General features: G+C 34.4%; 4 protein-coding genes and 1 long non-coding RNA gene across 8 annotated transcripts; 3 read left to right on the top strand and 2 right to left on the bottom strand.

The window, feature by feature from the left end:
* The first annotated feature begins 38724 nt into the window (after positions 1 to 38724).
* On the top strand, positions 38725 to 51376 carry LOC123883184. 2 transcript variants are annotated; one of them, XM_045931921.1, is made up of 19 exons: positions 38725 to 39321; positions 40075 to 40399; positions 40616 to 40816; positions 41071 to 41154; positions 41801 to 41860; positions 42174 to 42218; positions 42785 to 42984; positions 44552 to 44974; positions 45598 to 45724; positions 45828 to 46025; positions 46132 to 46221; positions 48025 to 48087; positions 48351 to 48425; positions 48525 to 48575; positions 48939 to 49016; positions 49479 to 49613; positions 49909 to 50016; positions 50709 to 50774; positions 50981 to 51376. In XM_045931921.1, the coding sequence occupies exons 2-19, from the start codon at positions 40085 to 40087 to the stop codon at positions 51047 to 51049; spliced, it is 2388 nt and encodes a 795-aa protein (XP_045787877.1). In that variant the 5' UTR covers positions 38725 to 39321; positions 40075 to 40084; the 3' UTR covers positions 51050 to 51376. The 2 variants fall into 2 exon arrangements, with proteins under 2 accessions (XP_045787877.1, XP_045787878.1); XM_045931922.1 differs by having other exon boundaries at positions 38830 to 39619.
* Positions 51377 to 52353: 977 nt separating this feature from the next.
* Positions 52354 to 54352, bottom strand: LOC123886091. The gene is made up of 4 exons (XM_045935430.1): positions 53942 to 54352; positions 53671 to 53854; positions 52756 to 53521; positions 52354 to 52513 (listed from the first exon to the last, which is right to left on the bottom strand). Exons 1-4 carry the CDS (start codon positions 54350 to 54352, stop codon positions 52354 to 52356), a joined length of 1521 nt encoding a protein of 506 aa, XP_045791386.1.
* Positions 54353 to 89281: 34929 nt separating this feature from the next.
* On the top strand, positions 89282 to 92645 carry LOC123884704 (growth-regulating factor 1-like). Its single transcript, XM_045933867.1, has 4 exons — positions 89282 to 89696; positions 90304 to 90757; positions 91338 to 91732; positions 92350 to 92645. The coding sequence occupies exons 1-4, from the start codon at positions 89504 to 89506 to the stop codon at positions 92355 to 92357; spliced, it is 1050 nt and encodes a 349-aa protein (XP_045789823.1). The 5' UTR covers positions 89282 to 89503; the 3' UTR covers positions 92358 to 92645.
* A 10114-nt stretch (positions 92646 to 102759) lies between these two features.
* On the bottom strand, positions 102760 to 118584 carry LOC123884459 (protein CTR9 homolog). The gene is made up of 24 exons (XM_045933552.1): positions 118153 to 118584; positions 117448 to 117514; positions 117132 to 117326; positions 116041 to 116141; positions 114840 to 114893; positions 114174 to 114290; positions 114020 to 114083; positions 113690 to 113904; positions 112926 to 113010; positions 112124 to 112224; positions 110820 to 110912; positions 110207 to 110275; positions 109979 to 110071; positions 109619 to 109882; positions 108932 to 109012; positions 108333 to 108491; positions 108073 to 108168; positions 106924 to 107025; positions 106726 to 106833; positions 106401 to 106625; positions 105173 to 105439; positions 105007 to 105078; positions 103567 to 103884; positions 102760 to 103217 (listed from the first exon to the last, which is right to left on the bottom strand). The coding sequence occupies exons 1-24, from the start codon at positions 118291 to 118293 to the stop codon at positions 103032 to 103034; spliced, it is 3273 nt and encodes a 1090-aa protein (XP_045789508.1). The 5' UTR covers positions 118294 to 118584; the 3' UTR covers positions 102760 to 103031.
* Positions 118585 to 129165: 10581 nt separating this feature from the next.
* Positions 129166 to 132407, top strand: LOC123887139. Of its 3 annotated transcripts, none has more exons than XR_006801365.1 (5): positions 129166 to 129543; positions 130885 to 130959; positions 131116 to 131555; positions 131671 to 131801; positions 132077 to 132407. It is a non-coding gene; the product is annotated as an uncharacterized LOC123887139 (long non-coding RNA). The 3 variants fall into 3 exon arrangements; XR_006801367.1 differs by having other exon boundaries at positions 130882 to 130959; positions 131210 to 131555; XR_006801366.1 differs by having other exon boundaries at positions 130882 to 130959.
* The last annotated feature ends 11772 nt before the right edge of the window (positions 132408 to 144179 follow it).

Here is a 144179-nt window from a genome sequence, read left to right as displayed (position 1 = left end):
CATCTCATCAGATTCTGAAGCTGAAGAGAATGAAGATGATGCTGACTATGTTGAGTTCTTGGCTAGCTATGTTCCAGAGGAGGAACAAGAAGAAGAAGAACAAGAACAAAACCCAGATCCCATAGAAATTTCATCAGAGGATGCTGAGGAGAAATCAGAGATTTCTTCTGAGTTTTATCCATCTGATTAGGATTAGGTTGTCTTTTTCTTTTTCTTTTTACCAATGTACTCAACATGGTTAGAGCATTAATAAAAAAATTTCGTTTAAAAGCATCTTGTGTTCTTATGTTCTTATTTATCAAAAAATTAGCACAAGCAAAACAAACAAAACATAAACCAAACCACATAACAAATAGCTTAAAAAGAAAATTGTTCAGAGGATAAACAGAGAATAAAAAGAAAGCATAAAACATGTGCATAGAATCCTAGGGTTTCTTAAGAAAGGCTAAGAGTTGGTCGAATTTATCATTCAAGGATCCCACATTGGAAACTAAACCATCCACCTTGGTTTCCAATGTTTCTTGAGCAGCTCTTTGACGTTCTAAACCTTCTTGCTGTTCCCTCAGGGCTTCTTGAAATATTTGCAACTGATCCGCCATAACAGGAGCTTGATCTTCAATCACAGGCGCTTGCTCTTCAACCAAAGGTGCCTTTCCTTTATCAGAGGGTTCACCTTCCTCTGGATAGTCTATCATCAGCACATCCTCTTGATCTTGAGAAGCAAGCACATCATCTGTAGCATCCTCTTGGTTTAACTCAGAAGTTTCTTCAGCAAGCCTGGCAGCAGCTTCAGCAAGTCGTTCATACTCAATCCGTTGATCCTCAAGACTTTGCAAAAGAGTAGAATCAACCCAGCAATCCTTGAATGCAGACAGACGCCTCACAGCACCAGCTATAGCAGCAAGCTTAGCACGCTCATGCTCTTCATGATTGAACGGCGTTAACCTTTTCAACTCAGCCCTAGCCAAACTGTTCCTCATGAAGCTTATACCATCCAGATCCCTTCTACTAACAACAGCCTTAATCTTTGCAGCAGCAACATCCAAAGCATTGCAAATCCTTGCCTTAATGCTTGAAACTTCTAGGTCCACATCAGACGGACAAACTAAGAACCTGTCCTTTATTGTAGATAATCTAAGCAAATCTTCATGAAATTGAGTGGATAGATTACTAAAAGGGTTGGATGATGAGGGTGAAGGATTGGGAATGGTAGAGAGAGTAGGTGTTTCAGTAGCAGGGTTGTTAATAACCACAACTTCTGCCTCTGAAGGCTTGGGAGCACAAGTGTGAATACGCTCAGGAGAAGCATGTTCAGCACTCGGGTTAGGATGGTGTTCAGGGGTTGGTTCAGATGATGAAATGTCAGAAGTTGATTCAGGGTAAATATGTTCCGGAGATGGTTCAGGAGTTTTATGTTCAGCTGTTGGTTCAGGAGATTTAGGTTCAGGGAATGGTTCAGGAGCAATTTGTTCAGACGTTGGGTTAGGAGATTTTTGTGGAGAAGGTTGTTTTGTGGGAGAGATTGGTTCAGTAACAGGAATATCTGGTTGAGGTTCAGATGGTGAAATTTCAAATTGAGGTTGAGGTTGAGGTGATTTAGGTTTAGGAGGTGATGAAGACTTCTGGGTGAAAGTTTGATTGTTAAGAGGGTCTGGACTAAGATGTTTTTCTAGTTCAGATAGGGGGTTGTCAGAGGTTGGAATATCAGAGGTTGGTAAAACAGTTCTGAGAGGTTTGGTGTAACCTAATCCAATCTCATTTTCATTAAAGATGAACTGAGTAGACTTACCTTTATCTTTTGAAATAGGAGCAGGTCTTTTCCTCAAACGAGCAGCAAGAGTCTCCTCATTAGGTTCAGTCTCATCTTCTGACGTAGATCCTTCAGATGAACTGTCTGAACTATCTTCCTCAATAACAATAGGCTCTTTTGAAGCTCCTTCAGCAGCCTTGGTAGCAGATTCTTCATGCTTCCTCTTAGTCCTTTGCTCAACCAAAGCTTTTTCTACCTTAATCTTCTTCTGAACCAGAAGATCTGGCTTAGGAAGATCAGCTTGAGCTTCAGCCTTTCTCTTTGGTTTCCTCTTAGGGTTATACAGATTGACAGGAGCAGGAGGAACCATACTCCTATCAACAACAAAACCTTCTTGTCTGAGCACTTCCAAGTAATCCTGAATTACATGCTCAGCATCAGCTTCAGATATAACTGGGTAGCCTGCGACATACAGACGATCCTCAAGCCTAACAGTGAACTCTTGTGGGGGAGCAACAGGCTTAGATGCAATCAAACGCATCTTGGACAGAAAGTTAGCGTTCAGAATTTCTGGATAGAACCTCTTCTCAACCAATTCAGGGTGGAATTTCCTCAAGTTCTGAACAACATGACCTTGATGCAGAAGGTCTGACAACAGCCTAGGATAAACTATAGTAGTTTTCCTCTGAGATTTACTTGCAAAAATGGCTTCACAAATACGTTCAAAAAAGTAATCTCCAAGATTAACCTTCTTTCCAGTCAGAAGGAAATACAGCAGATGACGATGAGTCCAGGAGATTGTATCAGTCCCACCAACCCTTGGACTGATAGCTGCTAGGATGATCTTGAAAAGAACTCTACATTCATCAGTCAAACCCTTTACTTTCCCTTTTAAGGAGAAATCTGTGCAAATGAGATGCAGAAGATCATCCCTGTATCTTGTATCCTTTTCAAACACATCTAACTCTATCCCAGAGTTAGGTAGACCAAGAAGAGCATTGAAATGGATAGGCGAGAGTGCCATGTTCATCCCACAGATATTTGACCTAATTTGTACACCTGTATAATCCAGCAAACCCATTTCCTTCCTAGTTTTACCCTTCAGACTAGGATTCCTTTCTATTGCTGCAAGCTCTTCCTTCTTAGCTTCATGCTTATCAAATACCTTTGCTTTCATCCAAAATTTCTTCAACAAATCTGGATAAATGGGACCATTAAGCATGTCGAAGTACTTATCCCATCCCTGAGTGATAAAGTACTTTTTAACATCAAACCCATTAGCTTGTAGACCATCGAAATCAACCATCTTCTCTGAAAGAAAAGTAAGTTCAGATTCTGGAAACTCCATCTCGTTCCCAACGATCTGAAGATTTTTGAAAATAAACGGTGGAATCCTTTTTGACGAAGAAGACGAAGCACCAGCCATTGTTGGAGATTAGGGTAAGGTTTGGAAAACTAACGAGAGAGAAAGAAAGTTTGTTGGAGGTTTAGAGAGAATATGAAAGTGTAGGTTGTGAAAGTGAATAGTGTGCAAGTGTATTGTGTAAGTTTTATTTAAATGCACACAGTTAACACGAAAATAGCAAATTTGGGAAGTCACGCTAATTGACAGAAAGTTGAATACCAAAAATCATCATTAACCACCCACTACCTGACACACGTAGACCACGTGCAGAAATTTACTCGGTAACTGCTATTTTAATGGACAACTGTTCAGCAGTGAATACTAAACGTTTCCCACTTAAATAGTTCAGAGCCTCTGAGTTATTTAAAATTCTCTATCAGAGTTAAGTACTTCAGAGCTTGTGTTTCAGATGTTCTGAATCATAAGTTCTGATATACATAACCTCTTACACTTTAATTGCCAGAAAAAATTTTCATTCAGAGATTGAAAACATGTTCAGATGTTTCTTTATAAAATCAAATCTTTCAACAGATAAGGCTTTAGTAAATATATCAGCCCATTGATTTTCAGTATCAACAAACTTAATATCTATAATGCCTCTCTGAACATAATCTCTGATAAAATGGTGTTTAATTTCAATATGTTTGGCTCTAGAGTGTAGAATAGGATTTTTAGATAAATGAATGGCTGCAGTATTATCACAATATAAAGGAATATTGTTACTGCTTACCTGGTAATCTTCTAACTGATATTTTAACCAGAGTAGTTGTGTGCAACACTTAGCTGCTGAAATGTATTCTGCTTCTGCTGTAGACAAAGCTATAGTAGTTTGTCTCTTACTAGCCCAGGAGATAAGGTTTTCACCAACAAATTGACAATTGCCACTTGTGGATTTTCTTTCAATTTTATCTCCAGCATAGTCAGCATCACAGAATCCATTTAGCACATAATCATTGGATTTCTTATAGAGAAGTCCAAGATTAGTTGTTCCTTTCAGATACCTAAAGATTCTCTTTACAGCTGTAAGATGAGATTCTCTAGGATCTGACTGGAATCTTGCACATAAGCAAACACTGAATAAAATATCTGGTCTAGAGGCTGTCAGATAGAGTAAGGAACCAATCATACCTCTGTAGACCTTTTGATCTACCTTTCCTTCATCATCTGACTTGCCCATGTTGGTAGTTGGATGCATAGGAGTATTCATTATCTTGCAGTCATCTAGATTGAATTTCTTCAGAAGTTCTTTAGTGTATTTTGATTGATGAACATAAGTTCCTTCCTTCTTCTGATTGATTTGAATTCCAAGAAAGAACTTCAACTCTCCCATCATGCTCATTTCAAATTCATCCTGCATTATCTTAGAAAAATTCTTGCACAAAGCAGCATTAGTTGAACCAAAAATAATATCATCAACATAAATTTGAATGATTAAAATGTCTTCTTTGGTTGTTTTTCTAAAGAGTGTGCAGTCAACCTTTCCTTTTTCAAAACCTTTTTCAAGAAGGAAATTACTGAGTCTATCATACCAAGCTCTTGGAGCTTGTTTCAGACCATACAGTGATTTCTTCAATTTAAAAACATGTTCTGGGTTTGAGACATCTTCAAAACCAGGAGGTTGCTTAACATACACTTCTTCAGAAATAAAACCATTTAAGAAGGCACTTTTAACATCCATCTGATACAAGGTTATTCCATGATTAACAGCATAAGATAGAAGTAACCTGATTGCTTCAAGTCTAGCAACTGGTGCAAAGGTTTCCGTATAGTCAATCCCCTCTTGTTGACTATAACCTTGTGCAACCAATCTAGCCTTGTTTCTTACCACTTCACCTTGTTCATTCAGCTTGTTTCTGAATACCCATTTTGTTCCAATAATGTTCTTGTGTGATGGTTTAGGCACTAGAGTCCATACATCATTCCTTTGGAATTGATTCAGCTCTTCTTGCATTGCTACAATCCAAGCATCATCCTTCAGAGCTTCATCAATCTTTGAAGGTTCCATCATTGAGATAAGACCAACTAATGATTCCTCATTTCTCAGTTGAGATCTTGTCTTCCTTGGACTATCCTTGTTGCCTAATATCAGTTCCTCTGGATGTGATGATTTGTATTTGAAAGTATTTCTTGGGGGCTCATCATCTTCAGACTCATCAACATCAGGTTCAGCAGATGCTTCAGTTCTTGGTTGTTCAGAGTCTGTAGGAACTATTGTGCTCAGAGGTACTTCAGAGAATGGATGTTCTGAGTAGTTTGGAATATCTGAATATTGATCCTCTGATACCTGAAATCTAGACAAACCTTCCACAAGCTCTGACACTTGGTCAGGCTCTTTGTCATCAAATTTGACATGCATACTTTCTTCCACAGTGTGTGTTTCAGAAATATACAGTCTGTATGCTTTTGAGCGTTCAGAATATCCTATAAAGATACCCTTATAACCTCTAGCATCAAATTTCTTTAGATGGACTTTGTTATTTAAGATGTAACATGTACATCCAAACTGATGGAAATAAGAAATATCAGGTTTTCTTCCTTTGAACAATTCATAAGCAGTTTTGTTCAACTTAGATCTGATATAGATTCTATTTTGAACATAACATGCTGTGTTTACAGCTTCTGCCCATAAAAACTTTGCTACATTTGTTTCATGCATCATGGTTCTGGCCATTTCTTGCAGAGTTCTATTCTTCCTTTCTACAACCCCATTTTGTTGAGGAGTTCTAGGAGAAGAGAATTCATGCAGAATGCCATATTTTTCACAAAAGTTTTCAAAAGGTTCATTTTCAAATTCTCCACCATGATCACTTCTAACTTTTAAAATAGTGTAGCCTTTTTCATTTTGAATTTGTTTGCAGAAGATGCTAAACTCATCATAAGCTTCATCTTTTGTTCTTAGGAATTTTACCCAAGTCCATCTACTGTAGTCATCAACAATCACTAATCCATACTTCTTTCCATTGATTGAAGCAGTGTTAACTGGTCCAAAAAGATCAATGTGAAGAAGTTCCAATGGTCTTGAGGTAGAGACAATGTTCTTAGGTTTAAAAGATGACTTTGTAATCTTTCCTTTTTGACATGAACCACAAAGTGTGTTTGAGTGATATTTAATTTTAGGTAAACCTCTGACAAGGTCAAGCTTACTAAGCTTAGAGATTAACCTCCAGTTAGCATGGCCTAACCTCTTATGCCAGATCCATTTTTCTTCACTCAAGGTCAAAAGACACATCACTTTTTGTTCATTCAAATCAGAAAGATTAATTTTATAAACATTGTTCTTTCTCAGACCTTTGAATATCATGGTGTTATCAGATTGTTTAGACACAGTACATGATTCCTTATTAAAGACAACTACATAACCATTGTCGCAAAATTGACTTATGCTCAATAGATTATGCTTAAGTCCATCAACTAACCAAACATCATTAATAGATAGGGAGGAATTACCTACTGTACCTGTACCTATTATCTTTCCTTTCTGATTTCCTCCAAAACCAACAGAACCTCCTTCTTTCATAGTCAGCTTAGAAAATAGTTGTTTATCACCAGTCATGTGCCTTGAACACCCACTATCCAGATACCATGAATGATTCATGATACTTCTTTGAGTGACAGGCTGTATGAGAAACAACTTTAATCACTACGGTGGAACTCTTTATCACAGTTAATGATAAGGTCATCCCAATATTCTTCCTCTTCATTTATCAAGTTCTGATTGTTATCTTGAGAACTTGTCAGCCATTGGTCAAGGACATAAGCCCTTCTTCCTTTGCATAGGACTTGTTTCCATACTTTAGGTAGGACATATCCTTTCCTAGTTGGTAAATCTGAATGATACATGATTTCAGCTTTTGGTACCCATCTTCTGGGTCCACGCTTGTTAGTCCAAACATGCTTATTATGTTGTCTAGTGTTAGAGAAAGACCTTGGTTTGGAATAATAACCTTTTTGAAATCTTTTCTTTGTTTGAAATCTGTTATTGTTCCAAGATTTGGATTGTTTATGATTCCAGGGTTTGTATCTATTATCAATCCCATTTTCTGATTGATTATATCTACTGACTCTAGAATCATAAATAGTCTGAGTCTTGTACTTCATCTGAGATTTAGAATTTTTCTTTTTAAAAACTTCTGATGTTTTAGGTTGACTTGCTTCAGGTACTGAAGTTCCTTTGAATCCAGAATTTGAAGTCTCAGATGTTGAAGCTTTCAGAACCTCTGAACTAATGTTCTCAGGTTCTGAACAACTTCTATCTTCTGAACTTTTCTTTCCAGATCCTGAGGGACTAGGTTCCTCTGAGCTGTCAGCTTCTAAATCACTCAGATCATCATTGTCATTTTCACAAATGCCAGGATTCTTTCCCTCTTCACTTGGTGGAACAACATAATAAACCCAAGATTTTCCAACCTTTTTGGCAAAGGTCTTCAGCTTTGAATATGTTCTACCATATTCATAGCCAAGTCCTTCTCCTCTATGTCTCAAGACATTATAAATTCTATTAGCAGCTTTGCTCTTCCCAAGGTTGAGATGCACAAACTGTTGAAGAGCTATTTCCTGCTCATCAATAGGTTTGTGACAAACAGCACAACCCTTTTCAAAGTCATCTACTCTATTCAGAGTTTCTTGATATAGACCTTGAAAATGTTCTGCTTGCTCAGTCAGAGTGTTAAGCTTTTCTTGTAAAACTTTTTGTTTACTTATAAGTTGAGATTTTAGAGCAGTCAGAAAATACCTCATCAGTTACTTCTGAATCTGATTCTGATTCATCGTCTGAGTCTACATCTGAGTCAGCTGAAGCCATCAGGGCTAGATTTGCCTCTTCTTCTTCCTCAACTTCTTCCTCAGATGATAGCTCTTCAAAAGTAGCCATCAGACTCTTTCTCAATTTACTCTTGAATTGTTGCTTCTTTGAGCTGTATCTTTTGCTTTTGTCTTTAGCAGACATTTCTGGACAATCAGCAATAAAGTGTCCTGGCTTCTTACAGTTGAAGCAGTTCTTCTGATCATCCTTTTTGCTGACAAAATTTCTGGAGCTGTTACCTCTGAAATTTCTTTTGTTAAATCTGTTCCATTGCTGAAACTTGGTGAATAAAGCAAACTCATCCTCATTCATTTCATCCTCTTGACCATCAGCAGAAGATTCTTCTTCAATATCAAGAAGCTGAGTCTTAAGAGCCTTAGAAGTAGTCTTAGTTGACTGTAAAGCCACTGACTTAGACTTCTTCTTAGTTTCTGAATCAGCATCCAGAACCATCTCATGGCTTCTGAGATTGCTTATCAGAGCTTCAAGACTCAGAGTCTTGAGATTTTGAGCTTCCTCTATTGCAGTGACCTTGGGTCTCCAAGCAATAGGAAGACTTCTCAGAATCTTCTGAACATGGTCATAGGTGGAATAACTTCTCTTAAGAGCTTTAAGACCAGATACAAGGATTTGAAACCTTGTAAACATAGTCTCAATGTTTTCATCTTGTTGCATAGTGAAAAGTTCATATTGTCTTATCAAAAGACTAGCTTTAGCCTCTTGAACCTTTTCATTACCATCATAGGTAGCACACATAGAATCAAAGATAGATTTAGCAGTAGACTTGTTCTCTATTCTGACATAATCCTCATGTCTAATAGCGCCAACAACAATGTCCTTTACTCTATGATGCTTAGTGTAGGTTTTTAGGTTAGCTGGTGTGAGTAACTTTCTATGCTCAATGGACAACCTTCCATGTTCATTTAGGTTTTCAAAAGTTACTCCCAACTCAACCAAATCCCACAACTCATGATCAATAGCAGTAATATTGCTATACAGTCTCTCTTTCCACCATTCAAATAATGAAGCATCACCATTGAATATAGGGGCTTTTTTGTTGCCACTATGTTCATGTGATTCATTACTTAAGTAGTCAAAACCAAAAGCATTTCTAGGACCACCACCAGCACCACTGGCCTCACCTTCACCAGTAGTTCTAGTACTACTATCATCTCCTCCAGACATAGTGTTCTCACAGGATCTTTACTGTCTCACTGTTAAGTGAAAGTAACAGACCAGGCGCTCTGATGCCAATTGAAGGTGTGAAAACACAAGAAGGGGGGGGTTGAATTGTGTTTTAGCTAAGTTAAAACTTTTTCAAGTTCTTAACTCAGCTACGTTCGCAGCGGATAAATAACACAAATAATAACAAGAGAGAGAGAGAGAACAACACACAAGCAGTTTATACTGGTTCCTCTCACAAAACGAGAGTAGTCCAGTCCCCTTGCACTTCCAAGGGAGTTCACTATAATCACACAAGATTACACCTGCTCAAGCACACAAGCAAGAGACTTCTCAACAATGCTCAAGCACACAAGCAAGAGACTTCTCAACAATGCTCAAGCACACAAGCAAGAGACTTCTTAACAATGCTCAAGCACACAAGCAAGAGACTTCACACTTAAGCACACAAGCTTAAGTTACACACTTAAGCACACAAGCTTAAGTTTCCTCAAGTAAATAGTAAAGTATATAAAAATATACAAGTGCTCTTAGATGAACCTAAAGAGAGCAAATACAAATATTACAGAGTATTTGGCTAAAGTGCAAAAACACTTGAGAAAGGTTCAGAGCTTGTATATCACAGAGTTCAGAGTTTGTTCAGCGCACGTTCAATTCTTGATAATTTTCTATAAGTTGCAGCTGATCCTTCTAGTATATATACCACTAGAAAAGAGTCGTTGCAAAAGGAGCCGTTGGAGTTGATAACCTTTTGTCTTCAAGCAGTCTGTCTTGATGCAGTTTGGTTGTATCCAAAACTAAGAAAGAGTTTCAGTTACTTTGACTACTGCAGAGAAGACTTTCCTTATTCAGCTAACAAAACTGAAGACCCACGTTCTCAGGTTAGGACAGACAAAACAGAGGTAGCTGAACTGATCAGGCTTGAAAGGTCCTTTTCTCCATTGGTAGAAGAGTTGACTAGCAAAGGGAATCTTTACAGCTTTCAAAGAGATCTTCAGAGGTTGATGAAGCTTGTAGACAGACAAGAAGTTCTGAAGTCTTCATCCTCTGAATGTTGTAACTTCTGAAGTCTAACATCTTCTGAGCGCTTGTGAACTTCTGAATTCACATCCTCTGAACTTCACTCAGAGCTTATATGATGCTTATATCTGCACACTTAAAATAAATTTTTAGTCCTTCCAATTGTTAATTAATACTTTGTTATCATCAAAACCTTTATAGATTTAGGGGCAAACATTTTTAAATCAATTTTGTTCCAACAGTGATTAAGAGGAGTTGAGCGGAGGTTCTCATACCTAGGTGTGTCTTAGGTAGAATATAGCACGGGTGGTGATTAGGTGAGAAGTCATAAACGGGGTATTTATTGAGGGTTTTGAACTAATACTATCATAGTGGATTCACTCATGGATTGGTATCCCCCAGATTAGGTGACGTTGCACCGAACTGGGTTAACAAATAACTTGTGTTATTTACGTTCTGCACTTTATTATTAATTTGTCTGTACTGGTACGAGATGCTTAAGCATCGCGTTCAACATCAGTATACTATCGTTCCTGACAAATGTTGGAGCATCGCGTAGAACATCTACTGTTTACGTTTTTCAGTATCTGTTATTAATGTTATATGCCTGGCCATATTATTCATGACAGACCAGATGCTTCGCCATCCTGTACAACATCTGGTTCTGCTATACCAGAATTTCAATTGGTATCAGAGCAGACATCCTGTTCTGTTTTCTAGATGAGATCCTAGGGAAGATGCTTTCTGGTTATGGGCAAGAAAGGAATACTGAAAAATTGTTTGAACTTGGAGAAGTTCATATTGATTGAATGGTCCCTAGAAGTGGAGGATGGACTATTCATGACTGGGTGTGTATTAGACCTGTCTATTGTTGTTCAGGCGTGTGGATTTGGTGATGAGATGCAGTATGGTTTGATTTATTTTCAAACCTGTGTTAAACTATTGTACCTGGTGTGTGGAGTTTTGTGGAAAGGTTATTGTGACTTTGAGCCTGATGTTGAGGATGATGTGCTAAACATCATGTCACTTGACAAGAAGAAAGTTGGGGTGTTAGTGTCTCTTCTGTCCTCTTAGATAATGTCTCTGGAAATCTGTGTTTTACCGTATATAGGAGCTATGAGAAGTGTTACTAGAACAATTTTTCTTATGCCCTTGTCATGTTGTGCAAACAAGGGGGAGATGTCTCTTTTATGAGTGTTAACTATGATGTTTGATGTGGTGGATATGATATGACTCCTCCACTGTTGATTTACATCTGATGAGGTATGTATCTCATAGTGTTATCTTCTGTTGTAGTAGCTCTGTGCACTATGTGATTGATGTGATGAATATAGTATAGGTTTGTGCTTTATACTTATGATCTTCATGCTATATTGCTGGAGTTTGGTTATGGTATTGTGGATGAAAGCTCACATATTCTTTTTCCACTCTTTTGTTCTCATGACATTTGGGAAGTGAAATTAATTTCTCTGATTCTGATATTGAGGGGGAGTAACATAATGAAGTAAGCAGATACTATTTTGTTGCGTAATGGTCTGTTTGATTGCTCTGGCTGATTCTGTACTTGAGTGTAGCGCAATGTCCCGACAGATGTTGAAACATCCTGGTTGTCTGAGAATTTATTTTTCTCAGTTATGTTGGAATTTACTTTCCCAACTGCTACTCTGTGGTTTGATTAATGCGTTGTTATTTGTCAGAATTTATGGCTTAAAAGGGGGAGTGGTGATCTGTGATGTGTTCTGTGTACATGATGTGCTGATGGATGCTCTAACAGCTGGTGTGGCACGATAGTAGTATGTGATGTATATAGTATCTGATGTATGTGCTCTGCATATGTTCTGAATGTGCTCTGCATGTGTGGTATGTGACTTGTTATGCTCTGATACTCTGCATTATGGATTTCTGTGATGGTCATAACTATTGCTCTTAATGCATGTAGTTTCTGTTTGGCATATTTTGTGGCTAAAAAGGGGGAGAGAGCACTAAGTTAGTATTTGTGTCTGATCTGATTGTGTCTGATGTTCTGATGATTGTCTGTTGAATCTGTGAAGAGTAGACTTATGTGTGGTGGTTTGATTTATCTGGCGTAATGCTAAATGTTCTAATTGATGTTGAAGCATCATGTTACCTGATGCTATGTTGAAAACTTCATATGTTGTATGCTCATGCTCTACCATGCATGTATTCAGGGGGAGTAAGAACGTTGTTTTCTGGTGTCCTGATATGGTTATCCTAATATTTTATATGATATGCATGATTTGATGTACTCAATGGGAGTATCTGTTCTGAGATTAAGGAAGAGTAGTACAGTGATGTAGTGCTCTGCTTGTATGCGCTTAATATATGCGCTTAATGTATGTCTGGGTGTTGTGATGTCCTACCAAATGTTGAAACATTCGGATGATGTGTTCTTAAAGAGAAATTATATTTCTCTATTTGAAGGAGTTTATTTCTCCTTGTGTGGTTCTACTGTGAGAGTTTATATCTCTCTGCTGAAGTATTATGTGAAGCCAGGTGTGTTCGTATTCCGCTGTTGCATACCTCTGGTGTTTATGGAATGTATGTGTTTGTATCTCTCTAGAATGGTTAAACGGTCTAAGATTGTTTTAGCAAAAAATTTGCAAAAGAGGGAGATTGTTGGTGTTTTATGTTGGCCTCATTTTGTTAAAACAAATATTCAAGTTAGATGTTGAACTGAATGTTTCAACATCAGATACAAGCAAGATGTTGGATAGAATGCTTCAACATTGGATACAACATTCATGCTTCAACATTGGATACCACATCCAGTGTGCTCTGTTTTCGCGAATGATATATTTTTGCGTGAGATCTTTGAAAGATTTGATTGAAGAATTAATCCACGCCTTTTAACTTGTGTGCCAAGACGCAGGTGTTTCCAGAATCTTCAGAAAGCGGTTTATGTGTTATTTGTTCATCATGATTGTCATAAAATATTAAGAAATAAAAGATTTGATTCTAAAATTTATTTTGTGAAGATTGTTGCAGAAAATATAAAAGATTTATTTCAAATAAATCTTTGTGGTTCAAGCAGATTATTATTGAAAATATATTTATGGACAATAAATATATTTATGGAAGGAATAAATATTTGGTGAAAATATATTTGTGGAAAATATATTTTTCTTCTACAAGGTTGCTTTGAGCTGAAGTATTGTGCAGCCTGTTTACTCATCAAAGTCCATGCTGCTTATGCTATATATAGAAAGGAGTTAAACCTAATTTGCTCACCAAAACTTGAAGCAAAAACAGAATATCAAAGATGTAGTCTTTTAGGGTTTCGTGTCTTTGAGCCACTCTCTAGGAGAGTTGGTGTAAAGTGAACCACTCGGGTTGTGAGATGGTCACTCTGTCCTCACTCAGAAACCTTTAGGTAATGAGTAGAGTGTTGTAATATCTCTAGAGCTTCTAAGCAAGGAGATAGTGTGTGTGAACCATTCCTAAGTTTTGAAGTACGGAATTGGTGAATGTTTAAGAAGTGTGTCTTCATCTACAAGTTGTTATGTGTACGATCACAGTGGTTGTGATTAAGAGGAGTTGAGCGGAGGTTCTCATACCTAGGTGTGTCTTAGGTAGAATATAGCACGGGTGGTGATTAGGTGAGAAGTCATAAACGGGGCGTTTATTGAGGGATTTGAACTAATACTATCATAGTGGATTCAGTCCTGGATTGGTATCCCCTAGATTAGGTGACGTTGCACCGAACTGGGTTAACAAATAACTTGTGTTATTTACGTTCTGCACTTTATTATTAACTTGTCTGTACTTGTACGAGATGCTTAAGCATCGCGTTCAACATCAGTATACTATCGTTCCTGACAAATGTTGGAGCATTTGTAGAACATCTACTGTTTACGTTTTTCAGTATCTATTATTAATGTTATATGCCTTGTCATATTATTCATGACAGACCAGATGATTCGTCATCCTGTACAACATTTGGTTCTGCTATACCAGAATTTCACGACTTTACAAGGTAAGAAGGTTTCCATTATATTAATATTAATTCCATTATAAATAACATAAAAGGGTATGTTTCGATATTCATATCCGAAATATAATTTTGTTGCTAGCCATAGATTAAATCAATTGGGATCTCTTTGCCAAAAGAAAATGATATTGTTATTTTAAGCGAACAATCAATTTTAGTTGTTAAAATTGTAATTTATTGTAACATTAATTTTTGACATTGTAAATAAATTCATAGTCTCTAATTTTTTATGGGTGATGCTAAAAAATGTCCCCGGAGGCCCGGACACTTGTTAAGCATACTAAAATAGGAAACAAATGAAAAAGTTAATGATGAGAGAGAATAATATTTACATCTTTATGGCATTGAATGCACAATTTTCGAGATAAAATTTTCATATTGATATTCTTAACCAGTGTCACGGGAGCACTGTTTACCGTTTTCCATTTTTTATTTTTGTTATATCGAATCCTTATATATATATATACCTTAGATTTTTTGCAATGCATTTGATGACTAAATTGAAATAAAATAGTTTTTCACTTTTAACTCTTTTAATATAAAAACCCCAAAATGCAACTCCAGTTCATATGGAGACCGATAGGGCGGAATTGAGATACTCGAACCCACGGAGATACCCGAATCCCGTTAGGTATGGGTTTCGGGTTTTATATTTCATCCCCATTGAGAATTGAGGATATACCTGACTTTATGGGTTTGAATTTGGGAATGACAAAATACATTCCTACCCGCCCAATTACCATACTTTATCTCATGTATTCAAGTTGGGTTTGAGTTAATTTCATCCATTTATTTTCTATTTAGAGAAAGATAAACACAAGTAAAGATTAGTGGGGTCCACAAATTAATGGGACTCACTTTTAATAAATCTCACTAATCTTCACGGATTTGGATTCTCTAAAGTCATAGTTTCCTAAATTTCCTACATTTAGGCAAAACTCTAGGGTATTTTGGTCTTTACAACATACATAAATGCACCTAGATATACAATATTTTTTTTTTCTCTCTCTCTCTCTTAGTTCATTTTTACTTGAATGTAGGTGAATTTAGGAAAAACAAATTTAGAGAATCCAAATCCAATCTTCACCAATGTCTATCACTTCAAATGGAGAACAAATGAAGAAATAATAAATGGAAAATAATGAGAGATGAACTAAATTAAATACATCCGGTCATACAAAAATAAATGGCTTAATTGCACTTTTGATCCCTTATCTTTATTTTAGGTTTCAAGTTGATCCCTTATCTTTTAAAAGTTTCAAGTTGGTCCCTTATCTTTTCTGCAGGTTTCATGTTGGTCTCTCCCGTCAATTTTTTCACTATTACCGTTAAATTTGGACACGTGGCAAACGGAAACCACACTTGGAAAAGATGACATGTGTCCAAATTTAACGGTAATAATGAAAAATTTGACACCTGCAGAAAAGATAAGGACTAACTTAAAACTTTTAAAAGATAAGGGACCAACTTAAAACTTAAAATAAAAATAAGGGTCTGAATGTGTAATTAAGCCAAAATAAATTAAATATGTGTATATAGAAAAATGAAGCATGTGACTTTTCTGTGTGACTAGCAATGTTTTGACCATAATTAAGACCACATCTAGTGTGTTTTATACATCATGTAGACATGCACACAAGTTGACCCACCTTTTGATATTCATTTTAGTTTCGATTATTAGAAACATCGTTAATTTTAAGATTTACAAATTTATCAATTAGGATTATGATCACAAGATAACTTTACTTCATTTAGCATCTAACCATTGCGTGCGTCTGAGTTAAACTGAATTTAAATTTTTTAAGTAAGTATTTGAGTTTGAATTTTGTGATAAAAAAAATATGATAAGAAGAGGATAATTCACTAAATCTAATAAGTTAGAGTTATTCAATTGTTGTTTTTTTATTTTAAAAATGGGTTTTGAAAAATATGTCATTAAATAAATTATCGGGTCAAATTGCGGACTAAATATTTCTTTAAAACTTTTCACCGTACTGTCCAAAATTGTGCAAGACGGATGACCAATCACGATATTCCACGTAAAACAGTTCAATTCAAACTGTTACGGTTTACTATCGTAGGAAATCTGTCAAGAATTACATCCTCTATTATACGATGACTATTCAAATATGGCATTACGGCCACTCGAACATGGCACTGCGGCCACTCTAAATAAAACTGAGAAAAAAATTAGATGAAGACAGTTAAGAGATGATGAGAGAGAGAGAGATATATATTTCATTTTGACGAAAATTTGGTCATTTGAAGACTTAGCGGAGTCTTCTATAGGGACTCCAAAACTTAAAAGGAGAGAAACGTGGGAGCCTTGGAACGTAACAATTCACACTATACATGATTAGAAAAAGTGGTGTAGTCAACACAGTGCATTAGTGTGTCAAAAAAAAAAACACAGTGCATTAGTGACACATCAACCCACACACATAATTAATTTCTTTAAAAATATTTTTGGGTATTAGACATCACTCAAGTCTGGCCTTCCGAACCGAGCCGACCGGTCAAACGACAACAATGTGTGGTCTTCTCCGTTTACAAAACTGGGTATCTTTTGGGGCACACCTCAAGAGAGCACCTTCTGTTGGAACAAAATTGGTAAATAAAAATTTCCTAACCTATGATAAAGGTTTTAATGATAACAAGAGTACTAAATGCACAATTGAAAGTACTAAAATTTATTTTCAAGTGTGCAGGAAGCATAAAAGAATATTAGTATATGAAGATAAGTTCTGAAGACTCTAAGAAAGCTTTTCAGAAAAACAAGTCCCGAAGATCTTCAGAAGCTAGGTAATTTTAAATATGTACACAATTTTCTCACAAAGGTAATTTTATAATTTATATAATCTAAAAAAAATTAAAATTCTACTAAAATTAAAATAATTATTAAAAATTTCAAAATCGGGTTATTAATTTTAATTTTATAACAAATTAAATATTTTTGTTTGCAATGGCAGTTTTATATTTAAATATAAGATATATCATATATTTATATAGGCTTATCTAACATATATGGGTCGGGATCAAATGACATCAACTAGTTTGACACTAAATATTATATCTCTCAATAACATTTTAACCGATATAAATTTTATAAAATCTACCGTTGGATTGAAAGTTTATATCATATAGATCATTTATGTAAAACTTCAGACAAATCCAAAATAATCTGATATGTTATTGAAATACATCAAAATTAACGTTTTGCTTTTTTTTTATATGCCGTTAATCTTTATGTGTCTTAATAGCATATCAAATAATTTTGGATTTGTATGAAGTTTTACATAAATGATCTATAAGATATAAACTTTCAATCCAACGGTGGATTTTATAAAATTTAAATCGATTAAAATATTATTGAGAGGTGTAACATTTGGTGTCATTTGATTCTGACCCATATATATATATATATATATATATATATATATATATATATATATATATATATATATATATATGAGCACCTTTTTTACTTTGACACAAATATCCGCATTTCTTCTTTTTAAAACAACTAAAAGTGATGGCTATCATGTACTTTTATATTTTTCATTTTATATTTAAATTAATTAATGTATACTAACTAATTTAATGCTTTGACTTGCTTCTTCTTCATTCTTCTTTACTAGTATCCGGACCCGTGCCAAGCACGGGTAAAATGAGACTAAAAAATTAACATTTTAATATTAAAATTTTCATCATTCTGAAATAAAAAGGACGAAAAATGAAAAACTATAACATAAAAAAAGTAGGATCCCGTATTTGTCAAAAATAAAATAAATTAAGATCCCGTATTAATATATAAATATAGTCAATTAAAATAGTTTTAAAATCATTTACAATTCAATTAAAATTGTACCTCTGATTTTTTATTTTACCGAAAATTAAACGTACAATTTTAATATATTTCCCGCGTGAATCACAAAAAAAAAAGAAAAAGAGTAGGCCCCGTATAAATTACAAAAAAATAAATCATGTCTCTTAATATATACGTAAAAATATAGACTCGTGTGTAAACTTTTTTTAAAAAAACCCCCCAAACAAACAAAACAAAGTTAAAATAATCTCATAATACCCATAGTAAAATAAATATGAAACAAAAATACCCTAAAAAAATTATTTGAATATATCTTATATTAGTTAATTTAATTTCCACATCAATATCCTCCAAATAAAATAAATATAGAACATCGTATAAATTATTGGAAAAAAATATGTCTTTGTGTTAATACATGAATAAAAATAACGTATTTATTTTAATATATTTTTTTTGGTATTAAGTAGTATTTACACTCTTGTTCTCATGGAAGAATTCGCTGATAATTCACAGTTCGACTATCAGGTAAGTATAGCCCCAAAGTAATACATGTGCAAAAATATATGCGCATGTAAATTATAAATACAAAAGTCTCACGTAAATTATAAAATAAAAATAGATTTCCGTCTTAATATATGAATATAAATATATAATCTTCATATAAATCAACAAAAAAAAAGTTATATATAAATAACAAAAAAAATGAACACAAACCCGATAAAAAATACAAAAAATAGATCAATGTATGAATATATGAGTAAAAATATAAAATCTCGTATAAATATCTTAAAATAAAGCCCCCAAGCAAACAGAAAAAGTTAAAGTAATTTCATAATATCTAAAGTAAAATAACTATGAAAAAATAGGAAAAAAATAACTAATGTAGACAGTGATTTTGAAAAATGTAAATGTGTTGCAAGGTAAAAAATAACTTGAAAATTTTGATATAATAGCCGATTGATTTTGAAACAGGCTAACCAATCTTTTTGGTACTTGATTTTAAGTGATTTCACAAATTATGATTTTTTGGCAATGAAAATGGTGTATGAGGGATATAAATGACTAAATGACTATATATATATATATATATATATATATATATATATATATATATATATAGTCAGGATCCGTTGACACCAACTAGTTTGACACCAAATGTTACACCTCTCAATAACATTTTAACCGATATAAATTTTATAAAATCCACCGTTGGATTGAAAGTTTACATGATATAGATCATTTGTGTAAAATTTCAGACAAATCCAAAATCATTTGATATGCTATTGAGACACATAAAGATTAACGACATTTAAAAAAATAAAAAAACCGTTAATTTTGATGTATCTCAATAGCATATCAAATGATTTTGGATTTGTCTGAAATTTTACACAAATGATCTATATCATGTAAACTTTCAATCCAACGGTGGATTTTATAAAATTTATATCGGTTAAAATGTTATTGAGAGGTGTAACATTTGGTGTCAAACTAGTTGGTGTCAACGGATCCTGACTCATATATATATATATAGTTTAGTCAATAAAAAATAAAAGAAACTAATCAGTGCATTTCTGATGCACTTTTTTCTATCTTATGCTACTGCATTTATATGATTTTTCCCCTTATTTCTAGTGTTTTCAACTAAGTTTAGGATAATTTTGCTTTTAATTTGTTTTCAGTACTTATTTCATAAATAAACAACAGTTTGACATCTTCTTACTCTGCATGCCATAACCGGAGCTACGAGTATCGGATTGAGGCGTGCGAGCATGCGTTGGAAAGCTAAGATAAAGAGCTATAACTTTAATGTTGGAGCGAAAATCAAATACTGCTGTCTTCATCGTGCCACGATTGATTACATTGTACCACGATGATACTTGTTCCCCAAGTCTAAAAATCCTATTAATAGAGCCTTAATTCTCATATTTTATTCATTCCAGTTTCTAAGAAACTATTGTAGTCTCTAGTATTCTATGACTTGCTAAACCACTAGGGTTGATCTGCTGTAAGGGGATTTCTCCAAGACCTTGAGGTTATTTATATTATTCAGTTTTATTTAGTTCTTTTCAATTATGTTCTTGTTCTTGTTTGCTTAATTCAAGTTTCATATATATGATTGTTAATTTTTGATTGATTTATATTTCTTAAGGTAATCGTGTTTAACTTAGCTTATTCGTTAAATCACGTGTTCTTAACTGTTTGCTTAATTCGGTATCTAACAAAAGGAATATAATTCATATAGAATCGAATACGCTTGTTAATCGTTTCTATAATCAAAAGAGAATTAAATCCGCTTAAGGATTGATAATATAATGATAGATGATAAGTCTGAAATTTCTCGAGCAGTAGATTAATTTGTTTCTCATAACTGTTTCTAAATCAAACTACTTTCTTTATTTCTAATTTTTGAAACCAAACTAACCCCCCCCCCCCCCCCCCCCCCCCCCCCCCCTTTTTTTTTAGTTTTTCCTTGATTATAGAGAGCAAGGTTAACTTGTACTACTATTTTAAAATACTTATTTTCTTTAACAGCGTACAACAGCAATCAAAGACACTCCACTCTAGGGTATTGCTAACACACACCCACTCAAAAAATATTATAGAGAGCATAAAAATATTATAGAGAGTTTAGTCCGCGAGCTAAACAGGTCATGCACCGTGGGAGTGCAAAAAAATCGGATCTTCATGGAGTATACTCTTGGCACATGTATTTGAAAATTTAATTAATAATTTTGACAGTTCCACTATTACAGGGTCAAATTGGTATTTCTCATCGATTAAAATATTTTTATTATTAGTTTACACTAGTGTAGAAATGAGATTTTACACCTATTTTTTTGGAGATATTACACCGATTTTCGTCCGGTGTGAACTCAGCTAGTGAGATATATGCAAGAAATTTACACCTGTTATAAAATAGGTGTTAAAATGGTTATATTATACCGTTTTTAATTAAAAGCGGTGTAAAATGCGTATTATTTACACTTAATTACTAGAATTTTACACCTATTTTTAATTATAATAGGTGTAAATTTGTGTTGTTTATACGATTTTTTTAATGATTTTACACCATATTTTTGTATAATGAACATAAAATGTGTATCATTTACATTGAATTTCAATACTTTACATTATTTTTTCAAGATAACTGATGTGAATATTCATTAAACAAATCATTCTTGAAACAAAACAAAAAAATAAATAAAAACAAATTCTTAAGTAATATGTACCAAAAAAAAATCATACATTAAACATAAGCTATATTTATATTTTGTTTTCAATTCCATTCAATTTGTCGTGTTTTTTTCGGTTTCTTGATGATCTTGTTGCTAACCATTTTTTTTTTTGAACAAGGCAAAATGATATATATATATATATATATATATATATTAATAAAAAATCTTCCCAGCACAAGACGTGCCAAGAGAGACTGAGTAAGGATACAGTAGAGTCAAAATACAAAACCAAAAGAAACTATACAAGACTCAAACAAAGCATATGACTAGACCACCAACTATGGCAGTTCAAAGCTAAAGTACTACTCGTCGCTTTCAACCACCTGTAAGAAAAAGTTTTGATCTTGTCCAACATATAATGTAATGAGTTTGCCGAGCCTTTGAATAACCTGTAGTTTCTTTCGATCCACACAACCCACACACAAGCAAGCCATATGAGTTGCTAACCACTTGTATTTGACATTCTTGTTGTTTTTACTCTTCAACCATTTGCAAACAAATTGAGCTATGAGTTGTTGAGTTTTGTCAATTAAATATCTACACATTCAAACACATAATAAATTAAGAAACTAAATAGTAAAGAATTAATTGACTTTTTACCAACAAAATTGACCCTCATCAATGGCAACAAAACAAATAATCCGACAATCTAAAAAATTAGTTGGAAAAATTGAACTTTCCTACCTACAATTCATCGCATGCATTTTTAAATCACTAAAAGAAATAATTTAAATGGCAACAATATAATGATATTCATAATTTTTATTTAGAGAAAATGATGGAGTTAAACTAACCAATATTATTGTTTGTGGGAATCTTCAACATATCTACGAATCCTGATAAATTGAGTTATCTAGTTTGTAAATAATGTCAAAGTCAAGTGAAAAATAAACTTTTCTATGAAATTTACAAAATATAGATACAAATTTCATTCACTACTTTATCACATAGTTTATAATAACTATAGATACAAGTTTCATTGACTATGTTTTTTCGATCACCTATAAAAATTAGTCGAGGATGCAAAAATCTATCACATAACACAACACAAAATCCGTCAACGAAAAAAGAAGAAAAAGAAAACAACACAATTGTTTCATCAATTCCCTTATTGACAAATATCTTCATAGATTCTCTTATTAATTAACCAAATCATCGACAAGAAAGAATGCACATAAGTTAAACCCTAGGATAAGGACCCTTCTTATTTGTATGAAGAGATAATGATAGAGATTAATAAAGAGGTTTACCTTTATATTAGAGTAGCAAACAAAGAGATAAGAGGGGATGTGGACCGATGAGGGCAGACAGAGAGAGTCTGCGGCGCCAATGCAGGTGTGGTGGAGGGAGATGGTGGTGGAAGAGATGAGTTTATAATTTGAGTGAGATAAAAGTTGGTAGAAAGAGTTTACTTTTTTTTAATGAAGATAAGAAGTTTGTTTGATATATTTCAAAGATAAAAACGTTTATTTCTATTTTTAAGAATAAAAAAGTTTGTTTCTATTTTTAAGGAATAATGTGTAACTTACTATTAAATTTCTTTTAAAGCAAGTTATTATTATTAAATATAAGTCTAGTTTATCTCACCTTTTTTATATAACTAGTGTATTATAAATTTTAGGTGAATTGTCTTTTACTATTACACATGTTTCTTTAAATATGGTGTCTAATATTACAACATAACTCTTTTACATCTAGTTTTTCTCACCTATTTTATATAACAAGTGTATTATAAATTTCAGGTGACTAATATTTCACTATTACACCTGATTTCTTTAAACGTGGTGTTTAATATTACAACATAACTCTTTTACACCCATTTTCAATAAAACAAGTGTAATATCTCTAATTATATTCTTATTTTTGCACTAGTGTTAGTTTAAAATATATGTTGGCTAACCAGATTAATAAGTGGTCGACCATGGAACAATGCTTAAAATTATCAGAAATTCTAATGAATGTCGATAATATTTTTTAAAAGTAAAAATTACAACTCTTCACAATTTTACGGCTAAAAAAAGTTACATTATTAACATCAATTCAATATGAATTTCATATATATTATATTTTGATTTAAATAAATCGGTGTCAATTAAGTCGTTATTTTAATCATAAAAATAAAAATAATCATGAAATTACAGTTTCAAATATTAACATATATTATCGATAAAGGACCTATATGAGAAAAATTAAGATAAATGATTAAAGTGTTACATATATATATATACGATAAATGACCTATATGATATAAATAAAAGATAAAAGATCAAAATATTACAAATAAATAAAAGGATTAAATACGTTTTTAGTCCCCACATCTTTTATTAAAGTCAATAATAGTCCCTACATTTTTTTATGGTGAAAAAAATCATAAATTTTTTATGTTATTACTTTTAATCTTCGTTGTTAAAATTTTAACATATTGCTGACTTGACACCTATTTTTATAAAAAATGTAGGACTATTTTTTACTATAGAGTAAAATGTTGGGACTAAAAATATGTTTAGCCATTTATTTTTTTTAATAAAATAGGTATCAAGTCAGCATTCTGTTAAAATTCTAACAGCGATCACTAAAAGCAGTAACGAAAAAAATTGTATGATTTTTTTTTTCACCATAATAAAATATAAAAATTATTTTTGATTATAGTGTAAAATATGAGGACTAAAAATATATTTACCCTAAATAAAATAAATGACATCAGGTATATTTTTTCCTTAAAACTAAATAACAATATAAGTATTTCAATTATGAGAAAATCCATTGATACCCCGTAATAGTGGAACTCTCAAATTTATTAATCAAATTTTAAAACATATGTAACGACCCAAAATTTAGTATTCGTTATTTAATTATTTTATTACGCGAGGGCGTGATTTATAATTAAATTATTAAGCGGCGAATAATCATTTAACGAGAACGTAAGTTAATGAGCGAGAAGTTATGTTGTTTGGGCCTTTGGGCGTGGAATAGGCATTGGGCCTAAGCCAAGTGGGCTTGGATCCATGAGAATGGAGAGAGCTATAAGTAGCATAAGTTTGGGTGAATAGTCTCATAAGTTACAATTCCATGAGAAGTTCAAGAGCTTAGCTAGGGCAAGGAGCTCATGAGGGAGAGGAAGAGCTCGTGGGAGAGAAAGAGAAGAGTAAGCTTGTGGATTCGTCGAGCTAAGGTACGAGAGTTAGATTACATATTCGTGAGTGATTCGAAAGAGGGGAGGATGTCGATTCCTCCATTCCCAAACTCTTTCCACTCTATTTTCTTGTGGGTTTTGTGGGTGATTTTCTTAATAGAAAATGGATTCTTTTGATCCTAACATGTGTAGTGAACTCATGGTAGATGAGGTAAACAACTTTGGGGAGTTGAAAGTGGGTATATGTAGATGTTTGATCAATGATTTGCATGTTTTGTTAAACTTGCTTAATATGCAAGAAATTGACATGATTATGATTGTTTGAGGTATTTGGATGTTTGGAAGGGATGATTAATGTTCCTTGATACCATATATGTTTGAAATGACTGTTTATATGAATTTATAACATGTTTGGATGAATTTTTGAGTTGATTTGATGTTAAACCGCCTTAGATAACTCAAGAACAGATATTCTGTTCTGGTGTGGTTCGCTAAGCGACCAGGAGTTCGCTGTAGCGAACAGGTTCGCTGAAGCTCGCCGAAGCTCGCTATGAGCAGGTGATCCCCTGGTGAGGTTCGCCATGTCTCGCTAAGCCCTCGCTTAGCGAAGGCCTCTGTGACAGCAATTGTTGTTGATGTTTATAAGTGTAATTAGGCACTTGTAACATGGTTTAAGGGTATCCTTACATGATTGTTGATACATGTTGATACTGTTAATACTTATTGTTAATCGTTATATGATCAATAAACGTGTGTGCAATAAGTTGTAGCTTAATGTGAGCAATGTATATGTTTTAGCATTAATTTGCAATGATAAGAGAATGATGTATGTTTTATGACATAAGTGTAAATGAAACCTTGTGTGTATAAAAATGAGTATGCAGATAATTATCATGTGAATAATTATGAATTGAGTGATAGGATATTGTGTTATCCTAATGTGTTAGATGTTGGAATTGTGTTTCCGCATCAGTGAATGAATAGCTTCGAGCTAGATAGCGTCATGTCTTTGATGTGTTTAAAAGTAATCATGCATTCATGAATAATTGTGTTATGGGAATCATGTGAATTCCAATAATTGATGAAAATGGTTTATGTTTATGAAAAGTGGTCGAAGATGGGATCATGTTATCCGAGATCTGGAACCCATATCCAAACATGATATAAAACTGTGTGACTCCTCTTTACGAGTGAGATGGTTGATGATAACCGAGATCCGACATGATTTTAAACTGTATTGATGATGATCCTGCATGATCTAAAACTGACACCATCCAGCAACGATGTAAAACTGAATGAGATGGTCTAAGTTGGCCAGCATCCTGCATGATGTAAAACTGATGTAGAGTCCGTGCATGACTATAATCTGAACAGTCCGTACATGACTATAATCTGAACAGTCCGTCATGACTGAAATCTGAACAATGTAAATTGGTACCACATGCATTAGTCGTGTCTAGGGATGACATGACATTGGATAATTGGCATTAGATGCATTAGGGTAAATGCACATGTATTTGATAATTGTTATGTGACAATATCTGATTGGATTGTAATGTGTTTTCCGTATGTGTTAAGCTTTGGTATTTACTAATTGTTTAATACTGTGATTGTTGCCATGACTTGGTATGTGAGTAGAGTCCGTCATGACTATAAAATGAACAAGTGTAGAGTCCGTCATGACTATAAAATGAACACTTTGGTAGTGTCCGAGAAGACGTGAAACTATATGATTGGTGTGTTTGTAAATGAATGATTAATTGGTAGTCGTATTTGACGATGTATGTGCGTGAGTTAGAAATGTATGATAGCGTGTGAAGTGTGTAGTATACTACTCACACTTATATTTATGTTTATGTTTTCTAACTCTCTGCTTTGTGTTAATTGCTGGACCTTTGGGGGTCCAGGTTGACAGGTTATGTGTTAGCCTCGTCCGAGTGCAATGGTGAAGCTCTGCTCTGATTGAGACACGGGAAAAAGGGGTTTTTATATGTATATGCATGTAGTCCTCTTAGTATACTCTGTTGGTCTTAAGCTTTCATTTGAAAAGTATCCGTTTTGTATAACTAATAACGCATCGTTCGATGCGAGGTTTTGGTTTTAGTTCATTCGAATATTTTACTAGATAAATGTATTTAGTATTATCTTTGAATGAAGTTTGTGATATTCAAACCAGCGCTTTATAATCATATTTTCAATTTTCCGCTGCGTATTTTCGAAAAAGATTTTATAAAGGCAGAGTTAATTAAATAACGGGTTTGGGTGTTACAACATACGTGTCAAAGGTATATTCTATACAGATATAGTTTTTTTCAATTGTGCACGTAATGGTAGCTCTGCAAGTGCACAGAATCGCAACCAAGTAATAAAGTGATAAGTTATCGTTCTTCACAGGGATTGTGCCAAAATTACTAGTTTCGCTTAGGAATAGTTTTGCATTCGGTTTGTTGTTTAGAGATAGTTTTGTGGATAAAAGTAAATTGCAAGAAAGTAAATGACTGTAAAAGTAAAGTTGTGTGTGTGTGTCCACGCGGGGTGGTTAAGTGTTTTCGAATCTCTCCCTTACTCCTGCTTGGTGGTTAATTTTCCTTGTTCCCTCTATCAGGATTAGTCTTATAAAATAGGTTCAGAAGCACTCGTTCCCTATTTATATTACAAACTGGTCAGAGCCTAGTTTAGGTTGTCTTACTCTGCTTAAATATACTCGCCCTAGTTGGTTCCACTTTTTCGTTTAGACTTAGGTATCCTTACCCTTAAGGCTCAATGTGTTGCAAGCTGTCACGTGTGCCTAAACTAGTCCTAACTCTAACTTCAGGTAGAATTTATCATTCTTGACTAAGCTTTCTAATCCTATACTAAGACCTCAGATACTGAATTTAATGGTCTCATATTGAATCTTTAGGTTTCCATTCTTGTTGAGTGGAAGTAGTTGTGGGAACTGGTTTAGATTGAGGATGCCAGTTAGGGTACCCATACAATTTGTAGCAAAAAGGTCTTATATGCCCTTTTCATCCACAGTAGTGACATATCCAAGAGTGATGTTTTCTTATATTCTTAGACAAGGGATGCTGCTTAAGATGTTGTGGCATCCGTTGAGTCATCTTTCGCTTCTGAGTTTCTTTTGGATGCATGTACATGAGATCAGGGTTATAGCCTCTGTGTTTGTTGACATTCTCATAACTAAGCTCAATATGTTTAGGCTTTAGAACATTTTTCTCTAAAATTTCTTCTAGTTGACCATCAGCTTTATGAAGTTTATCAAGATGATCATCATCTTTATACAGCATGTCAGAGAATTTTCTCAAACACCAAATGTCAGCATTTAATTTTTCAATGACTTCCTTAGCTTCATCAAGATCAGAGGTTAGATAATTTACCTTCTTCTGGAGCTCATCCATCTTTGACATATTTTCAAATTTTTCTGTCTTCATTTGATGGTTACCTTTTGTTTCTCGATAACTCTGCATATTTCTTCACTCTTGAGGTAGAGTTCTCTGTAGGAATCTGCAAGTTCTTCGTAGGTTACCTCTCCATGACAAGATTCTGTATCAGATGTAACAATACCTGTTAAGACTGAGATATGTTTGGCAGTCACAGATGCTGTATTTTCTTCTGACTCATCATCATCATCAGACCAAGTAATAGTTAATCCTTTATTTGCTCTCTTCAGATATGTTGGACATTCAGGTCTGACGTGGCCATATCCCTCGCATTCATGACATTGAATACTCTTGTTTAAACTTGGCTTTTCATCACTCTTAGGTTTTCCTTGACTCACAATGTTGCGCATAATGCCTAGAGCATTATTCTTAGCATTTGGTCTAGGTCTTTCGTCCATTCGCTTTAGAACTTTGTTGAATTGTCTTCCCAACGACACAATAGCTTCATAGATACTTTCATTAGAATCTTCATCTTCCTCCAGATCTTCTTCATCAATTTTTGATGGAAAAGCAATGCTTTTGTGTTTCTTTTCCGTTCTTTCATTTGCAGCACTTTCATATGTTTGAAGCGACCCAACAAGCTCATCAAGTTTCATCTCTGATATATCTTTGGCTTCTTCTATAGCTGTAACTTTCATATCAAATTTCTTAGGAAGAGACCTGAGCATCTTTCTTACTAATTTTTCTTTGGAAATTTTCTCCCCCAAGGAATCAAATTGATTATCATAATCAAGAAGAGTCATGTGAAATTCTTGAATTGTCTCCTCATTCTTAGATTTTCAAACTAGGTAGTGAGAATCTACAATCTAGGCATTTTTACCTTAGAAGTACCTTCATGAACAGTTTCGAGAATCTTCCAAGCTTCGTTTGCAGAGACGCATTTTTTTATGAGTTTAAAGATGTGTTTGTCCACCCCATTGTATAATGCATACAAGGCTTTTGAGTTTGCTAGAGCAAGCACATCTTCTTCTTTAGACCAGTCCTCCTCAAGTTTTAATTCAATTGTTGACTTTCCTTCTTTGTCTACAATCACAGGGGGATCCCATCCTTTTAGAACAGCTTTCCAAGTTTTGCTATCCATGGATTTCAAGAAAGTCATCATGCGCGATTTCCAATAGTCATAGTTGGAGGCACCAACGAGAAGCGGTGGTCTGCTAACAAGCCCTCCTTCTTTGTCCATGTTGCCAGACATACTCCTTGGAGCTCACCCTATAACCAGAAAGGGTGACTGCTCTGATGCCAATTGAAATCTGGCACGCAGTGAACACAATGCTACACAAGATGCTACAGCAAGACAGGCGCTGAATATAATAAAGCAATACATAGCAGAATAATAAATAACACAGATCGTTTGTTAACCCAGTTCAGTGCAACGTCACCTACTCTGGGGGATACCAATCCAGGAATGAATCCACTATAATAGCTCTAGTTCAAAGCCCTCGACCAACACTCGGTACTTGACTTCTCGCCTAGACACTACCCGTGCAATCCTATCTAGGAACCTCCTAGATAATGAGACCCCGTCCCAAATTCCCTCTAACAACACGTACTGTGCTATTGTCAATTATAACGATCAAGATGGGGACACCCTCCTAGAAACTAGACCTCACTCTTGCTTAAAAGCTCTTGAGTGAATCACACACACTAACTCCGTGCTTCAAAGCTTAGGAGTAGTTTACAATTAACAATCAAAACACAGTCCTAAACTTGCATCAAAGTGACACAAGAAAGGCTCACAATTAACACAAACTCTAAACCCTAAAAACTCACACTTTTGTAGAACACGGTTTAGAATACATACGAGTTGTAAAGGCTTGAGGCTTCACATATTTATAGTCTTCAATTGTCTTGATGTGCAAGCTAGGTCTTCAGGCAAACACAAATGGAAGAATTACGGCCAACCCTATATTATTTTCAGAAATATAATTTGTTTGTCACACAAAAATATAATATATTATTTTCAAAAATATAACAAGTTATATTTTTGTTTTAATAATAATACTTAAGCCCACTTCCTGAAGCTTGGAGAACAAGGCTCGTTTTGTTTAGACGCACGTGCTTGCATATATAATTGAAGCAAATCTTGTCTGAGATTTGAAATAAAAATTCTGCGCAAAAACATAGCATGACAATGTTGTACGATAATGCTACAACATCTTGTCCAGCATCTGGCTAGTTGGCTTTTGCAAAATGTAGCCAATCTCAAAAACCCAACAATACCTAATTCCAAAGAGGGTAAAAACTTTGTTTTTTCAGGTCTTACGCTTATAATCTGGTTTGTCACCGAAAGAAAACGGATTTTTAATTTTCACGGCTCAAAGAGGTTAGCAAAGGATAATAGTAATATATATGGGTGGCTTGAAAAAAGGCTCTGGGTTAAATGAATAAAATGCCTCAATGCATATAAGTTAAACCAATCAGTCAGTAGAGAATAATCGCAAGTTCTAGAAAAAAAAAACAAGTACACGGATACTCTCATAAGTGTATAGAAAGAAATTGGTAATACCGTAGAAATATTTGGCTCAAATTCTCACTTAGCTTCGGTATCTGGAAAGTCGGACATTTATCTCATTCTCATGGACACTATTATCTCTGGAAAGTGTGAACTATTATCATAAGTGTTGGAGATTTGTGTTGGCCTCATTTTGCTAAAATAAATATTCAAGCTAGATGTTGGACTGCATGTTTCAACATTGGGTACAAGCAAGATGTTGGATGAAATGCTTCAACATTAGATACAACATCCAGTGGGCCGGGCCTTGCGTTTTCTTAATCTCGTGCCTTATTCTTTTTATGGAATCCACGTTATTTTTGTTGTGCGCCAAGTAGAGCTTTTTCTAATGCTCTAGAAAGCGGCCATGACCTAGTTTTGTTTCAGAATGGATCAACTATTTAAGGAAACAAAACATTTGATTGAAGAATATTCCTTGAAGGAACTTTCGGACCTGCTGCAATGTTGAAGCCCAATTCAAGACCTAGCCCGTGCTAGCTCAGGTTATATAAAGGAAGACTAAACCCTTGTGCTACTAACTGAAGCCGCAATTGTGTTTTACAAAGAGTGTGTTTAGGGTTTTAGTATTTTGTGAGCCTTTTCTTGTATTGCCTTGATGCAAGACTAAAGACTATGTGTTATTGAGTTGTAATATTTCCAAAGCTTTTAAGTAGTGTGTAAACCATTCCTAAGCTTTGAAGTATGGAATTGGTGTATGTTTGAGAAGTGTGCCTTCATAACAATCTGTAACGTTTACGATCAAAGGAGCTGTGATTAAGAGGAGGTGAGGTGGGACCTCATACCTAGGTGTGACTTAGGTAGAGTATAACACGGGTAGTGATTAGGTGATAAGTCATAAATGAGTTGTTTATTGAGGGCTTTGAACTAATAGTATCATAGTGGATTCACTCCTAGATTGGTATCCCCTAGAGTAGGCTTTATGGTGAATTGGGTTAACAAATAACTGTGTTATTTTGTCTCTTGTTATTTACATTTCCTTATTGTTCATCTAGTACTGTGTTGATAGAGTGTTGGATCATCGGATCAAACATCACAATATCTTTACAGTGTTAGAGCATCGTGTTCAACATCGTGATACTAGTGTGCCAGAATTTCAATAAGAGTTGTTTCTGTCGTCGCATTGGAACTTTGCCTATAGCTTTTAACATGCACTCAATAATAAACAAACAAACAATTATTTCATTTTTTTATTCGGGAGGTTGTCAGCAAATGACATTATTACATAATTGTTTTGCTTAAAAGAAAAATAAAAAGTACATAAATGAAAAATACAGAAAATAAAGATAGAAGATAGAAGGGAAAGCAGGAATATCCTAATCCACTGCCCCGACTGGGATGAAGATCCACCAGCAGAAAAGAATTGGGTCTGGCTATTCGGTACCAGACTATCATATGCCTCGTCCACTAGTTTGTCTATCTCTGCATCGGAGGCATACTATGGCTCTGGAGGGTATGTCCGGTAATGCTCGTTCCATGTGTCCTGCACATGGTTTTGATGCTCTAATAGCCTAGTAGTCTGTCTTTGAAAATGTCCAATCAAGTCTGCCTGCTTCGGGTACTGATGATTATAAGGTGGAACATGTGTATGACCCAGGTACTCCTGCACTGCAGCCATCAGCTATGAGGAAAAATGTGGGAGTCCCAGTCCATCCTCACATGCTGCACATAAGGGGTAGCAGCCATGCTCAGCTCGTACTGTGTACATTGGTGCTGAGGCATGTGAGGTGAAGGTTGATGCTGCTCCAGCTACTGTGGCTCTGGTGGTGATGGCGCTGCTGCTGCTGCTTGGGCTACCTCCAAGTCTCTCATAGGCCTCTAAAAATATACCTTGCCGAGGGGTCGCTCAAGCCCTGTGATCATATCAGTGTCCTCCTCGAGAGGAACCCCTCGTGCCTAGCATAGAGTAGTAATGACGAAGGGATGCCCAATGACTAAATATAGTCCATCGATCATGCGCTTGATGCTACGCGCAATCAACTCGCCTACCCTGATAGGCTCTAATGTCATGATAGCATAAATGACATGACAGCGAAACATAATGATCTCTGTCTCATGTGAAGCACTCTCAAAGTTCCTAACCAACCACTTAGCCCATCCTCTAGCGGCTGGCATCATATATGTGATGTTCAGACGGACACGTGCACATGTAGTGGTGTACTGCCAATCCCTCCCAGGGAGTGCCAAAGTATGCATCATATGATCATACTTCTCATTGGTGTGTTTACTGTGCCTTCAATGGTGAGCCCAACAATCCTCAGCTCGTCTGAATCCGAGAGCAACGTCAATCACTGTCGGTGCATAACTGACCCTCACTCTGCACACCGTAGAGGTAAAGTCTCCGTCAAGATATGCCACAACATTGGCGTAAAATTTTCTCACCCACGCCAAGTTGCAGTCTCCAATCAAAGCATTAAAATTCATCCATCTATAGTGTCTGGCGGTTGCCTCCATCTCCGGTAGAAAGGTGATATCGGGGAAGTCAATGCTCCTCTCCTGAATAACTCCCTTCTTCTCGATCAACATGTAGTGTTCGGCGCAAGCAGAGCTGAGGAAGATGTTTTGCCTGGATGATGAACCGGCAACGCGAACTCTTTTTGATGCCATGAGGATTTTGTGGTTTAATGGCTTTTTCTAGTTTATAAGTGTTTGGATGTGGTAGGGGTAGGTGAAAATTTGGATTTTTATGAGAAGGATGGATGGTAGAGAAAATGAAGAAGATGAAGGTTTAGAAGGTTATATGTGAAGGTTGATTGATTTCGAGGTTATGGAGAAAATTTGCCAGAGTAACAACGTGAAAATGGATGTGAAAAGTGAGGAATCTGTACACTTATTTTTAGAAAAATTATGTGTCGCATTGCGCCACGATACGATCTATCATGGTGCGATGCCAACGGTCTTGTGATTCAAACAGGAGCGTCGCATCGTGGTACGATACAGGTCCATCATGCCATGATGAGTGCGTTTCCAACGGTCAGTTTTTTGAATTTTGAAACCCTATCGTGGCTACGATACAGGTCCATCGTGGCCACGATGAGGTTGTATTTTTGAATTTTCTGACTCTTTTGGGGCATTTTTGTAAAAATAGATTTTCCTTCCCTTCTAAAATATTTTTGGTATTTTTGAAAAAAAATTCAAAAGCAGTAAATGAAAGCGATAAATTTACCTTGGGTTGCCTCCCAAGCAGCGCTTTATTTAGCGTCGTTAGTTTGACACATTTCTTCTAATTTAGAGAATAGGTTTGGGCAGGTTCACCTTCAGTGGTGATCCTATATTTTCTTCAGCAGTCCGGAAGATCACACCATAATTCAGCTCTTTTAGTTGAAATCGTTTGATCATGCTTAGTGTGTATCCACTTTAATATTGCTTTTTTCTGGAGCTTCTTCTTCCTTTTCTTCTTTTTGGTTGATGACTTCTTAACCCCACACTTTGATTTCGTCATCTCTTGGTGACGTTTCCATCTTTTATTCCATCGTTTTTGTTGTCGGGATTTTGGTGCTGCGAGTTTCCTTTGAGCATTCATTGTTTCGTTTATTTTTTCCACCAACCAATCTGCTCCTTTTTTCTTTCTTATTAATTCTCTGGTTCTGTTAAACCTGTTTACTGTACTACCCAGCATATGTAGGCTTGTATGTCACATTCTCGCTGTTTCGTCTGGTCCTCTTGAATCTATCTCCTTGTTCAACAGTTTGATCCCTTCTTTTATTGTTGCTCTACAGATCTTCAGAGTTGTTGTATCACGGTCTTTGAGGTTGTACAGTAAGCGTCTTAGTTCCTCAACTTCACGTTCAAGTTAATCATCCTCATTGTTGTTCTATGTGTCGCTTATTTCTGTCTCGTCATCTAATTCTTCTGATGATGTATCCCTTGATTCTTCTTATGGATCCTCTTCATGGTCTCCTTCTACCCATTCCGGCCTGTTGTCTCTTATATTCTCGTCACGTACCTCTGTCATGTAGCATTGGTAACTGAGTTTCTTATAGACCTTTAGTATTCTTTCTTCATCATTCATCTCGATCTTTATTTCTCCCAGCTTCATGTTGATGTAGGCATGGTTAGTTGATAGGAATATGGTCTTTATAGAATAATATCTTTTTCGTCAGCCAAATCTATGTCCATTACTACAAAGTCTACTGGGAATGCCAAGTCATTGACTTGCACTAGAACATCTTCAATCATGCCAGTTGCAATAACTATAGATTTATTGGCCATCAGTAGTTCCACCTTGTTGGAGATTGTGATTCGTCCCATATTGTACTTTTTCACAAGAGTTAGTGGCATTAGATTAATGCTAGAACCAAGGTCTAGTAATGATTCTTCTATTTTGACTTTATTTATGGAACATGGAATGGTAAATCTCCCTGAATCAGGTAATTTTAGAGGAAGCTTGCTTCGTAACTCTTTTTCATGAATTTCCTCCATTTCGTTTAAGAATGCCCTGCATGCGTCTTCCAAGGTTACTTCCATTTTCTTGAACCACTTCTTAAAGATCTCAAACTCTATGGCTTCCTTCTCTTTAGTCATTCTTTTTATCTTCTCTATTCTTTTTCCCACAGCCTTACATTCTTCCTTTGTAGGATTATCAATTGTATTTCCAGCAAAGTCTTTCGAGAAGTTTGTGATTAGCTTTGTCAACTGTCCTATCTGAGTCTCCAGATTTTTTATTGAGGCTACTTGATTGATGGCAGTAGATTGCATATTCTCGAAATTTGTCTGGCTTATCTTGACAAATTGGTTGAATGCCTCCTCTATAGGTGATAGTTTTCATGGCTGTTGGGCCTGTTGTGTTCCTTGAGTAGAGCTTTGATTCCACATAGGATTATGATCTCTCCAGCCTGAGTATGCACTTGGTCGTCCCATGAATTTGGCGTGCTCTTCGTCAGAGATTCCTTCTGGGATGCAGTAACCATTAAGGTGATTCTCGTGACAGAAGTCACAGATTTCGTGGACTTTCTTCACCTCGGCCCCTAGGGTAGCCTTTTCCAGCTTTCTTTTCAGTAGATCTATCTCTTTTTGATAGGCAGTTTCCTTATCCAGTAACAGCATTCCAGCAGGTTTAGAAGTTTGTTCGTTGCTCATGTTGTATTCATTCTGGCACATATGTTCAATGAGCTCCTTTACTTCTTCTGATGTTTTTGCGTTGATCGATCCTCCAGCTGAAGCGTCAAGGTTTATCCTGTGTTGTATGTGCATTCCTCCGGTGAAGATTTGCGTCAACTCCATTAGATCAAGACTATGGTTAAGAAACTTTCTTTTGAGTAGGTTGAAGCGCTCAAAGGCTTCTCCTGGTGTTTCGTTGTCATGCTGCTTGAAGTTCATAATGTCTGCCTTTCTTTTCCGGAACTGGTTGTGAGTAAAAAAGCGTTTCAGAAACTTGTCTTCCAGTTCCTTCCACGTCTGGATGGTTCCACTAGGTAAGCACTATAGCCATTCTTTTGCTGTACCTGTCAAGGAAAAAGCAAAAAGTCATAGCTTTTTCTGATCTTCAGTGATCGTTTCAGGCACCTTTTGTATCTGGCAAGCCTCGGAGAATTGGGCGAGATGGTCCCATGGGTCTCAGTTAGCTCTTCCATCAATCTGGTTCTCCCGTAATCCTGCTAGGACGTTGCCCTTGATGTCAAGGTTGACCGGGTTGGCTGGTCGGAAACCAAGAGATATTTGCTCGGTGTCGGATCTCTCGCAGTAGTCTCCCATCGTTCGTCTCGGTTGGGCGGCCATAACTTCTCTCTTCCTCTTAGATTCTTCCTTAGGGTCCTTTCTGGTTTCTGGGTCGTACTTGATGACTCCTGAATCTGTTTCCTGCATGCACTAAGGTAGATACCTTTAGCAGCACAATTTAAAGTATATTTTTGGGTGTTCTTATGTGCAATAACTTAACCACAGGGATTCCCAGGTAAGAGAGGTGGATCACTAAGATCGCTTAAGTACCAAATCTTGCCTAGCCAGAATCGTCCGATGGTTAAATTTTTGCAAGAATGAATTTTTAAAATTTTTTGATTTTTTTGATTTTTGAAAAATTTATAATTCCTAAACTACGCTAAAGATTTTGTAAACACAATCCCCGACAACGGCGCCAAAGGCTTGATGGTGGCTGCGAAAGTGCACAGAATCGCAACCAAGTAATAAAGTGATAAGTTATCGTTCTCCACAGTAATTGTGCCAAAATTACTAGTTTCACTTAGGAATAGTTTTGCATTCGCTTTGTTGTTTAGAGATGTGCGAGTAAAAGTAAATTGCAGGAAAGTAAATGACTGTAAAAGTAAAGTTGTGCGTGTGTGTCCACGTGGGGTGGTTATGTGTTTTCGAATCCCTCCCTTACTCCTGGTTGGTGGTTAATTTCCCTTGTTCCCCTCTATCAAGATTAGTCTTATAAAATAGGTTCAGAGGCACTCGTTCCCTATTTCTATTACAAACTGGTCAGAGCCTAGTTTAGGTTGCCTTACTCTACTTAAATATCCTCGCCCTAGTTGGTTCCACTTTTTCGTTTAGACTTAGGTATCCGTACCCTTAAGGCTCAATGTGTCTCAAGCTATCACATGTGCCTAAACTAGTCCTAACTCTAACTTCAAGTAGAATTTATCGTTCTTGACTAAGCTTTCTAATCCTACAATAAGACCTCAGATACTGAATTTATCGTTCTTGACTAAGCTCTCAATATTTTGGAATGAATAATAGTGAAGGAGGAAGACTCTATTTATAGTTTTTCAGCTGGGTTTGAGCTTTTTCTGCACGTTCATCGCACCCATCATGACCATGATGGCGTGTAATTTTGCCTCATCATGGCCACGATGGATCATATCGTGGTACGATGGAAGATTTTCTCTAGATTTTCAGTTTTCTTCAACCGCCTTTCATCGTGGCACGATGACAAGTCATCGTGGTACGATGGGAAAGATTTGTTGCAGATTTTCTTCAATTTAAACTGCCTTCTCATCGCGCCACGCTAGATCTCATCGTAGGTACGATGGATTGCGTTGTTTATTACGTTTTTGCCCTTTTTTGCTGCTTTTTCCACTTTTCTTGCTTCTGGACAAAGTAACTTCACTTTTCCAAGTATTTGCTTGCTTTTGGGCTTCAGTTGCTATTAAAACTACCCTAAACTACTACTAAAAACATCATATAATTGACTATCATCAGCACGGTACGAGATCAATTCGTCTTGTGGACAGTAGACAGAGCCAATTTAGTCAATAAAAATAAATCATAGAAAGAATATAGGAAAACTAAGTTGAATACATAAAGATAAGAATATATAAATAGAAACATAAACAATAACTATATTAAAAAAAAATCAACAATATTTTTCATCAAAAATAAAATAAATAATATTGCTACTAAGTTTACTACTAACTAGTTTAAAGACCTGTGCATTCGCACGGGTCTATCGAATTTTATTCGATATTTAAGTTTGTCACTATATTAATGTAGAAAATTTATTTAAAATTAAATATTTAAAAATTTGTTATATAATATTATTAAAATATAGTGGAATTATTGTGTTAATCATTTCTTGTAAACTTATTTATTCAAGTTTTTATGTTTCAGTAACAAATAATGGTCCGGTGTACATTTTTAATAAAAAATTAGAAATTTTATTAGGAATATTCAAGGTAATTTAGTAAGTTCTATACAAATTAACTTTATTATATTATTATTAATGATTAGTAGTAAACTTTGTAGCAATATTGTTTATGTTTCGTTTATAAAAAAAAATTGTAATTTTATTTTTTATATTTCTATATTTCTGTTTCTTTTTCTACAGAGTATTGTTTTTTTTTTATTTATGTATTTCTATTTGTTTTTTATTTATTTATATATTTCTTTTTTTATTCATTTTCTTCTTTTTTTTATATATTTTTTTTGAACAAAACTTTCTATAATTTTTTATTGTTTTTTTTCCCTATTTTTATGTATAGATTGTTATGGTTTGTTCCTATCTATAATATGTTTTGTTCCTATTTTTAAACATATCATCTTTCTATTTTTTTAATAAAATTACAATTAAGGATATAAAACTTGCAACGTGGTTAAAAACAATGAGAATAATTTAGGAACTTTGATGGTAATCGATTTTAATATATTAGTAATAGACTAATAATAATAAAATAAAGTTAATTACTATCAAATTTACTAAATTACTCTTGATATTCCTAATAAAATTTCTATTTTTCGATTAAAAAATATATACGGAATCATTATTTGTCACTGAAATATAAAATATTGTATGAATAAAGTTTTTTTACATTAATATAATTAATTAAAGTCAATGGACCCGAATGCACGGGTCTTTAAACTAGTTAGTTAAACAAAAAGTTATGTCTATGTTTTTTTTGACGAAAAAATAAAATAAAGGTAAAAAATAAAAATAAGTTATGGCTAAGTTAAAAAAATAAAAATCCTTTTAAAATAAAACAAAAAATAAAAATTAAAAAAGAAAAGTAGGCAAGAAGGAGGATGTTGAAAAGAAGTGTGAAAACTGAAAACTGAAAACGGAAGGAGGTAGAGTCGGCACAGAATCCAATGACCCAAACAAACAAAAACCGGATCATGCGCACCCAAACGCACTTAAAATTGTCGTTTCAATTTTCAACACGCACCTCACGAGGGTTCTTCTTCTTTCTCGTTTATTTTTTCTGGTGAATGAAAAAAAAAAATTCAATTCAATTTATTTACCCTAATTTATTCATTTATTCATTCACCATTGCACTTTTCTTCTTTCTTCCACGGACCTTTTCCATTTTCCAATGTCACATCATATCATACATATTTAATTTGACTTTCTTTATTGTTTTCTCTCAGAAAATAAATTAAACTCGAAGAAGTACCTGAAAAATTAAATATATATAATGTTGTCGAATTAATTAATATTAAATTCTTCTTCTTCCTCATTTTCTTTTTCTCTCCCTCCAACAAACAATAACCCCTTTTTCCTCTTTTCATTCATCTCTCTCTCTCTCTCTCTGATTCTCTCTGCTTTTCCATTATTCTTCCTTTATTCCGCTATTTCAAGGTCAGTTTTCTCTTTTCCTTTTCCCTTTTCTCTTTTCAATTTCAATTTCAGCTCTTCAATTCAATTTTTTCATCTCTAAATTAGAAAAAATCCTTTCAATTTCACCTTTTATATCTTTTCATTATTTTGTTTTTTTTTTCTTCATTTTTTTGTTTGTTTGTTTGTTTCTATGTGCTTCAATTCAATTTTTTTTGTTTAATTTTTTTAATTTTAAAAAAATTTCTTCATGTTTGATGTTGATGATTCAGTTTTTCAGAGCAGAATATGAAACTGAAGATATAGTTACTGGTGTATGTATGTATGTATCTATGAGGAATCTATGTTTATATGATCTTGTATAATAGTTTATGTTATTAGGGCCAAAAGATGATTTTTTATATTAAATATTTGCTTAAGTTTGTTTGTTGAAGACAATTTTTATGTGGAAGTTTTGAGAGAGATGAAAGGATACACTTGTGGGACCCAATATATGCTATGCTAGATTCCATTTTCTATGCTTATGAAATATTAATTCTTGAGTGTGACATGCATTTTTTGATGATTTGTTGATGTACTATACATAGCTGTCACTATGGACTATGCTTTACTTTCATTTCTTTGTTTGTTTATATATTTATTTATAACTCCTTGGAAGTTATTACTATTTAGATTGGATTTATGATTTATTGTAGCTTTAATTCTAGTCATACTTTATTTTGAATTGAAGTTTTTTCTGAGAGAAATTGCTTATCTGAGTTTGGTTGTCGCCTTTAGGAAGGAATAAATGGCTGGAGTTACGAAGGAGGAAGAGTCGGGTTCGAGTAGTCCTAGTTGGGGTGCTGCTTCCTTTTTTATGCAGACAACGGAAGATGTGGCTAAAGCTGTTGCTGCTGCGATGAATGCTCCAAGGCCGTCTATTATATATTCATCCAAAAATGAACAGGGTGGTGGTAGTCAGCTTCAAAGGCTTCAGTATCAAGTTACGAAAATGATTAAAGGGTTTTCTCGTCCACCTGAAGTTAAATATACAAATTACAATCCGGAAATCTTGACTAGTCAGAAGCGTCAATGGGCTGCGAACTTTCATTTGCAGTACAATGTAATATCTTCCCTAATGAAATGTTCATTACACCCTCTTGAGTAATTATTTTTGTTGTTCTTCCATTGGCCCTTAGCAACGGTTTACTTATTTGAAAATCCAACTTTTAACCATATCCCATTATTAGTTTTCTTTGACTCTGAACACAAACTCTTAAATTATGTTGTTCTTAGATTGTTCCAGACACTTATGTACTTCCTGGTATTTGATTTATAGGATCATAGGTCTTGGAAGGAGCCAACAAAGTTGTTTGAAAGTATGGTGATTGTTGGACTTCATCCTAACTGTGACATTGATGCACTGCATAGCCAATGTTTAGATAAAAAGTTTGAGGACTCTGATAGTGATAGTGATAAATTCAGAAGTATACTTGGTTATCAGAATCAATCACGTGTGGAGCCTAATGTTGAACCTCAGGTTTTGATAATTGGACACAGATATACAACTTTTATTATTAGTACTATGATATTTATTCTTATTGTGTCTGGTTCTAGTACTAATATTTATTCTTATTAGCCTAATTATTATGACCAGTACACGTTAAACTTTTGCCGCCACTGTCTTATTATTATTATTATTATTATTATTATTATTATTATTATTATTATTGTTGTTGTTGTTGTTGTTGTTGTTGTTTTCTAATGTATCAGTATCATCAAAACTCTTTCCAGGTCTTGTTCATTTACCCTCCAGAAAAGCAGCTACCTCTTAAAGAAAAGGATCTTCTTTCTTTCTGTTTCCCTGGCGGTCTTGAGGTTAGGTCTAAACTTGATGAACATTCATGTCTACTCATATTCCTATCCTTTTTACACCATTAGTATTGCCATCATCATTTATACACTATATTCAGAAGAGTAAGATCAACCCTGATTACCTCTAGCATTGGGAAATTGTTTCAGCAAAAAAAAAAAAAAAAGAGAAAGTTCTGGCAGATTACCTCTATGGGGAAAAAGACAAAGTTTTATATATCTTTTTTACTTCTTTTAGATTATGAAGTTTTTCAAATTTTATAGTTTCTGTCTATCTTCTGTTGTACTTTCTTTTGTTTTAAAGGAGTTTGAATTTATTGCTATCATTATTTTGAAAGCAGAGAATATATTTTGTGCCTTCGTTCTTGTTATAGCTTAAGAGGTGAAGGCCATGGACCATGGGGTGGGGATAGCGTAGAGGGTGTAAGGCTTTACTTTCATGAAGGCCTAAAAAACTAAGAACATCACTTTTGTAAAAAATAACACTCATTTACTTACATTTGGTACCAACTGTCTATTAATATAAATGTATCCTAATGCATCATCATGATCATAATTTATATTTCTAGTGTCATCTGTAGATATATTTTCACGTGAATAACTTATGTGAAGTTTATACATAGGTTTTTCCTTTTCCTGGATGTGATTTCAGGTTAATGCTGTTGAGAAAACCCCTTCGATGAGTGAATTGAACGAAATTCATTTCGGGCAGGTACTTATGCAATACTATGCTTCCATATATATTATGCATTGTGCTTATTATATTAAGACATAGTATAGTAGAATTGTAAACTTATGCTTCCTTTAGTAAAACTTGCATTGCTAAATGCTTTGTAATTGTTTGTGTTGCTGCAACTGGCTTGTTATCACTTTTTTTGGTCATATATTATGTGAGATTTTTTATCGAAATTTCATATTTTTGCAAGCATTAATGCTGATTTATTTGATTAAGTTGGAGGGATATCGTAAGTTTTTAACCACTGATAATGATACCAGTTGTCATGTTTGTATATTGATCTTTGCAGGAACACCTTAAACAAAGGGATCTGTCTTTTGTATTTAGGTTACAGGTAATTGAAAATATCTAATTGTTACTTTGTTTCTACTTTCTTACTTTGTCTTCTTTTGGCTGTTTATTCCAAGTGCTTTGATGACTATATTACTCTGGGATTTTGCTCTCTCTCTCTCTCTCTCTCTCTCTCTCTCTCTCTCTCTCTCCTAAAAAAAACACATTTTAAGTATGAACATTGGATCACATGAACTCACAAGCAATCTTTTTCATAATGTTACGGAACTATATTAGGGATAAATGGGAAAATACAATTCATCTTTGTTTTTAATATTTTCTGCTCAATGGATCTTTTAAATTATTCTTGACAAATGTTATTTTAGAGAATATCTGAAAAGGGGCTAATGGTAAAAAACTGTTTAGGTCTTAATTGTTTAACAATGTTCAGAGTAGTTCATGAGTTACCCATTCAATGCTCATCGCTCATCTGTTTAATTGATATCCCCACCTTGAAAATTTTAATTGATTGGCTCTTACTTATAAGTGTCCTTCATTTGTTTTTATTTTTCATGCTGTACTCATTCTTGTACTGATTATATTAAATCTTTGTATTCTTTTATGCCATAGGGTGCTGATAATTCAACACTTTATGGGTGTTGTGTCTTAGTTGAAGAGATAGTGCATAAACCCTCTGGATTGATTTCTATGGTTTCGGATAAGCGGTTATCTAACTCTTCTTTGAGACGCCATGTATTAACCACACAAAGATGTTACTGCATTCTCTCAAGGCTTCCATTTTTTGAGTTGCACTTTGGTGTATTGAACAGGTATTTTATAATAATGCTGAGTTCCTTCCCACAATGAGGGGTGATATGTTGAAAATATTTGCAATCTCATTGTCATTTGTTGTATTGTATTTTGGGATATTTGCAGTCTTAATCTCATTGTCATGTATGCTCCAAAGCAGAAAACGTGTCCTGTAAACACTTCTGATTTGGTTGGGTTTGACGTGATTTATCTTTGGTGCTTTCTGAAAACTATACATGCAAGTATTTTGTATGTTTTGTGAAATTGACGTATTAATGCGGTTGCTTACGTATACTTATATATGAACATTTTTCAGTTTCAAAGGGTGACCAATAAAATGATATCTACGTCTCGTAAATCCCTAAACCTTAAAATCTAGATTTGGGTGTTGGGAAAAACATATAATATAATTAGCAGTGTTTAAAAGACATGAAACTCATATGGGCTGAAAACACAATCTGTTGAGCACTGGATATTGATATAGCCGGAACGGGAATAATGGTTATAAATGGTGGCTGTCCCCACCTTTCAAGCCGATTTTATTGGTTTTGTTAGGTCTATCTAAAATTTTATTATGGTATCATATGTCTATCTTAGATCCGTTGGGCCAACCCCTTACTGGGCCTCCTGAGTCATGCACCACCTCGGCAGCGCTTCAGACGTCCAATTTTGGGTGTTAGTATGATATGAATAGTGGAAGTGGCGGACATCTTTTACTTACAAGCCGGTTTTGTAGAGGGGCCCAAATTTTAAGACAACTTAACATAAGTCCTGAAATGCGAAAAGTGTAGCTTATTGACATCCAAAGTTTAGTTGATACTTGATTCAAATGATATATGAACTGTAAAGTAACTTTAAATAGTACAAGTTTACTCGAAGTACAAGTTTACTCGAAGCTGAGATTTAGTTTGTTGTGATATAAATTTGGTTATGTGAGAAGAGAATGCACATAATAATTTGAATGTGGCGCAAGCTTCCTTGGAGCTAAGGTGTAATTTGTTGTGACATAAATTTCACATTTTTTTGCAAAACGGAGTAAACTTAATTTTGGGTCTAATGCAGGCAAGCACGGCCTTGTATTTGTAGGAAGGTGATATAATGAGTCATGACTCAAATCTTTGACCTTCTAGTTTCATGACAGGAACTCCAAATTATTGAATCAAGACTCCCATTATGTAATGGAACATAAAGTGAAATATTTTTCACCTCTTAAATTCTGGCGTTATAAAAAAGACTGAGCAAGACTTACAAAACATTAGAGAAAGCCACTAAAAAAGACATTGCTCCAAGTGGTTTTACTGAAAACATGATTTTTGATAGAGCCCTATGGAACTGATTCATCTATGTTGCAATTCGAAATTGTGGTATAATGCTTGTTTGTTATAATTGTTGTTTTGTTTTTTAGTAACCTACACGATGTCACGCTGTTTTGTTGACTGGGTATTTGACTGATATATCTATCATCCAAACATATGTGCATATTGTATTGTTAGTTTTTTATATTCAGAATCGTTTGCCTTCTAGCACATCAGTGCATGCTATGATTTTATGGCATTTGCTTATCTTGTTGTGTTGATATCTCTGTAGCATCTTCATGCAAGAAAGGCTAGAGCGGTTGTCAAAAAGCGTTGAATTTTTAAATTTAGAATCTGTTGAAGGGAGTTATGAGGAAGACAAACTTGACGAGAATTCAAGAATTTCTCAATCAAACCTAAGAAATTCTGTATCTAATAATATTGAGGGTGATAGTAATCATCTAGAGAAACAAATGGTCAATGAGGAGCTACATACACTTAAGGAGGGAGCAGATGATGATGATATTGTGCCTATTCATCCTGAAACTGATAGAAAAATCGCCAAACAAGAATCTGGCCCTACAGTTGCTGAAGACAGTAATATGTATGGCGATGCTTTGGTAACAAACAAACCGTCAGAAGATAGGCGCGTACCAACTTCTATCTTCCCTGTCCTGCGGAATTGGCAATATGAAAGCTCTGAGTCTTCATGCAGGTACATGACATTGTGATTGTCCAGTGCATCTTGTTAGTATCTATTTGACCTCCACATGAAATAATGGTGCTTACTGTGCCATTACCAATCTCATGATCTTTTTCTTTTGTAATCAGATCCGAAAGTACGAAAAATAAAAACTAGTTTTATACATTAATCTGTACTATGTGTTGTTTGATGAACTTCCTGCATAGGTTCAAAGAATTTTCTTTGTTTATGATTTCATTTGACAGATCATATGTTAAAGGATTTTGTTATATGCAAGTGGGAGGCATAGAGTAGTATTATTTTTCACTCTCTGTTACTTATGCTCCGTGGTGCATTCTCATACATGCCACATGTAATGAGTTGATGTGGTATAATGCAGACATCAATGCGTCATAGCAACTATCTTGGAGTCTCTGATTTGTATCAGCTCAACTGTAGTTTCTCTTTTCTTGGGGTGGGGGTGGTTGTTTTCTCTTTAGAAAATCACTTGCTTTCTTCTAAGCGGTTCATATAAAACATATAGTCTGCTTTATGTAGGTTCCAAATTTCACATTGTAAACATAGAAATCTTAGAAGTGAATATCATCCATTTCTTAGTAATGATGCATTTCAAACATATGGTATGATTTGTGCAGTTTTCAAGGATCACCTTGTGAAGATAGAAATTTTAGGAGTGATGCTGATGATACTGAGACAGAAGATGCTTCAATCTCGGGACAAGAGGATATAACTGACCTACATGAGATTCTTGAATGGGCCAAGGTTTGTGTAATTTTATATACACTTAGTGTTGTTATTGTCTGGTGATTCGTTGTGATAATTTATTGCCAATAATATTATTGCTGATATTATGTTACTGACTCAGGCAAATAATTGTGGACCATTACAAATTATTAGCGAGTATTATCGGTTTAGTTGCCCTACAAGGGGATCAACACTTATCTTTCATCCTCTGGAGCACCTTCATCCCTTGGAATATCACAGGCTAGATGATAATGCTCTTTATCTCTCTGGTTCGGCTGTTGATTTGAAATCCTGTAATACGGGTCTGGAATTAGTTGAGGTATTTGTATTGGATTAAATTACTTCGATTCTAATTTTAGTCTTCTAGACTGTCATGTTTGATTGTCATGGTAAACCGATTACTTCATTTTTTCTGTTCATCTCAGGCACAAAACTCTCTTCTGGTTGCAGAGGAGGCAACTGCGTTATCTATATGGGCTGTAGCGTGCTTATGTGGTACCTTAAGACTTGAACATGTGAGTTCTGTTTTGGCCAATGATTTTATGAATTCCATTTTCCTTACCATAAGGTATTATTATCATGCATGCCTCATGAAACACCTGTTGAACTCATGGGTTTTAGATAACAAAAGGAGAGAAAAAAAGTAATAGGAAAACTAATCCTCTGAGACAAACTAAATAACTATCATATATTCAATATAAGATATTTCATATATTCTTACACAAGGGTGTGTGAATGAACGGAGGCAAAGAAGATGCCAATGAACAACCAAGAACAAAAAAAGGGGCAGAAACAGCCTAAAAGCACTCAAACACCGGCAAAGAAACTACCAAAAGTGGGAACCACAATCTGGATGGGGGTCCCTAACAAACCAATGGGTCAACCAACAAGTTAAATGAGGCCAATCCGGCAACAAAAGGATGGCTTGATGTGTAGCGCCCAGAAACACAAAAACAACAATGCTGACACACAGAACAGCAACATAGAAACTAAGCACACAGGAAAGTGCAGAAAAACACGCAGAACATATGCACAGCACAAAAACGAGTCAGCATAAGTAAAGAAGGCCTGTGTTACATCTTCATAGGAAAATCCCCCATTAAACGTAACATTACTGCAACAAAAAAGAGTTGTTCCTGAGTCACAAAATCAGCAAACGAGGGAAGATGCGAGTAGACGAGACAGGCAATCTGGGTAAAACAGTAGCAGCCTAAGGTGAGGTATGGTGTGGCATCATGCGAGTTGGAGAGGAAAAATAATGTCTGTCATGAGCCAAAACTGTGATCAGAACAACCAACCTCACAGTGGAGGAATCACGAAGAACACAAACTAACACCACAACAGAAACAACTATGAGGAAGACAAACATAAACCTACGAACATAAGGAATCTGTTCAGAACAGATGCTGAGATTGGTTCACATATAGAAATGAGCACAGTCAAATTGCAGCCTACCAGTCTCTAAGAAGGTTAGAAAAATGGTGTACCGAAAAACCAAACACAGGAAAGACCAAACCAGCAGGTGCCAATAGACACTGGCAGAAAAGGCAGCACTTGATAGTTGATACCCATGCACTGACAACTGCAGAAATGAGTTTTGGTGCATGAGAGTGGTTCCCGTGGTGGTGCTTGGTTGAACTACAGGTTAGTGTCATCTTAGGTGAAAGGTGGCACTTGTGGTGGCAGTGACAAACAACGCTTAATCAGACGACAGTACTCCTGGTTACCAGAAACTGTGGACTGCGGGACAGAAATTAATGGCTGCTGAAGCCCAAAAGAAAACTGCTTGAAACCAAGAAGAGATAACAATGATGCAGTCCAAAACTTTCGGGAACTCGACAGTAGGATAACGATAGAACATGCCACCGAATATTATGTTGAGTTATGGGTTTTAGATAAAGAAAGGAGAGAAAGAAGAAAGACTAAAATATGATTTTGATTAATGATTGATTATAACATGATACAAAAAAATTAACCACCAAGTCACCAACCCATATTTATAGGGATAGAAGACTACTAATCCTAATTGTATAGGGGTGAAATTATGACAATAATTGAGTAATTTAAAAACTACTCTTAAGAGAAACTCTAAGATATGAAACTAATCCTCTGAGATAAATTAAGATACTCTAACATAATATCATAATATTATAAGATATTTCATATATTCTAACAACACCTATTGTTTTTGGATATTTAAATATCTATTAGTTAATGGCTTTATGTTGGTCTAGTTGGCCACTAGAGCTGAAGTGCTCTGTGCATAACAGTTTCATAATGATTGTCTACTAGTCTGACAGTTACATGTTGGTTTGCAGGTGTTGACATTCTTTGCAGGAGCTCTACTGGAGAAACAGATAGTAGTTGTCTGTTCTAATTTGGTACGTGTTCCTCAAATCAAGTTAGTAATGGTCTTTGTTGATGATGAACCAAACTATTCAATTTGTATATCAATGCAAATGTATCAGAGGCCATTTTTTGTACACATTTATATGCTTTTTGTAATTCAGATTCATTGTTATTCATATATTAATAGGCTGCTGATAGGAACAGTAGCACTTGAATTTGTAGTGTTCAATTCATTTAAATTGTTGATATTTCATCAATGTTCTTGATGGAAACATTTTTCTTCTTTCATGATTAGGGAATTCTATCTGCATCAGTTTTATCTGTTATTCCACTAATCCGACCCTACCAATGGCAAAGCCTGCTAATGCCGGTATGATTTCTCTCTCTTCACATTTACAGTGAATATTAATTTTCATATTTTTAATATCTCTTCTCCACTTCATATTATTTGATGAGAATAACTTTCCAGGTTTTACCAAATGACATGCTTGACTTTCTGGATGCTCCTGTCCCTTACATAGTGAGTATTCAGTTCACACTTAAAGAATGATATCTGCTTCAAGTCTGGCAATAATTAATTTTTATTATTTATTAGTTATTTATTTGCAGCATGGATTTGTGTATACTTAAATCCATGTTTTGTTGCTGAATGTGTGCTCTTCGTAAATCTGTTACTTAAGATAATGATATTGAATATATATTGCTTTGCACTTTTAAAACCCGTTTATTATTATATTTCTTAAATTTCATAAATAGGAACAGAAAATTAGAATTGTTAATATCACGTGTAGTTTTAAATTTGGTTTCAACTGTTATTATTTTGCTCTTTTCTATTGATCATACCATTTCTGACATCTAACCGGTAAATAAATTAATTCCATAGGTTGGTGTGAGGAACAAGACAAGTGAAGTTCAGTCAAAGTTAAGCAATGTTATTCTGGTTGATACCAACAAAAACCAGGTGTGTTGTTTTTCTGCAATTTTCCATTGCCAATATAATCAAGTCATTCCTCCCCCCAACTATATATTAATTATTTACTCACCAATATACACAACCTTTTCTTTCCTATTATCTTTAAAATTGGTGGATGCAAATGGACGGAGGCATAACTACATACGCTGTCATATTCGTATGACTGGATTAATACAATTTGCTTGTGAAATGGTTAACCTGAATATATCTCCTGGTTTCTTATTGCAAAAAAGTAAACTAATAAAATGGTTAACCTGAATAGATCTCCTTGTTTCTTATTGCAAAAAAGTAAACTAATAAAAAGTTATTTATTTGGAATTGTGAGTGCATACTTTAGTTTTTTCCGGTAAGGAATCAGGATTTATCTCATGAAATTATTTGCTTTCAGTATTGTTATATTTTAATGCCATTTATAAATACATGGTTTCTTATACTCTTGTTTTGCAATAGGTGAAATCACCATCACTACCTCAACTGCCAAGACAGAAAGAGCTAATGTCTTCTTTACGTCCTTATCATACAACTCTTGTCGGAGAAAGTTACTTGGGTAGGAAAAGGCCGGTGTATGAATGCACTGCAATGCAGGTATGCCCTTATTAATCACCTAATCAGTATACCTTACTATCTTACTTCCTCTTTATTGCTGTATCACACTCCGTTTGATATCTTAAATATCACACATGCTAGCTATTCTTAGATGTTATATAGGATAGGTGATATAACAGCCATTTTTGAAAGCCTAGTTATTTGTTTGCCTAATAGTTTAACTTCATTAAAAAACTCAACTAGTTGATAATAATTTTGTAGAATATTTTTATGTGAAATTGTTAACATTTTTGTCAACATATTGTTTTGTATTCTCATGTTTTATTTCCCACAGATAGAAGCTGCCAATGAATTCTTATCAATATTAAGGTCTTATTTGGATTCCCTTTGCGAAAACATCCGTTCACATACAATAACTAATGTACAATCCAATGACGATAAGGTCAGTATTTTTGTCTCAGCAATGAGCTGTGTTAAACACTGATCTGATAGCTACTATATTTTTACATTTATCTCCAACTCTAATGTTTTCATCAATCCGGAAATAAGGGTTTAATTGAGGATCGACATGATCTTCAATGTGGAAAAAGAAACTGATATTTTTTGCATACTTAATCCCTGTAATGGAGTGGTTGATTTTTAGTATTTATTGGTTCTCTTTTTCAAAAAGAATGCATTGTTCGTAATTTAGAATTATTTCTTTAGTCAGGTAACTTCAGTTCTTTAGAAGGAAATTATTTCTAAAACCAATCTGCAATACCAAATTTTGCTGATAGCTCTTTATTGACTATACTTTCAAGTTCAGCAAAATGACAAACTAGATAGATAATTTGAAGCATGCACATATGCTACTGTTATATTTGTCTCTTTTAGCATATTATACTTAACTTTCCCTTTTGCTCAAGTGGCAAGTAATGAGAGGTAGATGAACAAATAAAATTCAATAAGAAAAAAAAAATAATAATTAAATAAGTTTAAGTAAATTTATTAATTGTAATGGTAAAGCATAAGGACATCAGTATTTTTTTTTTTTTTTTGTTGACAATAGGACATCATTATTTCTGAACATTTACATGTATTGCAAATAAAATATTTTAGGAAGTATTTTGAAGTACAATATATCTTGTCTTTCAGGTATCCTTGCTTTTGAGGGAGAGTTTCATCGACTCATTCCCTTATCGTGATCAGCCTTTTATGAAGGTATGATTCGTGGACCTTAAATCATCCCTTATGTTAATTATGCAAGTAAATGTTTTTAATATTTGCTTAAATAGTTTAAGCATGGTTGTCTTGTGTGCTATTCAAATGACACACTTATCCATTACAAGGTTTTTTTTTTTGTTCATGTGTATTGTTCTCGGATTACTAATGTAGATTATTTCTCCTTTTTTGCCTTGTGTAAACAGCTTTTCGTGGATACACAACTCTTCTCGGTACGCACAGATCTTGTTCTCTCTTTTTTCCAAAAGGAATAGGATGAAATGCAAAACACTGCGAATATTGCTTCCTTTGTAAAGCCTGAACGCAAGTTCAGTGTTGTATAATCTCTAAATGTGAGCGAAAATTTTGGCCCAATACATGTAACGCAAAATTCCATCCGAATTCACTCTTCGCCTTTAGGCTTTTAGTACAACCTGTACATAGTTAAATGAGAATTCAATCTTAATTTTAGGATTATTATAGGATTCCATTTAATGTAAATGACAATTTTTCATACACATGTAAAAGCAGTGCTTTATAAATATGGCCATGTTGTCTTGGAATTTTACAAGGGAACCAAGACACTGTCTTGGCAACTTCAATGGGACTATGTAGTTGTTTAATGTCTTCAATTTGAAATTATTCTTGAAGTCTTACATAATAAATATGATGCTGCAGTTGTGAATGAGTGAGTGGATGTTAAATTTTTATAAACTCATGTAAACAAAAATCTGAAAGAATAACTTGTTCTTTTGTAACACTATATTCTTGAAATCATGACGCTTCTTTTTGAAAAGGTGGTTGTTCAGAGTCTTTTGACCGTTTGAGATGTAGTCGTAGGTAGGCTCGTAGAAGTGGTGGTTGCTATTTTGTTCAGTGTTAAATTTCTATTATTGAAATGCTAATAACATATTCTCTAATACATTATTCAACACATTGTATTTACTTTAAACATAGTAGGATTGAGGGTTAAATGAGTTCCATTATAAAATAGAACAGAACAGTTGCTATTAAATGTTACAACATCGATGTATTACACAATTCTGCATATTTTTAGCTGTAAAATAGAAAACTTCGTTCACAAGTTCCAAGTTCTAGCTCACTTGTATCTCATTCACAAATATTTGTTATACCGGATGTCATGATAGGTTTGAATCTCATCTCTTCTATCTATAAAAAAAATAAAAAATAAATATCTAATCTAATTTAACTAATATCAAACAATATAAATACAGTATGATTTATATAAATAGATGTGGGATAATATATAGACTATATCTTGAAAAATGCATTTTAAAGAAAATGTAATTACTAATTAGAACACCTCTTTGCTGCAAAATGGGACATGATACACTTTTTTTTTTTTTGAGCAGCAAAAAAGATTTTATTGAAACTACTCACCAAATCATAAGGCATGATTTGAGAGCATATAGTTACAACAAGAAAAAGAAACAGAACAGTAAAACAAACAAGGCTAACAAACACAGGTAGCCAAATAACAACAGTCAAATAACAACAGACATAGCAGAAAAGCAAGGGGTAGTAGGAAACAAAACCAGGCCACGCAAACCATAACAAATCAACCACGAGGCATACACTCCAAAGGGCTCCATCTCCACTCATACAAAAGGCAAGGACCCTTGGCAACTCTACCCACAAACCACTTCCAGGAAAGAACCTTTACTTGTTCTACCACCTCTCCAACATTCAACACACCATTGTTAAAAACACAATCATTTCTGATTTTCCACAAAACCCACATAAAGTTATTCGGGAGAATAATGATAAATCCCAGCCAGCTCGTAATAGCGTACCAAACCTTCGCCGCAATTTCGCAATGAAGGAATAAATGCAACACCGTTTCTACCTTCAAATTACATAGCGCACACACCTGTTGATGCTCTTGTAACATCCTTCTCTTCCTCAAATTGTCCTTAGATGGAATCCTGTTAAGAAGCAGTTGCCAACTAAAAGCACAAACCTTCGACGAAGACCCACACTTCCAAATATTATTAAAAGCAAACTGTCGCAAACCCGCTGATTGGAATACGCAGACACAACCAATAAATACGCAAAGTTAACAGTAAAACCTTCCATACCATTCCTTAACCACATCCACTTATCATGTTGATCGTTTGGCACAAATGGAGCAATTAACTCTATGAGAACGTTATACTGCTCTTCCTCCCACACAAACAAATTTCTGCGCCATTGTAGGTCCCAACGCCACTGACCATCTGCCACGCTTCCTAAGTTCTGGATCACCTCATTCTGCTGAGTAGAAATACCAAACAACCTGGGAAATTTCTGATGAAGAGTTTGATTGCCCACCCACACGTCATTCCAAAAATTCGTCGAATCACCCATCTCCACCCTTTTCTCCACCGCTGGAATAAACCATTTAGATTCACTATCCAACAAACATAAATCTTTCCACCAAATTGACCCTAACCTTGTTATATCAGCCTCACCCAGGTTCTTCTTTCCAACAACATCACTTCCATACCGAGATATCACAATATCTTTCCATAATTCACAATCGTGTGACAACAATTTCCATCTCCATTTCGCCAAAAGGCTAACATTGACGAATCGAAGATCTCGAATGCCCAAACCTCCTTCCTTCTTGGGCTTACAAATTTCCTCCCACTTTACCCAACACGTTTTGTTTTGTTTTGTTTTGATAGCCCTCCCCAAAGGAAAACACGTTGAATTTTCACCAATTCCCGCCACACTTTCATCGGCATCTTCATGTAAGTGAGATAAAAAATGGGGATAGCATCGAGAACTGAGTTGATCAACACAATTCGGCCACCCAAACTAACATATTTATTCCCCCACGAGGCAAGTCTTCTCCTTATTACATCCAACATAGGCTCCCACGTAAACGACTTACGAGGATTGGCACCCACCGGAAGACCTAGATACTTAAAAGGAGTCCTTCCTATTCTGCAATTTAGAAAGTCAGATGCCATCCCCAGAAATTCGTCAGAGACATTCACACACATGACACAACTTTTCCAAAAGTTCATCTTCAACCCGGAAGTCATCTCAAAACCCCTAAGCACAGCCTTCAAAGCCTATAAATTATCCACTGTTGCCTCCCCTATACATAAAGTATCATCGGCATATTATAGAATTGACACCGGTGTTGCCTCCCTCCCTACCAAGAACGGCCTAAACTGATTAATTTCCACCGCCTTTCTCATTAGCCCACCTAGACCCTCGGCCACCAACAAAAAAAGGAGAGGAGCGAGAGGGGCTCCTTGCTTAAGACCCCTCTTTATTTGAATTTCCTCGGTAGGACTTCCGTTAACCAAAATGGAAAGATTACCCACGCAAACACAAGCTTTCATCCAATTTCGCCATTTAACACTAAAGCCAAACCTCCCAAGCATATATTCTAAAAAGCCCCAATCGACCGAGTCGTACGCCTTCTCAAAGTCCACTTTTAGGATCAAACACTCTTTGCCGGATTTCTTCGCAAAATCAATGACCTCATTTACAACCACCACCCCTTCCACCAATTGCCTCCCTTTCAGAAACGCGGATTGAGTATTCGGAATAAGAGTGTCCATGACTCTACCAAGCCTATTAGCCAACACCTTTGACAAAAGCTTATACCAGCAACTTATTAAGGAGATTGGCCGATAATCACCCAAACCTTGAGGGAACTTAAACTTTGGGATGAGTGTTAGGAAGTAAGACATAAGACATTTCGGGAGACACTCAAGTCCCAAAATTCTTTAATAAAAGCGAAATTAAAACCATCCGGCCCCGGACACTTAGAGTCATCACTTGATTTAACAACCTCTTCAATTTCTTCAATAGAAAAAGGTGAAGTTAGGGTGCGATTACACTCCTCCGAGAGGGTCGGAAAAATAACCCCATCTAAAGTTGGCCGAGTCCAAGCATCATTGGAGAAATGTTGTTGAAAAAAGGACACCGTAGCTTCCCTCACATTACGCTGCCCTTCAACCCATCCATTAGGAGTTAGTATCGTCTATTTGAGAAATGTTAATGTTATGTTGGGACAACTTTTTAGTTGTTCAATACCGTGTGTGTCTATATATATATATATATATATATATATATATATGGGGTTTTCTAACTTAGACCCTAGTTAGGTCTAAGTTAGCAAGGTGCACCTTTTCAATTGGACCAAAATACCCATTCTTTTTAATTAATTAACCAAAATACCCATTAGTAGACGCAGATCCAGTGTCGCGCGCGTACTGAAGGACCATGGTTATAGACCGTTGATTTCCATCAGACAGCCAAGATCTGATCTCATCAAGACTGTCTGATCAATCAGACAGCCCAGATCATCCTGATCCATCAGATTCCAGCGCCTGCGCCACACTGGATTACAACCTGGAGAGAGAAAATTTTGCTTTTTAAAAGTATGACACGTGTCACACAATGGTTGGCTGGGCGTGATTTTTGTTCATTTAATACTTTGAACTCAATTATTTCGTTGTAAATTAATTTTTTATTTTTTTATTTTCATACCAAAATTCATAATTTTTTTTTGTCTACAAATAGAGACTTGGTTCGTTTGATTTGGACACCGAAAAAAAAACGCAATTTTTGACTACCTTAATCTCATTTTTTGTCTACTAAATACGTTACTTGTGTGTTGTAATTTAACACGCACCACTCAACCAACTCACTGAAACCATTATACCAGGAAAATAGTAGATAATATTCTGGAAGTTTTGGTATATTTTATGAAATTTTTGGAGACCTGAAACTATTTTTAGTTAATTAAATGAGATAAAACGGTAATTAAAAACTAATGTTTGCTTCTGAAACCATTTTACTGGTAGAATGGTTGCACATAGTTATATTCTGAAACCATTTTACTGGTAGAATGGTTTCAATGAGTAATTTATTAATTGTGTTTGCTTCTGAAACCATTTATCTGGTACAATGGTTTCAGAGAGTTGTAATCTGAAACCATTTTGCTGGTAGAATGGTTTCAGTAAGTTGATTATTAGTTATTTGCTTCTGAAACCATTTAGCTTGTAGAATGGTTGCACATAGTTGTATTCTGAAACCATTTTACTGGTAGAATGGTTTCAGTGAGTAATTTATTAATTGTGTTTGCTTCTGAAACCATTTATCTGGTACAATGGTTTCAGAGAGTTGTAATCTGAAACCATTTTGCTGGTAGAATGGTTTCAGTGAGTTGATGTAAGGTAGTGAAAAATGAGATTAAGGTAGTGAAAAATTGGGTTTTTTTTTCTGTGTCCAAATCAAACGAACCAAGTCTCTATTTGTAGAGAAAAAAAAATTATGAATTTTGGTATAAAAAAAATAAATAAAAAATTAATTTACAACGAAATAATTGAGTTCAAAATATTAAATGGAAAAAAATCACGCCCAGCCAATCAGACAGCGACACGTGTCCTGCATTTAAAAAGTAGATTCTTCTCTCCAGGGTGTAATCCAGTGTGGTGCACGCGCTGGAATCTGATGGATTCGGATGATCTGGGCTGTCTGATTGATCAGACAGTCTTGATGAGATCAGATCTTGGCTGTCTGATGGAAATCAACAGCCTGTAACCATGGTACTGCGGTACGCGCGCGACACTGGATCCGCGTCCATTGATGGTAATTTGGTTAATTAATTAAAAAGAATGGGTATTTTGGTCCAACTGAAAAGGTGCACCTTGCTAACTTAGACCCAACCGGGTCTAAGTTAGCAGCCCCCTATATATATATATATATATATATATATATATATATATATATATATATATATATATATATATTTGTTAAGTAGTCTAATGGTTAGAAATTTCACTCTTAAGATAAATAAGTGACTAAAAAAGATGAGTGGTTTGAAGTTTGATCCCCGACCCTGGAGATGAGTGTTTAATTTCACATGTGTCAGTTTTGAATATAACTTTAAAACAATTGTCACAAAATTTACTGATGCTTATTAAATTATGTTCAAGATCTTCTAATGAACATTTTCAATTTTAGCATAGTTTATTTTATCAATATATCTTTACCTTTGATAGTAGGTGTTTCATATTACCAAAAGTGAATGATCCTCCTTCTTTCTTTTCAAAGGAGAGAAATTTTTGTCTATCTCCAGTCATATGTCTTGATCATCCATTGTCTAAGTATCATGATTTTTTCTTCATTGTTAGAAGACATTCTTGCAATTGTTTTTAGCAGATTTTCAGGTACCCATACTGTTGTGGGTCCTTGATGGTTATTGTTATAATAAGTCTGTTGGAATAAAGTTCATATTGATGTGTGAATTGAAAATAAAATTGAATCTCATATCGGGTACTAACATACTAGTGTGTAATTGGGAAAAATAAATAATAAATGAATATATAAATGAGGTGTTAAATCTCACTAATGTGAGACTTCATTATGCAATTTATTTATTTTTTTCGGTTACAATATATGTGCTAAGTCTTTTGAGTCCAGATACCCTCCATTGTCTTATCCTCCATTTTGCTCCATTTCCATAATAGATGTCTGCCACATGGCACTCAAATATTTTAATGGTTGGGATTTAAAGAAATGTTTTTTCAGTTTTAAATTATTAAAATTAAGAAACAGAGATACAGGAAGAGTCATCTTCTCCACCGTTACTTCTCAGTTCTCAGTGATACAGAGAACTTATCACCACTCCTTCTCAGGACTCCTCCATCTTCTCTTCTCTTCTCTTTTTTTTTTCCCCTTTCTTTTCATTGTTATCTTTTAATTCTCATAAACACAACACAATGTTTCTAATTTCTCGAAGAAAATGGAATCGCAAAAGCTTAATCTTCATTTAATTGTTCCCATTGTTTGTTGTTGTTCTAATTTTTTGATTGCTTCCATTGAACAAAATTTTGCAAAAAGCTTGCAAAGTTTGTCCCCATTTAATTTTTGGAAACAGATGGGAAGTGATTTAGGAAAAAATTAAAAATTGATCACTTACATAGAATTATTTTGTGGAAAGATTTGTGCAATTTTCTTTTTCCACCACTTTGCAAAAATTTGGGAATAAAAATTGCAAAAACACTGTTGAAAAGCAATGATGTTGAGAAGAGTGGTTGTCGTTACAATAAACGGCGGCGTTGATGTTGTGTATTAACGAGGTGCGTGAGATGCCGACAAAGAGGTAGCGAGACAGAGAGATGGTAAGGAAACGGTGAGGTGGTGACAGTGTGACGGTAAGGCGGAAATATGGTGAAACAACGGCGGCAAGACGGTGACAGAAAGCTGGACTTGGGTATGACTTTAGGAAGTAGGAGAAGTCATGGTTTTGTTTTGTTTGAAAAAGAAACTGTTTTACAGAGTTTTAATCTGGACCTTTAAAATTAATAATTGCCACATGGCAGTGATCTGTTAAAGAACTGGACAAAAATGGAGCATAAGGAAATGGAGGTGATCTAAACTCAAGTCTTTTGGGGTAAAGTGGACCCCAATTGAGAATAATATACTACATGGAAGCTGCTGTCAGCTAGAAGAAAAAAAACCAGTTGCTAAGCCGCCACTATGATCACCTTAGAATTTTCATATACTCAATTGTATTGATTTCCCTAGCTAAAACCATTTGGTAGATTCAGAGGATTAAACATCCAATTCGTTGACGTGACATCTAGTGCCATTATGCCTTAAGAACATGGTCAGGTAACACAACTTTGTTATTATAAGAATTATGCTTATATGACTATTATTATTAGATAAGTTGGCCATTGATAAATGATCAATGGTGATAGCTTGAAGTAATTAATTTATATTGTTGTGATGACTTAGTCTAACTTAGCGGTGGGTTAATGAATCATATATAGAGGTAATTAAATAACTTTGATATTATATAAGTTGAATATAATTTTCTATGTTTTTATAGTTCATAATCTGTCCTCTGTATGACTTTGGATTAATGGAAATAGTTTACAAGGTTTCTTTTTGTCGTCAACTACTAAGTGGAATAGATGTGTAGTCTATATTAAGTTTAATCACTTTTATATATTTATGGGTAAATAGTGTTATACCCCCTGTAAAATAGGCGAGTTTTGCGTTACCCCCTGCAAAATATTTTTTTGAGATTTCCCCCCTGCAATGTCAAGATTCCTTGCGTTACCCCCTTGGCTCAACAAATGGACATATGACATGGACGAATCTTGACGTGGCATGACACATGGAAATTAATTAATTTTTTATTTATTTTTAAATGCCAACTCAGTAATACACGTGGAAATTACTTTTTTTTTTTTGGGTAAATAGGGTTTTACCCCCCTGCAAAATAAGTCAATTTTGCATTACCCCCCTGCAAAAACAAAACTTGGGATTACCCCCCTGCAATATTAAGATTCTCTCTTTTTACCCCCTGCTTGACAACTTGGCATAAAATCTTTATTTTTTATGAGGTGGCATGCATATGTGGCATTTAATTTTTTTTTTAATTTGCACATGTCATTTTTATTATTAAATAAACTAAAAATTAAAAAAATAATAATAAATTCTTTTCTAATTTCCCCTTCATCCCTACCACAAAACTTTCATCATTCAACAAGAACAACAACATCAACACCACCAAGAACAACAACAACATCAACAAAATCATCAACACCACCAAGAACAACAACAACATCAACAAAATCATCAACACCACCGAGAACAACAATCCAAAAAGAACCCAATTTTTTTTCTTCCAAAAATCAATCTCGGTAAACCCAGAAACATAATCATAAATTTCTTTTGTTCTTCTATTCTTCATCCCTTTGCAACAACTCAATTTCTTCCTAACCCAAAAACATAATTCTTCTTCCCAATTCTTCATCCCATCAATTCAATCCTTAACCCATAAATTCAAAACCCCAGTTTCTGCCTTTATAAATCCGGTTCCTAGTTCCTGCCTTTGTTCTTCATCAATCATTTGTTTCGACGAATTCGGCGGAGTGATTCGGCGGATTTCTAGGTTTTATTTTAGAGAAAAAGGATTCTGGGATTCTAAGTTTGTGTTAGAGAAAAAATAATTTTGGGTTTTGAGAAGAAGAATGAGAAGGAGAAAGATTTGTGTTATGTTACAGGAAAAGATTGTGAGTTTTTTTTTTTTTTTTTTGTTAGAAACAATGGATTAACATATCTTTTTGAATTAACATATTTTATTTTTAATAATTTTTTTTTTGACACAATATTTTTTATTTTTTTTAAAACTAATTAAGTGGAATTTTTAAAATTTTTGTCACCAATTTATTTAATAATAAAAATGACATGTGCAAATTAAAAAAATAAAAATGAAATAAATGCCACATATGCATGCCACCTCATAAAAAATAAAGATTTTATGCCAAATTGTCAAGCAGGGGGTAAAAAGAGAGAATCTTCATATTGCAGGGGGGTAATCCCAAGTTTTTTTTTTGCAGGGGGTAATACAAAATTGGCTTATTTTGCAGGGGGGTAAAACCCTATTTACCCTTTTTTTTCAATTTTGCAGGGGGGGTAACGCAAAACTCGCGTATTTTGCAGGGGGTAACGCAAAATGCGTTTTTGCCCGAATTGAAAACTTTCTAAGGCTTGGTTTGATAAAAAATTCGGCAGCATAAGACTTAATTTATAAGGTTTTCCTTACTTGACAAGATAATAAAATCAGAATAAAGTGCATAATGTACACTTGGTAACTACTGCACTTAAAGTGCATCATTCATTAGATAGTAATAAGCACATCTAGTGCATAAGTCATTACAACACCAAAATAAGCACATATAGTGCATACAAATTCATAACAACACCAAAATAAGCACATATAGTGCATAAGTCGTAATAAGCACATATAGTGCATAATGTACACAAAATAAGCACATATAGTAATAAGACATTACACAAGTAAACACTAATTTTTGTTAATATTTTTCCAAGATTTCATGGCTCTATAACAAGTTCCAAGCTTTGTTGAATCTTCTTGTGTTAATATCCCTTCATGTGGCTCTATAACAAGTTCCAAGTTTTCAATTCGGGCAAAAACGCATTTTGCGTTACCCCCCCTGCAAAATACACGAGTTTTGCGTTACCCCCCTGCAAAATTGAAAGAAAAAAAAAGAAAGTAATTTTCACGTGTATTACTGAGTTGGCATTTAAAAATAAATAAAAAATTAATTAATTTCCACGTGTCATGCCATGTCAAGATTCGTCCATGTCATATGTCCATTTGTTGAGCCAGGGGGGTAACGCAAGGAATCTTGACATTGCAGGGGGGGAATCTCAAAAAAATATTTTGCAGGGGGTAACGCAAAACTCGCCTATTTTGCACGGGGGTATAAACTATTTACCCTATATTTATTTTGCAACGAGAGAGTATCGTCTTTAGCTATATATTTTCATATCCTGATGTGTTCACGTTTAGTGGATTTCATTTTGGTCTAAGAGCGATCAAATAAAGAATGGTTTTAGCACCATTATCCCTTGGATTGAAGATTGGTCTTAGTATCATATTAGAGTGATCTCAGTGTCATTATATTGATTGATATTGTAGTATCATCAATACAGATGATATTGTAGTACCACGTGTGGTATCGTAGTACCGTTTATTCATAATTGATGTTGTAGCATCAATTGGAGTGGTATTGTAGTACCACTGAATCATAGATTGATATCGTAGCATCAATTCGAGTGATATTGTAGTACCATTCAAGAAGGTGTATTCTTTGACCGATTTCTATTGTGTCGTAGCAAATCGGTATACAGCTGTAACTGAGCTGTTTTATCCTAGGGACGGCGTGGTTGATAGTCTGCTTGCACAATTTTGGGCAGTGCCACGAAACGTCTTAAAGAGAGCGACCTAGTCCGCGACTCAACCCAGTAATCTTTTCGGTGGCTGTAAAAATTATTTTTTAACTATTTTTTAAAATATGAAATCAACAATTTTAAGACGTTTCTTTCTACTGTGACTACCGAAGAAATTACTGGTTTATATTATAATGTCGCTGACTATGGCAAATCATTTCGGTTTGAATGGAATCACTTCAAACATTAACAACATAACAAATTATATTTTTAGAACAATAAAAGAGTTGCTAACGTGTTGAAGGATTATATTTCAATTGTATTTGAAACAATTGAACAAGTTCAAAAAGGATAAAAAGTCTAAAGAAGATACACTTGAAAGTCTGATAATTTGTCTTCTTTTGAAAGAAAAAGTTGTAAAGCAAGATCAGAAAAATAAGGAAGTGCTTGTTGTCTCGAACAACAACACTAGAAACTAAAAAAAATTATACTTCATCACTTTTGTTGATGAATGTTGAGATTATTTTTCGTAAGTGATGTTCTTGACATGTTTCAATTCTTTGGAACTGAAATAGAAAATTAATTCAATAAAAAGTCAAGTAACTTCATTTTAATAAGGCACAAAATATGATTCCCACATGTTTTATGAGAATGAAATTATTCATGAAACAACTGCACCTCACTCTTTTGAGATGAACGATAAAGCGGAAAAAAAAATAAAGAAAAAAATAATAAATAAATAAAGAACTTTTTACCGAGCTAGTTGTTATAGTCATGTTTAATTCCGGCATTGCATCTCATTAGTGGGGGAAATTTAATTAACCGTTTGTTTTGTGCTAAATAGAGTGCCTAAAGCACTAGAACAAAATTTCTACTCATGAAATTTTGAAGAAAAGACAATCTAATTTGTCTTATTTTTGAACTTTGAGTAATTTGACGTATGCTCAAATTTCTGACTCCAAGAGAGTTAATCTCACTAGTAGAGCCTATGAATGTGTATTTGTTGATACACAATTAAAATCAAAGCTTATAGGTTGTTGCCTAAATGCTAAAATGATCATGTTGGAACAAAATTGCGTTTTGTAAAACTCCCGATCACTATTAATGGTTTTGATGATAACAAAGTATTAAATGTGCAATTGGAGGTACTAAAATTTGATTTCAAGTATGAAGATTTATTTTGAAGATAAGTTCTGAAGATATGCCAGAAGATGATCATTCAGAAGTTCTGAAGGCTCAGAGGTTATCAACATTCAGAAGATGTAAGCTTCAGAGGTTGAAAGCTCAGAAGATAATGAACCTCTGCATAGATCTCTAATTATTTCGAAGAATATGTTTGTTTAATTGGTGCTCAACACGTTTATCAAAGACGAAAGTGACTGTACCAAAGGTTCAAGATAGCTCTCTTACACTATCCCTAGTCTTAAGGGAGTAACGTGATATGTTTGTGAAGGTGGAAAAAACACAAGAAGGGGGGGGGGGGGGGTTGAATTGTGTTTTTGTGTTTTGAGTCAGCATATAGTTCAGGAATGCATTAGGATAGATAAAATCTATTTATGTAGAATTTGGAGGAAAACACTAGAGGTTAGGACGTTTGATTGATTACTTGTGTTTGTGTTTGACATATATATTCCTATTTTACATCCCATCCTCACTTTCTAAACCTGTACGTAGCCTTAGCCCTGTATTTTCTTTGTCTTGTATTTAGATCCCATCGAAGAGGAGTTCATGGCTGAAGATGGTGCAGTTATTTCTACTCCTTATACCATTGGCGATGTAGATGCCATTATCGCACAATGATGATCAAGGTCTTGTTTGGATAGCCAGTGTGTCTTTTGTAGTCTTATCAGTTGAGTCTCTTCAAATATGATGTATTTTCTATATTTAATGTCACATGTACAATGCGGTATAAGATAGATCCGCAAACATCTTTATCTTTATAATATGAATAAAATAAGTTTTGACTCATAACGACTATCTATTTCTTATCAATTTAATTTCGAATTTCTCAGTACTTTCACTAGAAGCGATATTATATATAAACGGGTTAGAATAGTTACTTTGGTTTCACCGAGACATTGGGGCGTCTCATGTTTCACTGACGATTTTGTTTGGCAGACATATTACTCGAGGACGAGCAATAGTTTAAGTGTGGGGTTGTGATGACAGTCAATTATATGTTGTTTTTAGTAGTAATTTAGGTAGTTTTAATAGCAGTTGAAGCCCAAAAGCAAGCAAATACCTGGAAAAGTGAAGTTACTTAGCCCAAAAAGCAAGAAAAGTGAAAGAAAAAAAACAGCAAAAAAGGGCAAAAATGTATTAAAGCAGCACAGCCATCGCACCCACCATGAATCCTGGCGTGGCGCGATGAGAAGACGGTTAAATTGAAGAAAATCTGCAACAAATCTTTTTCATCGTACCACGATGACTCGTGGCACGATGATGACTTCAAAAGCACGCATAAAATCCTGAATAAATCTTCCATCGTACCACGATATGATCCATCGATGGGTGCGATGGACGCACAGAAAAGCCCAAAACCCAGCTGAAAAACAATAAATAGAGTCTTCTCCTTCACTATTATTCATTCCAAAAAATATTGAGAATATTCAATATTCACTCTGAGTTAGGAGAACTCTAAGGAGGAGGCGAGGAGGCCAAGGAACTCTAAGGCCAATAAGGTTCTTTTCTTTCTGTCTTTGCAATTTATTTTTCCTAGGTTAGGTGGAGTCGAGGAACTCCCTTACGAATGCTTGGTTTTGTATTTTGTACAATTTGGGTATATATTCAATTGTATTCTGATTGCAAACTATTTTATTGTCCGGTTTTATATTTATTTTAATACTGATCACATTAGAATAAAATCTAAGGACCTAGTGGATATCGCATAGGAAACGAAGCTAGTAATCCCGAACGAAAGACGGTATGCTAAGGCCAAGATGAGACCATTAAATTCAGTATCTGAGGTCTTAGTATAGGATTAGAAAGTGTAACACCCTAACCCATACTACCCTTAAAAACGTAATTTTAAAAACTTTTCAACAAGTGTAAAGGCAGAGTGCCACGCGGTAATTAAAACACAAGCATACACACAGAGCGTCATGAAGTTTAACATGAAAAACAACAGCGGATTCAATCAAACCAAGCATGCATATATATATATATATATATACATAAGCCAAATTCATCCCTAAGGATGCCACTTATACAAGAACTAGCATATCAAAAAGGTAACACCGATATACGATGAAATCCAAGCGTAACCCCGACTCGATGTTACATTACCAGAGCATTTACTATTTACAACCTCTAGTCAAAAGCTAGTACTAAAAGGAGTAATCTATGCTAAGTCTCCTCACCAAAAGGTACTTCAACACCACGCTAAAACAGCAGTCTAAACGTCGGCACAGTCCTCAGCCTGAATATCTGAACCCCCAAAGGTCCAGCAAATAACACAAAGCAGAGAGTTAGAAAACATAATCGCATATCATACGAGTATAAGAAAGGTCTTACACTTTCGAACTACATCATGCATATTCTAACTCACGCCAAAACATCACACTAAACAATTATCAATTAATAAGGTTCAACACATTTCAACCCAATAATGTCACATACCATTTATCAAATATATGCGCATTTACCCTAAGGTATCTAATGCCAATTAATTCACTGTCATGCCATCCCTAGACATAACTAAATGCATGTGGTACCAAGGCGTCTCACCAACGGTGGACCAAGAACAGTTTTATATCATGCTGGATATGTCGGAACTTACCGAACCATCTTATCTCCCTTGGATAAGCCAACACAGTTTTATATCCTGTTGGATAGCAACTCCGGACTCATGGATTCATCTAATCCGATCCTCGGCTTCATTATGGACACATAATCCATTTTCGTTATTGGAACCCTAGCTTCCAATGTTCACATACAATCATGAATGCATGTATGTATGCACATATCAATCATATGATATTCTCTAGCTCGAAGCTACTCTTTTATGAATGCGGAAACACAATTCAAACACATTCACTTAACATTACAAATTAATGCCAAAACATCACATTATTCACTTTAAACTACAACTTATTGCATACACGTTTATCAATCATGTAACGATTAACAATAAGCATTAACAGCATCAACATGTATCAACAATCATGTAAGGATACCCTTAAACCATGTTACAAGTGCCTAAATACACTTACAACCATTAACAAAAGTTGCAGGTTCAGTACTGTTCGCTAAGCGAAGCCGTAGCGAACAGGTAGCGAACTTATTCGCTAAGCGAAGCTCAGTTCGCTGTAGCGAACTACATCAGAGGATTACAGGTACATGGCGAACAGGTAGCGAGCTTGTGGCGAACAGGTTCGCTGTAGCGAACTCCTGGTCGCTCAGCGAACTACACCAGAAAAATATCTGTTCTTGAGCTTTCTAAGGCGGTTTAACATTGAATCAACTCAAAAATTCATCCAAACATGTTATAAATTCTTATAAACAGTCATTCCAAACATATATGGTATCAAGGAACATTAATCATCCCTTCCAAACATCCAAATACCTCAAATAATCAAAATCATGCCAATTTCTTGGGTTTTAAGTAACTTTCATAAACTTTTCAACATGATCTAAACACATGCATATTTTTCATGAAATCAAGCTAGTGATTAACACATACAAAGTGATGATGAAGAACATCACACTCACATACAAAAGCTTAATCAAAATCTAAAAGAAATTGAGTGGGAGAGTTCGGGAATGGAGACATAGACAATCTCCCCTCTCCTTGCCACTCAAGAATCATGAATTCTAATCTCTTACCTTAAGCAAAGATGATGATCCAAGCCTTCTCTTGCTCAAGCTTTCTCTCTTGATCAAACCCTAGCTTAGCTTTGCTCTAGTTCTAGCTCACTCAAAGAAATGAAGTTATGATACTATTCATGTGTTTGACTTGCTACTTATACTACTTCCCATTATCATGAACCAAGCCCAATTGGCTTAGGCCCAATGCCTCTCACGCCCCTTAAGCCCAAAACCAAGGTTCTCGCGTCTAATAACTTACGTTCGGCTAAATAATTATTCGCCGCTCACTAAAATAATAAAAGCCAATTAATAAATAAAATAACATTTAATAAAATATATGAATACGAAAAATGGGTCGTTACAATCCTACCCCCCTTAAAAGAATTTCGCCCTCGAAATTACCTAGAAACAGATCGGGATAAGAATCTCTCATCTTGCTTTCCAGCTCCCACGTTGCATTCTCACCAGCCGGTCCTCCCCACACGACTTTCACGGATGCAATCTCTTTGTTTCTCAACCTCTTCACTTCTCTTCCTTCGATTCTCAAAGGCACAGTCTCGATGGTCAAGTCATCCCTCACTTGAACATCGTCCGATTCAATCACGTGTGTCGGGTCAGACACATACTTGCGCAACTGTGATACATGGAAAACATCGTGCAAATTCGCCAATGATGGCGGTAATGCAATCCTATACGCAACTTTCCCAACTCGCTTCAAAATCTCAAACGGTCCAATAAACCTCGATGTCAACTTCCTTGACTTCAACGCACGTCCTACTCCAGTAGTCGATGTAACTCGTAGGAATACATGATCCCCTTCTTGGAATTCAATGTCCTTCCTCCTCTTATCATGATAACTCTTCTGTCGACTCTGAGAAGCTTTCATCTTCTCACGAATCATCCGAATCTTCTCTGTTGTCTCTTGTACAATCTCTGGTCCAAGAATTGCACCTTCTCCAGTTTCATACCAACACAGAGGTGTCCTACACCTTCTCCCATACAAAGCCTCAAACGGTGCCATTCCGATACTAGAATGGTAACTGTTGTTGTATGTAAACTCTACCAACGGCAAACAAGAATCCCAATTCACGTTTTGTTCCAAAACACAAGCTCTCAACAAATCCTCTAAGGATTGTATCGTCCTCTCCGACTGACCATCTGTCTGAGGATGATACGCTGAACTCAACCTCAACTTCGTTCCTAAAGCTTCTTGCAAGCTTTCCCAAAATCTGGAAGTAAATCTCGGATCTCTATCCGAAATAATACTTGTTGGAATACCATGTAGCTTCACAATCTGCTCCACATAAATCTCGGCCAACTTAGGCACCAAAGTACCTTTCCTGATAGCAATGAAGTGAGCACACTTCGTCAGACGATCTACCACTACCCAAATCACCTCGTGACCTTTCTTGGTCTTCGGTAAACCTCCCACAAAATCCATTGCAATGCTATCCCATTTCCATTCTGGTATAAACATTGGTTGCAACAAACCAAACGGCTTCTGATGTTCAATCTTCGATTTCTGACAAGTTAAGCAGGAATAAACAAATTCAGAAATTTGCCTCTTCATTCCCGGCCACCAAAATAACCTCCTCAAATCCTGATACATCTTGGTTACTCCAGGATGAATACTCAAACCACTCCTGTGACCTTCTTCCATGATCATTCTCTTTAATTCGGGTACATCCGGTACACAAACTCTTCCGTGAAATCTCATGACTCCACCTTCGTCAATCTTGATATTGGTCTCCTTGCCTTCATTGATGAGTACCATCTTCTCCATCAATTTCTTATCCGATTTCTGACGTTCTTTAATATCTTCAAGAAAAGGATTCGTCAATCTTAACATTCCAAGCTTCACACTTGAAGAAGTAACCTCACACACAAGACTCAAGTCTCGGAATTCTTCAATCAACTCTAACTCTTTCACCATCAAAAATGACATATGCAAAGTTTTCCTACTTAATGCATCGGCCACCACATTGGCTTTTCCGGGGTGGTAACTCAATCCAAAATCGTAGTCCTTTAAGAATTCGAGCCATCTTCGTTGCCTCATATTCAACTCCTTCTGGTCGAATAAGTATTTCAGACTCTTGTGATCACTAAACACTTCAAACCTCGATCCATACAAGTAGTGTCTCCACACTTTCAAAGCAAACACCACTGCGGCTAACTCCAAATCATGCGTTGGATAGTTCCTCTCGTGAACCTTCAGTTGCCTTGAAGCATATGCTACCACATTACCCCCTTGCATAAGCACTCCGCCAAGTCCTAACTTCGAAGCATCGCAATACACGACGAACGACTCTTTGGCATCGGGTAAAATCAACACGGGTGCAGTAGTCAATCTTCTCTTGAGCTCTTGGAAACTCTTCTCACAAATACCATCCCAAACAAACGCTTGATCTTTCCTCGTCAACTTGGTTAACGGTAAAGCCATCTTCGAAAAACCTTCGATGAATCTTCTATAATAACCGGCCAAACCAAGGAAACTTCTAATCTCTGAAACAGATTCCGGCGTTCCCCACTGTGACACAGCTCCAACCTTCGCAGGATCTACCGCGATTCCTCCACTTGAAATTATATGCCCTAGAAAACTCACCTCTTTCATCCAAAATTCACACTTCGACAACTTGGCATACAACTTCTTCTCCTTCAAGACTTGCAAAACAATCCTCAAGTGCTCTTCGTGCTCTTCCTCGGATTTCGAGTAAATCAAAATGTCGTCGATGAACACTACCACGAATCTATCCAAAAATGAATGGAAAATTCGGTTCATATACTCCATGAAAACTCCGGGTGCATTGGTCACACCAAACGGCATAACTGAATACTCGTAGTGCCCATACCTCGTCCTGAATGCAGTCTTAGGTATGTCTTCCGTCTTCACTCTAATTTGATGGTATCCAGATCTCAAATCGATCTTACTAAACACGCAAGCTCCAACTAGTTGATCCATCAAATCATCTATCCTCGGAAGTGGATATTTATTCTTGATCGTCACTTTGTTCAACTGACGATAGTCTATACATAATCTCATGCTTCCGTCTTTCTTCTTCACAAGTAATACCGGCGCTCCCCATGGCGAAACACTCGGTCGAACAAACCTCTTCTCAAGCAGCTCTTCAAGTTGCTTCTTCAACTCATTCAACTCTGACGCTGACATTCGATACGGCGCCATCGATATCGGACTAGTTCCAGGTACTAGGTCGATAGAAAACTCTACCTCTCGCTTTGGAGGCACGTCAGATATATCATCCGGAAACACATCTGGGAATTCACAAACGATCGGTAACTCTTCTATCTTAACTCCTCCTTCGAGTTTCAATGATGCAAACATCATGAACATCTCGGCATGTTCTTTCAACGCTTCCGATACTTCCTTCCCGCTCATCAAATGCAAGTTCTCCTCCGGCTTCGGAAAAACAACGGCCTTCTTACGACAGTTGATATGAATTCGGTTGAAGATTAACCAATTCATACCAAAAATTACATCCATACCACTAAGTGGAATACACACTAAATCCATACCAAAGTGCCTATCAAAAATGGTTACGGGGCAGTTACGACATACTTGTCGGGTAATCACTGAACCATTAGCAGGAGTTTCTATTTCCATCCTACCCGTCATATCCGTTAAAGGAATACTAAGACGCTTTGCACAATCCAAAGAAATAAAAGAATGCGTCGCTCCCGTATCTATAATCGCAATTAAAGGAGTGTCATAGATGAAACACGTACCTCTAATGAGATTGTCCTCAAGGATAGCATCCTCTCCACTCAAAGCAAACACCTTGCCCATCACCTTCTTGGGCTTCTTACAAGTCGGACTCTTGTGGCCTTCCTCACCACAGTTGAAACACACCACCTTTGTCCTACACACTTCGGTCTTGTGGCCCAGCTTTCCACAATTCTTACACCTATCTCCCTTCTTCGGGCAATCATAAGACATATGACCCCTTTCTCCACAGTTGTAACAATTCCCATTCACCGGCTTCTTACCACCACTTGTATTCCCCTTACCGCGGTTGTCATAAGGTTTTCCGCGCTCTTGTCCTTTCCCTTTTCGGTCATTCACAGCTTTGTAGTAGTTCACCTTTGCCCTACCATCTTCATCACAAATCCTACTCTTGTTCACAAGGGTCGCAAAATCCCTTATCTGTGAAAATCCAATCATATGTTTAATGTCTGGACGTAGACCACTTTCAAACTTCACACACTTGTCGTTCTCCGCTTCCAAAGTGTTGTAATGCGGACTAAACGCACACAAAGTCTCAAACTTGACGGCATAGTCGGCTACCGTCATATTCCCCTGTTTCAGTTCCATGAATTCCACCACTTTCTTGTTCTTCACATCAACAGGAAAATACTTAACCAAAAATTCTCTTTTAAACATTGCCCATGGTATAGCCATACCACCGGGTCCTAGCCTTAACTTGGCGTTCTTCCACCACACGTTCGCTTCCTCACGCAACACATATGTCCCAAGGGTTGTCTTCCCTTCCTCGGAACAATCCATTGCTTCAAAAATTATTTCAAGTTCCTCCAGCCACTTGTGAGCTCCATCCGGGTTGTAACCTCCGGTAAATGTTGGCGGTTTCTGCTTCATGAACCGTTCCAACCTCATCTCTACCTCTCTTCCAGGTTGATGATCTCTAACCACTATGTTGGTGAGTGCGGCCAAAGCCTCCGCAATCTGAGCATTCGTTCTCGCAGCAGCCATGATTCCTGAATGAATCACAACTAGACGTTAGAAAGTACTAACAGTGTTCCCTACACATGCTCATACGGGGAAAAGAAAAGTCCTAATTGGTTCACACGAACCGACCTGCTCTGATACCACTATTGTAACACCCTAACCCATACTACCCTTAAAAACGTAATTTTAAAAACTTTTCAACAAGTGTAAAGGCAGAGTGCCACGCGGTAATTAAAACACAAGCATACACACAGAGCGTCATGAAGTTTAACATGAAAAACAACAGCGGATTCAATCAAACCAAGCATGCATATATATATATATATATACATAAGCCAAATTCATCCCTAAGGATGCCACTTATACAAGAACTAGCATATCAAAAAGGTAACACCGATATACGATGAAATCCAAGCGTAACCCCGACTCGATGTTACATTACCAGAGCATTTACTATTTACAACCTCTAGTCAAAAGCTAGTACTAAAAGGAGTAATCTATGCTAAGTCTCCTCACCAAAAGGTACTTCAACACCACGCTAAAACAGCAGTCTAAACGTCGGCACAGTCCTCAGCCTGAATATCTGAACCCCCAAAGGTCCAGCAAATAACACAAAGCAGAGAGTTAGAAAACATAATCGCATATCATACGAGTATAAGAAAGGTCTTACACTTTCGAACTACATCATGCATATTCTAACTCACGCCAAAACATCGCACTAAACAATTATCAATTAATAAGGTTCAACACATTTCAACCCAATAATGTCACATACCATTTATCAAATATATGCGCATTTACCCTAAGGTATCTAATGCCAATTAATTCACTGTCATGCCATCCCTAGACATAACTAAATGCATGTGGTACCAAGGCGTCTCACCAACGGTGGACCAAGAACAGTTTTATATCATGCTGGATATGTCGGAACTTACCGAACCATCTTATCTCCCTTGGATAAGCCAACACAGTTTTATATCCTGTTGGATAGCAACTCCGGACTCATGGATTCATCTAATCCGATCCTCGGCTTCATTATGGACACATAATCCATTTTCGTTATTGGAACCCTAGCTTCCAATGTTCACATACAATCATGAATGCATGTATGTATGCACATATCAATCATATGATATTCTCTAGCTCGAAGCTACTCTTTTATGAATGCGGAAACACAATTCAAACACATTCACTTAACATTACAAATTAATGCCAAAACATCACATTATTCACTTTAAACTACAACTTATTGCATACACGTTTATCAATCATGTAACGATTAACAATAAGCATTAACAGCATCAACATGTATCAACAATCATGTAAGGATACCCTTAAACCATGTTACAAGTGCCTAAATACACTTACAACCATTAACAAAAGTTGCAGGTTCAGTACTGTTCGCTAAGCGAAGCCGTAGCGAACAGGTAGCGAACTTATTCGCTAAGCGAAGCTCAGTTCGCTGTAGCGAACTACATCAGAGGATTACAGGTACATGGCGAACAGGTAGCGAGCTTGTGGCGAACAGGTTCGCTGTAGCGAACTCCTGGTCGCTCAGCGAACTACACCAGAAAAATATCTGTTCTTGAGCTTTCTAAGGCGGTTTAACATTGAATCAACTCAAAAATTCATCCAAACATGTTATAAATTCTTATAAACAGTCATTCCAAACATATATGGTATCAAGGAACATTAATCATCCCTTCCAAACATCCAAATACCTCAAATAATCAAAATCATGCCAATTTCTTGGGTTTTAAGTAACTTTCATAAACTTTTTCAACATGATCTAAACACATGCATATTTTTCATGAAATCAAGCTAGTGATTAACACATACAAAGTGATGATGAAGAACATCACACTCACATACAAAAGCTTAATCAAAATCTAAAAGAAATTGAGTGGGAGAGTTCGGGAATGGAGACATAGACAATCTCCCCTCTCCTTGCCACTCAAGAATCATGAATTCTAATCTCTTACCTTAAGCAAAGATGATGATCCAAGCCTTCTCTTGCTCAAGCTTTCTCTCTTGATCAAACCCTAGCTTAGCTTTGCTCTAGTTCTAGCTCACTCAAAGAAATGAAGTTATGATACTATTCATGTGTTTGACTTGCTACTTATACTACTTCCCATTGTCATGAACCAAGCCCAATTGGCTTAGGCCCAATGCCTCTCACGCCCCTTAAGCCCAAAACCAAGGTTCTCGCGTCTAATAACTTACGTTCGGCTAAATAATTATTCGCCGCTCACTAAAATAATAAAAGCCAATTAATAAATAAAATAACATTTAATAAAATATATGAATACGAAAAATGGGTCGTTACAGAAAGAACGATAATTTCTTCCAGAGATAGGGTTAGGACTAGTTAGAGGCACACGTGACAGCTTATGACACATGGAGCCACTAAGGTATTGATACCAACGTTTTAAACAAAAAAGTGGAACCTGGGGCGATGATTTAAATAGAGTAAGGGTAACCACCAACTAGGCTCTGAACAATTTGTAATAGAAATAGGGAACGATATTGCTTCTGAACCTATTTTCAATAGTCTAATTCATGATAGAGGGAAACAAGGGAATAACCACCAAGCAGTAGTAAGGGAGGGATCCGACCACACTTAACCATCCTGTGTGGTCACACACACACACACCATTTATTTTCCTGTCATTTAATTTATGCACTTTAATTTCCTGTAATTTACTATTACCGCAAAGATACCTTTCAAACACCAAAGCGAATGCAAAATCATTCCTAAGCGAAACTAGTAACTTTGGCACAATCCCTGTGAAGAACGATAAACTTATCACTTTATTACTTGGTAGCGATTATGTGCACTTGCAGAACAACCTTCACCAAGTTTCACAATTGCTTGATTTTGGCCCCCCACGTTTCAATTGTTTGATTTTAATCCCCTAAGTTTCACAATTGCTCGATTTTAGCCCTCCAAGTTTCAATTTCTCGATTTTAGCCCCATGTTTACCTTTTTTTGCATTTGCTAGCCCCTGGTTGAATTTTTTGATTAAAAATTAGTTATGTAGCATTTTAAAATTATATAAGTATTTAAAAACAAATAAATAAATTACAATTTTTTTAAAAAAACTAAATTATAATTTAATTTTTTATTGTATGTAGGTTATAAAATAATTTTGTTATATAAAAAAGTAAAAATAAAAAAATTATGAACTATTTTTTAAAAACTTTGTAAACTTTTTTTTAAATAAAAAATTATTATTATTCCTTTTATTAAAAAAAAAGTTTTTAATACATTTTTATAAAAGCAAATATTATTATTTTTTAATTAAAACATATTTTTAATTTTTTTTTAAAATGTCACATAAGTAATTTTTAGTCAAAAAAATCAACGGGGGCTAGCAAATGCAAAAGGGGTAAACTTGGTGGCCAAAATCAAGCAATTGAAACTTTAAGGGCTAAAATCAAGCAATTATAAAATTTAGGGGGTTAAAATTAAGCAATTGAAATGTGGGGGCCAAAATCAAGCAATTGTTGTGAAACTTTTGGACCAAAATTGCATTTAAGCCTAAAAAAAATAATTATCATCCTTATAACTAACATACAAAATATTTATATTCTAATCTATAACAATAAAATATTTTCTAACTACTTAAAAAAAAAACATTCCTTGTAGCAGTGGGACAAATAATGAGAAGATATACGCGATATTACTGTTTGTGTTTGAGCTATGACAATTTTTATTTTATTAATTTTTTTAAAATGGACCCAATCATTTTAGATTTGATGAACAAAAATAGATTAAAAAAGGTTGTGACTTCTTATTTTATTCTTTTTTATTTATCATATAAATAAAAAATTCAGGCCTCCATTTTTTTTTTTTAAATTGGCAACTAAAAATAAAGAATCAAATACGAAACCAACATCATCCATGAATGAGTAAGGAGGTGATGTACGAATGGTAGATATATTTCGATGAATTGAGAATGTACGTTTCTGCACCAAAACACTTTCACTTCAAGCAACAATAATCCCACACATATTTAATTATAACCAAACAAAATAATATCATCATGTCATGCCATCTTCCCTGTGAGTCCAACTTCACTCCATTGTGTTATCCACCTTTTCCTCCAGTTTTGCTACCGATGAATGACACGTGGCAATTAAATATTTCAATGGATGAGATTAAAAACACAAACTATGGAAAGTCACAGAGAAATAACAACCCTTGTTTCTCTGTCTTCTTTGCTTCACCATCTCTGCCATGACCATCCATATATGACTATATCCCATCTCAACCCAGAACAATCACTCTTCATCTGTCCTATTCCATCACGGCAACAATCACTCTTTCTCTGTACACTTTTTGAGATCAATTTTATCTAATTTTAGGATTCAATTGAGACCGTAATTAGAAGGGAAAGAATATAATTTTAAGATTAACAGTAGACGTTTCTGCAATTTTAAGTTCTAATTGTTTGCGACGGCGACCACGAAGGTGAAATTACAGCAATCGACATCGAAACAGACAGAGAGGGGTGACGTCGTCATTGGCACGACGGTGAGTTTCGTAGGGACTGGGGGAGAGAGTGACGGCGGCTGAACAATGATTAGAGGAAGACGAAGCTCTTTATCAGTCGAACGGTGATTAGAGCCACTTATTGAGTTTCCTTTACGTTGTCTGTACAGAATGGTAAAGGAAGAAAAGAGAGAATCACGTTGTTACAACTTTTTTCAATTTGTAATATGAACCATTGATTTGTATTTTTACCACATGTCACAGATCTAGACAATAGACTGGAGGAAAAGGAGGATAAGCAAATGGAGTTAATCTCAACTACTTCCGAATCTAAGGAACTGGAGAAATCAAGTATAAAGGGACCGGAGCAGATATGAACGCTTTACTTATACTTGGTCTTAAATATAAAAAATAAATTATTTTTTAAGTTTATTGAACAACTAATATATTAAGTTTATAATATAGATAAGATATAGGCCCGTTTAGATTAGCTTATTTTTGAGCTTATGCAAACAACTTATGAAATATAAATTAGGTTTTATGCTATTTTATAAGTTCACACTAGTAAAAATTGTATCTTTATAAGTTATTTTATTATAAACTACCTTGACAAACTTATAATAATACATAAAACTTATAATAATACATAAAAATTGCATAAGTTGTTTGCATAAGCTCAAAAATAAGCTAATCCAAACAGGGCCATATTAGTCGTTCAATGAACCTAACATTTTTTTACTATGTATTTTTTTTTATGATATATGTATGAAATTTTTATCGTTGTTGGTGACTAGTCTCTGTTAAAAAATATTTGAAATATATATATTAGGTGAGTTGCCTCCTTCAATTAAAAAAAAAAATGTTTTACACTTTCTATTTTACAAGATCACCAATTTTGGCGCTCTTATTTTAAAAGCAAAATTTGTTTCCCTCTTATTTGGATTTTTTTCACTTTTGGTCCCACCTCATTTTTTAACCATGTGGCAAGAAAAACGTTGATGTGACAATATCCACATGGCAAAGAACACATCCACATCAATATTTTTTAACCAACTAGTCGGAAAAATGCTGATGTGGTACTATTCACATGGCAAAGAATAGTATCCACATCAGTGTTTTTTAATCAGCTGTCCAAAATAAACATTGATGTGGCAGAGAAAACGCTTATCTTTTTTATTAAAAATAATTTGTTGACATGTACTTGTTTTTTTGCTTCATGGATACTGTTATTTTAGCATTTTTCCTATCAGTTGATTAAAAAATGGGTCGAGAGACTAAAAGTGCAAAAAAAAAAGGGGGGACAAAAATCGCATATCTTATAAAATAGGGACAATTAAACTAAATTTTTTATGTTAGAATCAAAGATTAAGCTCATGATGACTTGCTTAAGACATTATAATCCCTTATCATTTAAATTAATTTATTATCAGTATTTTAATTTGTTACGTATTTATTTATTTTTGTATACAAGTATGTAGCAAGCAATGGTAACATATGATATGGGATCCAATCTATGTTGCCTAGGTAGGGTACGGTACCGGTATCCGGTACTGGTACGTGGTAAGAGATTTTTAGAAAATTTAAGATACGGATATGTTAGTATAAAATATTAAAAAAATTATTTTTAAGTGAATTATTATCATCATTCTTTGAAGATTTCATTTTTTTTGTCTACCGTCTCAACTATTTTCATAAAAAATGAGAGATAATTGAAATATAATAAAAAATTATAATATTTTAAAAAAAATTTCTTCAATCAATATGTTTTTTCCGTATTCATCATCATAAATCAACCAAATAAAAATAGGTACGAAATCGGAGCATATCATACGAGTACCATGGAATATCTGGTACTGATACATACCCGGTACGGGTACTTCACCATTTTAGGAGTTCCCATGTTATATAGGATCGAATCACTTTGTCGTTAGGGTTGGGAATAGGCCAGGCGGCCTACAGGGGTCTTCGGCCTGGTCTGTATAAGTCTGGTCTGGCCTGGCCTAGTTATTAAAAATGTCAGGCTTAGGCTTTGAAAACGGCCTGTTTACATAAATAGGCCAGGTTTAGGCTTCTAAAAAGGCCTACGAAGCCTGATAGGCCGGCCTGTTTATAATAATTATTATTTATATAATATTATTATTTATATCTTATAAAAAAATATTATTTATAATAATTATTATTTTTCGTAATTGTATTTGTTATTTTATTAGTTTTTAATTATTGTGTTAATCATATTATTAGCTTTTTCTTAATGTTGTAGAAATTATAAAAATTTAAATGTGAACTTTTTAAGGCCTGTTTAGCCTATTTAAAAAAACTATATATAGAAGCTTTAATGTAACACGGGCTTTTAAACAGGCTACAAGGCCAGGCCAGACTTTTAAAAGGCTCAGGCCAGGCCAAAAAATTAACATTTAATAAGCCGCAGGCCAGGCTCAGACCTGAAAAAAAATCGTAGGCCAGGCTTAGGCCTGTCAAGGCCTGGCCTGGCCTGACCTGTTCCCAACCCTATTTGTCGTGCTATGCTATTGCTTGGAAAAGAAACCGACCATATAAAGATCCAATCAGTTTGCACGTGCTTTCTAAAGTACATTTTATTAATTTAATTTAATTTAATTCATTCATAATGGTTTCTGAATCGAAAACTCATTATGCATTCTGCCATTTTTCTTATAAAGAAATGATTTTTAAATAACAAAATATTCATGTTACTTTTTAGGTATTTTTCTTTTCTCTAGTATTTAAAATTTGATGTTAATAACAGTGTTATTTGATTTTTATTTGAAATAAGAGAAATGTTTCCTAGACACAAATTTGAAACACAGACCAAACAAATATACGGTCGGTATATCATTTTCACTTTTTAAATAATATACTTTCTTACTCGGTTTGCGTGCACACTCTCATTTTCTCTTGTATATGATACTTTGTCAAATACGTGTTGGTCACAATCGTGTCAAAATAGCAGGCCTCTTGAAATAAATAGAGATAAATAAATACATGTGGTGTCATATATGGTGTTTATTGATTAATAGAATATATATATATATATATATATATATATATATATATATGATATTAACATTGTCACAATACACTAAAGTGGTCCGAGAATAGAAAAATGGAGATCCAGTAGAAAATTATAAATTCAACACGATTCAAAAACAACATTGGCAACACCCCTATATTCAGCTTCAACACGAGAACGAGAGAGCGTGGGTTGTCTTTTGTAATACCAAGAGACGAGGTTGTCACCTAGAAAAACATAGTAGCCTGATGTGGAGTGTCTTGTGTTTGGACATCCACTCTAATCAACGTCAGTGTAGGAGATAAGCTTTGTGATGGGGATGGTGATAAATGTAATCCAAAATGTATGGTACCTTGAATATAGCGCAGAATGCACTTGAGAGCAAGCATGTGTTCCGTGCAAGGTGCACACATGTGAAGACAAACTTGTTGAACCACATATAATATGTATGGTCAAGTGAAGGTGAGATACTGTAAAACCCCTGCAAGACTCCGATATAAGGAGGAATCCTCATAATGTGTGTCGAAAGTGGTGCTGAGTTTTTGCTTAGTGGAAACAAGAGTGGCTGACAGTTTGCAGGATGCCATGCCAGCACGGTCATTGATCTCTGAGGCATAAATGTTTTGATTGAAAGTGATATCATTAGGATGACGAGATACAACAATATCAAAAAAAAATAACTCATAGGGTCCAAATCCTTCATCGCAAAGTCAGCTTGATTTTCGAAGGGTATATGAGTAGAGGTGATAAGGATATGATGTCGTCTACATATAGAAGAATGTAGGTCATGTCAGAACTTTATCAATATATAAAGAGGGAGTGGTCTGATGTGTTATGGTGAAAACCAATGGTGGCAACATAATTAGCAAAGCGTTGGTATATCATGCTTTGGGCGCTTGTTTGAGACCATAATGTGTCTTCTTCAAACGACAGACATAATCTGGATGATTGGGGTCACAAAAATCCAATAGCTGAGCATGTAGACGGTCTCATTAAGATCACCATGTAAACATGCATTATGTGCATCAAAGTGATGAATGGTCCGGGATTTTATAGAGCAATTGCGAGTACTGTGCGAATGGTAGTAGGTTTCACAACGAGGCTGAAAGTCTCTTCACAATCCACACCTACAACCTATGACATGTCATCACCTATAAGACGAGTCTTATAATGCTCAAAGGAACCATCAGAATTTTTCTTATGTTTAAAAATCCACATACGTCGAATAAGATTAGCATCACACAAACGAGGAACTAAATCCCACGTCTTATTTCTAATAAGAGCATCAAATTCAGATTGCATTGAGGATTTCTAATTCGGGACAGATAAGGCTAGCTTGGGATTTCTAGGCATGGGAAAGATGATGTGGTTAGGTTGAGAGACAAATAAGGTAAATATCTTGCGGGGTTTAACAATGTATTTCATGCTGCGGGTGGTGATGGTTCGTGTAGGTTGAGGTGGATGTGGTTTGATTGGCGGTGGTGAAGGAGAGGGGGTTGTAGTAGGCGATTTAGTTGGGGAGTTATGAGATAACGACTATGGGTTTGTTAGGGAGAATGGCTGGTCAAATATGGTTGCTGGTGATGGTTGGTCATGTGCAATAGGTGGTAATATCTTATTTTGCCACTAATGAACAAGGTAAGGGTGTATGTCATCATTTAGGAAGTTATAAGAGTGAGGGGAATGAGAGTGTATCTTGGGAAGGAAAATTATGTTTCATCAAAGATAACTTGCCACGAAATTATTAATTTTTTGTTCGACAAATCAAAACACTTATAGCCTTTATGATTCAGCGGGTAACCTAAGAAGACACACGAAGTAGAGCGATGTTGTAACTTGTGAATGTTAGAAGACGGGAATAAAAGATAACATAGACAACCGAAAACTCGTAGATGTGTGTAGGTGATATAAGAGTTATGTGAGTGACTGATTTTGAAGTGTTTTATGGAGAAGAATGTTTGAAAGATAATTTTTCATGTGAAGATCATAATGCAAAAACGCTGTGGGAATAGAAGAATGAGCTAGCATAATGCGTATCATATTAGTTCTTATTTGGCGTTCCATTTTCCCATTTTATGAGGATGTGCGGAGACAAGAGAAACGAAAAACAATGCCATGACCAGTGCAATATTTTTGAAATAGCTCATTATTATAATCACCACCATTGTCGCATTGAAAATATTTTACATTTTGTAAAAATTCATATGTTTGAATAAGTTTTGTAAGTGACTTGACCGTTTTAAATACTTGAGATTTTCTACTAATAGGAAAGTTCCACAAGAAATTTGTAAAATCATCTAAAACGAGTACATAATAACAGAATAATTAAACTTGTTTGCCTAAAACACAAGAGTCACAAATAACAGAAGAAGTAAACGGTTCACAACATATATGAACTTATTATTGCCAAGGGAATTTAAAACAAAAACACCAAGGTGACCAAGACGACCGTTCCAAAGACTGAACGCAAGGCCGACAAAATTGGAGGGAGTGGTGTCTAGATATAGATCGCCACAGTTGTCACATCTCATGAGAGGGATCCTTGTAACAACTCGAACCTCACACCTCACGTATAGTAGGCGACCTGACACTGTACATCACGATCTTCTCCACCACCTCACTAGTGGAGTTTTTGCTTTTCGTTGGAATCGAACCATGTATCATGGAGTTCAATTACATGTTCGACCCATTATCACTACCAATTAGGCTATAGCCTGGAATCGTTTGGTTGACATTTTTCAGGATAATCAGAAACTAACAATTAGTTAAGGGACCAAATAAGTAATTTACTCTTTTATCTTTTAAGTAAAATTTTAAAAGGTACATAATTCAAACCCCTAATTTTTTGTGTAAAACTTTGCTACTTCAAAAACTACCCCCTCTTAGCCAAAAATATTTTTTTATATTATTCTACATTTGATATTTTGCATTACTAAAGCATAAAGTCAGTTTATATATTACATTAAAAGTAAAAATTAATTTAAAATAAAGTTTTAGCATATATGAAAATTAATTTAATAAATTTAAATTATTATTTTAAATATTTTTTTTTTGCTTACAATGAGCTGGAGATTAAACTCAGAACATATAGAGTACTACCTAAATATAAATTTGATATAATTTTCATTATTAATTAATAAAAGAATGTTAACATGTGCCCTAATTAAGGACACAAGTTAAGAAGACAATATGATAAACTTTTATTGAAACTTGTGCATTCAACTTTCTAAACATTGAATATTTTGTATGATTAAATATTAAAGATCTACTTTTATGTAGCTTAATACTCCCTTCGGTCCTTATTATAAGAAAAAATCTACTTTTTAGATTCATAGAATGTTAGATGTATTTGGTCTATATTATTGACAAGATACATCCAACATTCTATGAATCTAAAAAGTAAATATTTTCTTATAATAAAGACCGGAGGGAATATATGCCTTTATAACTCGGGTTCGATTCCTGGGTGGAACAATTTCTTGGTCAGACTTTACTTACCTTGCGGCCGAACTCTGGACTACTAGGGTTCCTTTCCACTAAGAACCAGAGGGTTATAAACAAAAAAAAAATAAAAAAATACTCCCTCCGTCCCATTTTATAAGACCTCGTTTGACTAAATATACTATTCATATGTGTTGTTTTGACCGTATTTTTAAAAAATATATAAATGTAAATATTATCATATAAGATCTTGTTTGATTTGTTTCGATGAGTATTTTTAACCCATATTTTTTTATGTCATTTGCATTTATCAGCAACTAACCATTAATTTAATTAACTATAAACTCATGATCCGTTTGATTGAGCGGAAAGAAATAAGAAAGAAAATTACGAATTTTAATGGATGAACTTTGAATCCAACTCAACCAAACGGAGCCTCATGTCATGGTCATCAATTAGTCATCGGTCATCAATTATAACCAAATATGTAAAAATCCAAAACAATTAGGACAAGTCCATCAATGACAACAAGCTTAAAAAAACAATAAAAATAAAAAAGGAAATTTCAGAATGTCAGAAAGTCAGGCCTGGCTGCTGCACCTGCACCTGCACAGCACTGCATCATTCATCAAATAAAATAGGTCAAAGTATAAGTGGGAGGAGGTGGGTGGTTCTGAGGTAAAGTAACAGCAAAAAAGTAAAAGATTTCAGTAGCTAGAGCTAGCTGCAGTAAAAGCTTCAACCGTACTCCTACAAATCTTCTCACTCAGACACACACTGCCTTTGTTTGAAGCATTCAGATTTATTCAGAAACTCACCAACTCTTAAATACTTTCATAATATTATTGTTAAGGTTAATATGAAGTACGGATACATGATATGCTTCAAATATTGATACATTGATATTAGTAATAATTAAAAAATAATATAATTCTGTGGAATCATAAGTGTTGGTGTTATGTTGATGTTACCGACATTTATTCAATATTGGGACACGTTTAATTTGAAAAGTGTTCATACTTCATAGATTTCTATTATCTTTAAATATATTACAATTATTAAAAAAATTAAAGTGTGTTTTTAGGATATTTACTATGAAAATAAATATATAAGTTTTGACTTAAAAAATTATCATTTCTATTATTAAAATAAAAAAAATTTGAACAAGCCAAAATGATATATAAAAATAAGGGTAAATAGGGTTTTACCCCCTGCAAAATAAGCCAATTTTGCATTACCCCACTGCAAAAAAAAAACTTGGGATTACCCCCCCTGCAATATGAAGATTCTCTCTTTTTACCCCCTGCTTGACAACTTGGCATAGAATTCGGCGGAGTGATTCGGCGAATTTCTAGGTTTTATTTTAGATAAAAAGGATTCTGGGATTCTGAGTTTGTGTTAGAGAAAAAATAATTTTGGGTTTTGAGAAGAAGAATGAGAAGGAGAAAGATTTGTGTTATGTTACAGGAAAAGATTGTGAGTTTTTTTTTTTTTTTTTTTTTTTTTTGCGTTAGAAACAATGGATTACCATATCTTTTTGAATTAACATATTTTATTTTTAATAATTTTTTTTTGACACAATATTTTTTATTTTTTTAAAAACTAATTAAGTGGAATTTTTTAAATATTTGTCACCAATTTATTTAATAATAAAAATGACATGTGCAAATTAAAAAGATAAAAATGAAATAAATGCCACATATGCATGCCACCTCATAAAAAATAAAGATTCTATGCCAAGTTGTCAAGCAGGGGGTAAAAAGAGAGAATCTTCATATTGCAGGGGGGTAATCCCAAGTTTTTTTTGCAGGGGGTAATGCAAAATTGACTTATTTTGCAGGGGGGTAAAACCCTATTTACCCTAAAAATAAAAAATCTCCTCAGCACAAGGTGTGCCAAGAAAAATTACCAGAGTTTAAACAAAATCACAGAAAAAAAATACAAAACGATCATACAAGGCCCAAACAAGGTAATTAATGACTAGACCACCAACTATGGTAGTTAGAGACTAAAGAAACACTCGTCGTCTTCAACTACCGATAGAAAAAAAGCTTGATCTTGTCCAACAACTGATGAATAGTACTAGATGAGCCTCTAAACAACCTGTGATTTCTTTCCGTCCACACCACCCAAGCACTAGCAAGTCAAATAAGCTGTAAAAAAGACCGTCGTGCTCTAGATCCACCAGTTGAGTGGGTAAACTGAACAAAGTGATCTCGGATATAAGTGGACCCTGTCACTGAAGTACCAATCCAAGTGTGAACTAAATCCCAAAGAGAACCAAAAGTACTGCAAGATATGAATAAGTGACGAGTCGACTCTGCCTCCCCACAACCAGATATGCAAGTGTGAGCTGCATGAGATAAAATGCCCCGAGTGACTAGGTTGGATTTAGTGGGCAACCTGTCACGAAGTAAACGACATGCAAAAACAGAGACTTCAAGGGAACCTGAGGATGCCAAATGAGATGCTCTATGTCATCCAGAGAAACTGAATCAAGAGTATTCAGGAATTGATAAGCGCCTCGAACAGTGTAGCCTGAATCGGGGTCTGGCTGCCACTACCACCTATCTGAAGACTGTGCCTGTAAAGAAATGTTTGAGAGTAAAAACTAGCTCTCCCCCAACATCTCCTCCCCCCACGCCCTCAACTGCCTCCGCCATACCCAGCCCCCCCCCCCCCCCCCCCCGTCTGACCACCACCCTAGCTCAAACATCTCAGCCACTGTGCACGATTTGGTCTCTGCCAAAACAAATAATCGCCCAAACCGCTCACACAAAGGTATCCCATCCAACCAAGGATCAGTCCAGAAAAAAGTATCAGCTTCATCCCTCACCCTCCTGACAATATGATCCTCGAACCAACTACCCCCTAACTCACCACCAACCTCCCTAATGCTCGCTATCTCACGCCACCACAAAGACCCCCTCCTCCCACCATCTCCCTAATGATACCTGAGGGAACTTTGAAGAAAGATAGAGCATAGACAGGTAGAGTGGTCAAGACAGGCTTAAGTAAAATCAGACGACTACCAAAAGAAAGAAAACGACTCTTCCATTCAGATAACCTATTCTTTAAACGAGCCAACACCGGTTCCCAAAAAGCTAGATGCCTCGAATCGCCCCCAATAGGAAGACCCAGATAAAGGAAAGAAATCTTTCCCACTTTACAACACAGAGTCGGCGCAGCCTCGACTAACCAAGAATCAGGAATATTAACCCCAACCAACATATTATTATTAAAAACTGTTGTATGGTTAACTAATATTTAAGAACACTTATTAGCAAAACTGCGAACTTTTTCTACTGCAACAAATTCAGATGCCCTACTATGAGAAAGAATTCTCTAAAAGTGGAAGGAAAAAAAATTGAGGAAATAATAATGTGGGCAATAGATCATTAGATTATAAATATAAAATAATATTTAAATTTATATGAAATGGAAAAAAGTTGATTGATGAATGAGATGTGAAAAATGAGAAAAATTGAGGGAAAAAAGTTGAGAGATTCATTCTCCCCTACTATATATCATGCCCCACTATGACTCTATTTGGTAATGTCAAATTTTGAGCTTATAGCTTATAAGCTCATGTGACCAACGCCCTGTTTGATAAATGTTTTTTAAAAAGAACATATAACTTGTTTTACTAGCTGACTCTATTTGACATAAAATAGCGGATAGCTGATAAGTTAGGTTATATCGGATGAACTTATATATAGCAGATAACTTATAAACTTTTAACTTATTGGGAATAAACTAGTTGATTGAATTTGTAGTGTTTGGTAAAATTAGCGGTTGAGTATGAAATGACATAAAAAAAATATATGTTTAATTAATATTCCCTCCGTCCCAAAATATAAGAATTCATTGATCACTGCACGTATGTCAATACATGATTTTGATTACGAATATCTTTAATTGTCTATTAGTAAAAATTATAAAAATATAATATTTAAAAATGTTCATAAAAACAAATCAAACAAGATCTTATATGATAATATTTACATTTATATACTCTTAGAAAAATACGGTCAAAACAAAACATATGAATTGTGCATTTAGTCAAAGTGGGTCTTACAAAATGGGACAGAGGGAGTATTTAATTTTTTCAAATAAGATGATAGAGGTAATATTGGAACAAAACATGATAAGCTATAAGATCATAAACTACTTGAAATAATGTTTGAAAAATAAGTTATAAGCTGTTTTTGTAAAATCGTTACCAAACAGAACTATTTCAAGTAGCGTATGAGTTTTTAGCTTATTTTTTTTCCAATTTTACCCTGCCGTCTCACTTAAAAAAAATAATAATTACACATATCATTTTTATGTCATTTCATACTTATAAACTAATTCAATCACTAATTTTACCAAACACTACAAATTCAATCAGTTAACTTAATTATCATAGACTAAAAAATACGGCTTATATTATAAGAGCATGCATATCATATCACTATGCTACACCTATTTGGCCTTTACACCTTCCGTCCCAAAATATAAGTAAAAATGAGTCAAAAAAAGTTGATGTATCTAGTTAAAGATATTTTTATTGACTAACTTTTACTTATATTTTGGGATAATAGTTTATGCATTTCCGTAGAGATGTCAGAGAGACAAGAGGTGGCAGTGAGACAGGTTAGCTGCTGCAAAAGTAGCAGTGAGTAACAACAACAGAACCATTAGTTTTATTTTATCCATCTAATCTACAGAACAAGATTCTGTAACCTAATGTTCCACTTCCTCAATAAATAAAAATAAATAAGTCACACTAATAATAAGTGTCCTTAATATATATCGTTTAAATATGTTATAAAATTTTTAAAAAAAATTTGGAAAATCAAAGTTAAAGATTTGTTAAAGTAATAATTTAGTAGAACTTAAGCGTATAATGAGAGTTTAACTTAAAAGATTAGTTTAATAGATGAAATATTTGAAAACCACATCGATCCAGTTTTATATTGAAATTCTGGTATAGCAAATAGGCATGACAATAAAACTTATACCTGCGAGTACTCACCCAAATCATACCCGTTTTGACGGGGAAAACTCGAGTTGACTGGCTTTGGGTTTGGGTTTTCCCCGATTTCAAAAGATGGGTTTGGGGCGGGTAATGGGTACATTGATACCCACCCCGAACTCGCCCCGCTTATACTAAAAATTAGATTTCATCTCTTTTAAATTAGAAACGTTTAAACAATCTCTTAAATTACGTTCATATATTTATTTTTTATTTTAATTTGAGTATTAAACAAACCATTTTCTCTGTTTTTTTTTTCTTTATTTAAAAAATATTGTTGAGAGAAAATAATTTTGAACATTTAACTTTTTTTTTAATAAAAAAATACTAAAATATAATTTAAATTTATGTGGAAAGAGGTGTAATGGGGATATCCGAAACTCGATGGGGATACCCGATCCCCGTTGGGTATGGGTTTAGGGTTATCATTTTTATCCTCGCTCGAATTTGAGATGGGTTTGGGGAAACCCGAACTTTATGGGTTTGGGTTTGGGGAGGGCAAAACTCGTCCCCGCCCCGCCTCATTGCCATGCCTAATAGCAGAAGACAAGAGTTGTCCACGATGTTGAGACACTTGTCGTAACACTTGTCTTAACAGAATAAATGAAGGCATAAAACATTAAAAACAGATACTGAAAAGCATAAACAACACACCAGAATTGTTAACTCAGTTCAGCATAACAGCCTACCTTGGGGGCATACCAAGTCAGTGATAAAGTCCACTAAATCGTATCAATTCGAAGAACACACAACAAACTCCTCGTTTACGATCTTCTCACTTAATCACTATACGTGCTATACTTTCTACCTAAGACTCACCACCAAGGTATGAGGCTCTCCTCAACTCCCTCATGAATCACAGACATTGATTGGATCAACAGAATAATTCTAAATACACAAGAACACACACTTCCATGACAAATACCTAGCCAACACCCTTGACTAAGTTAACAATTTGGAGCTGCTTACAAGCTTCCTCCAAGTAGAATACTCAACTAATTACCTACAGGTTTCTGAGTGAGAACACAATGACCATCTCACAACCCGAGTGACTACAATACAAGACACGAAACCCTAAAAGACTACATCTTTGATATTATGTTTTGATTTTAGTTTCAGTCACTAAAACAGGGTTTAGTAGCACCCTTTATATAGTAGAGCCTCGTGGGCTTTTCACACTATTTCAGCTCCAAGAAATCTTCTAGATGCAAAATATATATTTTTACCAAATCTTTCTTTGCATCAAATATTCCTCCCATAAATATATTTGTTGTAAATATATTTTAAAATTAAATTTTCTAATCTTCTACTCTATCGGCACTCATCTGATGATGGTTATATCTAGAGCTGTCAAAACGGGTGGCCCAGACGATTTCGGGCCGGCCCGGTCGGGCTTCGGGCTTCGTCGGGACGGGCTAAAAAGCCCGGATAAAAAACGGGCTACCAAAATTAGTGGCAGAGTCCGGCCCGATACTGGTTGTCGGGCCGGCCTGGTTTTTTATTTTTTATTTATTTTTTACTTCTAGTGCTCAAACTCAACATTATAAATAGGATTAATAATTCTCGCACGTCCTATTTTTACTCATCCGCTACTTATATTATATATATATATAATAATTCTCGCGTGCCGTATTTTTACACATCCGCTATCTACGCGCCCTATTTTTACTCATCCGCTACCTACGAGTTTCTCGCGCTCTATTTTTATGCATCCGCTACTTACGAGTTTCTCGCGTGTCATATTTTTACTCATCCGCTACCTACGACTTTCTTGCGCGCCCTATTTTTATTCATCCGCTGCGTATGAGTTTCTCGGGCGCCCTATTTTTATTCATCCGCTACGTACGAGTTTCTTTCGCGTCCTATTTTTACTCATCCGCTACCTACGAGTTTCTTTGGTGCCCTATTTTTATTCATCCGCTACTTAAGTAGCCGACGGTGTTTTATAATTTATATTACAAACTAAGTTCAAATCATCCAAAACAAATTATTAATATTTATTTTTAATTATAATTTTTTCGGGCTTGCGGGCCGCCCATGGCCCATTCGGACTAGCCCAAATTTTAATCGGGCTTTATCGGGCCGGGTTAAAAAGTCCGAAAATAATTCGGGTTAGGATTTTCACGGCTTGAGCCCGGAAAAAAAATCGGGCTTAGCGAGCCGGCCCATTCGGGCTAGCCCATTTTGACACTTCTAGTTATATCCTTTTTGTTTTTAACAAGCTTTACTCACTTATTAGTATTTGGCGGGATATCATAACCCAGTCTATATGTAATGTTTTCCAATTTCATGACCCATCTCATAATAATAAATCACACACTCTTGCCCTTTTTAATTTATTTTCTAAATAAATAAATATACCTACTTATTCTAGTACAAGTACTATTACTCCCACAACACCTATCCTATTATATCATTACATCTCTCAACAACTTGTGTTTCATTTCATCATAACTTATAACTTATTCCTCTTCTTCTTCTTCTTGCTTGCTTGATAATAATGAATATCATGAACAAGAACAAGTACCCTTTTACTCCATCACAATGGCAAGAACTTGAACATCAAGCTCTTATTTACAAGTACATGGCTTCTGGTATCTCTATTCCACCTGATCTTCTTTTCACCATCAGAAAAAGCTACTTGGATAGTCCTCTCTCTTCAAGACTTTTGCTTAACCAGCCACAACAAAACTGTAAGTTCTTATTCTCTCTCTCTTAACTAGTCTTTATTCATCACTTTAGTGTTAAGAGTTTGATTTCTTAGTCTTATGAGACATAGTTTATATCTCTAGGAAAATAATTATAAAATGGTATTTAGTGTCATTTTAATTAATAATATATAATTTTTAATTTTAAAGAAAATTAAACTCTTAAATGAACAATTTAAATTTGATTATAAATAAAATTATTTGTAGCAACTATTGATTTATATAGTTTAGAAAATAATTAGAGAACAAAGATAATTTAAATTTCATCCCTGAAATTGCAAGATCAAACTCTTATAACTGATGGTACACATCAAGAACAAATCAATAGTCGATATGATTATTTCTTCTAGTCTTTAATATAAGATAATAATTTATATAAATTAAATATATTAATTATTCAATCAATCTGATAAGTAAATTTTTTCTTATATTAAGTACGATAAAGATATATACATAAAGATTGATTATGAATGTATTGAAATCTTTGTCTATGCTTTCCTATTTTTATCATCTATTCATTTCTCTATTGAAATTCTTCTGAGTGTCACAATATGATATTCTTTAACCAAAAGGGTTATTTTGGTAATTTCAGATGGATGGAACTATCTGCAAATGGGTTTAGGAAGAAAAATAGATCCTGAACCAGGTAGATGCAGAAGAACAGATGGAAAAAAATGGAGATGTTCAAAAGAAGCATATCCAGATTCTAAATACTGTGAAAGACACATGCATAGAGGAAAAAACCGTTCAAGAAAGCCTGTGGAAATTTCAAAAACAACACCAACAAATAGTAATACTAATAATAATGCTTCAATATTTGGAATCTCATCAATTACCAAAAATACCCCTGTATCAATAACTAATTCTTCTTTGTCCTTTGATACACAAAATCTTCACCAAAACTACCCTCAAAATTCCTTTATGTATCCCCATATAACAACATCAAGGTCATTGTCAACATCTGGTATTGGTTTGTCTTTTGAAGACAATAGTGCTCCCTTGTTTCTTGACACCATTTCTTGCTCTCAGAATATTACAGATTACAGGTTCTTCTTAAAACTATGCTTTGATTATAGATAGTGTTTGAACTTTGAATCAGGTTATATTAATTTTCACAAACTTGCGATTTTGCCCCTTAACATTAGCCCATTTTTTAAAGGTTGGTGTTGGTCCCCACTAATTTTGACCAAGTCAATGCAAATTTTCTCCGGACACAAATATAAACAAAAATACATACATCTGTTATTCAATGAATTTAAAAAATATTTTTTTGCTTATATTTGTGTCTGGAGGGAGTATATGTCTAGTGATATGTCACATCTGTAAACTTGGTGAAAATCGGTGGGGGTCAACCTTTTGCATAAGGGACTAAAGTTAGGGTGCCAAAAATTCTATTGTAAAAGTTAGGGGACTAAAATTACAAATTTGTAAAAGTTAAGGGGCCATAAATGCAATTTAGCCAAAGTTATTTTTTGGACTAAATAGTCATTTTGGTTTTTGTATATGTAGGTCGATTTCGTGTTATTATAGTCACTAAGTAACATAGAATGTGTCTTTTGTTAGTTTGTTTCTTGGACGTGTCTTTTGATGATTCTCTTTGGTTTACTTTATCATTTGATAAAAAAGGAACAGGTATGTATATGGACAGAAAGAAGAGGTAGATGAATATGCATTCTTCAAAGAACCTTCTGGTAGCACTACTATGAAACATGATCCTTGGCAACTAACACCACTCACTATGAGTTCTTCCTCATCTTCTTCATCTTTGAGACAGAGAAGCTTTTCATCTTTGTCCAATGATTACTCTTCCTTTTTGCAACTTCAGAGTCTAAATGGACACTCAAAACAGCAAGAGCAAGATGAACCTCAGAAAACCGTTCATCGCTTCTTTGACGAATGGCCACACAAAGAGAGAGATCAATGGCTTGATTTGGATGATAAATCATCCACTACTCAACTCTCAATTTCTATTCCATCTTCTGCTCATGATTTTCCAACTTTCACTTCGAGAAATCACCATGGTAAGTAATTGAACTTCCATAGAGATTCATATCCATTTATTTCAATTTCTTCGATAGTTTTGTCTACGATTTTAAATCATGTTGCACTTACATTGTGATTCTTGTTATCGCACTTTCTTCGGGAATTTGAACGTGGTTAACCATTTTCTTTTGTTAAACTACATATAGATTTGACACCTGAAAATTGTGGTTACTAAAGTTATTTGTTGGTTAACAAGTTTTGATCAACCGAACGAAAATAACAATTTATTTGACCTACATTAACTATCTACTCCCTTTGTACCAAATTATAAGTTGTTTTTGACTATATTACACAATTAAGAAATGTAACTAATGTTGTATGAAAAATAGAAAGTAGGAGTTTCTGGCTTACAAAATTGTCTTTCTTTAATGGTATTGTAAAGGGATAAATAATTGAAGAATTGAAAGAAGAGAAAGTAATAAATAATTAAGGGTATAATAGGAAAAAAAATATTAAATGCTTCATTTTCTTCTCAAAACGACTTATAATTTGGTGCAAAGGGATTATAAAGTTGTTTTGTAGATGGTTGAGCAAAGTTTGAAGTTGTTTTGTCTAAATTTGATTAGTTGTCTATAACCTTGATATTGTTTTGTAGATGGTTGAGCAAAGTTTTCAATAATGTGTCTTCATGTACCTGAATCAAAGGACAATAATGTATCTACAAGGTGGGGTTTAAAAAGCTAAGAAATTTCCTTTCTTCACAAAGGAGTTGCAATGGAATTGTGTGTCTATGAGAAGATATATAATGACAATGTCTAGTGTTATGGGTTAATATAGTTTCTTTATCATGTTCTTACTTCCAAAAATAGTATGAAACACTCTGACAAAACATAATCATTTTGATGGTTGGACTAATATTCACTAGCATATGTTTTCTTGTTTTCGTTTTAATGTTTTTTTTTTCCTTGGAAATATAAAATTGGGACCATCATGGCCCTAGGATTTGCTAGTTTGTCACTTTAGGACCATCCATTCACTTAGGTGTATTTCCCTAATCAGCTCTTCTTAATCTCCACTCATTGTCATTAAAGTTAAAACAAAGGGAAACAAGTTGATTACATATATAACCAAGTAGTACATATTCATTAGGAACATGTACCTTGATGATGAGTCCAATACGCATATATAAGAGATATTGAGAATAACCGTCTTGAGGGTCTCAGAGACTCACACTATGAGTGAAATAAAGAATATGTCTTTCATGATATGGGTCATTTATCCGCTAAGAATAGTGTGCCATAAGACAGTAATAGGCTTGGGACGAAGGTGAGCTATCTTGGGCTCAGGACGTAAATGAGCTGATAGCATTGTGGGCATTGGTCCAGTCCAGAACAGTTGGCATAATGATGTGCATTATACTCCCCCAATGACAAAACATAAGCAAAATTCATTTTTTAGGTTTATTGTATACTTGGTGTATCTAATCTATAATATAAACCAAATACATCAATTATGCAATGAATTTTAAAAAATGAATTTCGCTTATATTTTGTCACGGAAGGAGTATTATGTTTCGGATAATATGACAAATACTCGTTTATTGAATTAGTAAAATTTATTATCTACAATCAGTACATGGTACCCAACTCATTTTGAATAAAGATCCTCTTCAAGTTTTTGTTTTATTTTGTTTTTGGATTATAATGGAACTGAGGATCGAACCCAAGACCTCTAGCATACTACTATCTCTTTAATTTTAGTATTGACACTTTTTTTTTTTTTGGTACATAGTATTGACACTTTTTATACTAGGAAAATTCTAGATTTGGATCCTCTCCCATTTTATCTCATGTTTTCTCTCCTTTTCATAATCTAATGATTGATAAATCACAAAGAGCATAAAAGCATTTAAGAAGAGAGAAAAAATTGAATGAATGACTAAGATTACAATAACATGACCAATATGAGAGAAAAAATTGGTGTGGATTAAAATTAAAAAATTCTAATATGGAGCACTTCTTTCGGTGGTTAATTGTGGATCAATATTTAAAAAATATTAAAAAATTTATCTATGATATACGTTGTTGTTTGAAACTATAAATTAATAATGGCTATCTTCGTTCTTATGATTGAATAATGACTTGATTAATACTAATTTGATTAAAACTACAAATAATAAAGATGTAACTCGTATTGAATTGACGTCAATAATGTCATTTGTATAAGACTTAAAGACGAGAAGAGTCTTGATTTGCTATTTTTAGAAATATCATATATCGACAATGTTTCTTGTACTAGTGGCAAGACGAGTATGTTTCATATCCATCGGTGTGATCCGATTTTATGAAAATAAAAACGTGTTAAAAATGTGAATGGTTTGATGAAAACAAAAAAGTATAGAAGTTATTTTTTGTTTGAGAGAAGAAGTTACTCCCTCCGTACCAAAATGTAAGTCACTTTGACATTTTTACGCATATTAAGGAATTTCTAACTTTTGTGAATCTTGTAAAAAATTATATGTTTTTTCATCTTTTACCATTCACATAACATTTAAAGCTTTGTAAAAATAAAATACTATTCAGCCATCATTATAATAACTTCTCATTTCTCTCTCATTGTTGGTTACGTGAGAATTCCCATAACTTCTTCATCTCGCCAAAACATCACCCACAACTCAACATATTCTTCATTTGTTTTCAGAAAATCCGCCCAATTTGTTAATGTAAATATTTCAAGCTTCCCTCCAATTTTTTCGTAAAATCCCTCCAAATATTTTACATTTTGTGGCTAGTTCTTCTTCCTATAAATTTAGGATCTTGAACTAAATAAACCATATACCAATACGAGCTCAGAAATTTATAATGCAGATGTCCAACAACAAAATGCAATTGAAGTGCATCCTATACCAGATTTAAACATCAATTTAGTAGAAGTTGATAATGGATATGTCAAGCAACAAAATGTAATTGAAATGAATCATCTACCAGATTTAAATATCAATGTAGTAGTAGAAGATATTGATCTCTACATCAGTCCAAATGAAGAAAATGAACCAGATGAAGAAATTGAACCATATGAAGAAAATTATGAAAAGAACAATGCTGGATATGCCGAGATTGGATCAAAACATGAAAAAAATTATGAAAAGAACAGTGCTGGATATGCAGAGATTAGATCAGAAGAAAATTATGAAGAGAACAATGTTGGATATGCAGAGATTGGATCAGAACATGAATAAAATTAAGAAGAGAACAATGCTGGATTTGCAGAAATTGGATCAGAACATGAAGGTATCATTTCTTCTATTTAATTTATTTTGTTGTTCTTTCACAGATTGCCAATAACATCAAAAGTAAGAAAAACATATTTTCACTATCAACATTTGTTACTGTAACCTATGTTCATTAGTTTCATGCTCATCATTACCACTACACCAAAACTAGAATGATTGATTTTGGTTCGTTAAAGGTCGCAATCCATATTTCTCATTTCTTTTTACTCTCAACACTCAAAACTATTCAGACTATGAGAGGACATACATATCAAAACTTATGAAGAGAACACTATTGGATATGCAGAGATTTGATAAGAACTTTTACTTGTAAGAGTAAGAATTTCATACCAAAAATCATGTTTTTAGCAGCCATGGCTGGACCAAGGTTTGGTGCACAAGGAAATGTCTTATTCGATGGGAAAATTGGTTTATTTCCTTTAGTCACGCAAGAGCTAACTAGAAGGTCTAGTGTAAATAGACCCGCAGGTACACTTGAGACCAAACCAATACAATCAATTAATAAGAATGTCATAAGGACATATTTGCTTAAGAAAGTCTTATAGGCCATCAAAGAGAAATGGCCAAGAGAAGATATAAGTCAACCAATATTTATTCAACAAGACAATGCGAGGGCACACATTGACTGTAATGATGAAGAATTTTGTCGAGTAGCCTCACAAGACGGATTTGACATTCGTCTAATGCGCCAACAACCAAACTCTCCAGATCTAAATGTGTTAGATCTTGGATTTTTTAGATAAATCAAGCCTTGCAACGAAAGGAGTCCCCTAACACTATTGATGAGCTTGTGGTTGCGGTTGAGAAATCATTTCAACAGTATAAATCTATCAAGTTAAATCATATATTTTTAACACTTCAATCATGTATGATTGAAGTGATGAAAATAAGAGGTAAATTCAAACAACTACAAGACTCCACATATGCAAAAAGAAGCATTTGAAAGTCGAGTTGCATTTGCCAACAAGATTGAAATGTGATATTGAATTGGTACAACAGGTTCGTCATTATTTAGATTAATTGGTACAAGATGTTCTGCATCTTTTTCATGTTCTTAGATTAAACTAGTTTGATCAGTGCCTTGTGATACATGTGTTTTTCAATGTTCTTCAATTCTTAGAAACAAGTAATGTGTGATGCACAACAAAATTGATATGATAAAAAGGCAAGAGGTGTGAAACAGTCTTGAACTGAATTTTGCTTTGATCCACAAGAGCCAAAGAGGTGTGAGCTGTTGGCAAGTACAAATGAGTTGTTTCCTGCTTCCTTCCAATGTCAGATGTCAGATATAGCCGTTTGGAACCTCAGAGAAAAGAATCATGACAATTGGAGGTGGTTTTGCAAAACTGTGTGCAGGAACATTCTTGAACCATTCTTTCAGCATATTAGTAAGTGTGATGAAGCTTCATCCTTCCTTCCTTGTGATATGCAGCTGTTTACTAGCCTCAAGGACAACTCAAAAATAGGTTTAGCTTGGGAATAAACCAGCTGGAAAAGTATCAAAGCATGCAGGACAAAAGTGTACTTGTTATGAAACTTGCATTGAAGAATGTTTCTTCTCAAGTACAATACAACTCATAGTTCAAAGAGTGTTGATGCAATCTGATTGGCCTATGATATATGATCAGATATTTCAATTGGTTGATCAATACCATAAAAGATCATGAAAGATCAAACTCATAATCCTTTGCATGAATTATGACTAGGAAAGCATATACTTAAAATTCCACCAAATGTTGTTGATCCCAAAAGAGATTATCTTCTGTAGAGATTTGATCCATAATTCCTTTGTAAAGTGCTTATTTGTTTTGTCCAAAGTTGTCTTATAAAATCAGAAAGCACTTAATCCAAAACGTGCTTATATTCAAAAGTGCAGTCTGTCTATTAAGAATGTTCTCAGATCATTCTTGAAACAGTATCTTAAGATTTTCTTAAAGATGGATCTTCATGTTGCTGCAAAACTTTCCACAATTCCTCTTGATGTTTTGCACACATTGTTGCTTGTTCATTGAGTACTTTGAGATGCTTTTAGTGGAGGCGTGGGAGTACTCATCATGAGGATTTATCATTTTTTAGCTTTAGACAATGATTAAAACTTTGATGCCTTGTGGTGCATAAGCTCCTTTGTAAATCCATGGAAAATCATTCTTAGATCATTCTTATCTTGAGAAGCTAAGATGAAACTTTGAGTAGGTTTTGAAGATTTTCAACATATGCATCATTTCCATTGATGTTAATTGTAGTAGTAAATCCTCAAAGCATGTAACAAAACACAATGTGAGTTTTGACATGATAACATCAAATATGTTCTTGTGTAGCTTGTGATGCAAGTATTTCCATCAACTATGATCTTCATATTCTTCCTTGATCTTTAATACTCATTGTGAACCTTGTGGTGATGAGGAAGACTATTAACCATGAAACTTGCTTTCTTGCTTGAATCTTCAAATGAAACCTCTTATGATTCAAACAACGTCCTTTAAAAATCTTCATGAAGCTTGTGATGCTATTGTTATGATCATCTGATGCTACTCCGATTCTTTCATTGTTTGAGTATATAAAATGCACTTGTTGATGTGAGTGGCTTCTAGCTTATCCACTTTTTTCATTACCTATCTTTCAACAAAAACTCAAGTACAAACATCAGTAAATCACCATTCATAAAACTTAACATTTAAAATGGATTTTACCTCAACACAAGTCACTTTAATAAAATTTTGAAAGATAAATCATGTGCATCTTCCTTATCTCCTCTTTATGTTCTTTCTCATCTGAACTGTCATCCTCAGAATCAGAAAACTTGTTCAAGTCCAACCCATTATCTGCATGGATGTTTAAATCAATTTCTAGATGCTCTTCATCATCTTGTTCATCCATCAAATCTGCAACTATCTCTAAATGTTCATCATCTTGTTCATCCATGGAATCTTCTACCATCCACTTGAAAATTAGTGTAAAAGTTGGTAATTCGACTTAATATTCCATGAAGTTTTGAACTATTTTCGGAAATATTGGTTCTTCATCATCTTCACTATCAGCCACAATCTCATTTTCCAGAGAATTTTATACTAATTTTGGAGATTTTGTTGAATCTTTGAAATTTTTCATGTTACTACCGTAGAGTATAAAGAAGGCATATACAGAGTACCAATGAAAGTTGCATATACTGTGGAGTTTATATAAAAAATAGTGGCATGAGAAAGCTAAAAAAAACAAGGAAAAAAATATTGAACCAAAATTACCAAAATGTAATTATTGTTGGGAAAAAAATTTGTACTAAAATGTAAGTCGTTTTACGATATCAATGTATAATTATTGTTGATCTTCCTAAATTACCCTTATTTATTCTCCTTTTTCCTTATTTTTTTTAGGTTTCCCATGCCATTATCATTTTACTGTGCGTTGGTACCAATTACCAATAAAAGTCCGTCTTTGAATTTATTCATTCGAGAGGAATAACTATAGTACAAGTTTCATTGCAATTTTTATTGGTACTCCGTATATGCCTTCTTTATATAAACTCCACAGTATATGAAACTTTCATTGGTACTCCGTATATGCCTTCTTTATACTCCACAGTAGTAACATAAAAAATTCCAAAGATTCAACAAAATCTCCAGAATTAGTAGAAAATTCTCTGGAAAATGAGATTATTGTAGATAGTGAAGATGATGAAGAACCAATATTTCTAAAAATAGTTCAAGACTCCATGGATTTAGATATTGTGGAAGATTCCATGGATGAACAAGACGATGAAAATTTAGAGATAGTCGCAGATTTATTGGATGAACAAGATGATTAAGAACATCTAGAAATTGATTTAAACATCCCTACAGATAATCGGTTGGACTTGAACAAGTTTCCTGATTCTAAAGATGACAGTTCAGATGAGAAAGAGCAAAAAGAGGAGATAAGGAAGATGTGAAGGATTTATCTTTCAAAATTTTATTAAAATGACTTGTCTTTTTATCATCTCTGAACTTGTTTTTTTAAAAAAAAATAAAAAATTAATAAGAGTTGTGCAACACACATTATTTGTTTCTATAAAGAAAATTAAAAAGATGCATAACCTCTTTGTACCAATTAATCTATGAAGTGTTGAATATGTTGTTGTGTTGTTGGAGATTGTTTGAAGTCCCACATTGCTTAGGTTTCCGGGATGTGAAGTGTATAAATATGTGAGGGCAACCTCACCCTTTGAGCTAGCTTTTGGGGATGAGATCCAAGCATATTTAACATGGTATCGAGAGCCTGTTTCGATCCAGGGACCTGTGGGTTATGGGCCCACCACGCTTCCGTTGCGCAAGCTCGCAATCTGTCTGTCTGGTGAGCGAATACTCACAATTTGAAAGGGAATACTCACATTGAATCCAGTGAGTCACAATTCGAAGTCTGAAATCTGAAGAAGTTGAATTTGAAGCTATTAGTTAATTTAGTTTATTTTCGGGTTGATTTGTAACAAGCTCAAAGCTTAGTACGCTTTAGCTTGAGGGGTAGTATTAGAAATAAAATATTTAGTTAGAGTAGTTTGATTTTCGTTTTTTGTCTGACAAACTCTCGATGATTATCTGTTAATGCATCGTGAGTTTGAGGGGAAGTGTTAGATAATAATATTATTAGGGCTTTAAGTATTGGGCTTTATATGTTAGTAGTCTAGTAGTCCATTATGAATTATTATAAATTGTCTTGTAATCCTTATTTTGTCAAGTAATGCAATTCTGATATTATTGAAACCCTAACCGTCAGTTTGTGTTTCTCTCTGAACTTTAACATGAAGAACATTAAAAATATGCAGAACCTCTTGTCTTTTTATCGAATCAATTTTGTAGTGCATCACACATTACTTGTTTCTAAGAATTGAAGAACATTGAAAAACACATGTATCACAAGGCACTGACCAAACTAGTTTAATCTAAGAACATGAAAAAGATGTAGAACCTCTTTTACCAATTAATCTAAATAATGACGAAGTACCAATTCTATATCACATTTCAATTGTGTTGGCAATTCATCTCGACTTTCTAATGCTTCTTTTTGCATATGTGGAGTCTCGTAGTTGTTTGAACCTCTTATTTTCATCAATTCAATCATACATATAATTGAAGTGTTAAAAATATATCATTTAACTTAATAGATTCATACTGTTGAAGCAGCCGCAAGCTCATCAATAGTGTTAGGGGACACCTTGTGTTGCAAGGCTTGAATTGATCTAAGAAAACCCAAGATCTAACACATTTAGATCCGGAGAGTTTGGTGGTTGGCGCATTAGACGAATGTCAAATCCATCTTGTGAGGCTACTCGACAAAATTCTTCATCATTACAATCAATGCGTGTCCTCACATTGTCTTGTTGAATAAATATCGGTTGATCTATATCTTCTCTTGGCCATTTCTCTTTGATGGCCGGTAAGACTTTCTCAAGCAAATATGTCCTTATGACCTTAATAACCGATTGTATTGGTGTGTTCTCAAGTGTACCCACGGGTCTATTTACACTAGACTTTCTAGATGGCTCTTGCGTGACTAAAGGAAATAAACCAATTTTCTCATCGAATAAGACATTTCCTTGTGCATCAACCCTTGTCGAGTCATATGGCTGCTAAAATCATGATTTTTGGTATGCAATTCTTACTCTTACAATTCAAATCAGATCTTCGTCTTGGAGCAAGTAAAAGTTCTTACATTTTTCTTTCAGATTTAACAATTTTTCATCAATATGTACGGTGTTATACATCCCTTTAAAAATTGAATCATAATCTTCCTTTCATAATTGATGTGCATAACTGTTAAAAAAGGTTTTATAGCATTTGAATTCCTTCGTATTTGTTTTGACTTTATACATCTTGTCAATGTTTTTCTCTCAGCATTAGAGATCATTTTTCTCCTTCTTGGTACCTCTAGTACGTCCAAATCGGACACTGTTACAAAGATAATTTATAGAAGAGCTCCAACCTTCTATTTATGTGTTTTCATTAGACCCCATGGTGAGACTGAGTTCACCACAGTCAGAGTTTTGAGGAGTGTTCACTTGATTGAGAGACCTTAAATATGTCCTTATGACCTTCTTATTAACAGATTATATTGGTTTGGTCTCAAGTGTACCTGCGGGTCTATTTACACTAGACCTTCTAGCTGGCTCTTGCGTCACTAAAGGAAATAAACCAATTTTCCCATCGAATCAAACCTTGGTCATGGCGGCTAAAAACATGATTTTTGGTATGAGATTCTTACTCTTATAAGTAAAAGTTATGATCAAATCTTTGCATATCCAATAGTGTTCTCTTCATAAGTTTTGATATGTATATATGTCCTCTCATAGTCTGAATAGTTTTGAGTGTTGTAGAGTAAAAAGAAACGAGAAATATGGATTGCTACCTTTAATGAACCAAAATTAATCATTCTAGTTTTGGTGCAGTGGTAATGATGAGCATGAAACTAATGAACATAGTTTACAGTAACAAATGTTGATAATGAAAACATGTAGACGATTTCTTACATGCTATTGGCAATATGTGAAAGAACAACAAAACAAATTAAATAGAAGAAATGATACCTTTATGTTCTGACCTAATCTCTGCATATCCAGCATTGTTCTCTACATAATTTTTTTCATGTTCTGATCCAATCTTTGCATATCCAACACTGTTCTTTTCATAATTTTCTTCATGTTTTGATCCAATCTCTGCATATCTAGCATTGTTCTCTTCATAATTTTCTTCATATGGTTCAATTTTTTCATTTGGACTGATGTAGAGATCAATATCTTCTACTACACATTGATATTTAAATCTGGTAGATGATTCATTTCAATTATATTGTGCTGCTGGACATCTCCATTATCAACTTCTATTAAATTGATGTTTAAATCTGGTATATGATGCACTTCAATTGCATTTTGTTGTTGGACATCTCCATTATAAATTTCTGAATTCATATTGGTATATGATTTATTTAGTACAAGATCCTAAATTTATATGAAGAAGAACCAGCAACAAAAACTAAAATATTTGGAGGGAATTTTCTAAAAAAATTGGAGGGAAACTTGAAATATTTACATCAACCCATTGGAGGGATTTTTCTAAAAAAAAATGAAGAATATGTAGAGTTGTTGGTGAAGTTTTGATGAGAAGTTATGGAAATTCTCACTACCAACAATGAAAGAGAAAGCAATGAAAGAGAAAGAAGAAGTTACAACAAGAGAGAAATGAGAAGTTATTATAATGACGGCTGGATGGTATTTTTACAAAGCTTTAAATGTTATTTGAAGGTAAAAGAGAGGAAAAAAATTAAATTTTTTTTACAAGATTCACAAAAGTTAGAAATTTCTTAATATGTTTAAAAGTGTCAAAGTGGCCAACATTTTGATACGGAGGGAGTAAATAAGTGTGAATAAAAAATAAAAACTATTAAGGATATTAGAATTTTTTTAAAAAATACTACACGAAAACAATGTTTTGTCTTTATATATTGGTATAGATTACTAGTATAGATTAAAAAAAAACTTCTATCATTTGACAATAAACACCAAATGATCATTGCTACCGACAACGTTTCTGTCTACCAATAAGTGGAGTGTCCGGGATTCGAATCATGGCTCCTACATATATAATGTGATATCCGTGCCAACTGAGCTAAGTTCATTGAACTAGGCACCAAATGTTTTATTCCTAGTATTTATTTATTCTTCTTTGAGAAAAAAATAAATTTAAAAAATTAACCAATAATAATTTTAAATTTTTTAACAATTAATAAAACTCGGTAAAACAAAAGCAATTAATAATACAAATGTAAACCCAATATTTTAGTTACTCATTGGTTCTAAACTTACAAAATAAATAAGGAAAAATGAATGAGCTAAATATGTTGCTTTACATTACATTAGACATAAAATAAAGCCCCCCTCCCAAATCTAAATGAAAAAAAATAAATATCCCTGCTAAATAAAGCCTTTTCTAGTGTACATATATATACACATCGTATAGCCAACTAAGTAGAATTTCCAAAATAGAAATAGATGTTTACCCTGTGGGATAAAATGTTCAATATTATTTTTCCTCATCACTGGCATCATCTCCATGTGTCTTCTCTCCACCCCTGATCTCTCCATCACTCTCCTCCATATCAACAGAATTTTCTCTTACAGGACTTTGTTGCTTCATTATCGGTTCATCGTCATCAGATTCTGATAATGCTTGCCTCCGCCTGCTAATGGTTGAGGAAGGTCCGGCGGCCTAGAACAAAATAAGAAGAGAATTATTTCAACCAGCCAAAAAGTGACCAATATATAGCAAATTAAATTTTTGAAAGAACCAAGAGGAAGATGGAAATAAATTCTTTTGACATTAATGATAATGAGTGTATACTAGTTCGGAACTTTAGTGTAGACTCGATGCGTCTTTAGAATAAATTGGTTGGACTACAACCAACTCAATTGATGATGCAATTCAGACACAATGCAAACAAATGTTCTACCAATTAGTCCATCATCAATTCGTCATACGGTGTAGCAATATTCCAACCAGAGGATAGTGTGGATAACAATGTTTTTAAAAGTCGTATTCCAAATAAACAATAAATTACCGGCTCATCATCTGCATCAGAATCCTCAAGTCCTGCTAATGCAAGAAGACCATGGGGATTTTCCTCAACATCCTTTGTATCAGTTTGGAGCTCCTCTCTGTAGTTTGTGTTAGCATCTTCATCCTCCATTTCCTGTTCATCCATCATATCAGGCTCCATTTCTCCAGGCTCCATTTCTTCTGTGTCATTGTGTGACTTTGAGTGCTTATCCTTCTTCCTCCTCTTTCCACCTTTTCTTTTCTTTTTCTCAGCAGTACCACCATCTTCATCATCCGACCTTTCCCTCCGTTTTGAATGTGTGCTGCTCTTCCATTGTTCCTAGAAATGTAAATAGAAGCTTAGAGTTTCCAAAGCATATTTGATTTTTTTAGACACAAACGAAGATAACATACATTCTCTAGTACCATCTGGTTTATATACATTCACAAGATAAAGGACAATCTTTGATATACATACCATTTCACTTGGAAGAAGAAATACATCTGTAAGTACGATATTGTATAATATGTAAATCATTATAAAGGACCAGATTAACTCAGGAGTTTATAGGCACCTATTTAGCACCGACACTTTTTGTTAAGGGAGTGTTTGAGTGTCTGACACTATTACGACACTGATACAAAAGGTTACACTCAAACATAATGTTCATATTCTCAAATTATTATCAATGCTTTTGTTAGTGTCAGTGTCAAGAATGGTATTATTCTTGTCACTGTCCGTGCTTCATATATAACTATTAGCCCAAAAATAACCTTGAAAATAAAAAACTATACAACCGCCAGCAGAATTAGTTACAACAGGAACCATTGGTTTGTTTTTATTTACTTTTTCATTTATTCTTGTGATTCAGAATCATGCTTGTTTTTTAAGCCATTTTCGTAAAATAAAACCATTGGAAACATTCTTAACAATTCTTAAAATTTGGGTTTGGTCCACCTCAACCCTAAAAAATCGGATGTAAGGTGAGAGATGTCACTCATTTATAAACTCCTTTCCAAATTATATTTCATCCAATTGGGACTCTCAACACACCCCTCATACCCAAAACTGGACATCTGAAGCGTAACCCAAGTTACCCAAAAGTAGGAGGCCCAACGAATCTCAGGTAGATTGAACCATATTAAAATTTGGGTTTTGGCCTAACTCAACCTACAAAACCGACTTATAGGCTCATTCAATGTGGGAGTGGGGATTTTGGAGGGGAGGGCTTGTTTTTCTTTTCTAAATTACACAAGTTATAAATTGTTTCTAAAAAGGAATGAAATGTCATTGAATTGTTATATAATCATATATCATGGTATTCTTTAAACATTTTTAAAATCTCAAATATATTAAAATATAGATCTATCCCTCCAAAATCCCCCTCCCAACTCCCAAGAAAACCTTAAAATAACAACATATAACTGCAAGTAAATTTTGAAACCACAAATGAACTCTTACCTTAACACGCTTAAAATGCTCCTCCTGTTTTTGAACTATTTTTAACTCGTCCTCATGCTTTCTCCTATCCATCTATTTCAAATTAAAATAAAAGCAGTTTAAAAACACAGCTTTAGATTGCAACCAATGCAATGTAGCAGATACTAAGAAATAAAGAAAAACATACCTGGATTTTCCTTTGCTCTTCAGCCTTACGCCTGGCTTCCTCAGCCAATGCAACCTGACGTGCAACTTCCTGTCTCTGCCGTATTTGTTGTTCCTCACGCTCAGCTGCTTCAAGATGAACTTTTGCAGCCGAAAGTAAGTGGGTGCAGTATCCAACATGAGTATCAATCTTCTTCTCATCAAATCCATGAATATGTAGGTTGGAAGCAGCAGACAACTGACTAAATATACGGACAGCATTTTGCAGCCCTGCAACCGTTGCTCTCACCTAACATTAAGAAATCGATATCACTTAGAAAACTATGATCAAACTAGATCCTGCATTTAGATTGCTCCACTACTTAAAAATAAAAGGGAAACAAGGAATCACTTGACAGTAAACAAACTTAAGGCAGAAGAACCATTCCCCAGAAAACAAACTCCAATAACTTCACAGCTTAATCAAAACTTGTTGTAAATAGTGTATATTTTGTAATTATATTAAGCCCATTAATCATGCTCGTTAGGTTTAGAGTAGTCTATATAAACAAACTAACATCTGTAGTACTCTATTCACAGCTTTAAAATATATCCAAGACTAAATTTTACAACTCTCAATGAGAAAACATGCTGGATGGATTCAAGACAAATCTCTCCAATGACCTAAGTTGCTCAAGGGGGGGACTAAATGTTACACAGGTTAGAAAAATCCTTACGTGATAGCTACTAACCCATGTGAAACCTCTACCTATTCAACGGGAGCTTTAAGTTAAATTTCCCTTACATATCAGTATAGTTTTTTAAGTCTCCCTGTGATAGTCATTGGAATGAAATTGTTTGAAAGAATATTTCATAACACCTTGGTTATTTTAGAGAATCTTAGATTACCTCTTAGAAATGGTTTTCATATTTTTTATGATGTTTTTTCATTTAATTTAACAAGGATTAGAATTCTAGTTCTATCTCAAATAACACTACTGAAATTACAGAAGACTTCATAAATTTTATTGATATACTACAGCATGATAACGATTTCCACAATCTAACATTTTCATACAATATTTTTGTGCAATACTTAATAAGGTATATATTTTTGTGCAATATTTTCCATATTCGTACTTTAAAGAACCCTGCTTCAGTTTTGGGTCAAAATAGACAACTTCACATAAAAAAATTCCATCTATCTATAAGTATTTTTAATCAAAATTAAATAAATGTAGTAAAAAATATTGAAGGATAAAGAAAACAACCTCATCTGCAGTCCTCTTTGCCTTTTGAAGCGTTGATGCTGAAAACTTCTGCATTGCAACCCCTGCATCAAACCTTAATGTGTAGTTTGAGGGTGCTAAATGGATGGCTCTCTGTAGAGTTTTAATACAGTCTTGCCACTGTTCGGCTTCATAATAGGTGCGTGCCAAGTATAGAAGTACTTGTGAGTCTGTGTTATGATAAAACTTCCGCAAGCAATTCTGATACTGCATATTAAGCAAGGTAAACAACATATAATTGTTATCATAAATACTTGAGTAGGAACTTATAATTCCAGGAGACAACATAAAAGTAGGACAAGCTCACCATTTTGACGGCCAAAGCAAAATTCCCCTGAGCAAAATAGACATGGGCCAGATTTATCCAAACGTCAGGCATCTGGACAAAAACACTACCGCTGGCAGCTTCTTGAACCTATCATAGAGTAAATAGTTGAATTAATTCCAATCAATAAAATTTTGGATTTTTATATTCAAAAATAAAGCTGACAGACATCACAGAAACCTGCGTAAAGATATCTTTTGAAACATCAAAATGGCCTTTTTCTGCAAAAACGACTGCAGCACCATTGGCAGCATATAAATTAGAAGAATGCTGAATCATAACCTACAAATGTTTGAAAATAAACCGGTCATGTCAGATGATAAAACTATACTGTTAGGGCAGGGACTAAATGATGTAGAAAATATTTCAACATGAAATATACAATACTTCAGGAAAAAGTAATTAAAGCATAAGTGTTAAATCTAAGGTAGGATATACAAATAATCCAAGTACATAACGTACCATGTGCTGATAAATCTATCTTCCTCAAATAGATAAAAGAAATACTGAATGATATTAACAAATTCATCTATTTTGGTCCAGGAAGGAAAACCTCTTGAAAAGGTTAAGCAGAGACCTGGGAATGGTATATTCCCCTAACAAGTAACAACCCCTTAATGTTGAGCATTTTGGCTTAAACAGAGATAATACGCAAGCCTGCTTTACCTTTGTGTTCAATAATGGAGACAAGGACCACAAACTCTTGACTACTTGTTCATAAAAGATCTAAGATCGTATCAAGGAACAACATATGTTAAAGCAGCCAAAATCATCAGCTGTTTGAGGCTGCGACTGCTGCTTAGAAAAAATAATTTTGTTCCATTAGCCAGTTTTTAACTTGAATTTTGATGTTTGGTTACTTAGCCCTAGATGCTTAAACCTGTTTGTTTTCTTAACCTTTTTGATATTTTATGGTTTGCTTGTGACTTTTTATTGTTAATTATGAATATTATTATTTAATTTTCAGCATTTATATGTAGTAATAGTATTAACAATTTAATATTTGTGAAAAATTAGAATTGCGGTTGTCCCGCTATGTGCTACCTCATTATATTGTTAATTAGATCGGCGGCTACACACCACTATCCAGGATTCGTAGCTATAGGACCTACTCTCCATGGAGCTTAAGCTGCTTGGTAGAAACTCAACCATGATTTATATCAAACAGATTCCATTTTTATGTATATCAAGTTGATGAAATGCCAAGATCAGTGAATTTCTTTTCTTAAACCAAATCCATAAGTCTAAGGAACAAAAGCTTAGAAAGAACCACAAAAATACAAAAATGGGTCCTATTCTTATAGAAGTAAGCAAGATGAAAAAACCTACTTTGGTATAAAGCTCCTTAGCCTTTTCCAAATGAGTAGCTTCTAGCTTTGGATTACGCTTTTCATTGCGAACTGCAGCAAAGTAGTTCCAGTTTCCCTATTCATTCCACGACCAGTGTGACAAGAATGATTATAGTAACATAATAATGACGATAGGTATATGTATTTTCCATTGATATTAAACAAAATGCTGTAAATAAGATTAAAAGGATTTAGCATACATAAACTATGAAGTGAAGTATCACTGGAGAGTAGACTTACTAGAGAAAGTGTAGCATATGAATCCTTCCCGTCAGTGGCGTCACTGGCTGCCCGGAGAGTTTCTTTTGCCTTCACCCAATCATCATTTTTCAGCTCCAACTCACCCAGCATAGATAATGCATTTGGACACTTGCCATTCACCTTCAGGGCATCATTAACCTACAAAAAAGAACATTAAATAGTTTAATTATAAAATTTATAGAGAGGACGGCTTGCAACATGTTCTCTAACACACTTCTAAACATACTCCGTTCTATTAGTTAAGATGTAACGTCCCACTAAACTATGTGGGGCACATATATTTGACGAGACTCGCATTAATTTCAACCAATAAGAGGGAGTGAGTTTTTGAATTTCTATTATAAATAAAATATGAATAACTTGATTGCTTGAAAGAAACCCTCTAGGTACTATTTTATAGCGCTGAAATATTTACAAATCATATACATAAATCACTAAACTCTTTATATTTTCTCATTCTAGCAGGATTTCTTTCCTATTTACACGGGATATCAGATCTTCAATATTAGCAAACCATATCAGCATCAACAATATCTACAATAACAAAGAAAAACAAGGAGCTCAAGAGGAACAGTAACCAGTTCAATGCTTAATAGAATGTTGTTCCGAGCCTTTGAAATAGCAGCAAGCCTCAGATACGCATCAATGTAGTCTGGGTACTGGAGATACAAGAAAAAATAATGATAAATAAGCCAGTCATAAATCACATCATATGTACAAAAATATGGACTTCATGAAATAGAATTGAAGTATCACCCAGTGGAAATTTTTCACAGTATAGGTACTGAACAACTATGCATATGAAGATAGTTATGCATAACAATAATATAGCCAGCCAAAAAGGCATACCAGCCTTCACATTGAAAGCAGAGCAATAACAAACATTCAAAATGAAATCTTCAGATAAAATCAGCAAGGGCAAACAAACAAACAAACAAACCATTTAAGGTTTTTGTTCAATACCAAGACTTGAGAGAAGTATTAAAAGCATTATGCACATGAGGTCACTGAAAACTTTCAACACCCGTACCATATTAAAACTTTCAACAGGTTTTTCGTTTATCGCTGTTGAGATTTCCTTACTTGCTCCCTAATATACTACTGATCATATTGATTGAATATTTTGGACTAAATTATGAAAGGATACTTGCTGTAAATAGTTTACCAAATCTATACCCCAATATACAATGATTCATTTACGTAATTATGTAAATATGAATCCAATTCTTTACAGATCAATTCATAGATCAACTCTCAAGTCATACCTTAAACAAGATTAGACGATATAATATGCTTGCAGTTCCAGATTCATTTAACTGCTCAAGTAATCTGGCCAGGTTAAAGATTACTGTGACTTTATCCCATGGTACTTCAACAAGTTGACCATTACTTTCAAGGTCATGAAATAATTGCATGTCCTTGAATTGAAGAGTAGAAGTAGCAGCATCAATGGAAGACTTATTTGCCTCACTAAAGAAAGAAAGCCAAATTCCATCACCAAGAGCTTCCTTAAAAGTTTGTTTAGCAAACTGAAAAATAGAAGAAATCAGAGATTAACGGTGGTAAGTGTGCTAAGTAAGGGACCATAATGTGAGCAATGCTGCATGTGAAATAGCAGTACAAACCTCAAATTCTCCCCTTTCGAACTGGAGGACACCAATATTGTTGAGTAATTCAATTGGTGCTTCCTGACCTCCCTTCTTAAAAAGAGTACGGGCCTGTACCAGGTTTACAAAGCCTCAATTACATCAAAGATTTTGGAACTTCAACAATGAAGTGTTTTCTTAAATTTCATAAGGATAACATTTTCTAACCACAAAAGAACAGCAGATGTTAAGTTCTTAGCCCCTTACAGTTTTGAATGCATCCAGTGCAGCACCTGTGTCGGACAAAATTAACAATTCTCCTAATTCAAGAAATGCCTGCAATACAAAGAGAAAAAGTTCTAAGATTCTATAAAAAATCTCGTGTAAAAAAACAAAAGATTCTAAAAAAAACTAGATAAAGAATATTGATTGCAAGATAAACTTCACTTTTAGAGCCATGAAAAGTTTTGGACAATTAGTAACTAATTAATACAATAAGATTTAAAACAAAGAATCGTGTCAGGAAAAATACGGGTTCGCAAAAATATTAATCAAATATAAAACTTCACCAAACACCAAGAGACACATAATCTGCATTACTTATTAAAATCTAGTTCAACAAGATTTTGCTAATAGTCACGTATATAAGATAAAATAGAAAAAAATAAAAAACTCAATGGACCTTTATACAGTGAGCAATTACATGCACAGCAGAGAATATGGATGGCTACACGCTATTTGTGTTACTTTGGCATGCAATAACTTCACATCAGCTTTTATAATTTTTATTGGAACCTATCAATGGACCATTATAATCATTTGAATTTTGACTTAATTGTACTTTTAATAAACTCATTTGGAGTTATATCAGAAGCTTCACCTGGGCATCACGGGGATCAATTTTTGTAGCTTTCCTGATAAATTCATGGCCTTTGTCAGTCTGACCAAGCTGAACATATATGTAAGCAAGAGCCTGTAAGAAAAGAAAAAATACACAAATAAGGGAGAATGGAGAAATAACAACCTTTTGCTAGGTCGGGTCTGCTAATTAATATTCTTAACCAAGACATAGGTACTCTAACTCATGTACACATTTTTATGTACATTATTAAACCAAAATTTATAGTTATCATTCCTGGGTAAAGGCATGCAAGCCAAACCAAAACTTCTACAATAGGATGATGCTTAAGTTTATAGAGACAAATTAAGTAACTTACTTATACTACACATGTAAACGCACAAAACTAGGAATTAGCCAAAATGCAAGACATTATTCAAAAGTCATTGTCTTAATTTAAACAAATGTGTCGAGGGTGACCGATGAAAAGCTTGAAGACTGAAATAACAAGAAGGGCAGCCAATGAGAAGCAGAAGACTTGGAACACAAAAAAGGAAAAGAATACAAGAGAAGGACGAGCAACAGAACAGAGGCAGATGAACGGCACAAACCTTTGAGAACTTAGATGATTTGCACGAAAACTGAAATACATATTTGACTGTAACACTGACCGAAAATAGTAATGAGCAACGGGTGTTTGTACGAATCACAACTTAAACAAGGGTTTTGAACCATATATGCTGTTCTGCTTAAAGAATGGTAAAGGAGCAGAAATATACCCAACAATACGGTTGACCAACAAGAAAACGGACGGAAAAGAGGGGATTGATCTCTTGTTCAATATCACAGCAGGCGCAAAACAAAAAAGAGTTCTTGTAGCAGCCTCTGGACGGAATGTTCTACTGCAATAGCAGCGCTGTCATGTATTATTGACAGCTGCCTAAATTTGCATCAGTTAAAAACATTGTAAGTTATAGAAACATTATCGTTGGTAAAAGTCATGTTCAGGGATGGAATTAATAACAATCCAAATAGTTAAATTTCAAAGTGTGATTAATGAGAAACCATCAAGTCCTACACCAACAATAATTTACCAGAGAATACTTATTTGTGATTTTCCAAATTAGAGGGATAATATTATATAGGGACTTCTGGAATAAGCATTTACAGTCATGAAATTTGCAGTGATTGATCTAACATTTTATGGAATCTAAATCAATTTCTCCGAACAAAAATGTGTTCGATAAAACGATATTTTTCAATCATGCACCTTAAATTACAGCATACTGAAAAAGAAATCATACGAAAAGGGTGAAAGATATTATCCTTTCAATTTTACCACTCACTTTCAATGTCTCGCAATTATCTGGGTACACCTCCAAAACCTTTTCAAAGTTTGAGAGTGCACTTCTAAAATCTCCCAACTTAATTTGTACTTGTCCCAAACCTGGAAATAGGATTAAAAAGTTAAAACAGTGAAACAGGCAAATTATCTCTTCCCTATGAAAATGTCACTGAGATGCTATCAATATCATACTATGCAAAAGTTATAGTAACTTGTAAAATTCACAATCAATGATGTAAAACTCAAGCCATTCAAAAAAAAAAAATGATGTAAAACTCAAGATCCAACCAAGGATATATGTTGTGAGTTGTAAAATCATCATAGAAGTAAAAAAATAATAACAAAGATACAGGAAGAAATAAAAAAGAGTGCAAGGGTAAAATAGGGGAAGCATTTGATCCCACAATCTTCCTCGCAAACCGTCGGTGATCTTTTGAGATTTTTATCCTGTTAGTAGCGCAACACAGAAATAGGGGAAAATATAGAATCATCCAATTCTAAGAGTTGCCTCACAATCCTAACAACATTGATCATGATACATTTTCATATTGCTGAAACACACCAACAGAGCTAATCAAATCACAATGCAAAAAAGATTATTGTATGTTTTAAGAACAACTGCTAAAAATGTGACTCGGGAATAGGATATAAAGGAAATAAAGTTTGGTACATCTCATAATCACAGATGCCATAAGATGTTTAAAGCATTATTAGTTCTATAGCTAATAAAATTCAATTAATTTGCAGCCATATCACAAAGTTACAGAAACAGTGAATAATTTTAAATTAGATCAGCAACTGACCATAATAAGGAAACACAAATTCATGGGGCTTGCTAATTTCCTTGACAGACGCCATGTAATACACCCCAGCTTTATCATAGTCCCCCTGTGATGAAGAAAAAAATTAGTGCCACCAGCAATGCTAAAGCCGAAGGTTCGATATTTCCAACCTTCCTAAAAAATGGGGATTTACAAAGCCAAAGGTTTACAAACATTTTCATAGTGCCAAAATTATATTAAAAAATGGTGATATATAAACATTTTTAGAATCATCCTTTAAACAATAGGAAGTCAATAGGATAGCAAAAAAAAAAAAGAAAACGTAAACGTTTCTTCCAAAAAATATATGCATCTTAAAGAAGTTTATTAAAGTCAAAGTACATAAATACGTAAAATTTGAGAGCTCAGAGCTCCATCAGATGTAGGAAATAGGAATGAACAATAATTAGAAACATCAAATTGACCAACATGTTGGAAAATATCTGTCCTCAAGGCAATTATTATTGCATACATGGATAATGATAATACTGACAACTATTTCACAAGAGAGCATAATAAAAGTTGAGAAAACAGATAGAAGATGGACATTGTTAAATATCTACCACGCTACTAGATACATAAACGATTTTATGAAAGCCATATGAGAAACATGGCAGACCAGAGAACCTTTTCACCCCGTAACTTAAATAACATTCCCCTTCAACCTATAACAAAGCCAAATCAACCAAAGATAGACAGCCAAATGTCAAAACATGTAAAAGAGGGGAGAAAAAGGAGCTTCCAACCTTGCTATGGTAAGAACGTGCTAAATTGTAATAAGAGTGAGACTTTGTTGGACCATGATTGGTAACAGATAATGCAGTTTCAGTCAGTTGCTCGACCAAAAAATGTTGACCAGTGAAGAAGAAATGATTTGCAAGATAATTCAGAGCCATTGCACAGTACGGGTAAATCTCAAATGCCCTCTGCATTTTTACCATTCCTTTCCTAATTCCAGCAGCTGAAAGATGTCATACAATATAACTATTAGACCACTAAATTAGAAACTAATATAGCTAAGTTGATTAAATATATGTGAGGTGTGCCAGAGCGTGATAAAGGAAGAAAAGGTGAACCTTCGTTAGAGCGCAAGTCCATTATTGCAAGTGCAACAAGAGCCTCGACATTTTCTGGATCAAGCTGAAAATAATCAATCATGAAGCATACACACATCAGTACCAACAAATAAGCTGAATTGTTGAGCCACTAGACATTATGAGATTCACTTGCCTGCAAAACACGCTCAAATGCCTGTCGAGCCTTTTCAAATTGACCTAATTTGTAGCGACATAGACCTATGCCAAGTCTCACAGCTGCGGGGCAATTGGGATACACTTGCAATGCCCTCTTTAGTTTGGCATGCCAAAATAAAATAAAAAAAGTAGTATTGAGTGGTGTTTATAAGCACATTAGAACTGTCACAATTCAGTTGATTAACCAGACATGACGATAACATCAGTTCTCGATACCCTTAATTAACATTCATGACTTATAAATAAAAAATTTGCATGGCTTAAGGAAATTCACAATAAAAGTGAATATCTACCATCGAATATCATATCTTTCATCTGATCCATAGAGTTTCCTCGTTAGTCTTTCACATGACAACAATCAAAGGACTGATTCCAGACCACTTGAAATTTGGCATGCATATTAATGGTGTCATTAAAGTTACAAATTCCAAGAATTCTTTTAGAGAAATTAAATCCTATAAAAGTTGGCAAGTGATGCAATGCTGATTTAATTTTTAAGCGTTGACATTCGATTTCGATCATGTTTCCCAATGTCAACATATTTATATGATTCATATAGATGCAGTAGTATATACATAAGTGTGCACATAAACCGTTAGTCATATATCACTTCAACGGCCAAAAAAGGGGCTATATTACCAACCTTATACAACTCAAGCGAATCCGCATATTTTCCACGGTTGAACTCGACACATGCCTGTAGAAACCAAGTTAAAGATTGTGTAAAAATGTAGAAAATATTTGCTACACAGACACCTCAAACTAGTTTCAGGCATTAGTGTTGACATTCCAAAAATAAGATACACAGGATGGAAACGTGTAATTTTCAAAACCTATGAAAAAACATACACTTGAATTCCTAGATAGTAGTGACCTGTACAACTGACTCTAAAATGAGAATTATTGGGAAATTTCAAGAGATAATTATCGATTAATGTTTTTCCAGTTTATTCATGAGTAAATACTTTATATAACCTTAATTAAATAGGTTATGTTAGGAAGAGGGGAAATGAGCTGCAGGCTTGTAGGGGCCATCCAGACCCAATAGTAGGTTAGTCGGTAGAGTCATCAGATGTAGTTAATTATGATATGTAATCAAAACAGTTAGAGGTGGGATTTCAGCTAAGATTGTAGAAGTGAGAGGAGAGTTTGAGTGTCTAATCTTTGTGTGAATTTCGGTTGTAAATATTTTTACCCCGGTCAATAATTGACTTGAGCATACTACTGATTTCACAGGAACAGTGTGACAAGTGGAAAGAGCATTCGAACCCTGGGAACTGCACAAAAGCTCGTTTAAGAACGTTTTATGGGCTTTCTAAGATAGAGAAGAGAGAACCCTTTGCTTATAGACCACAATTGCCAGAGCATAGCAGAGTACACCCTATCGTTCATGTTTTCCTTGGAACAGCACAACCTAAGCAGTTGTCACTTGGTCTTTCTGAGGAATGGGAGTTCAGGACCCAGCAACAGGATGTCTTTGATTTAGGATATAAATGTTATTGGAGAAGTGGAGTTGATGATTAAGTGGCAAGACCTTCCTGGCAGTGAAAAATCATGGGAGGGGTTCACAAAGTAATGGAAGAGAGGACATCCTCTTGCTTGATTTTATTTCTTTTCAACTCAAACTAACATATTCCTTGCTGCAAGTCACCCAGATGTACAAAATGAAATCATAACATGTGTTCAATGTTGAGTCTGTTCGATAACTAAACTTTTTCATTCAAAAACTAATTGCATGGGGCTAATACAACCTGTAATCATCTCACAACTAGAACATGTAGGACTGGGAGTTATGAAAATGCAGCTAAAATCTCATGTACTTTTTAACTTATCTACTATTATACCTGGCCTAAAAGAGCAGGAACATTGTCACGATCTCCTTCTAACACAATCTTAAATGCAGAAGATGCCTGTTCAACTTCACCCTTTGCTAACAAAAGCTGACCTGTAAGAATTAACTATATTAATTTTATTAAGTACAAATAGTGAATGACATACTCTTCTGACAGCACTGACAACCATGACATATTCTTATAAAACATTATCAAAATCAACAAATATAAGCTAATAACTACCATGCACAAAAACAACAAAGTACACCCTGAATTCATTTCAATCAGAAAGTGTTGTCAATCACGGATCGCAGAAAAAAGCGGTTTGTTCAAATTCTACTATGTAGCATTGCTATAGCACCGTTACATGAGATTATTTGGTACTCCCTCTGTTCTGTAATAATTGTCACATTTGCAACAACAAAATTGTCCTAATAAGAGCGTCTTTTTCAATATTAGTCTTAAATGATTTATTTTCTTCCAATTGTACCCTCTCTCTAATTAATATGCATCACTCCAAAGTCATTACTTTCCACTTTTCATTTATGATAATGAAAATACACTAATAGTTAATAAGGATCATTTCGTAAAATCACGACTCTCTTTCATTTATTATCTTTTCTTAAGTTGTGTGAAATGGTCAAATGCGACAGCAGTAATAAATAGTATAATGCAGAACAATAGCGATTTCCAATTTGTTCACATTATGCCACACTATAGGGCCGCTATTTAACAACACTATTCAATCGTCAAACAGGGCTCAGAAAAAAAAAGCCAATATAAATATTAACCTCAATAGTCAACATGCCATAATATACAAAACCACGTCATTCACACAACCATATGATGAGGTCAAACACAATCAAATGAAATCTTTTCAAAATACCACAGAAAAATACAAATTTTAAAACATGGTTCTATAAATGTTGTCTCAGAAGAGAAATTCCTAGTGAAGTTAGGCTGTCTCCACTCTCCAGGATACCTAAAGCTATTTTGTTATAGCCCAATCCAAGATAAATCTAACTAGAACAATGTTGCTCATACTCACAATCATATTAAAATTTACATATATTCGACAAATACATAAGGAAAATTAAATTCACCTTTTCCAACCCAAGTAGAGGGCTCATGCATGTCTATCCTTGATGCTTTATTGTAATATTGTGTTGCTAAAATGAAATGCTCCTCTTTTTCTCTTTGTTTTGTCTCTATTTTTCCAAGGTAGCTATAGTAAGCCCCAAGGGCATTTAAGATAGCAATCCTCTCATATCTAATATCAGCATAATATTCATCAATTTCTGCAAAGTGAGTCACAAAAGTCAACACAGTATATTATAAGAACGTAATATTCATCAGTGTTTTAAACAATACTAGTAAAAGTTATAAGAACGTGCACCAAAATCTATAAAGAAAGTATACCTGGACTGGATCCTTCTTCCAAAATCTGGCGAAACTGATCAACTTTTCCCTGCTTGAAGTACTCCCGCTGCAGCACCATAACAAGTAAATATAAATAAGTTTTGAAGCAAGGATGACAATAGTTATCATCAACATTCAAAACCAAATAAGCACAAAAAAAAACGATATTTGTGTTAAAATAGGGAAAATTATGAGTGGAGCGTTGTCTTTCTTGCCCTAGGCAAACTGTTCTAGAAATAATAAGGTCGTGTTTGGATAAACAGTCATAAGCACTAATCATATAAATGATTATGTATAAACTATTTCTATAACAAAAGATAAAATCAAATTAAATTGTTTTCATATAAGCTATAAGTTGTTTTCTTATCACTTTTGTTGGTTATTTGTTGCAAGACTCTACTTATTTTCTTATTAATATATTATTTGGCTTTTACGAAAAGAAAAAAAAAAACTATGAGATGTTTTCATAAGCTATAATGGAAAACTTATGAAAATAACTTATAGACATGTCATAAGATGTTTTCATAAACTCTTCTAAACAAACTCACAAATGCATACATCAAATAAGCTCAAGTAAACTAATCCAAATACAGGTCCTAAGTGGAATATGAAAAATCATCAAACAAGATTCAAAAGAAGCATAAAATATCAAATGCAACTAAACAAACCAAAAAATCAATTATATATCATCCAAAATGAACTTACAGCGATAATGAGCCAAAGATCGAGAGGAGCTTGTTCAGCTTTGAGGATATCAAGGATATCAGAAGCATCCCTCGGAAGTTGATCGAGATTAACCCTAACTTCTTCCTCTGAATTTTGAACAGGTATGTAAACGGACGCCATTGATTAATTCACCGAGAACAGTGTGGAACCCTAATTTCGTTAGGTTTGTGAGGTTGAAGGAAGATGAAGAAAGACCATATATAACACGAGAAGAGAACGTGGAAAATTGAACACCGCCTTTTGCCTCTGAAATTGATTGAATGAATGAATGAACGCTGGAGAGGTGACACAGCATTCGATCCCTAACGGAAGAAGCACTGCCCGCTTTGATTGTTTTTGGGTTAACACTTATGTCCGTTTGGTTCAATGGAAATAAAGTGGGAGGAAAGATAATTACTTAAACCAATGTATGAGTTTAGGAGGGTGTATTGAATTGATATTTTATGGGACAATTTTGCCAAAAAAAAAAAAGGGTAAATAGGGTTTTATCCCCTGTAAAATAAGTCAATTTTGCATTACCCCTGTAAAAAAAACTTGGGATTACCCCCTGCAATATGAAGATTCTCTCTTTTTACCCCATGTTTGACAACTTGGCATAGAATCTTTATTTTTTATGAGGTGGCATGCATATGTGGCATTTATTTATTTTTTATTTTTTTAAATTTGCACATGTCATTTTTATTATTAAATAAACTAAAAATTAAAAAAATAATAATAAATTCTTTTCTAATTTTCCCTTCATTCCTACCACGATAACTTTCATCATTCAACAAGAACAACAACATCAACACCACCAAGAACAACAACAACATCAACAAAATCATCAACACCACCAAGAACAACAATCCAAAAAGAACCCAAATTTTTTTCTTCCAAAAATCAATCTCGGTAAACCCAGAAACATAATCATAAATGTTTTTTGTTCTTCTATTCTTCATCCCTTTGCAACAACTCAATTTCTTCCTAACCCAAAAACATAATTCTTCTTCCCAATTCTTCATCCCATCAATTCAATCCCTAACCCATAAATTCAAAAACTCAGTTTCTGCCTTTATAGGAAATCCGGTTCCTAGTTCCTGCCTTTGTTCTTCATCAATCATTTGTTTCGACGAATTCGGCGGAGTGATTCAGCGGATTTCTAGGTTTTATTTTAGATAAAAAGGATTCTGGGATTCTGAGTTTGTGTTAGAGAAAAAATAATTTTGGGTTTTGAGAAGAAGAATGAGAAGGAGAAAGATTTGTGTTATGTTACAGAAAAAGATTGTGAGTTTTTTTTCTTTTTTTTTGCGTTAGAAACAATGGATTAACATATCTTTTTGAATTAACATATTTTATTTTTAATAATTTTTTTGACACAATATTTTTTATTTTTTAAAAAACTAATTAAGTGGAATTTTTTAAATATTTGTCACCAATTTATTTAATAATAAAAATGACATGTGCAAATTAAAAAAATAAAAATGAAATAAATGCCACATATGCATGCCACCTCATAAAAAATAAAGATTCTATGCCAAGTTGTCAAGCAGGGGTAAAAAGGGAGAATCTTCATATTGCAGGGGGTAATCCCAAGTTTTTTTTTTGCAGGGGGTAATGCAAAATTGACTTATTTTGCAGTGGGTAAAACCCTATTTACCCAAAAAATAAAATCTTGATGATTTTATGAGATGAGATATTCAATTAAGACTTTTACAAAAGTTCAATAAATTTTATGGTATTCAATTAAGACAAACATGATAATTTTTTTTCTTCAGGGTAACAAAATCCGTTGGTATTCAATTGAGATTTGTTACTACTTTTAAAATGTTTATTGTATTCCAAAGTCTACCGATTTTGATGGATTCTTCTTTGGAATAGAATGGATTTTGTGAGACTTTTTAGTTAAAAATAGACTTTTTCAACAATCTCACTAAAAGCCTTAAGACTTTTTTGAACTCTCCAAGACTTTTTACTTTCATCATCATTGTATCAAGGGTAAATGATCATTTACCCCCTGCAAAATAAGCAAATTTTCATTTACCCCCCTATGCAGATTTTTTTTCTGTTTACCCCCCTGCAAAAAATAGATTCCCTCATTTTGCCCCCTGGGTGTACAGCAGGACATGTGACTATGCAAATCTGCTGACGTGGCTTGTACAGTGGAAAAAATCATTTATATTTATTTTTTAAATTCCATGTCACATAATATATTTAAAAAAAAATTTCCTACAAATAAATTTTTTCCTACAAAATAAAAAAAAAAAGATTTCGTACAAAAATAACTTTTTTTGCCTAAATAAAAAATTAAATTTTCTTATTTTGTCCCCAAAATAAAAAATTTAACGATTTATTTTCAAATATTTTTTAATTAAAAAAATAGAATCTTTATTTTTGTCTGCATAATTTAGAGTTGCAGATATAGTGCAAGCTAAGGTTGTTGCACAATTTAATATCACATAAGAATTGAAGCATAATTTTGCTTTATTTTTTTTTTGCTGCATAATTTAATATCACATATAATTTTGGTAGAAGAGGAAAACACAAATAAAACTTATTCTTCTATTTTTTTTTTAATTCAAAGAGATTAACAAAAAAAATAAAGTTTTGTTTTTAAAAATTAAAGATTATGTTTTTTTTCTAATTCAAAGAGATTTGAAAATAAATCTTTAAAATATTTAATTTGGAAATAAACTTTATTTCGGAGTAAATCTTTATTTTGGGAGTAAAATAAGAAAATTCATTTTTTTTTATTTTGAGAGGAATTTTTTTTTTAAAATTCGTTTGTAGGAAAACAAATATAATTTTTAAAATTTTGTAGGAAAAAAAATTATTTGTAGGAATTTTTTTTTTTTTATTTTGGGAAAAGAAAATAAGAAAATTGGTTCGTTTATTTTGTAGGAAAAAAAATTTATTTTTTATAAAAAAAAATATCTGACGTGGAATTTTTTAAAAAAATATAAATGATTTTTTCCATGTGTACAAGCCATGTCAGCAGATTTGCACAGTCACATGCCCTGCTGTACAGCCAGGGGGCAAAATGAGAGAATTTATTTTTTGCAGGGGGGGTAAACAGAAAAAAAATATGCACAGGGGGGTAAACGAAAATTTGCTTATTTTGCAGGGGGGTAAATGATCATTTACCCTTGTATCAAATTTCTTCTTCTTTATTACTTCTCGGTTCATCATCACCGGTTTTCTTCTTCTTTTCTTTTTGTTCACTTTTTCAACAATCTCACTGAAAGTCAAGACTTTTTACTTTCATCATCATTGTACCAGTTTTTTTTTTCTTCTTCTTCTTCATTACCTATCAAATATGTTTTTTGCAAAAAATATTTTAACAAATTCTACATCTTTTTTACAAACTTTTGATTCATTACAACTTTTTACAGCAAACAAATTTTTTTCGTCACATTCATCTGCTTCTGTTTCCCATCAATGGTGGTGGTGGTGGTGACCTTTTTATTGATGATTAGAAACATATACATGAAAAAGTAAGGGCTTTTTATTTTTTTGTTTAAATATTTGCATTCCCAAAAAAATATAATTTCTTTTATTAAAATTTATTGATTCTTTTAAAATTTTCCAAATATACAAAAGTTTCCTAATATATAAAGTATTATGAAATGTTGATTCTAAAAAGTTTTTTGAAAAAAATCTCTCAAAATTCATTCAAATCATGTGTTAAAAATCTTGATTGTAAAAAATGTCTTTTAGACAAACTTTAGTCCAAGTTCATGCATTGATTTGCGTGATTTTCTTTTCTTCCACTTTTTTTCCATAGAACCAAACGGACCCTTAAGGTACCTTTCTTTCACCTTTTAATTTTTTTTTAATTGAGCTAAGTTTACCACACTAAATAATTTCTTTTAAAATTATCATTTTAAGTATTTTATCATTTTAATTTAAAAACAAAAAAAACAAAAAAAACTCTAACAAGAAAACTACTCCCTTTAGTTCTTTTTTATAAGGAACACTTTGTAAAAAAAATGATCTTTTTTATAAGAAATTTTGACCAATTTTTAAATATTTTAAATATTTAATTTTACTTATACCCGTTATTTAAATGTTTTTGATTTTGTGGTTGTTGAACTGTTTTGAGTCAATTGATGTTTGTGCTTATAATTATTAGCGTGCAGTGGTGAAGCTTGATAAGGAGTCAATATTGCACTCTCCGTCTAATAACTGTTTTTGGTGGCTAGTGTATTTGGGTCCTTGTTCGGTAGTTCAAGTTAGTTTTATATGCTGTACTAGTATAACTTACCCGTGCAAATGCACGGGTTAATGTTCAATGAAAAATATAGATATTTTTTTGATACATGAAAAATATGGATTATTAAATTTTCAATATTTTGTGGTTTTTTTAATTATTTGTAAAATTAATTTTATATTTAATGTAATAATTTATTTAAATATGATAAATTATCCAAATTTTGGAGATTTTAAGGAGAAATGGTAGAACGGAGAGTGATACTCCACTCCCCGTTCCCAACTCACATGTTCGTATATTTGTTCTTTTATTTTCATAAAAAATGTCATTAAGCAAAAACTAATCTAACGGTTAATATATATTACTTCTTAATCGTCATCTCTCTCCTTTAGACATTTGTTTTCTTCTGGAGTATTTTAGCCCATGTCCCCGTGTGAAAAAATTTCACATTTGTGTAATGAACAGTAGAATTATTTGTCATTTGCTTGACACAAAAAAAAATTTATATCATTTTTTTTATGCATATCTCATTTGTTTTTTTTTTTTTTGAATCAAAGCAAATATTATTAAAGAAGCAAGACTAGGTTACAAAGGCCATATCTTTTTGGATATGATGATTTATACAATCAGGGAAATAATTGGACCACCACTTGTTGGGCTCAGTAAAAGCCCATCTAGCCAAAGAGTGTGCTGCGTGATTCCCCTCTCTGCTTACCCACTTCAGAGAAAGCTTGTTGTTTAGATCGAAAGCCCTAGAGCACTCACGAGCCAACAGTCCCCATTGATTCCTTGGGAAAATTTTGTTGTGAATCGCGTTAACTATCACTGCTGCGTCCATCTCCACAATAACTTCATCGAGCTCCATCGCTTGAATCAAATTCAACGCTTCTTTGAGTCCCGCTGTTTCTGCTAAACCCACATCATTCGATCCCTTTATAACCCTCGTTGCAGCCCCAACGCAGCGGCCATCATCCCGTCGTAGGACCATACCTAACCCCCAATGGCCATCATCCTGAAGATGAGCATCCACATTGAGCTTTAGGCAGTTCCTAGGCGGGGGACTCCAGCTTTTGTCGTTACTAGCAAACGAAGGATGAGACGAAGTCTTGGGTTCAAGTCGTTGATCATTGATGTTATGGTGGTATTCATGAAGCAGCTTCAATGCACGGGGGAGAGCTAATTGCACAGGTATGTCTTGATGTTGAAAAACTTTCTGATTTCTAGCAAACCATATAGTGTAAGTGATTGTAGTAATGATTTGCATACTTTCCTTGTTTGTGTTATTTAGCATGTAATAGAACCAGTCTGAGAAAGATTGAGTCATAGAAGTAGTAGTAGTAATGGTTAGGGGAGAGCTAAACCACATCTGTTGAGCCCACTCACAAGTCATAAAAATATGGTCAATGGTTTCTGGCGCTTTATTACATCTAGGGCATATGGAGTCACATAGAATGCCCTTCGTTAGCAAATTTGTTTTAACCGGTATAGCCTTATTAAGAATCCTCCAAATGAGATGTAGTTGCTTTGGCGGGTTCTTCAAATTCCAAATTTTTGCCCAATTTGAGTCCATTTGCTGATAATTGCTATGTTGGGCTTGGTTATACTTTGTCTGCTCCCAATCCATTATAGCGTTATATCCAGATTTAACAGTGTAGTTACCATCTGTGGTTCCTTGCCAACTCAGAATATCTTCCTCCATATTGCTAAGCAGGGGTATATTAAGAATGGAAGCTGCTTCCATTGGGAAAAAAGTTTGTTTGATAAGTTGCACATTCCAATCTGTGTTTGGAGAATCAATGAGCTCTTTGACCTTCTTTAGACTAGTGTTTTCAGGCATAGGGGTCCATATTGTGCTTCCCCCTTGAGGATGTATCCATCTATCTTCCCATATATTTATCTTTGTCCCATCTCCCACAAACCAAAAGCAACCCTTTTTAAGAATCCAGCTAGCCTTTTGAATGCTCCGCCAAGAGTAACTAGCTCTGTAACTATGTTTTGTTTGGAGCAACTGATTGTTGGGGTAATATTTTGCCTTTAGGACTGTGGCCACTAAGGAGTCTGGTTCAGTTATGAGTCTCCATCCTTGTTTTGCCAACAAGGCTTCATTGAAAGCTGAAAGATCCCTAAAGCCCATACCTCCTTGTTTCTTTTGTTTGCAAAGCTTTTTCCAGCTTACCCAATGTATTTTCCTCTGATCTACATTGCTTCCCCACCAAAATCTACATATCATACTTTCCATGTGGTATGCATATCTCATTTGTTAATGGTGCAAATTTTAAAAAATTTATCTATTTGTTTATCTTACGGTGATGTTTGGAAAATAAAAACAAAGTAATACATGATATTATTACTTTTAATTCTTTCTTTTCTTATATATAAAATCATTGTTACTTTCCTTACTTTCAATTGATATTTATCGTATTTTTTATATAATAAATTCTACAAATGTATGTCTCACCCCGTGTAAGTTATTTTTTGCTTAATACCTCCATGTAGATTATTTTTTTATCAATACCCCCTATTGTAATATAATGTTTGGTATAAATCACTATGTAATTTTTTTTATTAATAAAATTAATAAAATAATAAAATAAAATAGAAAAATAATCTATGAAGTCAATTACTTCATTCCTTTTATATTTCAGACAATCACACCATTTTCTCTGTTCGATAAGTATGAAGTTTAAGAATAACTTTTTTTGTGAACAATTAAATTACTATTTTTATTTTTTTTATATTCCTTTTAAAGTGAGTATTTTTGTTCAGAGATTCTTAAGCCTTCAATTTTGTTTTGAAACATATTAAGCCTTCAATTTCTCAGTTCCACATCTGGCCAATTCGTTCTATATAATTTGTTAAAAAGAGTACAAAAAATTTGGCCAATTTCTCAGTTCCACATTTCTATTATTTTATCAGTATATTTGTTAAATATCACATAAAAAATTAGACAAACAAAAAAATAATGAGTAAAAAAAAGAGTACAACATTTATTAATAATAGTAAAAAAAAACATTTATAAGCATGATTTACACCAATACAAAATAATATGAACAAAAAGTGTTTTTTAATAAGTAAACATGATTAAAAAAAATGACAATAAAATATAAATGGATTGTCCAACCAAGAATCAGAAAGTAAAATGTTAACATGATTTTGATTCAGAAAAACACTAAAGAAAAAATATTCCTTATATGAGTACCGCACATAAATTCTATTGAAGATGCTCTATAAATTGCCATATAGAAAAGATGTTCTCAATTGTTGCCACATAGATTATGATGAATGAGAGGATGCCACATTGGATTAATAAAAATTAAAGTTCATAAGAAAGTGACACATAGATTTGTTTCCTTGAGAAAAAACTCTTGTGGGATATATAAAAAAAAAATATTACGTAAAAAAACTCCATTGTTTGGTATATATAAAATTTCATATATAATACTTTCACAAAAAAAAAAAATTCATGTATAATATTATGTATTATATATATATATATATATATATATATATATATATATATATATATATATGGGGGCTGCTAACTTAGACCCAGTTGGGTCTAAGTTAGCAAGGTGCACCTTTTCAGTTGGACAAAAATACCCATTTTTTTAATTTTTGAAAGAATAGAGCAACAGGGGCATTTCTGTAATTTACCCAACAGTACACGCGCCCCCACCTTCTTTTCCCACCCCTCAGGACACGTGGCAGCGTGTGATTGCACAAAATCCAAGCGCGTGCATCACACGCGCCGACAGGCGCGCGTGGGTGAAGGCCACACGCGGAGAGAGAAACCTTTTAAAAAAGAAAGGCCACGTGTCAGCATATGATTGGCTGCGTTAATTTTTTTTTCATTTAATACTTTAAACTCAATTATTTCATTGTAAATTAATTTTTTATTTTTTTATTTTTATACCAAAATTCATAATTTTTTTTCTCTACAAATAGAGACTTGGTTCGTTTGATTTGGACACAGAAAAAAAACTCAATTTTTCACTACCTTAATCTCATTTTTCACTACCTTACATCAACTCACTGAAACCATTCTACCAGGAAAATGGTTTCAGAGTACAAATCTCTGAAACCATTCTACAAGCTAAATGGTTTCAGAAGCAAATAACTAATAATCAACTTACTGAAACCATTCTACCAGAAAAATGGTTTCAGATTACAACTCTCTGAAATCATTGTACCAGATAAATGGTTTCAGAAGCAAACACAATTAATAAATTACTCACTGAAACCATTCTACCAGTAAAATGGTTTCAGAATACAACTATGTGCAACCATTCTACAAGCTAAATGGTTTCAGAAACAAATAACTAATAATCAACTTACTGAAACCATTCTACCAGCAAAATGGTTTCAGATTACAACTCTCTGAAACCATTGTACCAGATAAATGGTTTCAGAAGCAAACACAATTAATAAATTACTCATTGAAACCATTCTACCAGTAAAATGGTTTCAGAATACAACTATGTGCAACCATTCTACCAGTAAAATGGTTTCAGAAGCAAACATTAGTTTTTAATTACCGTTTTATCTCATTTAATTAACTAAAAATAGTTTCAGGTCTCCAAAAATTTCATAAAATATACCAAAAGTTCCAGAATATTATCTACTATTTTCCTGGTATAATGGTTTCAGTGAGTTGGTTGAGTGGTGCGTGTTAAATTACAACACACAAGTAACATATTTAGTAGACAAAAAATAAGATTAAGGTAGTGAAAAATTGCGTTTTTTTTTCGGTGTCCAAATCAAACGAACCAAGTCTCTATTTGTAGACAAAAAAAATTTATGAATTTTGGTATAAAAATAAAAAAATAAAAAATTAATTTACAACGAAATAATTGAGTTCAAAGTATTAAATGAACAAAAATCACGCCCAGCCAACCATTGTGTGACACGTGTCCTACTTTTAAAAAGCAAATTTTTCTCTCTCCAGGTTGTAATCCAGTGTGTCGCAGGCGCTGGAATCTGATGGATCAGGATGATCTGGGCTGTCTGATTGATCAGACAGTCTTGATGAGATCAGATCTTGGCTGTCTGATGGAAATCAACGGTCTGTAACCATAGTCCTTCGGTACGCGCGCGACACTGGATCCGCGTCTATTAATGGTTTCAGAAGGTGGGGCGCGTGTATATGGTTGGTAAATTTACAGAAATGCCCTTGTTGCTCTATTCTTTCAAAAATTAAAAGAATGAGTATTTTGGTCCAATTGAAAAGGTGCACCTTGCTAATTTAGACCTAACTAGGGTCTAAGTTAGAAAACCCCTATATATATATATTAATGAGATATAATTATTTATATTTGAATTTGAGTTATTTCCTTTTTTTTTTTTTTAATAGGTGCATTAAATACGATTTATAAACAATAATTGAGAAATGATTGAATTTTCAAATTAGCCAAAGATTCTAAGTAAAATGATATCATCATGTATTAGAGAAATTGCAAAGGTCTTCATAGTTAGCCACATAGGAATTGGAGAAATATTAGAATGCCACTGTTTACGTGGAAATTTGGTAAACAACCGCTAGTTTAAGTATTCAAACTCACTCCTTCTAAGCCTTCGAGACTTTCTTCCATTTTGACATGATCGAAACTTCGACGCAATATTTGAAAGCCACATTTTACTAATATAACCTTCAAATAAATAATGGACCTACTAATTAATTTTTAATTAATAAGCACCAAATTTATGCCCAACAGCCACATAAGACATGGATCAATGAAATAGTGCCACATATGAATAAGACTATGAGAGAAAAACTCCTAAACATATAAATAATAGATAATAGATTATATTATTAACGGACCTTCACACATAAAAAAAACAAAGGTAAATATGACTGTGAGTTAATCTATATATATATATATATATATAAATTCTAGATAGTTGTCCAATTGATTATCTAAAACCCTAATCCACATCACCTACTTAAACCAATGAAAACCTTTCATTTAACCATATCACCCAGTTACATTCATTTAATGTGTGGTACTAAATGTTATTATTATTATTATTATTATTATTATTATTATTATTCTTTTGGGTTACTATTCATTTTAATTTTTTTTATTCATTTTATTATTTTGTGTATTATTTTTGGTTCATAATAGGTAATGCTTTTGCTAATAATCTTTTGTTCAATCTTTGTGTATATAATTAGTTGGTCGATTGTCAAGACTATTTACGGATGATTTTGGTAGGCAAATTCATCGTCACATTCTTTTGGTTGATCCAAATAAAAATCAATTTGAAGTTTTAATAAAAAAATAGATAAAATAAAATTTACTGATGGTTTGTATGTTGTTCATGATTTTTATCATATTCAATTTTGAGTATGCGGTTTAGTTGGTTTATCTGTGCCTCAATATCACTACTAGAAAACAGGTTTTTAGAGTTCGTTTTTAGCGTCGGCCCCAGACACCGATGCTAAAAGAGTCGGATTAGAGTCGGATTTGACCTGCGCTAGACAACACCCTTATCTAATTAATTTTTTTAAAATATTAGCGTGGGCCTATCCGACGCTAAGCCACAAAAAGACTCACGCTACATTTTAGCTAGGGCCATCCAACTCTAATATTATTTTACCCAAAAAAAATTTCCCTTGTTTTTTGACAGATATTTTTACCCAATAATTTTTCCCTCTTATTTTTTTGGCAGATATTTTTTACCCAAAATAGTTTCCCTCACTTTTTTCCCTCTTATTTTTTTTGGCACAATCCCAATTGTCAACTCTTCTCTTGTCATTTGTCAAAAAAAAAAAAAAAACTCTTATCTTAGTCAAGAAAAAAACAATATTTCTCTCTTTTATTTCATTTCACTTACAAACTCACTCACAAGAAATAAAAAACCTCTGAACAAAGCGTCTCACTCACAAACTCATAAAACCCTAACTCGATGAACCAACAACTCACAAAATCCCTAAATGTCACATAACTCACTCACGATTCACTCGACCTCCCCGGTATCACTCACTAATTGACCGAAATCCACCGAAACCCCTCACCGTTGATTGAATCACTCACCACTCACCTTTCCCTTACCTCACCGGAGATCTAAAACTTCACTGGTTTCTCAATCGTATCCTCTTTCCCTTTCTCAAACGTCACCTGTCTCTTCTTCAAACACCCACTGTAATTGGAGAAAAAGAATATTGGGAGTACATCGTGGGAGAGGTTTGTTGACAGACACCTATTTATGTTTCCCGATTTTTTTAATCTATTTGATTTGTGAAATTTTGTTGATTGAAATTATTTGAATCTATTTTCAAAGTGATAACATGTTGATTTGTGATGGTTGTTTTTTGTTGATTTCATTTTTGTTGACTGAAGCTCCCACATCTTTTGATTTCTGATTAATATTATTTTGTATACATAAGACAATATTTTTGTTGTCTTTTCATTATACATAACAATTAATTAAATAAATGAATCTTTGGTTTAATGGTTATTGTTGGAAGATGATGAGCTCAAAGCTAATAGCTCCTTAGAAAGAATGGGTAATTGGGTTAAAAATTGGTTTTGCATATGATCTGTCCTGAAGGAAACTAGGGGAATATTGCACAAACTGAGTTGTTTTGGAATAAGCTTAATTATGCAAGAAGTATGTTTGTCAAGAAAGGTTGCTGGAAAAATATTAAGGCTCTTTTGTTCATATGTTTTGTAGTGTTGTAACTTTAAAAGTGTTGTTGTGTGACTTTAGAAGTAAATTTGGAGATTGGACTGAATTTTTTAATATTCCAGCTCAATCTTCTAGAATGGAAGCATTGAAATTTAATGTTTTTTCTCCTCTTTGAGACATGATACAGACTTGTAACGGAGTAGTGTTTAGCAGCAATAATGTTGTTTAGCTACTATATTGTGTATTAGGGGGTTGCAAGGAATATAGAATTGGTTATTGTTTAGCTACTATTTCTTTCTGCAATATCACATAGTATTACTAGTAGAAATGAACTAATAATATCATTCTACACTGAAAGTGGATTTATCAGAATTTTTTATTAGATTTGTTTAGTTTTGATGTACTTTGGTTATGTGTATTCTAATATGATGATCAAATTTTCCACTCTTTGTACTCTTTTATTTTTTTAATTATAAAATCCCTCTTAAAACTATAGATTCATTGCATACACTTAAAGGTCTATCAGATTGTGGGAAAGAGACTCGAGTGTAAAATTTCTCAGTTTTACTTCAGAATTATCAGTGCATAATAGAATGTAAAGAGAGCGTATCTCTAATAGTGCAGAATTTCACGAATATTTCGCAGTTTTACTTAAGTAAAATTTTATCAGTGTAAAAAATTGGACCTTTTGTTCATTATCAGTGCAGAATTTTACTTAAGGTCATAATTTTTACTTGTTTGTTTGGTCAATAGTTAAGTGCCTATTTATAGCAATTTACATTCACTTCTACATAGTAATTCTTCAACCACGTTTTCATTTATGTGCAATTTACATTATAACATTTGTTGGTTAAGTAATGAATTTTTTATCTTATTTTTTACTGGTTATCAAGTAGAAAAGCAATAGGAAAAGGAAGCCAATTTCATTATAGCATTTGCAAAAAAGTGAGCAGGAGATACCATAGTTGAAGGTAGGTAGTATTATTATTCTACTCTTCTTTCTCCACCCTTGTTTACTTGTTTTTCTCTCCAATTTATAGGCCTTGAATTTTGTCGTTGATGAATTCATATGAAACGATTTATTTTTACTTAATTTTGTTCTAACCTTTTGTATTTTATGACAAAAGTTAACTAACAGTTGACCACCGGGAAAACTTAGTGATCAGCGGAATCGCATTTGTCACAAGAAGTCAACCACTGAGTCATTTGTTCATATTGCAGCACTAGCTCAGCCTGAAGCACCAGCTAAGCTTGCAGCACCGGCTCAGAAGTCTACCATCGAGTCATTTGTTCATACTGAAGCACCGGCTAAGCCTGCAACATTGGCTCAACCTGCAACATCGGCCCATAGCTCTACCCCTGAAGTATTCATGTTTATGCCAACTCCAGGAATGGGCATTCAAACAATGGTTGGCTCTTCACAATGCGCCTCACGTGAGGCTCCGATAGAGGAGAATAATGTGCAACAAATATCCGATGAGGAGGTGGTGGGTCAAGGGAATGTTCTTCCTTTTGTGCATATGACTGATGAAAATGGGAAGATCATTATACGACCTTTGGGTAAAGGGTAAGTTACATATATGATTATATATCTAGTGTTACTACATGATGCATTTTTTATTTTTAAGTGTGCAATTATTTCATGACTGATTGATAAATCTGATTCTTTCAATACTTTGCAGGCTCTTGTGAAGTGGCAAAGGCCATAAATTACGCAATACGAAAGACGTTTTATATGCCTATCTATAATTGGAGTCTATTCGAAAAAGAGGAACACAGAGACACTTTAAAAGAATGGTTTAATTTTTTTTGGGTAAGTATCTGACAAATAGAAATTATTTGTAGGGTAAGCTTTTGCTTTTATATGTATGATTGTAGTGGTGTAGTTTCTTTGTTTCATTCCCGAATAACTTCACCCTTCTTCTTCTTTGTGTACTCATTCTCTTATGGATTTTGCTTTTCACATTTGTACAACTTATTACTAATTTATTCATAGTTGTTTATGTTTTTCTTGATTTAGATATGTGCTGTGGCAGTACAGTTTTTTTGAGAAATTAATTATTGATATGCTAATTTTTTCAATTGCAGTCCAATAATCTTGAAAAGGATTTGTTCCCTGATGAGTTGTTATAAACACATAAGAGGAAATCTGGCATTTTGCTAATACTCTTCATTGTTCAAGCTTATTGCAATGAAAAAGTCAGGACTTTCATAATGTATATATAAGAACCGGAGAATATATGTTACAAGGTATTTGTTTTTATAGAGAGCTAGTTGGTGTACATCAATTAAACTAAATCTTGCTTATCATATACTGTAATTTTATTAAGCTTTTTATTCATGATGGTTATGTGTACAACTTACTTTTAAGATTGAACAAGTTTGAACATAGTCAACTGACATCAATTTTGCTGTGCTAGTAGTACCTTGTTATTTTTAGTTTCTTACTAAATTTTTTATTACTCTAAGTCTCTAACCGTGCATTATGACTTTTTGTGCTGAATTTGATGTGTGATTCCTATATTGTTGTATTAGATGCAATAATGGTTATCAGGTGTAGTTTTTTATAATTTTTTAAAAATAATTATGCTGTTTAGCGTCGGATAGAACTGACTCTACGAAATTTGTTGATTTTTCATATGTTGACTTTAGAGTCGGCCTGACCGAGGCTACATAATTTTGTTGACTTTTCAGAAATGTATATAATAAGCGTCGGATACTAATAGAGTCGGGCTTTGAATCGGCTAAGCCGACTCTAACATAGAGTCGGATGGCAGTTGTCCGACGCTATGATTTAGCTTCAAGCGTTTTAGCCTCAACCCGACCCCGACGCTAATCCGACTCTAAAGGAGTGTTAGCGTCGGTTTTTAGCCTTTAGAGTTGGCTTTCATCCGACGCTAAAAACAACTTTTCTAGTAGTGATGTTTCAATTAAGTATAAATGTAATGAAGTAGTTTATCCAACTCAGAATCCTCTAATGAAATTTATAATACAAAAAAAACTTATTATGTTCCAACATCAATTTTTTTTCAATGGTCAATTATATGTTGGTATTTCTAGAGTTAATTTAAAGAATGAATTAAAGATATTGCTAAACAATGTTAATGAAGAATATACCAAGCTGACTTCAAATGTAGTGTATAAATAATTTTTTTAAAATGTATAAGCACATATTTAATATCTATATCACATTTAGATAACTTCTATTGTTACTATTATTTTGACAATACTTATTTTTCGATTTTAGATTTACTACCTATACAAATAAATTTTTTATGTTATAGTATAAAACAATGCATAAAACCCATGCATCGCACAGATAATCATCTAGTTAAATATTAGATTGGAATAACGTGATAACTAGTAATAAGTCGGCACAATTATTTTATAAGATGTTAATAGCGTAGTTTATCCACTTCGTGAAATTTCGTGAATAATAGTTAGCCATGCATATAGCAACCCTAAAAAATACACATCTATATAATTAGCCCCTTGTCAATTAAAGAGTATAGAATTTAAGTTCAACTAAATAGTTATTAAACATATAAGAAGAGACATATTTAAGGAGTAACCTTAACAAACTGAATTAGGAAGTGAATAATTATATTGGACACCACTATGTTTCGTATAGTTATAGAGAAGCTTAACCCACAATTGATAGTCAAAGGATTATGTGGTGCCTGTTGGAATTTGCCTTGAAATTGAAGCAGAAAATTAGTTTTTTCGCCCCAGGCGAAAAAATGGTGCCTCAGGCGAAAATTTCAGCATAGTAGGATCTGACTTGTTGTTTTTCCGCCCCGGGCGAAAATCGCGCAGTTATATATATGTGTCTGCAACCGTAAGAGAGAAAATGTGAGGTTTTTTAGGGTTCTTCATCCAACATCAATCTAGGATCAAAGGGGAGGTTCATTTTGGGTATATTCTAGGGTTAAGGAAGTGTTTCTAACACCTTGGAATCACTTATCATTGAAATCTCTTGGTCACGAGAAGAGATTTGGGAAAAGGGTAGAATTATGGTTGAAGTATAATTCTTGCAACTCTTTGTAATGAATCTTTGTAATCAAGAAGGAAGTTTGATAGTGGATTGGAGGGTCTCTCTTTCCCCCAGAGTAGGTTGGTTTTAACCGAACTTGGTAAACAATTTCATCGTGTCTTTTATCGCTTTATTGTGTTTTAGCTTTTGTGATTATTGCTCATCCATTTTGATTTGGTTGCTTCAATTCATTTGTCCCACACATCAAGATTATTGGTGTGGTTTCCGGTCCGAATTCACAACAAATGGCGCCCACTGTGGGGCAAAGGGTTAAACGGATTAAGTACCATGTGTTCAAAATGGGTTATTGAAGGACTTTCCGGTGACAATTTGGAATTGTGGAAAGTGAAGATAGGAGCAAGAGCAATTTTAATGTCCGAGATGATGGATAAAACATTACGTGTTATTATCCGGTGCCTCAGAGGTAAAAAGCTAATGGAGATTGCGATGAAGATCAGCCTGGAGAGGCGGTGGTAATAATACTCAATCTCGGCCTAGAGAGGCGGTGGAATAATACTCGGGTTACTTATGGAACAACAACTTTATTGTGAGAATGCGGAGGTGCTAGTGTGGTGAAGTTGAGAATCGGTGGAGTTTAAGTCTGGACTTTGGATGCTCCTATCACACGTGTTTGAAGAAGGAATATTTTGAATCCTAGAGTTAGTTGAAGGTGGAGTTTGTTCATCTTGGAGACGGGAAAGCTTGCAAGGTTCGTGGTATGGTTTTAGTTTTTTTGGTTTGACAATTGGTAGTTTCTTCTACACGATGTGATGTATTTTCTTGAACTTGGATGCATAGATAGTAGGTAGATACTTGTTAGATGGTTCTACTATTATTGGTAATGCATCAGTTACTAGTGGTTATTCTCATGATGTTGACAAGTTTTGAAACTTCGGGTTGATGTTTGTTGTAACGCCCGACTTTTAGAATTATTCGTTTATTTAGAATTTAGTTAATCCTTGTCTATTTTGTTAGGAATTAATGGTTTAGATGTGTTTGCGTGATTATCTAATTATTTTAGCATGTTAAATAATTAGTTGACGGAAATTTGAAGTACATAAGATGAAGTAGGAAAATAAATGATTTAGAAGTAGTTAGAGAAATTGGGTCTTGTAGCATGAATTGGGAGGTGATTGAGGTGATAAAATAATAATAAATATTAAATAATAAAACAAAATCCTTATAACTTGGAGAGATAAAATAACCTAGGTTGTTTTCTATAAATAGGCTAAAGTAGTGACAAATTAGTGTTGGTGTAAGCCCTAGAGGCCAATTATTTATAATTGCATGATACTTGTATTGGATAATTTACTTAATAAATAAAGGCTTTTCTTTATTATGTTTATGTGTTAAATAATAATAGAGTCCCTAGAATAGTAAGTTCATTGAATGGAACGTTAAGTGTGACTTAATCGTGAGAGTCCATTACACATAAGAACACTATTCTTAAAACATCCGTAGTCGAGCTTTAATGTGAATTGGGATAACATCAAAACATAGAGACTATTATGTTGGTAGACTGATGATCACATCTCACGGATCATAGATAAAGAGTTATCAAGTCTTCACATAGATATAAATATTAAGAGTAATATTTATATCGGATTGACCCACCATGAGAATACTACATAGTATGTTATGAAATGTCATAGGATATTCTCATAGTGATAAGTGGTGTATTCCACCCTTCGACCTGAAACCACTATGTTCCCTAGATGTAGGAGTGTAGTACTTTGTCGCCATTCAAAGTTATCCGTAACAGGATGACTATAAAGTTGGTTGATGGGTATTCCACGAATCATGCTAAGGGACATGAGTGACCTAGATGGAATTTACCCCTCCTACATAACAGGAGATATGTCTATGGGCCCAATATTGAACTTAACAAGGGTGACGTACTATGCCTTGTGTTCAATATAGACATAAGGGTAAAAGGGTAATTATACACATGAGTTTTATCACGGAAAGGTTTGTCAAATCACGTGACATTCTTGTGACTTGGGTAGCAGTGATGTGTTGCTAGATACCGCTCACTGTTTATAATATTAAGAATAATATTATTGCCAACGTTATAAGAACCTACAGGGTCACACACATAAGGACAGTCGATATGGAAGAAATAAGTAAGACTTATTTTGAGGGTGCGATTAGTGAAAAACGGTTTTGGGCTTAAGAAGACCAAACACCGTTTGGCCCAACTGACCACACAAGAAACTCTATAAATAAGAAGCTTGTGTAGTTCAGTGAGTGCTTGCTTTTTCACAATTCGTTTTTCAGAGAAACCTTAAAGCTCTGAAACCCTAACCGCACTTCCTAAGCCTTCATCTTGTAGCAGCTAGCACTGAAAGTTGAAGACCTGTTCGTGTGGACTAGCTAGAGGTGCTGCCGTCGTGTGGTGCTTGTGATCAACGAATAGAAGCAAAGAGTTTGCTATTTCAGTTCACCAAAAGGTATAACGTTTAACCCTGATCATGACCATTCGCAAGGATCCATTGAAGGAAAAATTTAAAATTCCGCTGCGTTTTACACTCTGTTTTAAACACGATTTTCCTTCAGTGGTATCAGAGCCACTTGTGAAACCATGAATCGGTTTGTTGTTTTATTACTGTTTTATTAATATGGTTTTGAATCGGTATTAATAATAATAATAACAAGGATTAATAAAATTTGATTGATCGGTTTTAAAATATATATGTGATATATATTTCTGATACGACGCATCGGTGTATGTGATACATTGATCGTGTCATTCATTCGAATGTTTGAGTGATTGGCGTTTAATTTGGATGATTGTGAGCGTGAGCTTCGGAACCGTTTATGGTGAAGCATCATATATCCGATCGTTCATCTAGAACTAGCAGTCCTGAAACGTTTTGATGAATGGTGGTTGTATTAGGGTTTATAACAATATAAGTGTTGTGTTGTTATATAAACAGACATTGAAAGTTTTAAGTGATTGTCGTGAGCATGGATGATTGTGAGCGTGAGCTTCGGAACCGATAACTGGTGAAGCATCATATATCCAATCGTCTATGGTGAACAAAATCCTGAAACGTTTTAATGAATGATTACTGTATTAATTTTGTAACAATACAAGGGTTGTGTTGTTATAAAAACAGAGTACGGCTAGGGTTTATATCTGAAGCATCAAGTGTTGGTGCGATTAGGATTCATTGATGAAGTGTTCATCGAAATTTAGCTGCCCCTTTGAACCCCGTCCGCTGACCGGTCAGCGGAACCACCGTCCGCTGACCGGGCAGCGGAACCCCCGGCTAACTCTGCGTAAGGTGATCAATCATGGTGTTTTATTAATTGGACTAATGTAATAATAATAAATTGTGTGTTTATTGTTATTAAAGTTGCATGATGAATGGTTATGGCCTTAGTTCTTCTTTTCGTTTTATTTGGGATTTTAAATACGGCCTGCGTGTCGTGCCTCTCTTATATTCTCTTGATGTAATTTCTTTTCTCATCTCACTCCCTCGTATGAACACGAGTTTCTTGTAGTGATGTAATATAAGATTAGCAAATAGGACAGGAAGAACAGCAATGAAGATCTATCTTGGAGAAGTATAGGTCGTTCTTAGATATAGCATAGGTTCTCTCATTGGCTTGAGGGAACAATCACGCTAGGGGCCATAACCATGTCACTTTATTATATTATGTATGTTGATGCATGTTATGTATGGAGTGACGTCATTGTATGTAAGCCGTGGTAAGGTGGGATCAAATTAATTAAAAGCCCTCAAAGGAATTAATATTAAGTTTTATCGCTTTCCAACGAATAGCGCCCTTCAAGATCAATATCGATCAATGTAGGTTTTGCCAACGCGAAGTGCATTGTCAATATTGATAAGTTGCGGTGAGGTAATTTATTTATCCGATCGCTATTTAATGGGTCTAACTTAACTAAAGAAAATATAATAAGATTATATGACTTTAGAAGCAAGTATTGGGTTATTCCATGTGATGGATTAGAATAAGCGTTATTCACCCAATAGAAAGGATATGAGAGTTGTATGAGATACAATTGGAAAGGAGTTTCCTACCTAAATAACTAAGTTTTGTGTAATCAGCCCAACGCTGACTTAAAACGAAGTGAAATATGGATCTCATTCTCACTAGAAAATCTTCCAACGGGATTTTCCGAATCAAATGTCGAGGGTCATTTGTTTTGAGTAAAATAGTGAGAGCACATGTTTAATTAAAGGCCTAATTAAATGTGTATTAAAATTGTTCAATACTTATATTTTCACTTTTACAATTGTAGATCACCATGTCAAACACCAATACTTCAAACAACATTTTGCGAAGCATTCTTGACAAAGAGAAATTGTCTGGGACAAATTTTCTTGATTGGCATCGTAACTTGAGGATAGTCCTCATGCACGAGAAAAAGCTGTATGCTATTGAGGAACCCCAACCTAACCCTGAGGATGAACCTGCGGCCAATGCTCCTAAGGCTCAAAGGGATGCTTATCAGAAGCGTCTTGATGATGCCATGGATGCAAAGTGCCTCATGCTGGCTACCATGACCTCTGAGCTTCAGAAGCAACATGAGGACATGAATGCGTTCAATATGATCGAACACTTGAAGACGCTCTACCAAGAGCAAGCCAGGATTGAGAGGTTTGAGGTTTCCAAAGCCCTGTTTTCAGCCAAGCTATCTGAGGGATCTCTAGTAAGTCCACATGTGCTCATGATGATTGGGTACGTGGGGAACTTAGAAAAATTGGGATTTCCACTTGGAAATGAGCTTGTAACTGATCTGATCCTGCAATCGTTGCCGGAGAGTTTTAATCAGTTTGTTCTGAACTTCACCATGTCAGACATGGAGAAGACTCTGCCACAACTGCTAGGCATGTTGAGGCAAGCTGAGCAGAACATGAAAACAAAAGGGAAGTCCAACCATGTTCTTATGATTGGCAATGGAAACAAAGGGAAGGGCAACAAAGGGAAGGGAGGCAAAGGGAAGGGCAAGGAAGTTGCCAAACCCAAACCTACCCCTAAAGCTTTGAAGCCCACTGGGGGAGTTGCAAAGGAGGGTAGGTGCTTCCACTGTAACAAGACTGGACATTGGAAGAGGAACTGCCCAAAATACCTGGAAGATAAAAAGAATGGAGTAGAGAGCTCCAATTCAGCAGGTATCTTTGTTATTGAAATTAATTTATCTACTTCTTCTACATGGGTATTAGATACCGGATGTGGTTCTCACATTTGTACTAATGTGCAGGGGCTGCAAAGGAGTAGAGGATTGGCTAAAGGTGAAGTCGACCTACGAGTGGGAAATGGAGCAAGAGTTGCCGCATTAGCTGTAGGAGTTTTTAATTTGACTTTACCTTCTGGCTTAATAATACAGTTAGAGAACTGTTTTTATGTACCTGCCATTAGCAGGAATATTATTTCTGTTTCTTGTTTGGATAAACTTGGCTTTTCATTTATAATAAAGAACAATTGTTGCTCCATTTATTTAAATGATATCTTTTATGCCACAACACAAATGAGTAATGGATTATATATTCTTGATCTTGAAATGCCAATATATAACATTGATACAAAAAGGATTAAACCTAATGAGTTAAATCCTACATACCTTTGGCACTGTCGTTTAGGCCATATAAATGAGAAACACATTTCCAAGCTCCATAAAGATGGGCTCTTGGATTCATTTGATTATGAATCTTTTGAAACATGCAGATCTTGCTTATTGGGAAAAATGACAAAGACCCCATTCACTGGTAAAGGTGAAAGGGCAAGTGATCTCTTGGCTCTCATACATACTGATGTATGTAGACCATTGAACACACATGCTAGAGGAGGTTTTCAATACTTCATCACATTTACTGATGACTACAGTAGATATGGATATGTGTATCTAATGAAGCAAAAATCCGAATCCTTTGAAAAGTTCAAAGAATTTAAAAATGAAGTACAAAACCAACTAGGAAAGAAAATCAAATTCCTTCGATCAGATCGAGGAGGTGAGTATTTAAGCCTAGAGTTTGATGACCATCTAAAAGAGTGTGGGATTTTATCCCAACTCACTCCTCCTGGAACACCACAATGGAATGGTGTGTCTGAGAGAAGAAACCGAACCTTGTTGGACATGGTGCGGTCTATGATGAGTCACGCTGATCTTCCAAACTCCTTTTGGGGACACGCCCTATTAACAGCAGCTTATACACTTAACCGTGTTCCTTCTAAAACGGTTGAAAAGACACCATATGAGATGTGGAGTGGCAAGAAACCACATATGTCTTACTTAAAGATTTGGGGTTGCGAAGTTTATGTAAAACGTCAAATTTCTACTAAACTTGAACCTAAATCTGACAAGTGCTTCTTTGTGGGATATCCAAAAGAGACAAAAGGATATCACTTCTACAATCCTTCTGAGGGCAAAGTGTTTGTCGCTCGAACAGGAGTATTCCTAGAAAAGGACTTTGTTTCCAAAGGAATCAGTGGGAGGAAAGTAGATCTTGAAGAAATTCACGATCCACAAAGTAATGACACACCAATGGAGGAACAAGAGCGGGATGCACAAGATGTTGTGACAGAGAATCCTGCTCATATAACACAAGAACCACGTAGGTCCAACAGGATACGTCAAGAACCTGAAAGATATAGATATCTCATATCGGAACAAGGTGATGTATTACTCATGGATCAAGATGAGCCTGTGACTTACCAAGAGGCCATTACTGGCCCTGAATCTAAGAAGTGGCTTGAAGCCATGAAATCTGAAATGGATTCCATGTACACAAATCAAGTTTGGAACTTGGTGGAAGCTCCTGATGGGATTAAACCCATAGGATGCAAGTGGGTCTTCAAGAAGAAGACTGACATGGATGGAAAGGTACAGACCTACAAAGCGCGATTGGTTGCTAAAGGTTTCAAACAAATTCATAGGGTAGACTATGATGAAACATTTTCACCAGTTGCGATGATCAAATCCATTCGGATCTTACTTGCCGTCGCTGCATACTATGATTATGAAATCTGGCAGATGGATGTAAAAACTGCCTTCCTTAATGGGAGTCTCCTTGAGGATGTGTATATGACACAACCTGAAGGCTTTTGCATTCCAGGAGAAGCCAAAAAGATATGCAAATTACAGCGATCAATCTACGGATTGAAGCAAGCTTCCAGAAGTTGGAATCTTCGTTTTGATGAAACTGTAAAACAGTACGGATTCATTCAAAATGAAGATGAGCCTTGTGTTTACAAGAAGGTTAGTGGGAGCATAGTCGCATTCCTAGTATTATATGTAGATGACATATTACTAATAGGAAACGACATCCCTACCTTGCAACAAATTAAAACTTGGTTAGGGAATTGCTTTTCTATGAAAGATCTGGGTGAAGCAGCCTATATATTAGGAATAAGAATCTATAGAGATAGATCACAAAAACTGCTTGGCCTAAGCCAGAGTACATACATAGATAAAGTGTTAAGACGCTTTAATATGCATGATTCCAAGAAAGGATTCATTCCTATGCAACATGGCCTATGTCTTTCAAAGACACAGTCTCCTTCATCTAAGGAAGAAAGGGACCGCATGAGTAAGATCCCTTATGCATCGGCTATAGGATCTATCATGTATGCCATGATATGTACTCGACCAGATGTTTCATATGCCTTAAGCGCAACAAGCCGTTATCAGTCTGATCCTGGTGAGGCTCATTGGGTGGCTGTCAAGAACATCCTTAAATACTTAAGGAGGACTAAAGACTCATTCCTAATATATGGAGGCCAAGAAGAGCTAAATGTAATTGGTTACACTGATGCTAGCTTCCAAACAGATAGGGATGACTTTAGGTCGCAATCAGGCTATGTGTTTTGCATAAATGGTGGCGCTGTGAGCTGGAAGAGTTCAAAGCAAGATACAGTTGCTGATTCTACAACCGAAACTGAGTACATCACTGCATCAAATGCAGCAAAGGAAGCTGTTTGGATAAAGAAGTTCATTACTGAACTTGGCATATTCCCTAGCATTGTGGATCCCATTGAATTATTTTGTGACAACAATGGTGCAATCGCACAAGCTAAGGAACCTAGATCTCACCAAAAGTCCAAACACATACTCAGGCGCTATCATCTTATTCGAGAAATAATTGATAGAGGAGATGTGAAAATATGCAGAGTACCAACACTTGACAATGCTGCTGATCCACTTACAAAGCCTCTTGCTCAGCCGAAGCATGAGGGCCACACTAGGGGCATAGGTATTAGGAGTATGCCTGATTGGCTCTAGTGCTAGTGGGAGATTGTTGGTGTAAGCCCTAGAGGCCAATTATTTATAATTGCATGATACTTGTATTGGATAATTTACTTATTAAATAAAGGCTTTTCTTTATTATGTTTATGTGTTAAATAATAATAGAGTCCCTAGAATAGTAAGTTCATTGAATGGAACGTTAAGTGTGACTTAATCGTGAGAGTCCATTACACATAAGAACACTATTCTTAAAACATCCGTAGTCGAGCTTTAATGTGAATTGGGATAACATCAAAACATAGAGACTATTATGTTGGTAGACTGATGATCACATCTCACGGATCATAGATAAAGAGTTATCAAGTCTTCACATAGATATAAATATTAAGAGTAATATTTATATCGGATTGACCCACCATGAGAATACTACATAGTATGTTATGAAATGTCATAGGATATTCTCATAGTGATAAGTGGTGTATTCCACCCTTCGACCTGAAACCACTATGTTCCCTAGATGTAGGAGTGTAGTACTTTGTCGCCATTCAAAGTTATCCGTAACAGGATGACTATAAAGTTGGTTGATGGGTATTCCACGAATCATGCTAAGGGACATGAGTGACCTAGATGGAATTTACCCCTCCTACATAACATGAGATATGTCTATGGGCCCAATATTGAACTTAACAAGGGTGACGTACTATGCCTTGTGTTCAATATAGACATAAGGGTAAAAGGGTAATTATACACATGAGTTTTATCACGGAAAGGTTTGTCAGATCACGTGACATTCTTGTGACTTGGGTAGCAGTGATGTGTTGCTAGATACCGCTCACTGTTTATAATATTAAGAATAATATTATTGCCAACGTTATAAGAACCTACAGGGTCACACACATAAGGACAGTCGATATGGAAGAAATAAGTAAGACTTATTTTGAGGGTGCGATTAGTGAAAAACGGTTTTGGGCTTAAGAAGACCAAACACCGTTTGGCCCAACTGACCACACAAGAAACTCTATAAATAAGAAGCTTGTGTAGTTCAGTGAGTGCTTGCTTTTTCACAATTCGTTTTTCAGAGAAACCTTAAAGCTCTGAAACCCTAACCGCACTTCCTAAGCCTTCATCTTGTAGCAGCTAGCACTGAAAGTTGAAGACCTGTTCGTGTGGACTAGCTAGAGGTGCTGCCGTCGTGTGGTGCTTGTGATCAACGAATAGAAGCAAAGAGTTTGCTGTTTCAGTTCACCAAAAGGTATAACGTTTAACCCTGATCATGACCATTCGCAAGGATCCATTGAAGGAAAAATTTAAAATTCCGCTGCGTTTTACACTCTGTTTTAAACACGATTTTCCTTCAATTAGGATTGCCTGTAACGACCCATTTTTCGTATTCGTATATTTTATTAAATGTTATTTTATTTATTAATTGGCTTTTATTATTTTATTGAGCGGCGAATAATTATTTAGCCGAGCGTAAGTTATTAGACGCGAGAACCTTTGTTTTGGGCTTAATGGGCGTGAGAGGCATTGGGCCTAAGCCAATTGGGCTTGGTTCATGACAATGGAAAGTAGTATAAGTAGCAAGTCAAACACATGAATAGTATCACAATTCATTTCTTTGAGTTTGAGTGAGTAAGAGCAAGAGCAAAGCTAAGCTAGGGTTTTGGCTAGGAGAATCACGAGCAAGAGAGGAGAGGAAAGGCTTGGATCATCATCTTTGCTTAAGGTAAGAGATTAGAATTCATGATTCTTGAGTGGCAAGGAGAGGGGAGATTGTCCATGTCTCCATTCCCGAACTCTCCCACTCAATTTCTTTTAGACTTTTGGTTAAGCTTTTGTATGTGAGTGTGATGTTCTTCATCATCACTTTGTATGTGTTAATCACTAGCTTGATTTCATGAAAAATATGCATGTGTTTGGATCATGTTGAAAAAGTTTATGAA

This window comes from Trifolium pratense, linkage group LG5 (genome assembly GCF_020283565.1).
Source record: "Trifolium pratense cultivar HEN17-A07 linkage group LG5, ARS_RC_1.1, whole genome shotgun sequence".
NCBI classification, from domain to species: Eukaryota; Viridiplantae; Streptophyta; class Magnoliopsida; order Fabales; family Fabaceae; genus Trifolium; species Trifolium pratense.
This window is presented reverse-complemented; position numbering and strand designations above follow the sequence as displayed.

Bases quoted from the DNA above. Each gene is read 5' to 3' on its own strand.
- LOC123883184 (XM_045931921.1), top strand. From the start codon at position 40,085: ATGGCTGGAGTTACGAAGGAGGAAGAGTCGGGTTCGAGTAGTCCTAGT. The intron at 48,088-48,350 runs GTACGTGTTCCT...TTTCATGATTAG, and splicing joins TAGTTGTCTGTTCTAATTTG to GGAATTCTATCTGCATCAGT. The intron at 48,426-48,524 runs GTATGATTTCTC...ATAACTTTCCAG, and splicing joins GGCAAAGCCTGCTAATGCCG to GTTTTACCAAATGACATGCT.
- LOC123886091 (XM_045935430.1), bottom strand. From the start codon at position 54,352: ATGGACACTCTTATTCCGAATACTCAATCCGCGTTTCTGAAAGGGAGG. The intron at 53,855-53,941 runs GTAGGGAGGGAG...GATAATTTATAG, and splicing joins ATCAGTTTAGGCCGTTCTTG to GCTTTGAAGGCTGTGCTTAG. The intron at 53,522-53,670 runs GTAAGTCGTTTA...ACTTACATGAAG, and splicing joins TCCGGTGGGTGCCAATCCTC to ATGCCGATGAAAGTGTGGCG.
- LOC123884704 (XM_045933867.1), top strand. From the start codon at position 89,504: ATGAATATCATGAACAAGAACAAGTACCCTTTTACTCCATCACAATGG. The intron at 89,697-90,303 runs GTAAGTTCTTAT...TGGTAATTTCAG, and splicing joins TAACCAGCCACAACAAAACT to ATGGATGGAACTATCTGCAA. The intron at 90,758-91,337 runs GTTCTTCTTAAA...TTGATAAAAAAG, and splicing joins CAGAATATTACAGATTACAG to GAACAGGTATGTATATGGAC.
- LOC123884459 (XM_045933552.1), bottom strand. From the start codon at position 118,293: ATGGCGTCCGTTTACATACCTGTTCAAAATTCAGAGGAAGAAGTTAGG. The intron at 117,515-118,152 runs GTAAGTTCATTT...ATGGTGCTGCAG, and splicing joins ATCTTTGGCTCATTATCGCT to CGGGAGTACTTCAAGCAGGG. The intron at 116,142-117,131 runs GTGAATTTAATT...TAATTCTTACAG, and splicing joins CTCTACTTGGGTTGGAAAAG to GTCAGCTTTTGTTAGCAAAG.